Below are 144,179 nucleotides of genomic sequence, written 5' to 3' on the forward strand. Positions count from 1 at the left end.
CCCTCCGGGGACCTGATTCGGCCCCCGAACTGCATGTTCGACACCCTGGCCTAGATCGTTGCTTATGCTGTGACATCATTTCTGGGTAATCACTCAGAAGGGATATCATGGCATCATGCACTGTTGTTCTTTCAGTCTCTGCGTTCCAAGTGCTCCTTCCCTTCTCAGTGTCCACCCTCAAATACTCTTGCCCTTCAAATGTTCCCACCTGGCAACCCTGCTTTCTACTGGCAGCCACATAACCACCGTGGGATAGGAGCTTGTAATAGCAGAGGCCTCCTGCTTAAGGTGACTTAATTAACAAAAGTGAGAAGCTGTTGGGAAATGAGAACATCTCCTCAAGGAAGCATCCCTAAACCTCCTGTGGCTTCCTGCAGTCTAGGGGTTATCTGAAATAGAATGTGGAGCAGTAAATCATAATTGTAAGGTGATTGGATAGAATTTGTTTAGACGGATTTAAAAGAGGACCAGATAAATTCTTGGGCAGGTCTATCACTGTGTGTGTGTGTGTTTGTGTGTGTGTGTGTTTAAAGTGCCAACAAGTTGCAGCTGGCTTATGGCAACCCTGTAGGCACAAGACATTCAGAGGTGATTTGCCATTGTGGGCCTCTGCATAGTGACCTTGGACTTCCTTGGTAGTCTCCCACCTCAATACTAACCAGGGAAAACCCTGCTTCGCTTCCAAGATCTGATGAGATGGGGCTTATCTGGGCCATCCTGGTCAAGATCTATTCACTTCCCAGGGAACTGACTAGAGGAGTTTCCAAGTTGCACTCTAGTGACTTGTTTTTGCCCCGGCTCTATCAATGCAGAACCAGAGGTATAACATTTTGTGCAAAAGAGAAATACCACTCTTGTTCTTTCTTACAGAAACCAGAATGCAACTTGACACCAAAGGCATTTATGTATATCTACTTGTCTACTGGCATTGAGCACAAGAATACAGGCAAGAAAAGACCTTAAAATCGTGGCCTCAAACATCTGAATGTTGTAACATGTTTTAGGGGACATGAAGGGCACAGGGGACAAGATGGAACTTTGTGGGACCTCCTAGACCAAAGGTCAAGGAGCCAGCAGAAAGCATGATAAAGAGTTCTGGAGAACATGAAAACTTGTGCAATATTTTGTGACCGTTGGTTGATTTGTCCTAATTACGGTATTAAGTGGATGGTGCTTTGTTTTTGGATTTAGAAGTGTTGATGTCATGGAGGGGAAATCCATCCCCGACCTCCAAATCTAGTCATGTTGCAACCTGGAAACTCTATTTTGTTTCCTGGGAATTTTAATGCTGTGTGGCAATTAGGGATTTAGCTAACAGTGCCATCCTAAACAGAATTACACCCTTCTAAATCCATTGAAGTCAATAGAAGACTACTTCTCTAGTCAGTGTTGCAGTAACAGAATTCTCAGTAGCCTTGCCAAATCATAATGCCCAGGATTCTTTGTGGGGAAACTATGGTGCAGAACTGATAAAGGTTTGTAATTGCGTAGATATGCCCTCAGGAAACCAGAGCCAAACTCCTCATTTTATTTTTAAACTTTAGTGTTTAAGGATATTTTTCTCCCTTCTTAGAAGTCATAAAAATGTAACAACAAGATATAAAATATACTGACAACAAAATAAAGATGTCACAATCAGGTAATGCAAAGAAATATTGTAACAAGAAAAGAGGAAAGCATAATTAATACAAGGAGTGACATCTGTATTTTTTAGAAGCAAAGTCTTGGACTGAAGTATCACTTGAGAGTGATTGACGATCTGTTGATTGTGTCCATATAGATTTGCCTGATTGGTGGTGCCCTGTTCTTTGGCAGAATGGTGGTTGGTAGACATGCACCTGTATGTTGGTGACACCTCTGCCCAAATCTCCAAATGCCCTCACCCAGCAGTTTAATGTAGATGTTAAAGAGCATAGGGGACAAGATGGAACTTTGTAGGACCTCAAAGGCCAAAGGTCAAGGGGCTGAACAGCAGTCCCCAGCACCAACCTATCCTCCAGGTAGGACAGAACCACCATAGAATGATGTATCCTGATACCAGGCCAGATAGGTGGTCCTGGTGGTATGAGTCATCTACAAGGTGACCAAGGCTGTTTCAGTCTCATAACCAGGCATGAAACCAGATTGGAAGGGATCTAAACAATTTGCCTCATTCAGGAAGATTTGGAGTTGTCTAGCGCCACCCATTCAGTCACCTTGCTCAAGAATGGAACATTTGAGACAGATTGATAATTATTGAGATCTCCTGGGTCATGTCTAGGCTTCTTTAGAAATGGACACACCACAGCCTATTTCATGGATGGGATGACCTCCCCATCTCTTTAGGAAGCACTAACTAATTCATGAACCCAGTCATCCAGTGCCACCCCCCCCTGGAATATTTTACATAACCAGGAAGGGCAAGAGTCATACAAACAAGTGGTAGGCCTCAAACTTGCAAGGATCCTTTCCATATCCAGACTGAATACATTGAAAAGAGTCCCAAACAATTGTACAAGTCAGCATTCTGGCACCATCTGAACCTGTGACTACAAATGTAGAGTCCAAATGTTTTTGTAGCAGGAACTCCTTTGCATATTCAGCCACACACCCCTGATGTAACCAGTCCTCCAAGAGCGTACAGTAGGTCCTGTGCTAAGAGCCCTGTACATTCTTGGAGGATTGGCTACATCAGGAAGTGTGGTCTAATATGCAAAGGAGTTCCTGCTACAAAAAAAAAGCCCTGGATGTGAGAGATTTTTTTCTCCAAAGTAATAAGCAAAACAGTCACAGTGGGCCCCTGAATAGTCCATCTCTTCCTGCAGACCAGATCCCAACAGGCCTCTGACCATCCAGAATAGCTTTGCTAGGGTTGCCAAGCCAAATTCAAGAAAAATCTGGGGACTTTGGGGGTGGAGCCAGGAGACATGGGGGTGGGGCCAGGAGCAAGGGTGAGACGAGCATAATTGAACTCCAAAGGGAGTTCTGGCCATCCCATTTAAAGGAACTGCAACCTTTTAAGTGTCTTCTTTCCATAGGAAATAATGGATAGGGGCACCTTCTTTTGGGGTTCATAGATCATGACCCGCTGGCCCAATCATTTTGAAACTTGGGGGTAGTTTGAGGAGAGGCACTGATACTATGCCAAATATTTGGTGTTTCTATCTCAAAAAACAGCCCCCCCCCCCAGAGCCCCAGATACCAGCGGAACAATTCTTCATTATTTTCTATGGGAATACGTCTCCATAGGGAATAATAGAGTTCCCAGCAGACATTCCCCCCCCCCCCGCTTTCTGATGACCCTGAAGCGGGGGGGAGGGCCTCCAAACCGGGGGATCCTCTGCCCCCACCTGGGAATTGGCAACCCCAAGCTTTACTGGCCTACACTGCAGATGTAATCATTGTGGGAAAATGTTTCTTTGCTGCCTTGACTGCCATGGAGTATGCTTTAAAATGAGCTTTTGCCCATGTGCTATTGGATTCAGCCTAAGTCATCCTCTACTGTCACTCTAGCTGTCTCCCTTGTCTTTTCATTGCCCACAGCCCCTCAGGGTACTTTCTGGGCTCTTAACACCTGAGAGAGAGGAAGTCTAGGAGTGATTGTGTCAATTGCCTGGGTAATTTCCTCATTCCAGAGGTCATTCCAGAGGTCAACCAGGGCATCAACAGGAGCACTAACCGTGTCAGTGGGAAAACTCCATAGAGCCATTAGAAAACCATTTGAAGCCATCTGGCTGTGGGGGCAGATAATCTTAATAGATCCCCTACCAGGGCATTAACTGAGAGCCAGTTTGGTGTAGTGGCTAAGTGCGTGGACTCTTATCTGGGAGAACCGGGTTTGATTCCCCACTCCTCCACTTAGGCTTCCCAAATCCTCCGCCTTGCCTGGGGACCCCTGATTTGGAGACTTCTCCCCCCGCTAGCCAAAAATCTGGAAAGCGGGGGGGAATGGCGGCCCTTCGCACCCAGCCCCGATCTCAGCAGCTTCTCATTGCCCTTCCCTTCCCACCCAGCCCCGATCTCAGCAGCTTCTCCTTGCCCTGCCCTTCCCACCCAGCCCCGATCACAGCAGCCTTTCTTCAGTTATCCCAGGCTGCTTCCCGCCCCAATCAGCTGGCTGGGGGGGGGGGGAGAGGGAACCCCGTCCGCAAAGGACCATGTGCCTTTGCACCTCCAGAGGCTTGACTTGAAAGGCTTCAATTTAGGATGGTGTGTCTGTGTTTCTGTGAAGAAGCTGGCAGCAAATGGTGAGTAAAGAGGCTGATCTGCTGCTTCAGACTGGCCAGAAAGGGCGGGGGGGGGGGGGAGGAAAGGGAAACGTCTTCATTATTCCCTATGTGATCAATTCTCATAGGGTATAATGGGGAATTTTTCTGGAGGTTTCAGGGGCTCTGGGGGAGCTGTTTTTTGAGGTAGAGGCACCAAATTTTCAATATAGTATCTAGTGCCTCTCCCCAAAGTACCCCCCAAGTTTTAAAACGATTGGTCCAGGGGGTCCAATTCTATGAGCCCAAAAAGAAGGTGCCCCTATCCTTCATTATTTCCTATGGAAGGAAGACATTTAAAAAGGTGTGCTGTCCCTTTAAATGTGATGGCCAGAACTCTCTTGGAGTTCAATTATGCTTGTCACACCCTTGTTCCTGGCTCCGCCCCCAGTGTCTCCTGGCTCCACCCCCAAAGTCCCCAGATATTTCTTGAATTGGACTTGGCAACCCTACCTCCACTTGCACTTGCTGGGATGGCCTTGGGTCAGCCATAGCTCTGGCAGAGGTTGTCCTTGAAAAGGCAGCTGCTGTGAGAGTCCTCTCAGCCCCACCCACCTCACAGGGTGTCTGTTGTGGGGGGAGAAGATATAGGAGATTGTAAGCCACTCTGATTCTCCGATTCAGAGAGAAGGGCGGGGTATAAATCTGCAATTCTTCTTCGTCTTCTACCCTTCCAGAGTTTTGGTATCCCAGTAAGTCTAAACTAGGGTTGCCAAGCCCAATTCAAGAAATATCTGGGGGCTTTGGGGTTGAGCCAAGAGACTTTGGGGGTGGAGCCAGGAGACAGAGGGGTTGGAGCTAGGAGAAAGGTTGTGACAAGCAAAATTGAACTCCAAAGGGAGTTCTGGCCATCACATTTCAAGTGACTGCACGCCTTTTAAATGCCTTCCCTCCATTGGAAATAATGAAGGATAGGGACACCTTCTTTGAGGGCTCATAGAATTGGACCCCGCAGTCCAATCTTTTTAAAACTTGGAGAGTGTTTTGCGGAGAGGCATCAGATGCTATGCTGCAAATTTGGTGCATCTACCTCCATAAACAGCCCCCCCAGAGCCCCAGATACCTGCGAATCAATTCTCCATTATTCCCTATGGGAATTGGTCTACTTAGAGAATAATGGAGTGCTCAGCAGATATTTCCTTCCCCCCTGCTTTCTGATGACCCTGCAGTGGGGGGAGCGCCTCTAAACCAGGTGATCCCCTACCCTCACTTTGGAATTGTGCAACCACAGAAGAGACTCACAGCAAACCAAGGTAAGGTGATCCGTAGCAAAAGCTACCTTGAAGTCCAGCCTCTATCAGAAAATCATACACATTAGTCCAGAATGAGAAAATAAATTCATGTATTGATTTCAACAAATATAAGATTTTTTGTGCAACATAAGGAACGGTCCCACCGGAACGCCAGTCCCTCTTTATCCAGCACGAATGTGTTGTAGCTCAATTGGGAATATTCTTGTGAAATAAATTAGTGTTCAGTCTGTTCAATTTCAGCAAATGTGTACAGCCAGGAATTCACTAGACTGTGGAGCCCATCAGTCCAAAGTACAGCAGACCCGGCCGAATTGGCAAACTACCGTCTGGTGTCTAACTTACCATTTCTAGGTAAAATTATTGAGAGGGCAGTGGCGTTGCAGCTACAGAGGTTCCTAGATGACGCTTCCGTTCTTGACCCGTGCCAGTCTGGGTTCCGACTGGGCCATGGGACGGAGACAGTGCTGGTCACCTTGGTAGATGACCTCCAGCGGCATCTGGATCGGGGCGGCGCTGCGGTACTGATGTTATTAGACCTGTCGGCGGCATTTGATACAGTCGACCACCAGTTGCTAAAGCGCCGCCTCGCCGACATAGGGGTTGGGGGGTTGGCCCTACAATGGCTTTCCTCCTTCCTCTCTGATCGGGGACAAAGGGTGGCCATTGGGGGTGAGCGATCCCAGAGGCGCACACTTGATTGTGGGGTGCCTCAGGGAGCAGTTCTCTCCCCAATGTTGTTCAACATCTACATGCGCCCCCTTGCCCAGATTGTCCGGAGGTTTGGGCTGGGTTGCCATCAATATGCGGATGACACCCAGCTCTATCTGCTAATGGATGGCCGGCCTGGCTCCGCCCCGGGGAACCTGGATCGGGCCTTACAGGCTGTGGCGACGTGGCTCAGATTGAGTGGGTTGAAGTTGAATCCAGCGAAGACAGAGGTCCTTTGTGTGGGTCGTGGCGCTCGGGGAGGGGAAATAGCTCTCCCAACTTTCGATGGCGCATCATTGGAACCAGCGCGCCAGGTAAAAAGTCTGGGTGTTTTACTGGAGCCTTCATTATCAATGGAGGCCCAGATAGCAGCCACTGCCAAGTCAGCATTTTTCCATCTGAAGCGGGCAAGGCAGTTGCCCCCCTTCCTGGAGCGCCGGGACCTCGCAACAGTGATCCATGCAACGGTCACCTCAAGATTGGACTACTGTAATGCCCTCTACTTGGGGCTACCTCTGTGCCGGACTCGGAAGTTACAGCTGGTGCAGAACGCGTCGGCCAGGCTATTGTTAGGGCTCTCGAAATGGGAGCACATACGGCCGGGGCTGCGCGGACTGCACTGGCTACCAATTATCTACCGAGTCCAGTACAAAGTGTTGGTTATCACCTTTAAAGCCCTATATGGCCGAGGACCAGCCTACCTAAGGGACCGTCTCTCCCCATATGAACCCCAGAGGGCACTGAGGTCAGTGGGTAAAAACAAAATGACCATCCCTGGGCCGAGAGAGGTCAAACTCCAACATACTAGAGTACGGGCCTTTTCAGCGGCTGCACCGGCATTGTGGAACCAGCTTCCGGAGGAGGTGCGGGCCCTGCGGGACCTCGGCCAGTTCCGCAGGGCCTGCAAGACCGCCCTTTTTAGACAAGCCTATAATGACACTGACTGCTGAGTTGCCTGGTGTAAGAACCGCCATCCATAAGACTACCTAAACTGGCAGAACCAGCGCCATAACAGCTCTATCGCTGCCAGATATACTCATATATATTTAGTCTAACGGAAATCATGTATTTTAACTTAACTGACTGGTTTTTATGTTTAATTTTAACTGTTAAATTTAAAGTTTTATTAATTATGTTAATGTGTAAGTTGTTGTTAGCCGCCCTGAGCCGCCTAGGCGGGGAGGGCGGGATAGAAATAAAAGTTATTATTATTATTATTATTATAGTGCAACAGGTTTGTACTAATTTCCCTGTTTCGCTTTTTGCTTCTTCAAGCTTTACATAAAGAATTTCAAATGTGGGTAAGAACATCAACTATCTTTGCTCAATGAATTGTTGAAGAAGTAAAAAGTGAAACAGGGAAATTAGTATAAATCTGTTGCACTATGGACTGATGGGCTACACAGCCTAGTGAATTCCTGGCTGTACACATTTGCTGAAATTGAATGGATTGAGCACTAATTTATTTCACTGGAACATTCCCAATTGAGCTGCAACACGTTCGTGCTGGATAAAGAGGGACTGGTGTTCCGGTGGGACCGTTACTTATGTTGCACAAAAAATCTTATATTTGTTGAAATCAATACATGAATTTATTTTCTTATTCTGGACTAATGTGTATGATTTTCTGATAGAGGCTGGACTTCAAGGTAGCTTTTGTTTCAGATTATTTTACCCACTTGGGGATTGGCAACCCTAGTCTAAACCCAACAGGTAGTGATCTGTCCATGACAAAGGAACCATTGTCAGTTGTTCCTCAGATCACATTCCTCTTGCCATAACAAAATACCAGATCAAGAGTGTGACCAGCACAATCTGTAGGACCAGTTATTACCTGAGACAGGCCCATGGTTGTTATGGAGACCAGGAAATTTTGAGCCACTCAGCCTCAACATGAATGTTGAAGTCCACCAGAACATCCAGCATTGGGGTCCTCAAACCAACCCTGAGACCTGCTCTGCCAGCTCAGGTATATCAGTATTGCAAAATGTGGCCCATCAAAACTTTGGAAGTGCTGCTATAGGTGATAAAAAGGGACTTAACTGATCACAGCCTATCTAATAAGAAGAGACATTATGAATCAAAGACAACTGTGCAAGTATCATGGATGAATTATTTGAAATTATTTTCCTTAACCATCATACGGATAGATGATTTAGAAGCTGTGATCCCAGTGTTTACCCATATTTTAAAATTTCTCTCTCTTAGCTTTCAGGTTGTCAAATGGCTAAGAAAAAAAGCCCCACCCATTCAGTAGAGATTAAATACACAGAAACGTGTAACTGAAACTTCTAATGTCATGGAATGAAATAACATCACCTGATAATTAGTGCACATCAAACTTTAAAAGTTGGCAAACCTACATATCAAGTTCAGTTCCAAAGCTTGTGCACAAAAAGGGATGTCAATATATATCCAGGGTGAGTAAAATCTGCTAAAAATTGCAAAATTTCTGCACCCATTATATTGAAAATGAAGATTTAAAAAAATTGGGTTAAAACACTAGAGCTGGTTTGAATGTGTTGACTTAAAAGATGTGGACACTAAAAACAGGAGATATCAGTAAGAATGAGATTTTACTGAGTAACTTTAAAAATAGCTGTATTAGGATGTGTTATTTTCTCCATTAAATAAAATATGCTAATTGATAGAGAACTGAAGGTGAAATGCTAAAGATGGTGTTGGTGAGAACCCAAAAACTACCTTATTTAGGAATCCCAAATGTTTCTCATTGGGTGGTCCTTAGTAGTTTTCAGTCTGTCTTTATGGATAATAAAAACAGAACATTCTTTTTAATTTGTATCCACTGGCAGTGGTCATTGGGTTGTATCATTCTACCCATGACTTTAATGGAGCAGCCACAGAATATCATTCTAAGCTGGGGATAGTTCGAACTCCCATTTTATTAAAAGGCCCTGTCTCTTGGTAATGTATACACAAAATACGTACAAGATAAACAGACTGTTTAACATGTGCTTTTGGCTAAATATAAAACCAGTTGACTTTTTACCCTCCTTTTCTCTTCAGTAATTTATTCCACTGACCAGAAGAAATAAGATTGGTTCTTTCCCCCACCCCACCCCCGGACCAGATGCAGAGTGCTTTAGGTTTGTGTCATGCAGGTGTTCCCCCAGCTGGGAAATGTGGAAATTTGCCATCCAGCAGAGATGATGGTTTGTGATAGAAATTTAAGGGCGTTAAAAATAATTCAGCTTAAGAGTAGGCTTTTGTCCCTGGTGGGCTCCCATATGCACAGCATATGATCAGAGAAGCAGCTGTTCTGTATTTTAGCTGAAGAGTTATAAAGTTAGAAACATGGTTGGCCTTTTCAAAACATAAGCAACTGCTTGCTGTCAAGGAAACCGAATTCAACAGTAAACTCCTGTTTTTCAAAGCCTTCCAAACATAATAATCCCGTTGGACTCTTGTTCAGGTGGTCCTGAAGAAGTGAATGAACTTGGTTACTATGTCCACGAGAGCCTTGTTTACTCAAGAGTTCTATATTTACTGACAGTGTCCACGTTTCTGGGAAGATACTGCATTTTACAGAGAGGTCCTATTTTAAGCCTGCAGATTTTGAAATGGGACAACTGAATAGGGCCAGATTAAAAGATACTATGGCCCTGTGTTGACCAATATCTAATATTTTTATATGTACTAGGGCCCTGAAGGCAGTTCATAGCCTAACATAAATTCAGTATTAAAACAAAATGCCAACAATAAACCCATAAATACCCTAAAAATAGGGTGGCTGCCTTCCAATATGTTTTTTAAAATGGTCCCTCTTGCCCCATTATATGTTATGTCCCAACATTCAACCTCCTCCGCTCCAAATCTGCACATTAACATCCTGTTCCACGCCAAGAGACAGGACTGGATCTACATGTTTTTTGAGGGGGGGGGGCAAAATAAAAAAATGGCACCCCCTTATAAGCCATTCTATTTTATGATCCCGTAGAATACAATGGGCTCCATACCCAATTTGGCACCCCCCTTCTGTCAGTGCCAGGGGCAAGCTCCCCGCTCTGGCCCCCCCTAGATCCGGCCCTGCCAAGAGAGGTTGAGACTGAGTGCAGTGTGACTGTGCAAAGGACTCTGTGATGTGCCTTACTCTATCCTGGCCAGATCTTGGCCTGCTGCACTGGAGGTAGCAGAGGGGCCAGCAGAAAGCTCTCAAAGAGCCTAATCTGGCTCCTGGGCAATGCCAAGCCTGAGAATTGCAACTGGGAGCAGGGCTTTAGTTGATTTTCTGAATGGTTGGATTAAGGGTCATATGTCTTTGTTGAATTTTGTACATACTCCAACATGCACACATATCTGTCTTGGGCAATTTACAAAGAACTATCTCTTGTTTTTGTAGCAAGAAAACAGCCAGTGGTGCTTTCACTATTGTTCATTTGTCTGCTCTACAACATCTCTTCAAGATTGTTCTTCCCTCCCCAGGGTTCCAGATGCATGTTTACAAGATGGTGAACAGCCTGCACAGGTTGGAAACAGTAGAGGCTACCTCTGGCTTAGCTGGAGTAAAGTGAAAGATGGCAGCACTCACTTTAAGGTGGGCTTCTTAGAAGGTTTGGCCTTGGTGAATGTCTGACCCTGTAAACTGTTGGTCATGCATCTCTGGCTCTTGGATGCTAAGGATTAGCAACATTTGATGGTAATCAGTATAAATTATCACCTGACAATGAACTTCCTTAAGGCAACTGATTTGGTCTTGGTGATAGATGCAACACTGAACTGAAATGGGGGTAAGCAACCCTTAGCATATAAACTGAACAATGGCACTCCAGGCCACATTGTTGGATATATAGGAATGGTTCTCCAGCAAAGCCTCTTGAGCATTGGCAACGCTACTGGAGCTGACAGTGTGGGAGAAGGTGATGGATATGGTTTACGTCTGTCCTCTACCATTTCCCTATGAACCTCTGAGGGGCTGGCAACACCACTGAGAACTGGCTTCTTCTACTGTGTTTGACCAATGACAGTCATCATCTACCCATTCCCTCTTTTTGTCAACACATTATAATCTTTGCAGGTAGACGAATAGTGGAGGGGGCTGGCATTCACTCTCTCTCTCACACACAAAATCCAATCCCGCCTGCTCCTAAATTTAATGTGCTTGGCTTAAGCAAGAATGGAGACCACATAAAATAGACTCCCTCCCCCACAAGCTGATCCTTCCTCTATTGCCCCTTCACCTACAAACATGACTTCTGTTGGAATCACTATGGGCAAACCATTGTCCTCTAAAACATTGCAGTACATGTCCATTGAGATGTTTATAATTACTGCTCATGCCACAGGGGCTTCACATAATCAATTCAGAGTTAAGAAAATTTAGTTTTTAAAACAAAAGGGAATGCTCTGAATTTGGAATCTCTACATGTCACAAAGAACTTACTGTTGTAACTGAACATGTCAAATTCTCAAGATACTGGGTGTTTTCCCACAGAGCTTACCTCGGAGCGACGTCCCTCTTCACCGCGCAGCGTCTGCGCGGATTTCCCACCAACTGCTCCCCATAACCAGGAAGTGCCGGACCTTTTGTGTTGCAGATGTAAACCGCTAAAAACCAGTTTACGTTAGCGACACAAAAGCCGCGGCTCTTCCTGGTTATGTGGAGCAGTTGGTGGGAAATCTGCGCAGACACTGCGTGGTGAAGAGGGACGTTGCTCCGAGGTAAGCTCTGTGGGAAAACGCCCACTGACAAACAGTATGGACTGTCTGCCAGAGTCTCGAGGCGGCAGGAGGAAGGTGGTGGGCCTAGCTTGCCTGGGAAATTATAGATGTTTGTATGCAAATGCTAGAAGTGTTCGAAGTAAAATTGGTGAATTGGAATGTTTAGTGTTGGGAGAAAACATAGACATTGTGGGAATTTCAGAAACTTGGTGGAATGAGGAGAATCAGTGGGATACGGTGATACCTGGATATAAGTTATATTGGAAGGATAGGGAGGGAAGGGTTGGAGGTGGGGTGGCTCTATATGTCAGAGAGGGTATACGGTCCAGTAAGACTGAGGTCAGAGAATTAGATTCCCTTTTAGAAATGCTTTGGGTTGAAATAGTGGGCCCAAAAGGAAATTTAACTATGGGAGTTTGTTATCGCCCACCAAATCAAAAGAGAGAGGACGATTATAATATGATGGAAGGCTTAAAGATAGCGGCTAAACGTAAAAACTGTGTTGTAATAGGTGATTTTAACTACCTGCAGATTGATTGGGTCAATATGTGTTCTGGTCGTGAGAAAGAGATTGAGTTTCTTGATGCTCTCAATGATTGTGCTATGGAGCAGATGGTCTCAGAACCTACCAGGGGTGCGGCGATCCTGGATTTGGTCCTAAGTAATGCCCAAGACTTGGTGAGAGATGTAAAAGTGATTGCGCCACTTGGGAGCAGTGACCATAATGTTATTGATTTCACCGTTTGTATAAATAGGGAGTTGCCCAAAAAGACCGCCACAACCATGTTTATCTTTAAAAGGGGTAAATTCTCTGAGATGAGGAGGCACGTGAGGAGGAAACTGAAAGGAAAGGTAAATACGGTAAAAACCCTTGGGGAAGTTGGAGACTATTTAAAACTATAATCCTAGAAGCTCAGATAAAATGCATACAACAAGTTAGGAAAGGCACAAACAGGCATAAGAAAAGGCCTGCATGGTTAACAAACAAAGTAATGGAAGCTGTAAAAGGTAAGAAGGACTCCTTTAAGCGGTGGAAAACCAGTCCAAGTGAGATTAGTAAAAGGGAACACAGGCTGTGGCAAATCAAATGCAAGACTGTGATCAGGCAGGCAAAAAGGGACTATGAGGAGCATATTGCAAAAAACATAAAGACCAACAATAAAAATTTCTTCAAATATATTAGAAGTTGGAAACCAGCCAGGGAGGAAGTGGGGCCCTTGGATGACCATGGGGTAAAAGGATTACTGAAGGAGGATAGGGAAATGGCTGAGAAGCTGAATGCATTTTTTGCCTCCATCTTCACTGTGGAAGATGAGAACTTTTTGCCGCCCCAGAACCACTAATTTTGGAAGGAGTGTTGAAAGACCTGAGTCAGATTGAGGTGACAAAAGAAGAGGTCCTACAACTGATAGACAAATTAAAAACTAATAAGTCACCAGGTCCGGATGGCATACATCCGAGAGTTCTGAAAGAACTCAAAGTTGAACTTGTGGATCTTCTGACAAAAATCTGTAATCTTTCATTGAAATCTGCCTCCGTTCCTGAGGACTGGAAAGTAGCAAATGTCACCCCCATCTTTAAAAAGGGTTCCAGAGGCGATCCAGGAAATTACAGGCCAGTCAGTCTGACTTCAATACCGGGAAAGTTGGTAGAAAGCATTATCAAGGACAGAATCAGTAGGCACATTGATGAACACGGGTTATTGAGGAAGACTCAACATGGGCTCTGTAAGGGAAGATCTTGCCTCTCTAACCTGTTACATTTCTTTGAGGGGGTGAACAAACATGTGGACAAAGGAGACCTGATAGATGTTGTTTACCTTGACTTCCAGAAAACTTTTGATAAAGTTCCTCATCAAAGGCTCCTTAGAAAGCTTGAGAGTCATGGAGTAAAAGGACAGGTCCTCTTGTGGATCAAAAACTGGCTGAGTAATAGGAAGCAGAGAGTGAGTATAAATGGGCAGTCTTCGCAGTGGAGGACGGTAAGCAGTGGGGTGCCGCAGGGCTCGGTACTGGGTCCCATGCTCTTTAACTTGTTCATAAATGATTTAGAGTTGGGAGTGAGCAGTGAAGTGGCCAAGTTTGCAGATGACACTAAATTGTTCAGGGTGGTGAGAACCAGAGAGGATTGTGAGGAACTCCAAAGGGATCTGTTGAGGCTGGGTGAGTGGGCATCAACGTGGCAGATGCGGTTCAATGTGGCCAAGTGCAAAGTAATGCAGATTGGGGCCAAGAATCCCAGCTACAAATACAAGTTGATGGGGTGTGAACTGGCAGAGACTGACCAAGAGAGAGATCTTGGGGTCGTGGTAGATAACTCACTGAAAATGTCAAGACAGTGTGCGTTTGCAATAAAAAAGGCCAACGCCATGCTGGGAATTATTAGGAAGGGAATTGAAAACAAATCAGCCAGTATCATAATGCCCCTGTATAAATCGATGGTGCGGTCTCATTTGGAGTACTGTGTGCAGTTCTGGTCGCCGCACCTCAAAAAGGATATTATAGCATTGGAGAAAGTCCAGAAAAGGGCAACTAGAATGATTAACGGGCTGGAACACTTTCCCTATGAAGAAAGGTTGAAACGCTTGGGACTCTTTAGCTTGGAGAAACGTCGACTGCGGGATGACATGATAGAGGTTTACAAGATAATGCATGGGATGGAGAAAGTAGAGAAAGAGGTACTTTTCTCCCTTTCTCACAATACAAGAACTCGTGGGCATTCGATGAAATTGCTGAGCAGAGAGGTTAAAACAGATAAAAGGAAGTACTTCTTCACCCAAAGGGTGATTATCATGTGGAATTCACTGCCACAGGAGGTGGTGGCGGCCACAAGCATAGCCACCTTCAAGAGGGGTTTAGATAAAAATATGGAGCAGAGGTCCGTCAGTGGCTATTAGCCACAGTGTGTGTGTGTGTGTGTATGTGTATATATAATTTTTTTTGGCCACTGTGTGACACAGAGTGTTGGACTGGATGGGCCATTGGCCTGATCTAACATGGCTTCTCTTATGTTATGTTATGTTCTAATTCTGCACCCAAGGTAAAATACTATGCTCATGAACAGCTTTTGCAGAATTGTGCATAATGGCAAACAACTCGGGGGGGGGGGGGAGCTCCCCTCATGTGAGTTTTAAAACTGGCGGGGGGGGGACTTTATGCACAGCAAACCTGCTCATGTGCATTCCCAAGGAGGAATGGAGCACTCTTCCAAGGTAACTGAAAGTATCAGCAATGGAAGTGGAAGTTTCTGCAAGCCATGGAACAACAACAACAACAAAAAAGGTGGGGGGCTTGGTATTTGTTTCCCCACAAGGTTCTCGATTCCAAAAGACTGATATGTGGTTTCTTTTCTAAGAGTGACCATGTGCCTTGAACAGAGAAACCCTCACAATGAGTCCCCCAATAGAAGAGAGAAGCATCTGTTGCTACAAAGACCTAGGGCCATCATAAACCAAATGAGGCACCCACAAAATGGCTGCTGTTCTGGGATCATTACTCGAGTGTCTTTACCACTGCCCTTTGGTATGGAAACCTCTGGTGTGGGCTATGGTATCCTGGCTTAAAATGGGCCAGGAACCAGAGCTGCAGGGGACACCTAATCTGATCAGGGGAGAACTGTTGTGGTAGAAGACATCAATCCAAAGCAGTCTTTGAATACAGCTGTGGAAATGAATTGTACAAAGAATGAGTCACCATAGCCTCAATAGCACAACTAATGTCAGCAGGGAGGAACCCTCTCTCTGTAAAAACTCTATGTGTGGTAGCCAAACCAAAGAGCAAAACTGAGTACTGAAAAACCATTCCAGCATAACAGAGATGGAGGTATCTCATTTTAAATTTTTATTAATTTTCCAGAAAAGTAAAGGGAACAGGGAAAAGGGAAATAGAAAATTAGAATAAACATCAATACCAATATAGTTTAGCCTGTGTGGAAATACTTCCTTAAAATCACATCTTATCAAATATTATTAGCACTCTATGTCATCATGCTCTTAGTAAAATGTTTTAACAATTGCAAGCCTTTGGCTAAATTATCTAATTAGCTTTACATTTCAAATATATGTGCCATTATAATGTACATTACAGGAGAAGGAGGTAAAAATTGACGCCAAAAGATCTTAAATATCTAACCACGCATATAGCTTCACCAAAGTTTTCTTGCTTCTTCCTTAGATTTCCTGGCAAGCAACTGGGATAAATAGTCCATCTCAGCCGTTTCCAGCATTTTCTCCATCAAATCCGATTTCGTGGGAATTTCTTGGAGTTTCCATTTCTGTGCCAAAAGAATTCTAGCTGCTGTATTAATATGCGCCAATAAATGTCTCATCTCTTTCTTATAGTAATTGGGATATATATTCAATAAAAATAGTTCTGGTTTAAATTGAATCTGTGTCTTCAAGATTTTCCGTTTTAACTCATGCACCATCTTCCAATAGTCTTTCACCACCTCGCAAGTCCACCACATATGGTAGAAAGACTCAACATGCTTAGTACATTTCCAACACTAATTTGACATATTGGCGTACATTTTAGAAAGTTTTTGTGGGGTTACATACCATTTGTAAAGCATACAGGTTTTCTTTAAAAGCTACTGACAGTTAATTTAATATTGAGTTTCCATAACTTCTCCCATTCCTCTAACATGATATTACGACCTACATTTTTAGCCCATTAGACCATGCACTCTTTTACAGTCTCATCTTGCATCTTCATCTGTAATAAATTTCTTTAAATCTCTCAAATCTAGTATAGGCCTAGAATCCTCATCTTTTTTTATCCACCAAAAAGAAATGGGAATAGAACCCACAAAGGGAATCACGCATATAAACTTCAGTTTGTCCCCTTATCCAATAGGATAACTGTACTTACAACTGGGTAGCAAATTATTTACTATCCTGCTGACAACCTGACAAAGAGGGAGACTGCTGAACTCCAACCGGTATCCATGCTCAATAATAGAGCACACCCAAGTATCAGTAGTAATCAACTGCCATTCATGATGAAAGGGCAGTAACCTATCCCCAAATTTGACTGATAAAGGATCATTTTTTAATGTTGTGGCTGTGACTTTGCTGGATTGTGACTGATGGCCAGCCCCTACTTCTTCAATAAGGCTGCTGGGTAGGCAAATTTCTTTGGACAGGAGGTGGTGCATCATGTCTCTCTTCCCTTTGGTTTACATGCTACTGAAGGTGGTAATAGGGCTTTTGCCTGAACTATAATGGTGCAACTGAGGCAATGTCCAGGTTTTTTGCTGTTTGTCGGTTCTTTAAAAAATTGGGATAGCGACTTGCCACTTTTCTCTGATAAAAGCAAGAAACCCCAATAGAGAAAGTCCTTTACCTTATGCCTTGTCTCAGTGGGGAGGGCTGTGGGCCTCAACCACACAAAGCATCACAATGGAGGAAGCTACCATCCTGGTAGATGAGTCTGCAGCATGGCACCAGCATTAATTTGCTGTTTCAAGAGTCACACTGCTTCAGATTGCAAAATCTTGGCCAGTGGCCTCTTATCCTCTGGCTAGGATTGCCAAGTCCAGTTCAAGAAATATCTGGGGACTTTGGGGGTGGAACCAGGAGACATTGGAGGTGGAGCCAAGAGCAAGGTTATGACAAGCACGATTGAACTCTGAAGGGAGTTCTGGTCATCACATTTATAGGGACCACACACCTTTTAAATGTCTTCCCTGCATTGGAAATAATGAAGGATAGGGGTACCTTCTTTTGCGGCTCATAGAATTGCACCCCCTGGTCCAATCTTTTTGAAACTTGGCGGGTGGTTTAAGGAGAGGCACTGGATGCTATGCTGAAAACATGTTGCCTCTACCTAAAAAAACAGGCCCCCCAGAGCCCCAGATACTTGCAGATCAATTCTCCATTATACTCTATGGGAATTGGTCTCCATAGGGAATAATGGAATGCCCAGCAGATGTTTCCCTCCCCCCCCCCGCTTTCTGATGACCCTGAAGCAGGGGGAGGGCCTCCAAACTGGGGGATCCCCTGCCCCCACCTGGGGTTTGGCAACCCTACCTCTGGCAGATGTTCCAGATAGGGAGATAATTTCTTCCCCCAAAACAGTTGATAACCAGTTTTACTAGCCTGGTAATTTGAAATTAGCAACCTGAGTACTGCGGAGGATTAGGTCTTGTGGCCCACAGAATCACGTTTCTGCCTTCTTTGTCCACTTGGGCTGTAGCCAGTGTATGTGTGTGTTTTTGGGGGGTGGGGTGGCAGCAGAACAGGGGATAGTGCCCCTATAGATTCTGCAGCACCCCCACCCAATCTTCCCTAATTTCCCTTTCAGTGAAAGGCAAGAATAGGGAAGATTGGGTGATAGGGTTGCCAAGTCCAATTCAAGAAATATCTCTGGACTTTGGGGGTGGAGTCAGGAAACTTTGCAGGGGGTGTAGCCAGGAGCAAGGTTATGACAAGCATAATTGAACTCCAAAGGGAGTTCTGGCCATCACATTTAAAGGGACTGCACACCTTTTAAATGCCTTCCCTCCATTGGAAATAATGAAGGACAGGGGCGCATTCTTCTGGGACTCATAGAATTGGATCCCCTGTGAGAAAAAGACCCCTAATTTCAGAACATCGTAGTCACCCGTTTGGTTGCCAGGGTGCCTGGAGATTCAATTCACACACATCTGCCAAGAGTACATGGGTTTTATCTACCAGACTGTAAGGGACTTATGTGAGTACTAACAGCCACAACGTTGCAGCAGCACTCCGTGTCTCTGAAAGAGTGCTAAACAGGAGGAAAGATGGGTTTCCAGCCGCTCCGTGCGTGCATCATCTCGGCCGTTGCAGTGGAAGAAGTTGCGTTGCCAGGAACAGGCAAGTGGTTTCCAGCCTTGACCATAGAATCCATATGGGAAGGCTAACATCACAAGCAGCTATCTTCCTGCAGTGCCAGACTCCATTACAGCGAAGCGGGAGGCTCACGTACTCAACAGATGTCATCCATGCATAAGGCAATCAAGCTTATCTTAGGCGTGGATCCTGTCAGACTGCCTAAGCCTTTGTCCAACGGAACCCAAGACAAAGGATGGTGCCAGTAGGGGAATGAAGAAGAGGAAGAACATCTTCATCTAGAGCCAAGTGTCTTTGTATAGATTGGGTGTTACCTTAGGTAGCAATTTGGCCATCTATTGTCACCTTTTAGATAAGTTTTGATAGCCTTTAATCACCTCCACCCCAATAATTTCACCCATTATTTCCCTTAATGGTTATCCTGGAGCCTCCCCCTTTGGCCCATTGTTACCTGGAAGTCCAATCAGGTAACCAGGGTCAGGTCTACTCATTGGCCAGGTATGGGCATCCAATCAGGTGCCTCTAATAAACTAGCTATTGGCTACCGCATAAGTCCAGCCCTTATGGTCATTGCGGAGTCTCCCCTTTTTCTGAGGTCATGTACCAGCTGATCACCTGTCATCTGCCCCTGTACCTCCCATCCCCTAAGGGCTCAAGGTAGTCCTTATAACCTGTGACCCAGCTCCCCACAGGTGTGCATCTAGCAGTACCCCATTCCTGCTGTTTAGATACATTCCCGATTCCTGATCAGTTGAGGGTCCCTTCCCTCTAGCCCTCGTTTGTCGCCATTGGAGCCTTCCTTGAAGACTACAATTGGTAATTATCACCCTGTTTGTCCATCCTTATGTTACCTCTATGCATTTCTCTCTATTTTTTAATTAGGTCTGTATGCATGTTATATGAGTCTATTATCTTGTATGTGTGTGTTCTATATTTTTCTGTAATAAAATCATAATTGTTTTACTTAATTAGAGTCCTTGGTAAATTTAGCAATAATTTCTGGAAGTGAAATCCTGTATGCATAGATTCTAGATCCTTTTAAAGCCAAAGGTGCCCACCTGTCAATTCCCCAACCTTGTTTGAGGGCATTTTGGCTTACACCCCTGGTCCAATCCTTTTGAAACTTGGAGGATATTTTGGGGAGAGGCACTATGCTATGCTACAAGCCTGGTGCCTCTATCTTAAAAAACAGCCCCTCCAGAGCCCCAGATACCTGCAGATCAATTCTCCATTATACTTTATGGGAACTGGTCTCCATAGGGAATAATAGAGTGCCCAGCAGACATTCTCCCCCCCCCCCCTGCTTTCTGGTGACCCTGAAGTGGGGGGAAGGCCTCCAAACTGGGGGAATCCCCTGCCCCCACATGGAGATTGGCAACCCTATTGGGTGGGACACTGCAGATTCTGTAGAGGCCACTGCCCCCGTGCCTCCCTCCTGACTATGGCCATGCTGGGGCTGTATGGTAAGCCTGATAACACCTCGGTTGCATCTCCACCATTAGGGATGATGTAGGGGGATGTGTAAATAAGGGGCATCTTTTCTGTTTCATTTTTTGGTATCTTCTCTACATCATGAGATGTGGTGGGAATGGATGCCAGTTTACTCCAGATCTCATTTGTAATATCCATAAAGCCCTCCAGGATGGGAAAATCTGGTCAATCTGAGTATAGGCAACTATTCCCGCCCCCCTTTGGGCCTTTGGCTAGTAGTAATGACATCTTTATACAAGGATTGTGTCATCCTAAGCATGTGTTTTGCACAGAGCTTCACATCTTTTTTCAGAAAGATAGCTGTTGAATTACCAACTCTTTTATCTGGTGGGGGGGTTTGAAGGGGCCTCTGAGCTGTGCTCAGAACCAACAATAATGTTCTCTTCCTCTTTGGATCAACAGTGTGATCAGTGCCTGTTACCCATCTAGGAGCAGGACTGGTAGCTGATAAAGAAGTTTGTGGACATGAAGGCTTATGTAACCCTGGATATAGCCAAGATATGAAGCCATAATACTCTCCCCATTCTGTGAAATAAGTTGGAGACACGTAATATGGGGTATGACTGCCAGGGTAGAGGTAGTAAAGCCAGGGGCCATAGAACTGATCTAGATGGATCTGACCTTGAAGTTCTCAATTCCACAGGAACTAGCAGTTCCCATTCAACTTCCCCTTCTGAAACTGAGTGAGTTGGAGAGACATAATGAAGTGAGAGCATCTCAGTGATATAACAAGTACCTCCTTCGCTTCACAAATTGGCTTTGGAATGGAGTGAGAGTATTGGTGGACAAGGCAACCTTCTTCCACAATGCATCCTTGAGCCTAGCTCTGCCGCTCTCGGCCTTTTGTGAGAATTGTTGACATGCCTTACATGAGGCAATGATATATTCTTTGCCCAAACACAACAAATAGTATTCATGATCATTGGTGTGGCTCATTTTGGTGCCACAATGGGCACATTTCTTGAGGAGGGCTTTCTGAGACATCTTGGTAGACATGAAATAGGGATGATGGTGAAAGTATCAGATGAGGGAGGTAAGCTCTAAAGCCTGTTCAGCTCTCTCTTTTTTGCCTGTTTCTTTCTCTCTCTTTGTTTTTTAAGCAACTGAAAATATCAAGTCTTAGAAGAAATACCTTAGAAACAGCAAATTTAAATGTAAGAAGTACAAAAACTTGTCAAACTAAAGAGAACAAAACGCTAGATGAACTAACTCCAGTGACAGCAAAGGAGGAGTAATTTAAGTTTGTTTTCGTATTTTCCAGACTTTATGCGATCTTGTTTTAAATGTTAAACTGTTTTGAGAGGGGTGTTGTCTTAAAAGCAGTACAGAAATTCTGCAAACAAATGAATAATAAACATAAAATAATTTGCAAGATGAAACTAGTTCATTAAAAGGTAGGTCTATTTATTTGTTTAAAAATTTGTACATCAAAGAGTTCTATATTATGTCTTAGACAAGAAAGGGCTTTACATATTACAAAAGGCTGTCATTCGTTCCAATTTCTACTGTGAATTTTACGAACACTGTACATTAGAATTGCAAATCTGAGTTATAAAACATACATAGGATGAAAAAGTCAATGCTGTATTGTAGAAAGCTTAAAAAATGGAAGCCAGCTCTTGGATCCCATATTCTGAAAATCCTCCAGTCTAAGCCAAATGAATTTTTTAAAAGAACAACTTACATGCAGCTGTTTTTTAGATTGGGGCATCTTAGTATACAAACATATATTATTTTCCCTGTGCTTAGGAACTAGGAAGATTGTTCACTGAAACAAGCAACAATACTCATACAGAAATATTTCTAAGAATGGTATTTTCCATGGGGAGCTTCACTCATCGTTGGCAAAGCTTTCTCCTTATGTCCCATTTTTCTCAGAAAAGATAAAATGTTAATGAGCGGTAGGTTTAAATAGAAAATATCTGTCCAATATCTAGAGCTCAGAAAACGCCCAGTGCAAACCATTCTCTCTTTATGATGTTCATTAATCCTAAATTGCATTAAAAATACAAGAGCAAATAAATGTCTAAGAAACTGATTTTTTTTTTTTTTATTAAATAGACCACCATCCTTCCTTTGATTTGAGACCATTAGCACCTCTTGAAAGCTCATACCCCCAAAATCTTGTTGGTCTCTCAGGTGCTAATGTCTTGAATCTAGCTGCTCTACTGCAGACCAAAATGGCTACCATGTGAAACAACCTTCCTTATAAGGCAGTTAAAAAAGAAGAAACACACACAAATATATTATAGATAAGCACAATGCCTTTCAGTGAGGCAAGTGGGGTGGGGTGGACAGGTATGTAGGGAGTGCTTATATATTGCAAAGGTTGCTTGAGGAGAGTACTACCCTGAGAATCTTCTTTCCCCCTGCTTCAGGAGTACATTTTGCCTTCCCCAGGCCCATGTCCTCATGTTACAGTGCTTCGCTCCTCACCCCAATAAGGAATGGTAAATGTTTGTGTCCATAGGAAACAGAATGAGTTACTCAATATATGAAAACATTAAGTTGCCATACTGAGTCAGACCACTGATCCACCTAGTCCAGGATTATGACAAGGTATTTCCCAATCCTGATTTCTGAAAAATCCTTAAAACACAACTAAACCTGGGATCTTGTGCTTTAAAGTATTCCACTGAACTATGGGAGCAAGATTTGAGACCAAAAACAGAGCAAGATTTCCAGGGTATAAGTTTTGGAGAGTCAGGACTCCCTAATGAAGGGAGCTTTGACTCTCAAAAGCTTATACCCTGGAATTTGTTTTGGTCTTGAATCTTGTTCTTCTGCCACAGACCAACACAGCCATCCACCTGACACTGCGCCATGGAGGCTCTCTTGGAAAGAACAATGGTTTGTGGGCTTAACTAATAATGCATGGGATGGAGAAAGTAGAGAAAGAAGTACTTTTCTCCCTTTCTCACAATACAAGAACTCGTGGGCATTCAATGACATTGCTGAGCAGTCAGGTTAAAACGGATAAAGGAAGTACTTCTTCACCCAAAGGGTGATTAACATGTGGAATTCACTGCCACAGGAGGGGGTGGCGGCTACAAGCATAGACAGCTTCAAGAGGTCCATCAGTGGCTATTAGCCACAATGTGTATATGTGTGTGTGTGTGTGTATAATATATATATATATATATATATATATATATATATATATATATATATATATATATATATATATATAATTTTTTTGGCCACTGTGTGACACAGAGTGTTTGAATGGATGGGCCATTGGCCTGATCCAACATGGCTTCTCTTATGTTAACTAAACTTATTTCTGGTGACTCCCAGGGACATCAGCCACAAAAAATCAGCCTGGTTACATATACTTACATAGAGGGGGGAAAAAGGGAGGGAGGAAATCTAAAAACCTGATGAAACCAATAATAAAGCACAGTTAAGTCTCTTTTGATTTACATCTCAGTAGGACTTATTCATGTCCCTCCATCCTCAGCGCATTTCAGTGCATGTATGAATGTCTTGTGTGGAGCCCTGTGGCACAGAGTGGTAAGCTGCAGTACTGCAGTCCAAGCTCTCTGCTCACGACCTGAGTTTGATCCCAGTGGAAGCTGGGTTCAGGTAGCTGGCTCAAGGTTGACTCAGCCATCCATTCTTCTGAGGTCAGTAAAAACAGTGCCCAGCTTGTTGGGGGGAAAGTGTAGATGACTGTGGAAGGCAATGGCAAACCACCCCATAAAAAGTCTGCTGTGAAAACGTCGTGATGTGACATCACCCCAAAGTCGAAAATGACTGGTGTTTGCACAGGGGACTACCTTGTGCACAGGACTTTTTTTGTGGAGGAATGCAGTTCCGGCTGGCTTGGTGTCAGGGGGTGTGGCCTAATATGCAAATAAGCTCCTGCTGGGCTTTTTCTACAAAAAAGCCCTGTTTGTATGCATTATACATGTTGGTTCCATGGTGCAGCCAAAGATTAGGAACACAGGACAGCTTCCTCTACTGAATTAAATGAAGTCACCATTGTAGGCAGGCTCTCATGTTCACTAGCGGGGCTTTTTTTGTAGCAGAAACTCCTTTGCATATTAGGCCACATCCCCCTGATGTAGCCAATCCTCCAAGAGCTTACAGGGTTCTTAGTACAGGGCCTACTGTAAGCTCCAGGAGGACTGGCTACATCAGGGGGATGTAGCCTAATATGCAAAGGAGTTCCTGCTACAAAAAAAGCCCTGTTCACTAGAAAGGCATTGTTGTATTTAAAACAAACCTGAATCTTACAGTAGAAGAGTATTAGTTTTTAAAAGGTTTTTTTTTAAATCACAGAAGCTCTGTTTTTGACAGTAACCTGCTATTCTAGGAAAAGGATCACATATTATAAAATCATATAAGCAAAGATATTTTGTTATAGGTAGGTGCCAGATAAAGGTATCATTATACAGAGAGGAGGAAATGCAATCTTTATACAAAAAAAGTGGCAATGCCCAGGTTATATTATGAAACACGTATACTACTTCTGAACTATACAAGGCAAAAGCATGATTACAGGTACTGATTTCCTTAATAAAGTTTTTTTCTTAAAAAACCAAAAACAAATGTAAAATCTATAAATAAAGTCATAAGTGCTTCATTTAAGAGGATAATTCTTTGGCTGCTCTGGGTGTGGGCAAAGGACTTAGTTGCAGTGCCTAAAATGAATATGGTCCTACAATTAGCGTTAACCTCAGGACTGAACTCGACCGATAATTCATGTTATTGACTGTCAGCATCTCCAGGTCAATGATATGTTCTCGTGGCCCCGATAATGGTTTCACCAATACAAGCATTGCACTCACTGGGCTTGTTTGCTGAAAGACAAAAAATTTAAAACTTTTCAGTTAGAAATATGCAACTTTTTTTCTGAGCAGTTTTAAACATTTACTAGTATGCCTTTTTAAAAATTTATTATTGATTATGACAGAGATACATTTTGAAGATTTTTGTCAAATTGCTTAGCATGCTGGAAAGTTCCATGCATAAAAACTACCCACCTGTAGAAAGGAGACAGGCTGTAGTTCAGTCTTCCCAACATACTGGGTTTCTTAAAGTAGGGAATTTTTAAAGGGGAGAAGGATTCAAGTGTGTAATCTCCCTCCAGCATTCTAAAATCGTATCAGAGGGGATGCCTTCATGTATTTCCTTTTGAACATGTCAATCAAATCTAAGACAAAAGTCAGGTTCCCCTTGCTTGTGCCCTCCATTTATGTTTAAAAATAAATATACATCCATCCTTCCACTTGAGGAAAGTAGGAAAAACTCCAACACAAATGTGAAATGGTTAGAGCACAGGACTAGGATTTTGGAGATGAAGATCAGGAGCCTCACTGCCATGGAAACTTGCTGGATGACCTTGGGCCAGTGACAAACTCAGCTTAACCTACCTCACAGGGCTGTTGTGAGGAGAAAATGGAAAAGGAAAAAATGTTGTGGAGGAAAGTGGAGTAGAAATTAAGTAAATAAATATTAAATAAAAATGATGCAATTACAGCATATATAAAGTTTATGTCTCATTCTTTTCCCTGCAATGTAGATTCCAGAGAATGGCAAATGATGCAAGCCTACCTCCTCTGAGCCTGTAGATTGCCTAGATTGGAGAGCACTTCCCAAACTTAAGTAAGGATTCAGATGCCTCACTATCTGCGCCACTGTGGCAGATTGCCAGATGCAGGAGCAACCAGTCTGATCTCTGGGCTCTGCTGTGCCATCTGTGCAGATGGCTAGAAGGTAGTACTGTAGCTATCAGTTCAGCATGGATCAGGTGACATAAGGAGCCAATAGGGTTTCCCATAAATCCACGAAACTGCTGACATTGACCTAGCATTTTAGTCTTAAGCGACTGTCATTCAGGAATGAAATTATTTGTGAACTCCCCATGTCTATATGACTGCCTTTTTGCCTCTAGAACACCACACCTGAACCGAAAAGTAATTTTCGGACCACACTCAGAATACTCACTCTCAAAAAGAAGTCTCCATTCTCATTTCCAGACTTGATCCGAAATGTATTAATAGTATTGGGGAAAATGGTGGTTGCCTGGATTTGGAAGATATCAGATGGCACGGATCTATCTGAGCGGATGCTCATATATTTGTGTACAATGGAATATGGCAGGTCTCGACAAAGGGGATTGGACACTGGACAGACACAGCGACTGTAAAAGAAACCACAACGACTGAAAAACGAACTCCATCCATGTGCAGACTGTTCAGTTTTTAACTTTGAAAACAATGCTTGTTAAGGACTTGCTAGGATAGTTTCCCTTACTTTTCTGATGCAAGGACGTAAGGCTCTTGACAAGGATTCCTTGGATAACAGCGATACCCACCGTGGTAATTCCAACACATTTCATCCTCCCGGCATTCATTACCCACCTCACATTCATTTATATCTAAATTAGGAAAGAAAGGAAACAACAAAAGCAAGTTTTCAAAAAACATTAAGTGAAGAAGAGATGACAAAAGTTTGGCCTAATAGGACTCTATTAAATGAACCATTAAAGTCCACGCTAAGGGCTAATTTGCACATGCAGAGGACTGGTATGTGTGAATGGACCATCACAGACATAACTCTGCAGGTAGCTTTGCATGTCCCCTCACAACACAATAATATTTAAAGTAGTCAATTCACATATTCAGGGAAGAACAAAACTTCCACACTTTGGTTTTGCCTGCTAACCCTAATATAGGGGCTGGACATAAGAACATAAGACCAATGGTCCATCTAGTCCAGCATTCTGTCACACATAGTGGCCAACCAGTTCCTCACACAGTGGCCAATGAAAGGGCATAGAGGCCAAGGCCTTCTCCTGATGTTGCCTCCTGGCTCTGGGATTCAGAAGCCTTGTGCCTCTGAATGTGGAGGCTTCCCTCAGTCACCATAGCTAATAGCCATTGACAGGCCTGTCCTCTGTGAATTTATCTAATCCCACTTCAAAGCTTTTTATTCCTGTGGCCATCACTACATCCTCTGGCAGTGAATGCCACACCCACAGAATCAATTGGCAGGCAGTACAGGAGTGTATAACCTTTCCATCAACTGCTGATTATCACTTACAACTCTCCCCCCTGGCCTTTTCAGTCTAGCTGGCTCTGAGATTGGACATAAAGCAAGGCAACAGAGAGGTTGTGGGGGAAGAGCTGGTGAAGAGGAGGAGCATTAAACCAGCCCTCTTCCACCTACCTATTCTCCATGACTTAAGACTACCAAATTCTTTTGCATTAATCAGATTTGTACCATGCAGAGATGCCTTTGTGACAACTAAGCACTTTAGTTATCTATGGTTTTTATGGTTTATAGATTGCTGTTAATCTTGCAGACATAAAAGAAGCATGCTCACCTTGACAGTTTATCCCTCTGACCAGCTGGTACCCATCGGGGCACACGCAGGAGTACCTTCCTGGTTCATTGACACACTGATATTGGCATCTAAAGGTGGACATTCTGCATTCATCAACATCTGCAAAATAGTGACATAGTTTGAAGTGATGGCAAAAACAAAAGAAAACAACCATTCAGTGCTAGAATAAAACACACCCAGATTCAGGGCCTATAGCAAAGTGTCTTTCCCAGCCTTGACACAGGAAATTCTTAAAGTGGAGATGCTAACGGTAACAACTGAAGCTTGTACATGCAAAACATGTTCTATTAATTGAACAATGGGCCCACTGCAAAGTGAAGGATATATTGATTTCAAACAGAAATAATTAACTAAAGTTATTCAAGGCATTTTTACTCCATACTTTCAGCTAAATTCTAATGAGGAGCTTACACAAGTTAAAACAATATAAAAACAGCCCTAAAATAGCAAAAAAGCAACACACCAAACCAAAAAAGCAACATACAACTGGTAATACAGGCCACACAGAAACCGACCACATGTAGTTCATAATACAGAAAACTGTATCATAAGAACTACCAATAGTAAACATGATAAAACCGTGAAAGCCAACATCAGAAGGGCAACTCCAAGGCTTTTTTTTTTTTTTTTGAGCAGGAACGCACAGGAATGCAGTTCCGGTTGGCTTGTTGGCAGGGGGCATGGCCTAATATGCAAATGAGTTTCTGCTGGACTTTTTCTACAGAAAAGCCCCATGCGAAACAATGGTGATGTCAGGGAGTTGTGGGGGAATATGCAAATGAGTTCCTGCTGGGCTTTTTCTACAAAGATAGCCCTGGACAACTTGAATAATGAAACAACACCTATTAAAACCACCATGCCACTATCAACCATTTTCAAATCAGTCCAGATAACTGGGAGCTTTTGGTGCCAGGATGACAGCTGCAGGGAGGCAGTGTGTGCTTAATTCTTCCAATAAAATCAACAGGACTTCAAAGTGTTTAACTTTGGCTGGATCAGAAGGCAGGGAATATAGCTGCTAGGGAACTTGCTAATAAAAGCTCTCTTTCAAACCTCGGCTTCGGATGAAAGATCAAGAACAACTTAGTGTGTCTTTGGCCTTGTATCACCAGCGCTATGCAAGCTCAACTGAAGGGGCTCCCTGCTTCCCTTCCCCCCACCTCCCACATCCTTTGCAAATCACCGATCTAGAAAACAGAAGCTCACCGTCACAGTTGATTCTGTCAGGGCTTAACTCAAAGCCCTGATTGCACTGGCAGAGGAAGGAGCCGACGATATTGTAGCACAGTTGTGCACATGAGTTGGTGGTGTCACATTCGTTTATGTCTAAAAAGGATATGTAACAAAAATCTTTACACACAGCTAGATCTTCTCTTGAGTGGTACTTATGCTCATTCACCAGACAGTTAAGATACATTTGAAAAGCTGCCTTATACTGAGTCAGGACAATTTATGTAGCTGAAGACTGGAATCCAGCTCTGAAAGTCTCTGGCAGAGTTTCTGCAGCCCTGCTTCTGCAGATCTATTACCCCTGGAAATTATTTTTGAAAGCATGCACATGCAAATCCAGGCTGCAGGCTTTATTTATGTATTTAAAACAGTTACATTCCATATCTTCAGAGATGTGCCTGAGGTGCCTCCAGGGCTGGCTCTGCCAGTAGGCACACTAGGTGATTGCCTAGGGTGCTGGCTTTCTGGGGGTGCCAAATTGGGCACCCCATGTGACTTGGTGACATTATCATTACCGGGGGGGGGGGGGTTGCCAGAAGCTAGCCTTGCCTAGGGTGCCAGACAGTCTAGGGCTGGCCCTGGGTGCCTCACAGAATAAAGCAAGATAAAATCATACAAAACAAACATATTTAACAACCCTGAAAAGCCAGCCAATAAAGGAACACAAAAATCAAGATGCACAAAGTACATAAAAACCCAGAGCATTTACAACTTCATGCGTGCATATAGGTTTTTGGCAGGAAGTATGCCCACCATACCTGATTTTCCCATGAAACTGTGATTTAGGACTAAGCTATACATGATACTGGCAGATTCTAGGGTTGCCAGGTCTGTGTTGGAAAATACCTGGAGACTTTGGGGGTGGATCTGGGAAAGGGTGGGGTTTGGGGAGGGGCCTCAGCATGGTACAATGCCATAGAGACCACCCTTCAAAGCAGCCATTTTCTCCAGGGCAGCTGATCTCTGCCAGCTGGAGATCAGTTGTAAAAGCAAGGGATCTCCAGGCCCCACCTGGAGGCTGGCAGCCCTAGTAGATTCATGTCATTTTTTAAAGGGGGAAAGGAGACAGAAGGGGGTGTGTGTTAATCTGGATCAGGATCATGACACTCTTTCCCTGTAAACCATTTTTCTCAACCTCAGTCCCTACCCCCTAAGATGTATGCCAATTCTTCCTACCTTTTCTAATTTGACCTCTAACTTGTGAACCAAGTGACCAATTTCAAATTGTTAAGCACTGCTAGATAGTTAATAAATCCCCCTACAAATCTGTAACCCTAACAATGCCTCTGTCCATTGTTTCCATGATAGTTCTGCATATCCAAGTACAAACTGGGTCACTCAGGATGGATGAGTAGCAGTTGTCTCTAGAGGTCTAAACAGGGAAGCTTTTTAACAGTAACTCTTTTTTTTTTTGCTAACATAGCTGGTCAGTAAAGTTATACTTTTTGTGGACATGCACAAAGTTGGTCTAGCAGTCAGAAGAGAACTGACTATTGTTGCAGTCTTTTACTGCCATTTTATTTGATATGGGCAGGAAAACTCATAACATAAAATCAGCGGTCAGGTAGGCTATGCATGCACTTGGTGTCAGTACTGAGCTACAGGAATCCACTGAGCAGGAGTTCAAAGCCAGTTGTCACAAGATATTGCTTTTATCCAAACAGACTCTCACCCCCACCTGGAATCCTTTGCAGTCCTTTCAGGTGTGTGTGTTTATGGGAGAGCCTACAAGTGGCCTGGGTGGGTGGGTGAGGAAACACCAGAGCCTAGGAACTCTTCTCAGACAACGGCACAATATCCTTGGCCTGCAGTGGCGTACACAGCACCAAGGGTTCCTGATTTTAGCCATGTCACTCAGAATGAAACGAAATGTGACACTGGGTATTTGTGATTGAAACTCCAATATACAATTTTGCCTCAAAAAAACCAAACAAACACAAACAGCCACAGGGAATCTGATAAGAATGAGGGGAAAGGTACATGTATCTCTCCCATGCGCTTTCTCGATTGAAACTGACACCCTCCCAAGTGTTCTTAATACAGGAACATTTCAGGTATCTCTTGGCCATCTCTCACTGTATTATTTTCTGTCTAAGAATGTCAGAAATGTCCCATTTGCTGAGCCATGGAAAAGAGCAACTAGGCAATATGGGGGCCAAACTGACTAGGGAATGATTTTTTTTGCCTGTTCTTTGTATTTGGATACAAGAACAAGCATCATCCCTCACCCCCATTCCACCACCTACACTTTTTTTGCCCATGAGGATTGGATTGTCCATTTACTCTAGGAAAAGAATTCCCACCAGCAAAAAAGTTGTTTCAGGGAAAAAGAGTCTACTCTAATATATATTAACGGCCCTGTGGCGCAGAGTGGTAAAGCAGCAGTACTGTGGTCTGAACTCTCTGCTCATGACCTGAGTTCGATCCTGGTGGAAGCTGTATTCAGGTAGCCGACCTGAGGTTGACTCAGTCTTCCATCCTTCCAAGGTCGGTAAAATGAGTACCCAGCTTGCTGGGGGGAAAGTGTTAAAAGACTGGGGAAGGCAATGGCAAACCACCCCGTAAAAAGTCTGCCGTGAAAATGTTACGAAAGCAATGTCATCCCAGAGTTGGCAATGACTGGTGCTTGCACAGGGGACCTTTCCCTTTCCCTAATATATAACAGTTTTCCAGAAATGTTTCATGTGGCCATTTAATGCCACATTCCAGCATTTCTCCCATCCCCTACTATGGTTTTTATTTTTTTGGACCAGGTTTATAAATAATTGCTGCAAGGAACACATACTGATAAGGCTTCTCAGCACGCCACTGTTTTAAGATTTATCTGAAGTTATTTATTACCTTGGAGGTCTATTATCTTAAAATTCCACTACATTTACGACACAAGTCTCACACACTAGTAGATCAGTTTGCAGTGCTTGAGAGCATTAACACATTGCAAAATGGTCATATTTATTTTTCCTAAATGCAATTTCTCCTCCCTTCCATTTTTATTCCCATTTTAAGAGCATATATGATGGCACAACAATATGAAAGCAAGCAGGAATTTCAGAAGTAAAGTTTAGGTATGTAGCCCTGCAATAAAAGATCACTGTAATGCTCTCTACATGGGGCTACCCTTGACCCTGACCCGGAAGCTACAGCTAGTGCAGAACGCTGCGGCACAGCTGTTAATGGTGCTCCCTTGATGCACAGGCTACCTATTGTGTTCTGAGTCCGTTTCAAGGTGTTGGTATTGACCGTTAAAGCTCTTTATGGTCAAGGGTCTGCCTGTGTATGGGACCACCTTTCTCCACATGTTCCCCAGAGAGCACTGCGTTCAGGGATGCAAAACCTACTGTCCATCCCTGGACCAAAGGAGGCCAGGCTAGGACCTTCTTGGTGACAGCACCAGAAATGTGGAATGCCCTCCTAGAGGCCATAAGAGCCCTGCGGGATCTCTCTACTTTCTGCAGGGCCTGCAACACTGAATTGTTTTGACAGGCCTTTAACATCTAAACTGGGAGAGGACTGCCACCCCTCATTGCTAAAGAGCTATGGTTACTATAGGACCACCATCAGGAAAGAAGAGCCCACCTATATTGAAGTGTACAGCACCACAGAATGGTTTTTTAAATTGTAATTGTATTTTATTGGTTTTAAATTGTAATTACAAATGTCTGAATTGAATTGATTGTTAGCTGCCCTGAGTTTGCTTGTGGAGAGGGTAGGTTAGAAATTTAAAGTAATAAATAAATAAATAAATAAATAAATAAATAAATAAATAAAATTACTGCAATGAGGTTTATGTGGGACTACCCTAAAAGTGTGTCTGGAAGCAACAGTTGGTATAGAATGCTGCATCCAGACCACTGACTGGTGTGGCTCACAGAGACTGTAGCACTCTATTCACACCGGCTCCCGGTTTGTTTCTGGGCCAACTTCAATGTGCTGGTATAGACTTTAAGGCCCTATGTGGCTTGGGAGCAGTATGACTGCCTACTCCCATATGAATGTATTGGACCTCTATGGTAATCTTTGGAAGCCATTTCAGTAGGTTTTGGCCTTGCCTCAACAGTAACAGTCCATTTACTTGTATCTTATAGAACTTAATGGAAGCCTCTCCTACCTGAAGCGTCATCCATTCCTTTGCAAAGGCCCATCCAGTATTCCATTTCTTGTGTGACTGAAATTGATTTCCAGTATTCACAATATACCAATAGTGTCAGAACCACTATACTGGTACAAACTCTCAATGGGATGTCAATGGGATCATCAGGGAACCTAGGAACATGCTTGTGTTGTGATTACTTCCTATGCCTTGTTAACCATAGGGAAACTGGGCTAACACTGGTGTGGGCTCCGTCTGCATAGTCCTGGGCTTCTTACATTAATGTGGGGTGACTAGGGAAGGGACCTGAAGGAGAAAAGTGTGGTAGCCTGATGCAGAGTGTGTGTGTGGGTTTATGGGGTAGTAAGGCAAAAGGTATAAACATGGGAACAGGAGAAGGAGAAAAAGAAGAATGGTTGGATTTGTGGAAAAACTATTTGAAACTGATATGTAACCTGACAAGAAATCTAGGAAGCATGGAAGTGAGGTGGGTTTACTTGACACACAGACTATTTTGTGGACAGAAACAGGCCTGTGCCTGCAGGACAGCTCTTCTAGGTATGCCAAATAACTCTTGCCAGCCAACACTAGCTGAGACACCTGACAAAGCATGTGTGGTCTTTGGGACTGTGCTAGCTGCCTCTTGTTCTGTTTTCTATGAAGAGCAAGTATTCTTCATCTTTATTCCAGAGTTCTTTCTCTCCTTGGGTACAGCTGAGTATTTGTGGAACAGTTTCACCTACCTAAAAGTTTCCCATGTGCTAATATTACAGATTATCTAATGAAGTTGTTTCTAACTTGATGCATTCCAGTGTTTTTTTGCATTTTCCATCTTTTATTTGTTGCGGTATTTTACATCTATAATGCAACTACAAAGCTAGTCTGTCCTATGTGGATTATGTTCTACTGTCCCATATATATGTGATTTAGGATCACTTAGGAATTCTGCTGCCAGTGAACATGTTAAGTAAGCTGAGAAATACAAGTAGCCAGGAAAAGGAATGCAATATATATACTGCTGGCACTGGGGAGCTACAGTTCATTGAGGGAACCATGAATTCCAACATGTACTGTGACATACTGAAGCAGAGCATGATCCCCTTCCTTCAGAGACTGGGCCACAGGGCAGTATTCAAACATGATAACGACCCCAAACACACCTCCAAAATGACCACTGCCTTGCTAAAGAAGTTGAGGGTAAAGGTGATGGACTGGCCAAGCATGTCTCCAGACCTAAACCCTATTGAGCATCTGTGGGGCATCCTTAAATGGAAGGTGGAGGTGTGCAAGGTCTCTAACATCCACCAGCTACGTGATGCCGTCATGGAGGAGTGGAAGAGGACTCCAGTGGCAACCTGTGATGCTCTGGTGAACTCTATGCCAAAGAGGGTTAAGGCAGTGCTGGAAAATAATGGTGGCCACACAAAATATTGACCCTTTGGACCCCATTCGGACATTATCACTTAGGGGTGTACTCACTTCTGTTGCCAGCAGTTTAGACATTAATGGTTGTGTGTTGCGTAATTTTGAGGGGACACCACATTTACACTGTTATACAAGCTGCAGACTCACTACTTTACATTGTAGCCAAGTGTCATTTCTTCAGTGTTGTCACATGAAAAGATATACTTAAATATTTACAAAACTTGAGGGGGTGTACTCACTTCTGTGACATACTGTATACCTTTGCTGGTATTTTCCAGGTATTTATTTAGCTGAATCAGATTAGAGAATCTGATTTGGGTACTGAAATAGCTGTGCCTGAATAAAAGCCAATATTATTTGATTTTTATTCAGGTGTGGCTAGAAGGCATTTAAGAGACTGTGGACTCTTTAAATGCCTTCTAAGTTTAAATGCCACCACAGCAGAGCAACTCAGTGAGTGAACTCAGAAGGCATTTAAAGTTTAGCTTTAAATGTCTTCTGAACTCCATTATACCCTATGGGGATGGTCCCTACACGGCAGGTGTGTCAAACACATGGCCTGAGGGCCGGATCAGGCCCCCAGAGGACTCCTATCAGGCCTGCGAGTAATTCACTGTTATCTGCGTCCTTCTCTCTCTCTTGCTTCCTTCTGCATTACAGCTTGCTTTGCCAGGCTTGCTCACTAGCACAGGAGCTACAGAGCAAAGCCTCTGTTTTCTTCATTAGCTGACCAGCACATGAAGCAACTTAAGTACAAACGCTCACAATGCTAGCCATTTCATGTTTTCCCCTGGATCTTAGGCTCAGAGCATTGACCATGAGATTTCTGCAATGAATGTCAATAAATCAAAAGTAAGTTTGCAACTTATAGACATGCACCTGAACAACACCTGAACAGCATACACAAGATTGCTACAGCACAGACATTGTCTCCAGATTTTGATACAATAATTCAAAGCAAGTAGTGTCAATTATCAGAAAATGTTATATAAACAAAATGTTGCAAGGGTGCTAATCTTTTAAGCATGTTTTAAGTTTTGAAAAAAAACTTTAATTGTGTTATTTGTGTCCTCTATAAAATGTATATCTCCGTTACCTGGCATTGCATTTTATGACACACATGGCTCAGCCCGACAAGGTCTCATTTATATCAGATCCATCCCTCATAACAAAAGAGTTTGACGCTCCTGCTATAGGGTATAATGTTGAATAAATTCGGGTTTCTCATATATTTACCCAATACAATATTGATTCTAATACAATACAATACTGATACACCCAAATTTATTCAACTCCATTATGCCATATGGGGATGGCCCTATTGGGTAAAATGGAGTTGAAAAAATTTGGGTTTCCCAAATATCTACCCAAATCCCAATAAAAAGGTAAAGGTAGTACCCTGTGCAAACACCAAGTCATTACTGACCCAAGAGGTGACATCACATCACAATGTTTTCTTGTTATGGGTTGTGAGCAGAACTTGTGACTTTTTGTTATGGGTTGTGAGCAGAACTTGGACTGCAATACTGCAGCTTATCACTGTGCACCACAATACTGATATTAGGATTTGGAAATATTCAGGAATGCCAATATTTTCCTGATCCAATAGACTCAAACTGAAAAAATCCCAACTTTTTTGCACATCGCTAGGTGTGAAATGGTCATGGTTCTTTGTATCTTTTAAAAGAGACAAGAATGGTAGCATGTGATGTCCTGGGGTGCGGTGGTTAGACTACTGAAGGCTTGAACCTGAAAGGGTGATGAGGGTGGAAGGCACTCTGTGTGAGTGGAAATGGTCACCACAGTGTTTTTATTGTTTTTAATTTGCACTTCAAACTGTATTTTTATTTGGCATTTTTAGGAGCAGAGGTTGCCCCAGGTTTTAAAAGTCCCCTATGAACACATAAATGTCCAGTTTCTTATAGAACCTTTTGTTGTGAAAAGTTACTTAGAAGGCAGTGGAAATGTCTTTAGATATGCCTTTCTATGTCCAGAGCTGCTAATTTCTTTGGAATTATCAAAAGTGCTCACCTGCACAAGTATGATTGTCAGCTGCTAACTGAAAACCACTGTTACACTGGCAATAATATGAGCCAGGGACGTTCACACACCGATGGTGGCAAAATGGAGGTAGTATACATTCATCTATGTCTAAATTACCACAAAAAGAACAAAAGAAAAACAAATTATCATTACATAAATTCAGTTAATAAATTTCAGACGGAAGGTGCCAAAATAAATTATTACCCCTCCTCCAACATCTTTCAGTAGTCACTCTGAAGTTAATGAAGAAAATCATTAATTAAAACAGGTAAATCAGGGAGAAGCCTGAAAGTGTTAGGGTCTCAATTAAAGATGGGCATGAACCTCATCATGAACCTAATTTCCTGACAAAAATTGCTGCTTCATGGTTTGCAAACTGGAAGTTCATGTCCATCCCTATCTATGACTCCCTCACAACCCTTCACGTAGTTTTGGAGGGTCATGGCGAGAACTGGGGTGGGGGGGGGAGCAAGAGGGATTGCTGAAATGGCTTGAATCCATTTCAGCCTAAGAGTGGGGATGGTGTGCCCATCAGCTGTTAGGCTAAAACAGATACAAGCCATTTCAGTGATGCCTTTTGCTTCCCCCCACTTTCAAGTGTACCCTTTAAATGGCTTTTGCAAGCCATGCATGAGTGAAGTCCAAGTGGTAATTTCACCCAGAAGTGGCGAACTCACCAATTCGACTTCACTCGCATGTGGTACTCATCTGCAAAAGCTATTTAAAGGGAATGTTCCCTTTAATTGGCTTTTGCAAGATCTTCCCCCTTTCCATTCTGCTGGCCTCAGGGAGCCACTGCCAGCAGAAAGGTGGGAGGGAAGATCTTATTCCAAACCTCACGAACTGAACTGGTTTGGTAAATTGTTGGGCTCACAAACCACAAATTGGGATGAATCTCCATTTTCCAGGTTTGTGCTCTATGCCTGTAATTATGTCACAAAATCAGAAAATAAGGGTAAAACTATACACAGTGCAGGAGGCCAGTAATGAGATTCTCCACCTTCTTTTTAATTAAATCAGCTGCTCCACATGGGTTCTTGTAAGATAAGGGAACTGGTGTTGGAGAGGGGATGTTTATCCTTTTGTTTCCATGATATGTCACTGAATGTCAGTGGGGTGTGATTAGAGTACTGAAGGCTCAAAGTCCTGCTTGCCATAAAACTCACTAGGTGATCTCAAAGCCAAGTCAAACCTACTCCACAGAATTGTTGTAAGGATGAATTGAAGGAGCTTCTGTGAAGAACAGCAGGATAGAAATATGACAATGAATACATTTAAATTGCTCCTTCACCCAACCAAAGGTTCAAGTCCAATGGAGGGAATGACAGGGAGAGTCTGAAGACTGACTTCTAATCAATGTAGGCCATAAAGGTCTTAGTATGCTTAGATTCTCTTGATACATAACACATGAAGCTGCCTATCACTGGTCTATCAAGGTCAGGATTGTCTGCTCTGACCAGCAGCAGCTCTCCAGGGTCTCAGGCACAGGTCTTTCACTGCCTACTCCTCTTAATCAGAAATGCTGAGGATTGAAATTGGGACCTTCTGCATGCCAAGCAGACTCTTAACCACTGAGCCATAGCCCCTTCCTTCCAGTTTTGGCCACTGTTGTGCTCGCTGTCCTATCACCACCTTGTCTTACTTGCCATCCTCTTTATCCTGGGAGATAGCTGAGTAGAGTGGAAAGTTGTAAATTTATGTCTATGGCTGGCAACATACAAATCTAAGGAAAAGATCAGATTGACATGTAGCTCAAATGTGTAGCTCTAAAGTACCTATGGCAAACTGAACATGTACAGCAGTGCTGCTCTATCTTTTGTGGTACAAGGTCTATTTGCAAAGCACCATGGCAACCTCCTTCATCTTAATACCAAAAATGTTCCAGTGCAAGACTGCATTGGGACATGGGTCCCATGCAGTAACTAGGCTTCCCAATGCACTGTTTTAAAGATGCAGTAGATGAGTGTCAGGACCCTCTCCACACCTTCTGAATACATCTAGTTATGCTACTTCAGCTTGGGGAGCATGAATCCAGCACTTCCATCCATTGATCCTGATTGAAAGCATTAGAGCAGGGATAAAAAAAGAGACTATATAAATTGTGACATAAGACATGAATTTGTTCATTTTTTCTAAAAATACAGAGGGAAACACATGTAACCTGCTCTGAGTCCTTAAGGCAGAAAAAACTGAAATGTAAGCAAATAAAGAAACATAAAAGGATCTGATGTCAAAAGGTCTGCAAATCAATCTTGCCAGCCATTGTATAGCTTGTTTACCATGAAATACTTACCAATACACTGGTCCCCTCGCTTCTGATACCCAGGAAGACATTGGCAGACAAATGATCCTCTTAAGTTGACGCATAACTGATCCGATCGGCAGTTATGAGTGCCTGCTGTACACTCATCAATATCTTTTTAAAAACAAGCAAACAAAAAAGACAGCATAGTTACAGACTTTGGAAAGAGAGCACTGACTTTTCTACTCTTTGCCTTCCATTAAAGGCATGCAGCAGAATCATAGATTCGAGATTTGATTCATGTTAACTGAGTGGGTTAGTTGTGGCTTTCCTGTGATTGAATCCCATGGTGCACTAGTAATGCTTGGATGAACATCAGCCTCACTAGGTTAGACTTGCTGATGTGCTTAAGTCCAATGTGATGCAGCCAAATATGTAACTTTTCCTCATTCTGATGCAAAGTGGAATCCAGACATAAGGAAATAGTAGCCCTCCAGTCATTAATGAAATAGGCGTCAAATAGCTCCTGTTCTTTGTAACCCCATTCCCATAATGAATGACAACTATGATCCATGAATGTTCCCCTGCAGAAGCAAAACAGTATTGCCTCCTAACTCTAAATTTATGTCATGGCAACACTGCATAAATATTATTTATTTCAAGACTTGTAAATGGATGTGCCACTGATTGCCTATGGTGAGTCAGAAATCTCCAGGCCATCAAGCAAGCAAGCTTTTGCAAAATAAAGAGATTCAGTTCTTTTGATTCATGTCACCAAATATGCCACAAGTCATGGACAGGCCTATTTATATAAAAGACTTTTGGGCTAGTAGTTTGTCTGGGATTATTTGCAAGGCAGATTTATGGATTTATTTGGACTTGTATCACACACCTATCCCCTCTACAGGAGAGAGGCTAAAACTAAGCAAAATCCAATCTTAAAAGACTATTCAGAGCAACCTTTTTGAAAGACAATGAGCTGGACGTCAATGAGAAACCAGAAACCGAAGCAATCTGTATATATAGGATATGAAAGAACAATTGCACTCTGTATGTGTGTGTGTGTGATTATGCCCACTGGTCCAATCCTTGACACAGTCATCAGACCTTCTCTAGAAAGACTTTATGCATTTGCATCTAGTTTCTTCTACAGAGAGGCTGATGAACCCCCTGCCCTCAGTATTCATTCTACTTAAGAAAGTCATGGGAGAAGAATAACAATAACAAAGCATCCCCTCAGATCACAGTGATTTGAATTTTTGATGAATTAAATATTTTAGCAATCTATAATTTAACCTTCGTAAATTCTTCCTTCACTGATTAAAAGATTTAACATAAAACAAACTTGTACTGTTAAATCTTTTGTACTGTGTTTGTGTGCAGTTCCCCAGTTTTATTCCTGTTATAATTCAGTTCAGGGCAGTGACAAGATTTTCTTTTGGCATCTGACACCAACTGAAAGCCTCTAAGCTGAATAAACAAATTCCTCAAAACTAGTTTACAAATCCCAGTTGAACTTTCCATGTGTGTCCAGTAACTGGGGACCAGTGGCAGATTCCAGGTGGGGCCTTGGGGAAAAAAAGGGGGGAAAGGATGAAAACAAATGAAAACAAAGTTGATCACAACACTCAAATCACAAATAGAACCATCAATTATTTGACTTTATTCTTTATGATTGTCCTCTGTCCCCTTGCCACACACACACTTTACAAAGCTAAATATTTTCCAACAAGCTTCCTTCCTATCTCAGAGCTTGAAAGAAACTTTCTTTCCTTCTTCCTTTGAACAGATGACTGTAACTAATTCTTTAATGCTGACTCACTATGAAAGAAGTATGCAGAAAACAGTGTAAGGTGGAATGGAACATTCTTGTTAAGGTAATATGTACATGTGTATATATTTATCAAGTTTATGTGTGTGCAAGAGGGCTGTATACTAAATATTGCATGAACCTATACAGTGCACATGTGTGTACAATGCACTGCAGGATCCCAGCTTGGCCATCTAATGGGGGGGGGGGAGGGCTGGTTTTATTCTTGCTGCAATGGTGTCAGATCCAGTGAAATGCTTTATCTGTTGCCATTCTAGTACACCAGCTGCTCCCAACGGTCTCATCCATTAATATATGGACAGCCCCATCCTAGGTTTGGTTCTTTGGTTAAACCAGTGCATGACAGAATGCTGGGCAAGTGGCATTTTATATACAGAGAAGCTAATCTTTTTAAATAAATAATCCCATTAATAGTATAAGGAAATGGTAAGTTAGACACCTAAAACCTCATTTTGCTCCTCAGTGATGAAACTGTCCTCCTGACTCAAGCATGCGTACCTGTGTAAAAAAAGATGTTAGCATGAGAAAGGGAGAAAAGGGAGGATGTGAAGAGGGCTTCCTCATTTTGTCATCTTTTCTCTCTCATACACATATTTCTCTTTCCCCACCCTTCCTTCTGAATCACCTATTTTTGCAAGTAAATGGAGAGGATATTTTTGATAATGCACTTCTTCCAAAGCAAAAGCTACACATGTCCTCTGCTCCCACATAAAAAACAGAAGATATAGGAAAAGGGTAGAAGAGAGGAAGAGGTCATGTTGCCCCCAAAGCCCCCCCCCCCGAGAATTGTATCTGGTGAACCCCAAAATATTTTAGTATAGGAAAGTCAGAGGCTTGAGTGAACCCATCTTTCTGATAACAAGAAAGAGTATCTCAATTAAGGCATGTATTCTCTTAGGCACATTCAAGAGGAGATAGGCTGGCTGCCATGAGACTCAGCTCTTATTAAACAGGAAGGAAAGGAAAGGTCCCCTGTGCAAGCACCAGTCGTTTCTGACTCTAGGGTGATGTTGCTTTCACAACATTTTCATGGTAGACTTTTACGGGGTGGTTTGCCATTGCCTTCCCCAGTCTTTTACACTCTCCGCCCCCCCAAACAAGCTGGGTACTCATTTTACTGACCTTGGAATGATGGAAGGTTGAGTCAACCTTGGGCCAGCTACCTGAATCCAGCTTCCGCCGGAATCGAACTCAGGTCGTAAGCAGAGAATTCAGACCACATTATTATATAATGTATATAATTATTATATAATGCGGCAGTTATTAAACAAGGGGTACATTAATCAAAGTTCCTATATGTGATCCTCCCAGACTCCTCATACTGTGGTAATGAGTACCCACCCATGTTTGCTGGAGAATAATCTTCCTTCCCAGAATCTTCCTTTCAGTTCTTCCTGGAAAATCAGCCCATCTCCTTGACAATTGTCACTAGGCACAAGTTGTACTTGCTACCCAGTTAACTCTACTATGATGAGCCACACATATCTCCCCCTCCCTTTATATCACTTAGGGACATCGCTCAACAGCAACCCTCCAAAAATGAAATTTAAATGTCCTATGGCAGCTTTGGGTTTGACCTCTCCACCAATGGGGACTAAGATCCTAAAAATCCACTAATTGCAGTGCAAACCTTTCCCCTGCCACCACAAGCAACTGGATCCTGAATTTTGGCTTGACAGCTGTGAGGATCTTAATTCTGCACCAATTTTGGCCAACAACACTGCTCCTCCTATCTAAACCTAGATGAATTTCAGAGCAAAAAAGGGGCTTGCCAAGCTTTCTATTTTGGTAGTCAATCCTGGACCCAAGTCTTCTTCTATCACTAATGACACAAAATCACTGGCCTTCCTCATCAAGACAAGCAGCGTGTACTTCCCCCCTCTCTCATTCTGCTTCTTTTCTTGAAGTCTGCCCTTCATGTCTTTCTATCTGCTGTTGTCTCTTAGCTTCACCACCTCCTTGCTCTTTGCCAGTCAGCATTATAGCCAACTAGTCTTCTCCCATGATATCCCCACAAGATTAAGGACTCCTTTCCTTTCTGTCCTGAAAACCCTTCCCCACTTCACATCTTCTGCTGTTTTTGTGGGGTGGGGTACCCTAAACCTCTCCCTGCTCCTGTGGTTAGTTTTTCTCCAAACTAGCTACTGGGGGGAACACAAAGTAACTTAGGGTTTAATTTAAAACTACAACTGAACACTAGGATTGCACAACAGTGAATGAACTGGATTGCAAGTAAATTGCCATTTAACACAGTTCAGTCTTGCACGGCTGTCATTTTACATTTCTGGCCATTCTGTATCTTGCTTAGGTCATTTATTGACCTAAGTTTTCTGCTTATGCATTTTGTCTCCTTTACTCCCCTGAAATACTCATGTTCGCTAAAGCCCTGAACTGCGGATACAACACAGCCTGGTTCTCTTTCCCCACGGCCACTTTGAAGTTGTTTAGCAACTAGTGTTTCTAATAACCAGGCCTCTTCCTTAAGTAACATTCATCCTTACTATACTATGAGTCAGGTGACTTTTCTATTTATTGCTAAAATATTTAGCTCATCACTCAGTTACATGGTGTCCTGGAAGCTAATACACAGTTAAGTTCAAAATATATTGCTATTACTTTGAATGAGATGATGAAAAGGCTGAAGCCCGTTTTTCACATATGCTATGGTCCTAACTGCGCACTGTACACAAGGGAACTGAGAAAGACCACAACTCATATGTGACCTGACATATGTGACCTGGGGTGTGGATCCCAACCCACTCTGTGTACTTTGTAATGTATGAAGAAGTGATGACATTTTATCTTAGTCTAACCTCAGCAAAATAATGGGTTGTGTGCAGCCCTGAACTCCTTGCAGGGTTATGAATGAATAGATAGCCTTTAGGTCTTGCCTATTTCTGTGGGACTATTCATGCACATTTCTTGACTCCTTAGCCAGCCAATAACCTGCAGCTCAGTGCTTGTTATCAATCAAACTGCCTTTCTTTGAGCAGCTCAGCCAATGGTAGCCATAGACTCTTTGGCTGGTCCTGCCTTCTTTGTAACATTAGAGAAGCTCAGTCAATCACTAACAAGAGATTTCATCATCCTCTATGACATTCCACAATGCATAGTCTTGAGGACTGCTATAAAAACTAACAATGCAAGCCCTAGCAGAGGTCCATTGGAGGTCCACTGAGGGTTTAACTGCTTGGAATTGCCTTGTAAACACACACACAACCCACACTTGTAAACATTTCTGAAAAGCTGACTATAAAAATGCTCTCCACTTTGTCTTGCTGCCCTTTCATATCTATAGAAGAGTGCAAAATTAGTGTAAGAACTTTAAAGGAGGGAGGCAATTCCCTACTCTAAGCCCTTGTGTTACTGCAGGATACAGATCAACTTGGATTTCATAGTACTATTCCAGTAATCTTCCCTAATAGTTACATGCCATTGATTCCCCCTCATTTGCCAAAAATGAACCCAGTGCTCTGTTGTGAAGTGATTTATACTGCTTTGTCCCTTCTGTTGCTGACTTTGGCAATAAGCTTTCTGTCCTGAGCTGAAATTCTGGGTGAGCTGCTCTAAGCTATCGCAAGACCCTTGTCTGAAGCCAGCTGTTTCTTTTAAGTTTTGCTAGTTGGTCATTATCCTTGCTGGAACCTCCACTCTAAAAACACATTTACTTGAAATGGGGTTTCATTGGAACTTGCTTCCAAGTAAGTGTGCTTAGGATATCTCCCTCAGTCCCTCTGTTCTACACTTTACATGCCTGGCTCAGATCCCTCTGGCTGTGACTCATTCTTCCCCAAACCCCTGACTCATGCTGCTTGCTCCCTTATGTAACATTTTAATCTCTGCAGTTTGCTTCCTACAACCAGATAATCACAACAGTGCTTGGTATTTCAGTGCGGTTCCCACCAGCCGTTTACACTTCAGTGCAATTATTCCTTCAGCACAGCTCTTTTTATGTAACAAGCCACAGGTTGCCTGGTTGCCCTTTTAAACCTGTGTCAATCTGGAGCCCATGGTTACACAGCAATACATTCAACCAATCCAAGCATGTGCCGCATCTCATTACTCTTGATCACTGCCTGCGGAGCTGGAAAAATCCAAGCCCTTGTTGCCCAGGCACCTAACAACCCGATGCTAGTGCAAAAACTATGTGCAATTGCAATTGGGGTACACAGCTTGTTGTTAAAGGACAACCAGAAAGCACCCCCATTGAAGCAGAGAGCTGTGGTGCCTCAGAAATTCAAAAGCTGACCACACTGAACAGATGTAATGCACCTGGAAGAAAGCACAACCCAGACCTCTCAAGGAGGACATCTCTGAGCCTTGGGACTGTAAGTTGTAACACTCAAGACAGGGTTCCATCTGCACACATGAACTCTGCTATTAATGAATATTAATAGCAATTTATTAAGTACATAGATTGGGTCTGTGTAAAAATCAGACATGAGCTGTCGGTTTTCTTTAATTTCTGTGCACATGGTGCCCAGTTCACACTGAGATGAAGATGCACAGGAAGGCGCTTCAGCTTTCCCTATATGCACTGGGGAAGAGCGACCACACCTGTGGGAAAAGAGAACCTGCAACTCACATAAGACTGTTACACAAGGTGGAGACCTCAGAACTAACCTGTATACTTCATGTGTCATCTGGCTCACACTACTCTCACATGTTGGAATAGCACTAGAGAACAAATATGATGTTGGGAATGCATCAATATTATATAAGGAAACATCACAATGTTTTCTTGGCAGACTTTTTGTCACTGGATGGTTTGCCAATGCCTTCTCTAGTCATCTACTCATTTTACCAACCTTGGAATGATGGAAGAAAGAAGAAATGTCATGTTTAATCACACAACTTGAAGGGGCCTTATAGTTCAACACCCTGCTCAGTGCAGGAAATCCAAATTAGGGGATTTTCAAATGGTTGTCCAGCCTCTGATTCAAAAAATTCACACCTCACATTACTCAAGCTCTGAGTCTTTTCAGATAACTGATTTTGGACATATGATGCTGCTAAGCCAACTAAGAGCAATGGGCCAATCCAGTATGTGCTACTTGAGATCCTTTAAATGAAGATGCCAAGGATTGAGCCTAGGACTTCTGCACGTACAACAGGTGCTCTGCCACTGAAGTTTGGGGCCCATACTTCACTGAAGTATGGGGCAGGAGGCACTATTTCCTTTATGCATTTCATATAAAGAAGTATACAGCCCAAAGGGACTGGCAAAAATTGGGACCTAGTCTTGGCTAAAGCTGATAGTTTGATCTGAAACAACAGTCTGATGTGGAGCCTGCAGCACATGTTTGTATCTTTACAAGTGAGACTATTCAACATATTTAAGCCTTTTTATCTAAGTGCTAGGCAGAATGGACTTAGGATAGCGAAACTCTGCTCAGGATTGCACTGTAAATTTCCTGGTAAATGTTGGCTCTCTCATATGCACAGTCTTTCTTTGAAGGACTACACTTTGAAGAGTTCTGACAAATTATACTCTTTTTTATACTGGTGGAGGAAAGATTTTTGAAGCACCAAAGAAAATTAATCATGCTGTATCTTCTTCTTGCCTCTTTCATATTTTAGGCGATACCACGATGTGTTTTTTATTATTCTTCCCATGACATTTCTTATGGCAAAAGCCAAGCTCAAATCCTGAACGCCTGCCGGATTCTCCCTTGATCCTTTCTTACACTTTAGAGCAACATTAGTAACCTTGCAAATCCTTTGGTTTCCTCCTCTGCATTAACAGGCTATCAGCAATCTCTGTCAAAAGCTTTTTCTTTTCTTTTTTTAAATTCCCTTGCTACTTCCTACAATGTTTGGAATGTTGTACATCTGGGCCTACTGCCCAGACAACTTTTAACTCCTTGCTTTTGGGAGTTTGAAGACCTCAGTAAGAATAAATGCTACCTGTCTTCAAATCAGGGAGTATGACAGGCATATCAGCTCTCCCTGTGCCAGTGTTTGTACAGGCTTCTGTCATTCTGCTCCCTATCCTGGGGACAGCCTCTCTCTATTCAGTACTCTTCCTCATTTTCATTCTTGCAATAACACCTCAGTTTTTCAGCAAACCTATCCTGGAACCATGATATAGCATTGTACTGTGCCACCTACTAGGGGATCTGAGGCTTGAATCAGGAACCTCATAATGCAAAGCTGGGTTCTACCCTGGTAAACAACACATAATATTCAAATTCCAGAGCCCTCTTTTGACACAGAAGGAAACAGAGGTGTGCTACAGTAGCCCTTGTGATTGGCTTGCAGTAAGGCCTCTCAGTTGTCCAGGCCTGGTACTAATACTAGCACAGCCTGACTCATCAGCCTAAGGCTATCCACTAATAGGCAGCATCTGCCTGTTCACTCCCAGCCTGGTTTAAGGCCTCCGTCCTAACCTGCAAGAAACTTGCACTAGAGAACACTCACTACTTCTGACTGCTCCCATGGCTTCAGTCTAGCCCTGTCATCTCTAGCACCATCTCAATCTCCTCTACTACATCTCCATTACTTTTTGTCATGTACTTTTTGTCAGCCTCAGCTTCTTCTTGCCTAGCTCTCGTGGTGAGTGTGCATTAACAGTCACTGCTTTCCAACCACCAGGTTGAAGCCCCCTTTGCCAGCTTCATACCAGTCACAGAAAATGGAATGCATTATTGGCTTATATTGAATAAATCAGATTTAAAGGCTTTCCAGATTATTCTTGGGGCTGGTACAATCTTATCCCCCCTCATGGATGTTTAGGCTTCATACAAAAATTTACTTTGCCTAGCAATAAGAACTACACATATATGGAGCACGTAAGCTTGGAAAGTAGGTCACCAAGAAGAACAAACATGCTTCCTGAATTATCTTCCTAAGAGGCAGACTCTCAGTGAAATACACATGCCAGTTCATTGCTTTTTCACATAGGAAATGATACAAATATGATATGGCTATTACCCTATTGTAGTTGCTCACAGACAAATATACTTCACTTGTTGCTTTGTTTCTAGACTACTGAATAGAGTAGATTGCAGCAGTTCACTGACATAGCCAGGAACACAGTCCAAATACTGCACTATAGTCAGGCCACTCTCCTCCTTTTCCTATCCAGGAATGCCACAGCCTTTGCAGGTTGTACCACTTGTGGTCTATGTGCAAACACTACTGCTCAGCTCAGCTGTCAAACAGGAGAAAAACACTAGATCAAAAACTGACTAGTCTCATAGGAAAGTGGATTATCTGTATTTTACAGATCCATCTTCAGTAATTAGCCTTCAAACTTGACCTCAAGGTTTAAGTTTAAGGATTAGCATCCAAAACTACAGGAGGTAAATTTATAACAGACTCAGTTACCGTGGCACAGAGTGGTAAAGCAGCAGTTCTGCAGTACTGTGGTCTGAACTCTCTGCTCATGACCTGTTTGATTCCGGCGGAAGCTGGATTCAGGTAGCCGGCCCAAGGTTGACTCAGCCTTCCATCCTTCTGAGGTAGGTAAAATGAGTACCCAGCTTGCTGGGGGGGGGGGGGGAATGTAAAAGACTGGGGAAGGCAATGGCAAACCACCCCGTAAAAAGTCTGCCATAGAAACATTGTGAAAGCAATGTCACCCCAGAGTCGGAAACGACTGGTGCTTGCACAGGGGACCTTTCCTTTCCAGTTACCTCCAGTTGCAAACCTAGAGGCAAGCGAGGTATGTGATTGGAATTGCTAGCTGTCTGTTGGGGTGGGAAGGCAGAGTAGAGCTGTGGTTCATTAACCTTGAAGGGTGTTTTCTGTACAACTACTTGCTGACCAGGGCTTTAGTTAGCAGTGCTCCTGTGCAATTGAAGTTCTCATTCATTTCAGTGGAGTATATGCAGGAGAACTTCATGTCTTGGCTTCCCAAAACTGAATTACAAAAGGTAATTACTTGTCTCCCCCTTTTAATAAACCTTCTTCCTCCATTCTCCTCCTGGCTCTTATTCCAAAACAGTACTAATTTTTTTTAAAGAGAAAGAGCATGTTGGAGATTCCATTCCAATCAAAATTCAGCTCTTTTATCTCATTTTATTTCAATGGAAGGATTAAGCTTAAACATTGCTCATTACATTGTGGGGTAGGAGAAATACTATTGTTATATTTTTATTAATAGACAAAAATATTAGACTCTATAAAATGTAATCTGAATTGATTTTAATAGAGGATCTTAAGGAATGTATTTTAGCTTTGTTGTTGCAAACAAACTTGTAAATGTAGCTATTTTTTAAAAAAACACACAATAATTTTAATGCAGTTTATCATCAAGATTCAGAACCCATGCTTTGGACAGCATGTTGACACCAGTTGTCAAGACAAGATATAAACTAAACTGTATGGAGTCCTCTGGAGGTGCTTCTTTAAATCTTTCCTTCTTGTAGATTTAGCAAGCATGAAATCAACCCAGTATGAGTATAACTCTAACCCACCCACGATGACCAATAAATGTTGGAGACTATTCAAAAAATGATTGTAGATAAAAGAGATTTTCCCCCTGTGGTATATCATCTTCAGAACTAATATGGAACATTTCCATGTATTCTGTTCAGAATCATTTTCTGCAGTGTTTCAAAAAAACACATTCTTGAACATGAAGAGACTGCATGACAGTTAAATTAAATTAATGTAACCAAAGTAACCTCCTAGTTCATCACTGCAACTCAAAAAAAAAGAAAAGAAAACCCTGAATCAAGTCATTGTGAACGCTTTCTTTGTTTATTTAAGTTAATGGAAAACTATCCCATGTTTAGATATGAACCTGCCATCCTTCCTTGGAAGTGACCCCAAAGCATGATTATTATGATAAATGGTGTCCAGAATTGTCTGAATTTTTTAAAATGATGTTGAATTTTTAGTTTCCATTTTGCTATTCATTTTTGTTTTCCTTCCCTGGAAACCAAGTAAGCCAGGCCTGAAGTGACCCACTAGGCTGAGCATGGCTTATGGCTCCCAGGAGCCTCACAACACTCCTGTTTTTTGTGGGTTCTGGCAGGCAGTAGAAACAGGAGGCTTTTTGAGCTTCTAGTGGGCCACATTTCATGGTTAATGGGCTACATTTAGCCATCAGCTCTAAGTCCTATAATAAGATTTCACTTCTGCTGCAAGTTTCCTTTTCATAAATACCATAACTAGAGGTTTTCAAACTGCAGCAACCCAGAGATTCTCATTTTAATTTTTTCACAGGCCCTCCCTTCCTCCCCCACTGATGCCTGCCACACACAAGACAGCAACCATTCAAAGTGTGTGGCAAATTGTGGGTGTCCTATGGAGGCCGCAGTCCTCTAGTGTCTTCAAAATTCTAGAGTTTATCAGTTATACTTTATTGTCAGCATAGTACCTACCACAATGTCAGGTCTCAGGATAGCTGATTCTATAGAGCCACAACTTAAAAATGCCCTGACCTAAATCATACTCAAACTGGACCCAAAGAAGGGGAAATTAGCTTTAAAGGAGTTCCAGAAAGGAATAATGCAAGACCTTGTAAGTCTGTACATAGCAGAGCAGACCTTGGTAGGGATACCCCAAAATAGATACCCCAAAATTAAATTATGAAGAAAGAAAGTGAGAGAGTGATTGTAAACACAAACAAATAGCATTATAGTATCCAAATAAAATTGTTTATCTCTAGCTATGATGACCTCATTAGAATTAAACCTCCTTGGTAGTACTCAGACAATTAGAATTCCTAGGCAGCCCATCAGAGTCTGTGTTTTGGGCTGGTACTCTGAGGGAATCCTGGAAGTTAGGTCACTTAGAGGGTGCAGCTTTACAAGATCTTGCCTTTTGAAAGAGGGAGAAGATTAATCTGTCCCTAGAGGGGGAGAGTATCTGCCCACCATTCCTAGAAAAATAGAGAGAGCTCTACTTTTGCAGATGAGAACAAGAAGGGTTTGCTGGCTGTTCTTGCAAAGGTGTACCACCTGGAGAACCCTTGCAAAGTCACAGGGCTCCTTGTGTGCCAGTCTGAGAAACACTGCCAAAGAAAATCAAAACAATCAACTGAACTGTTTTGCTAGGCACAGGCCTGGCTAACACAGACAGCAGAATGGGTGGCAGCATGGACTATTATGCTTCAGGCTGCAGGTAAGAGATGCCATTTTTGTATTGTCTTCCATGTACAAAATCCCACCTCCAAGTTAAAAAAAACTAGCATGTTAATGAGAAAGTCTCTGGTTCATATCCTGGACCCTGTGTGGATAGTTTTCTACTTGCAGGGTTTTTAAAACACACTGTTAAACTAAAGAAATATAATTCCTCCATCTGCAATCTGAAGCAGCAGTTATAACGTACTAGAAACTCTCAGTTAGCTTTTCCCAAGGCCTGAAATCAACATCAGAGATGATGTGCCCCCAGCATTGGAAGTATGGTAAATAACTATGAGGGAAAGCAGTGCTATGGCTTTGGAAATCCATCCTGAGGGAAATTCACCTTTCCTCATTCTTGCTGGCATTCCATCATACACATGACACAACTTTTTGTGACATCTTTTATTGGTGGTCCAATATTGTTTAATTTAATTTATGTTGCTTGTTACTGATGTTAAATCTGGGTTTTAAAAAAATGATTTGTTGTGAGTGTACTTACTGGCTAAGGGCTTTGTTTTTTAATTGTAAATAAATGTTATAATTTCTATTCTTGATTGTTATAACCTGTCCTGATGGTCCATTCTGTGGACGGAAGAGTGAAATACAGTTCAATGAAGAAATAAAAGAATTCAAGCCATCTCATTCTTCTTTGGACTGACAGTTGGAATAAGGTTGCCAGGTCTGTGATGGAAAATACTTGGAGTTTTTGGGGGTGGATCCATAATAGGGCAGGGTTTGAGGAGGGGAAGGGCCTTAGCATGGTACAATGCCATAGAGTCCACCCTTCAAAGCAACCGTTTTCTCCAGGGGAGCTGATCATTGTTAGCTGGAGATCAGTTGTAAAACCAGGAGCTCTCCAGGCCCCACCTGGAGGCTGGGGACCCTAAGTGGTAATCTTACACCAAGTTGCCTTGAAGGCTGCCAAAATACAGCATTGAGCCATGCTGTAGTAATCTCTCTGTGGAAACATCATGGTAGTAACTAAGCTTCATAATACCGTAGGGTTGCCAAGTCCAATTAAAGAAAAATCTGGGGACTTTGGGGGTGGAGCCAGGAGACTTTGGGGGTGGACCCAGGAGACATTGGGGGTGGAGCCAAGAACAAGGATGTGACAAGCATAATTGAACTCCAAGGGAGTTCTTGCCATCACATTTAAAGAGACAGCACACCTTTTAAAATGCCTTTCTTCCATAGGAAATAATTAAGGATAGGGGCACCATATTTTGGGGCTCATAAAATTGGACCCTCTGGTCCAATCGTTTTGAAACTTGGGGGGTATTTTGGGGAGAGGTACTAGATGCTATACTAAAAATTTGGTGCCTCTACCTCAAAAAATAGCCCCCCCAGAGCCCCCAATACCCACGGATCAATTTCCTATTATTCCCTATGGGAATCGTTCTCCATAGGGAATAATAGAGTGCCTAGTAGACATTTCCCTCCCCCCCCACGCTTTCTAAAGGGGGGGAGGGCCTCCAAACTAGGGAATCCCCTGCCCCCTCCCTCTCACACACACACACTTACCAGATCTTCCTCCGGACAACTCTACTTCCTGTGAAAACGAAAGCAAAAGAAAGGGAGGGGCCGTTCTCAGAAGCCCTTTCTGCTTCCTGCCCAGCCTTAAAGGGGCAGACATTTTGCAGACGGCTCAGGAGCTCTACAACATGAAGCCTAAAGGTATGTTCTCCCCCCCTCCACCCCCCACCCCCGCTTCCAGAGTTTTGAAGAGTGGGAGATGAGGCTGCGAACCCAGAAGTCTCCCGCCAGAGCGGGAGGTTTGGGAAGCCTATAATACCGTCTGCATTCAGGACATGTGCTTAAAAGGTCACAGTGGGATGTGGCCTTTCCTTGAGGAGATTCAGCAGATTATTTACAGTCCACATTTCTTGCTGAAGCTAAAAGCAGATACAATAGACACAAACAGCACTTCCCTTCTTTCAAGAGCTAGTATTTTAGGCCTATTTACACATATAGCAGAAAGTGCTAGACTGGACTATACCACATCTGACTGAAGGTGAGGCTCCTGTAACTAAACATATCTCTGCAAGTAAAAAACAAAAACAAACATATCAAACTACCCTATTGGGGGAATTTTCTGTCCTAGCCTACTACCTATTATCCTGTTGTTGGCCATCCAGAGGAATCGATTGGTCACTGTGTCAGACAAGATGGACTAGAAGGACTATTGGTCTAATCCAGTAGGGCTCTTCTTATGTTTGTGTAAAGGAACATTCATAAACGTGATCAATCACCAGCAGTCAAATTAGTATATTCCATTTAATCACTTTTAAACTCTGCCATTTCATTTGGCTGCATGTGTAAGCCAGGCCTCATTCCTGGGAAATGGAAGTCGCAGGACCCATAGAGGTGTTCTGCTTGGGAAAGATGGAGTTCTCTCTCTTTCTCTTTTGTTCCTGACATATAACTAGGGCTGCCAAGTTTCCACCGGGGGTAGGGGATCTCCTGGTTTGGTTGGCCCCAACCTGCCGGCAGGGAGGAGGCTGCCAGGGAGATCCCTGCCCCCTGAAGAGTCCTGCCACCATGCAGCACGCATGGCACAATGGCATCACCCAGAAGTGATGTATCATGCTGGGCATGTCATGTGAGGATGCTCTAGGAAATTGCAGGAAACTCTATGGTTTCGCACGGAGACAATCTAACAATTTTTTTGGGAAACTCTAGTCCCCTCCCCCAATTGCAAGAGCATCCCCACGCAAAACCATAGAGTTTTCCGTGATTTCCTAGAATGTCCCTGTGCAATGTGCCCAGCATGATACATCACTTCTGGGTGACATGATCATGCTCCATGTGTATGAAAAAAGTCCCCTGTCAGCAGTTAGCGTTGACTTGGCAACCCTACCTATAATACAGTCAGGATTTGCTACTCTAAATTAGTGATACTGATCCTACACTTCTAATAGTGTATTAGACCTGACATGCAAAAAGGTGATACTTCGCCTGGCATGGATATACAGTGGTGGACAAAGGTTTACCTACTCATTCTTTGCTTTTAAAAGTACAGGAGACAGATTGACACTAGGCTTGTCTAACACTACCAACAGTTTTATACCACTTTATTATGGCTCCTCCTCCCCTACAAATGATAGAACTAAGTGTACTGAAGTCAGTTGGTTTTGAAGGATGTACCTATTAAAGCTACATGGATGGTATTCGGCTTTTCTGCATGATTAGTTGCCAAAAACAGCTCACAAAAACACTCAGTTTAAACAACAGAAACAAACAAGATACAATAAAAAAAGAAACAAAAAAAAATACAACACCAACCCTTGGGTAAGTTTTCTTAGTGTTTCCCCCTTAACATGCCCAGCATTCCCTGAGCAGAGGGACCAATCTAAACCAATTTAATTTGCAATGTGGATATTACAGTTGCCAACCTCTAGGAAAATTCTTGCTATTACAATTTATTTCCAGACTAAAGATATCAGTTTCCCTGGAGAAAACAGTTGCTTTGGAGGGTGGGCTCTATGGCACTGTAAGCTGCTGAGGCACTCAGCAGTGGGCTCTATGGCACTGAAACCCTGCTTTCCCCAGGCTCCACCCTGCAAATCTCCAAGTATTTCCCCACCTTCAGCTGGCAACCCTAGAGAATATGCCTAAATGTTGGAACCTCCAGATGGGGTGGTGGGGGTGGTTAGTTGGAAGATAACAGGAGACTTGGGCGTTTGCTACTGACTTAAGGATTTGGTATAAAAGATTGTGATCTTGTTAATGGTCCCTTAGTAAAAGCAAATGACACAGAGCAAAAAAGTGGCAGAGTGCTCTCTCTCCCTCTCCACAAGAACATTTGCAGAGCTCTTTCTGGACTCAGAATCTGCCAAGCCACGAGTGCAATTTTAAGTTCAAGCTGAGTTCAATGACAGTTATCAAAAGCCTTATCTCAATGAGGATATTGTTTTCCAGCTGTAGTCATGCTATCTGTTGGCAGCAGCTACTTTTTGAAATCTCTACAACTCCCTGAGTAAATAAGTAGATTCCTGATGCTGTTCCAGTTTCAAAATATGCCTTTGAAGGGCTTACCCAGCAAGATGCAGCAATTTCCCCCCACCAAAATATTTGTATGATTTTCTGTCATGGTCCTCTGAATAGCCAGGTACTCTGCACAATAAGAAATGGGATGGGAACAAGACATATTCATTGTTGAAGGAGACTAAGGCTGATTCCATACAGAGATTTTCCCCATGGGAACAGCTAGACACCTCTCCCCCTGCATTTTTAGGAGCTTTTACACATTTTTGGGGGTTGGGGGCTTTCAGGGATTTCTCTTTTGTGCTGGAGTGGCAGCAGGAAAAAGCATCCATGTGGAGGGTTCACCACAGCCAATCTGGGGACGAAGCAGAGCTAAGCTCCTTGCCCAGACCTTTAATGGACTTGTTTTCACAGCTGAGTCACAGTGTTCTTTTACCTGCTGTGAAGGAGGAAACCAGGGACTGCTGGGTCCCAGGAGGACCTGGTGCAATCGTCAGTATGTCAGCACTACTTTGCCACAGCAACAGAAAGGTGGGAATGAGGTCAGCAGAGAGTGTCAGAGGAACAGCAGGTTCAAATGCTGTCCCTGCAATGCTGCTTCTGCAATGGGGACACCTTTCCATCCACCATGTGGAAGGAGCTCAAGTAGGGTTGTCAAGTCCAATTCAAGAAATATCTGGGGACTTTGGGGGTGGAGCCAGGGGACATTGGGGTCAAGCCAGAAGCAAGGTTGTGACAAGCATAACTGAACTCCAAAGGGAGTGCTGGCCATCACGTTTAAAGGAACTGAGCACCTTTTAAATGCCTTCACTGCATTGGAAATAATGAAGGATGGGGCACCTTCTTTTGGGGCTCATAGAATTGGACCCCCTGGTTCAAGCCTTTTGAAACTTGGAAGGTATTTTGAGGAGAGGCATTGGGTGCTATGCTGAAAATTTTGTGCCTCTACCTCAAAAAACAGTCCCCCCCAGGGCCCCAGATACCCGCAGATCAATTTTCTATTATACCCTATGGGAATCGGTCTCCATAGGGAATAATAGAGTGCCCAGAAGACAGTTTCCTCCCCCCCTGCTTTCTGATGACCCTGAAGTGGGGGGAGGGCCTCCAAAGTGGGGGATCCCCTGCCCCACCTGGGGATTGGCAACCCTAAACTCAAGGCAGCTTTTCAAAGACATGGAACCATTTAAGAACATTTGTCAACAATTAAGAATCAACCAGGTGGTGTTAAATATTGACAAAGTTCATAAATGGCTCCATTACATAGTTCTCAAACGGCTCCCTATCTTTGCTATACCCTGTGCAATTCACAATATGGATTAATGCAAATCCGACTGAAGAAACTGGAGTCCTGCCCTGGTGTTATAGCCTACTCCCATGAGCAGCATAAATATTTAAAAATACTAAAGAAAACAATACTTAGAATATCAAGGCATGCATTGACTCACTTATTAATCCTTACTACAAATTATCCTACTTAACTTGTAGGACTCCACAGATATCCCTAAAATTAGGAAAGAATTGATAACGATATTACTGAGTGCCGCAAAATTATTGCTTACAATTGATTGGAAATCTAAAAAGATACCCTCTTTAGATCATTGGAGAGCTAAAGTTTGGGAATTTTTAACATTTGATAAAATAGCTGATTTGCTTAATAGCTGGACTTTCTAACTTGATGGACACATGGATCCCTTTATTTGACTAAGATTGGAAGGCTTCTGTCTTTCAATTACTGCTTCCTAATTATCTACATCATACCCTTTTTGTATTGTTAAACAAATTGTATATTTTTAAAGGAGAGTCTTGTTTATTCACCATTTGATTGGTTGTACTTGTAAGCTGTAAGTTTAGTTGTATCTTGTTTGTTTTAAATTGTATTTTACTGGTTTTTAAAATTGTATTATACTATTGATTACTAGCCATGCTGAGTCCACTTGAGGAGAGGGAAGGATAGAAATTGAACATAATAAATAATAATAAATAATAATAATAAACTTTATATTTAAAAGGGGAAAAATCCTTACTACAAGCATGTAAAATAATTTACTGTTATTATTTTCATAATGCAAAAAGATAATGGCTTGCCTACAACACAGATAATGCTATAGTCTATCTAACACATTAGAAGTTTCAAAACTAAATTTATTTTTTCAACTCTGTGTTCCTGAAATTCCTGAGTACATAAACATATGACCCACGGGGGGGTAATAGACATTACTGTTTATGTTAGTAATAAATATGTAATTATCAACTGCCACTTACTTTGCATTCAAATTGCTCAGTAATACATCTAACTTTTCTGTAGAACAACACCATATTAATATCCCACAACACACCTAGAAAACATGCAGCAATTAATTGATATGAAAGGCTTTGGAGTTATTAGTTTTTAAAAAAATAAAACTATTTAGGTTGTACATGATAAACGTTCACACAATTGTACACCTGTATCTGAAGAAGTGTGAGTGAAAGTTTATACCGTGAATAAAACTTTGATGGTCTTAAAGCTGCAACTGGACTCAAACTTTTGTGCACTGTGAGGACAGGGCAGCTAGAGAGATTTTGTCTCCTTTCTTGTAACATTCAGAATGATCTAATAAAATAAACTAGCAATTGCTACAGAACAAAAAAAACCTGATGTAATTGAACTATGGAATTCATCATCAAAAGATGTGGTGGCTACTATCTTGAATACATAACACAAAAATAAAGGATTATAATCTCATTCCAAACATGTTGACTCAGAAACAGGGCTTTTTTTGTAGGAACTCCTTTGCATATTAGGCTACACTCCCTGATGTAGCCAATCCTTCAAAAGCTTACCCCTATAAATCTCTCTTCTTACAGGTCCTACTGTAAGGTCTTGAAGGATTGGTTGCATCACGGGAGATGGACTGAGGAGAGGCAGTAGTAAGCAGTAAGGCTTCAGGAGAACCTGTCAGTAGAGAACTGTCTCGCTCAAAGGTCAGTGGCCTTCTGATGAGGTTCTGGCTTAACAGGGCCAGCAGTAGGCAGGTCACAGTGAGGCTACCCAATGACAGGGGGGAGTGGTGACAGAGCGTAAGGCCACTCCTGTGGTACCCACAACTTCCAATAAAAATTGAGGATCAAGCCACCCGTTAGGTTTTTATTATATCTATGGTAAGTGGCCTATTGTACCAAAGTTCAGAAACCCTATTTTAAAAACCTTTTTATTGATTTTTATTCTTGACAGCAGGACCCACTGAGATAAGGAAGTTTCTTCTGGAACACATATGATCCCCCCTCCATTCCTTTGGGACAGGCCTGCACAATCTGTAGAACATTTATACAAAAATACCAGTAGTTATTTGCAAGATTTTTTTTTTTTAAAAAACCCTCTTCGTTCTTTCAGTATAATTTCAACTTGGTCCTATAATGGTTTATTATTGTAATATTTTTGCAATGTTTGGAGCCATTATGTAATTGTTATACTTGACTACTGAAGAAGGCCATATGACCAAATCTGTTTGAATATAATGTATATTTTTAATCTAAGTTGAGGCTGTATTAGGGCCTTTACATGTTTTTTTAAAAATGGAAATAAATACAGGGCTTTTTTGTATGATTGTTCTATATCTTGTATTCATTTCCTTTAACACTGGGCCCATTAATTTGGATTTATTTAACCTTTTAGATTCTTAATTCTTCTTTTTGGGTTAAGTCTCCCCCCCACCCCTTGGTTGCTGCAAAACTTGTAGCAGATCAAATCAAATGTGCCAGGTACTTGACGACCCACTTGTTTTGAAAGTTCAGGAAGAGAGCAAAAACTTGCTTAATGGCCCCACTAGGCAATTGTAGATGGTTACAAGGCTGCTTTAGGTTTGGAAGGCTGCAAATTGTTCTACCTGCTCCAGAACACTGGTAGAGATATCTTGACAAAAAAGGCAGGAACTTGGTTGGAAAGGACTGACACCTGAAAATTTCAGACACTATGATTTGGTGCAGGGTGCCAGCTATGAGTTGGGAAATACCTGGAGATTTTGGGAGTGAAGCCTGAGGAGGGTGGGGTTTGGGGCATAATGCCATAGAGTCCAACTTCCAAAACAGCCATTTTCTCCAGGTAAACTGATCTCTGTCCCTTGGAAATCAGTTGAAATAGTAGGAGCTCTCAGCCACCACTTGGAGGTTTGGCAACGAAAGTGAGACTCACAGATAGTTGTGGCAAAGGGAAAACTGAGTTTCCATGTTAAGTGTCTACCGCCAACTTCTTAAAGCTATAGACATTCAATACAAACTCCACTAGTCATAATACAAAACTTTAACATATATAAATGAACATATTCCATACACAAACAGAACAATTCAGCAAGGAAGGAACAAAACACCCATACATTTCCAGTCCTTATTAAGGAGGTAAGTCTGATGTGTGTTCTATGTCCTTATGTTAGGTGAATGTCCAGCCTTCCGGAATGGAAGACAAAGAAGACAGACTTCAGCACGTCAGAAGAAAGACGTGTGAGCTTCAGCCTGAAGTAGTAACAATTCTTAGATGTGCAGTAGAAATCTTAGTAATCTCTCATAGAAGCTAAATGAGTTCATCTAGACCTCATTTTCAGGGGTTTTTTGTAGAAAAAGCCCAGCAGGAACTCATTTGATTATTAGGCCACACCCCCTGACATCACCATTGTGTCACATAGGACTTTTTTTGTAGAAAAATAGAATTGAAGAATTGCAGATTTATACCCTGCCCTTCTCTCTGAATCAGAGACTCAGAGCAGCTTACAATCTCCTATATCTTCTCCCCCCACAACAGATACCCTGTGAAGTGGGTGGGGTTGAGAGGGCTCTCACAGCAGCTGCCCTTTCAAGGAAAACCTCTGCCAGAGCTATGGCTAACCCAAGGCCATTCCAGCAGCTGCAAGTGGAGGAGTGGGGAATCAAACCCAGTTCTCCCAGATAAGAGTCCACGCACTTAACCACTACACCAAACTGGCTCTCAAAAAAGTCCAGCAGGGACTCATTTGCATAATAGACCACACACCCTGACACCAAGCCATCAGGAACTGTGTTCCTGTGCATTCCTGCTAAAAAAAAGCCCTGCTTGTTTTCATCCCAGAGGCTTTATCCAAGCTTCAATCCATGACAAGGCACTTCAAACGACCCACAACTCTAACGTTCTTACAATTCCCAGTCAGGATACAGCTGACTTCCTTTAACTAAACTGTAGCTAGGTTTTCAGCACAGGATCATGCTCCAAACCATCTCTCATTGACAGGCAGACACATCACCAATTAATGCCAGTTTATACTTAAAATTAAAATAGTGTTTTGCCACAGACAAGCATGGGAATTTTGAATGGCAACCATTACCTGAATGGTGAAACAGAATTTTTTTTAAAAATGTAATGAGCATCAGCTAGAGACTTGTAGCCAACTAAGCCTTCCCATACATATCACTGCCATTCTGTTTGGTTTTTTTTAAATAAATAAGAATCTCTGTTCTGTACTATAGCATTTCTCCACATGGTCACATTAAGCTACCTTAAACTGGGACAGATTTATGGTCTGTCAAGATCAGTTGTCTATTCTGACTGGCAATGATGCTCCAGGTTCTGGGATAAAGGTCCTCTGTATCACTTGCTACCTGATCCTTTTAACTGGAGATGCTGGGAACTGAACCTGGCAAAGCAGATGCTCTACCACTGAGCTATGGCAAACTCATTTACCATTTGAATTATGAACTGGCTCATGTTATTTTCTTCTCAGCACCTCAAAGTGGCAAAATTTCTGGGCAAAGTGGTACTTGTATTTGCTGTCAGTAAAGCATGGAACATGCTTCTTTGTGCCTATATTTTCCCAGGTGTAATGCAACAGAGGACACTGTATACGTTTTGCATTATTTTTTGAAAAAAGACAGAGAACTGAATTTGGAAAATCAGATGGCAATTTATGGCAAGCATAAAAATTGTGCAACAGTTATTTAAAAACTGGGACATTTTTGTGGTTCTGGTACAGAGTGTATGCTGAATTACAAGTGTTCACAAATGGAACCAATATCTTATAGGGATCTATAAATAAACACAGCCAAGCAGATCCCTGGAATGGGTGGCACCAGGGACATGCTGGAGAAGGAATGGGACTTGATATTCTAAGCTCATGTCTTGGCATTCATGTAACTTTATGCACCAGTAAAAAACATAAGTATGAACAACTACTTCATGGGACTGAAAAACAAAGGCTCCCCAACACTGAAACTGCAGCTTAGGATAGTAAGGGTTGCTCAGGGTTGCTCTCAGTGTCTGCAGCCAACCACAGTATCTCTATAAACCCCAGCCAGGATACTTATAACTCAGAAGAGAGGGTATATGACATGGGGCTATATTTCTCTGGCTTCATGGTGTGCACACTTAGAGCACACATGGAGGGACAGATTAGATGATGGGCACTCTAGAGAAAGGGCACTTTTAGATAGATAGATAGATAATTTTTATTTGTATCCCGCCCTCCCCGCCGGAGCAGGCTCAGGGCGGCTAACAGCATTATATAAAAACAAAGTTACATCCAGCATTCAAAATTCTGACAAGTTTAAAATCAATCAATCAATTAAATTAAATTAATAAAAGTGCTATTGCTATTCGTTCTTTTGTGGTGGCGGTTATCCTTAGCAGCTTCTTTCTTCAGCGAAGGCCAGTCGGAAGAGGAAGGTCTTGCAGGCCCTGCGGAATTGTTCAAGGTCCCGCAGGGCCCGCATTTCCTCTGGGAGTTGGTTCCATAGGCTCGGGGCTACAGAGGAGAAGGCCCGGTTGCGGGTGCATTGCAGCTTCACCTCTCTTGGTCCGGGGGTGGTCAGCAAGTTTTTTCCAGTTGACCTCAGTGCTCTCTGGGGTTCATATGGGGAGAGACGGTCCCTAAGGTAGACAGGTCCTCGACCATATAGGGCTTTAAAGGTAATGACCAGCACTTTGTAACGAACCCGGTATATAACTGGCAGCCAGTGCAGCTCGCGCAGCCCAGGCTGTATGTGCTCCCATTTAGGGAGCCCCAGCAACAGTCTGGCCGCTGCGTTCTGCACCAGCTGCAGCTTCCGGGTTCGGTACAGAGGCAGCCCCATGTAGAGGGCATTACAGTAATCCAGCCTCGAGGTAACCGTTGCGTGAAGTACCGTTGCCAGATCTTGGCGCTCTAGGAAGGGAGCCAACTGCCTTGCCCGCCTTAGATGGAAAAAGGCTGACTTGGCAGTGGCTGCAATCTGAGCCTCCATTGATAATGAAGGCTCCAGTAAGACTCCCAGACTCCTAACCCGGTGCGCCGCTTTCAACGGCGCCCCGTCGAAGACCGGAAGAGGTATTTCCCCTTCCCGGGCGCCCCGACCCAGGCAAAGGACTTCTGTCTTCGCTGGATTCAATTTCAGCCCGCTCCCCCTCAACCATGTTGCCATATCCTGCAAGGCCCGGTCTAAATTCTCAGGGACGCAGTCAGGCCGGCCGTCCATCAGTAAGTAGAGTTGGGTGTCATCCGCATATTGATGGCACCCAAGTCCGTATCTCCTGGCAATCTGGGCAAGGGGGCGCATATAGATATTAAATAACATTGGTGAGAGAACTGCCCCCTGAGGCACTCCACAATCCAGTGTGCGCCTCCGGGACTGCTCGCCACCAATTGCCACCCTTTGTCCCCGATCCTCGAGGAAGGAGGAGAGCCATTGTAAGGCAGACCCCCTCACCCCTATATCGGCGAGGTGGCGGGTCAGTAGCCGATGGTCGACCGTGTCGAACGCGGCCGACAGATCTAACAACATCAGCACTGCCACGCCGCCCCGGTCCAGGTGCCGTTGGAGATCATCCATCAGGGCGACCAGTACTGTCTCCGTCCCATAACCTGGGTGAAAGCTGGACTGGCAAGGGTCTAGGATGGAAGCGTCATCCAGAAAGCTCTGCAACTGCGACGCCACTGCCCTCTCTATTATTTTACCTAAAAACGGTAAATTAGAGACCGGTCGGTAGTTTGCCAATTCGGCCAGGTCTGCTGTACTTTTTTTCAAGAGGGGTCGGACCAAGGCCTCTTTCAGGGATGATGGAAAGCGCCCCTCTGAGAAGGATCTATTTATGATGTCCCGTAAAGGACATTCAAGCTCCCTCCGGCAGGATTTAATTAGCCAGGAGGGGCATGGGTCCAGATCGCAAGTTGTAGGGCGCGCAGAGGAGAGAATTCCGTCAACTTCCTCCAGGCTGAGCGGGTCGAAATGATCCAGGGTTAAATCAGAAGACAGGCATGGGGCCTTGGGCTCATGTACTGTATCTAAGGTGATGGGCAGGTCCTGGCGGAGCGACGTGATTTTGTTTGCTCTTCACTAAAAGAGCAAATTTTGTACAAATTGCAAGTAAATTCTAAAATGTAGGAGCTCGCAAGGGGAAGGGGGAAAGGTATAGGAGCTTCAGAAACACCTAGGCGATGTGACTCTCTCTGATATGTAGTTCAAATCATGTGCTTGAGTCCCTATGCTGTTTATTGTTACTGCTGAATATAACTGATTACTGTCCATATGTCTCTTTGGACTCTTTGCAGTTAGTCTTTCAACAGGGCAGAGGTCAGGATGGACCCCATTCACAATGCAGCAGGGCTGGATTGACGATTAGGCCAAGTAGGCACTGGCCTATGGGCCCCATGCCTTCAGGGGCCCCGGGCTGGCTTTCCCCCCACCCTCAGTTTGCCCCCTGCTTGCAGTCAGCAACTGAGCCTTTCTTTGCCTGACTTGCCTGGTGTGGCTGCTGCTGGCATCGTCACCAAGTTTGTTTCTCTCTGTCTCTCCCTCACAGCTTTGTCAAAGGGGCTTTTGAGAAGGTGCCTGCAGGCTGCAGCAGGGGCTGCAGGTGGTAGGGCGGATGCTCCAACTCTGAGATAATTTGCGAGCGAACTCCCAAGATTTTGCCTGCCTAGGAGCCTCCACAGGGTTTAATCTGGCCCTGCAATGCAGTGACAAACACCTGCTTAAGCCTGAAACACAACTGACAGCTGCAGTGACCACTGTCTCACTACCTTGTGACCACTGTCTCACTGTGAACTGGTATAGTCCTCAAATGACTCATGTCTGAATTGCCTCTGCATGCCCTGTACTAAATTGGTATAAGGGTCAAATTTTAATAGGAATAAGGAATTTTATAACCTGCTTTGAGTCTTTGAAATGCATCACTTACAAATTGAATAAATTTTTTTTTTAATGCTGGATGGACAGCAGTTGAGTCTGAATTTTGTTGTTGTTGTTGCTAGTCTTAGTTTTTTTAATGACCCAAGCTGAACAACTTATCCCTGTTGTGGCAGGTACTCACATGAAATACACTAATGAGCTATAAAATTCACCACTGAGTAATTTCTTTTGACAGATAAGAAATGCCAAGAATTCAGTCTTTTTTGTGTGTGAGAATGTTTTCATATCCAATTATATACAAATATATGGAGGAATGGGTTCAAGTACTAAAAACATTTGAAAAGAAGTCCAAAGTCTGGATCACACAATATAAGGGCATCTGTATGAGTAAGACTTGGGTCAACTGAAACCAAACATAGGAGACACCAGTCTAGATTATTGACTTCTGCTTTGTTTTTTAGAATGGAAGAGTGCAGCCCTGGTGGGTAGGTGGGGGGAGCGGTTGGCAGTGGTAGAGCCTGTAAATATGATGTGTACAGCAGCAGAATATAAGGGGATGCTTCACCCAAATTAAAACTGTATCATCCAGCTGCCATTCCATATGGGCACTGTGAATATGTGGGTGTATATGTAAACACAGAGCTGTATCTTTTCCCTTGTAAAAAAAAAAAGCAGAAAGGGGTGATTTTGATTGGAAAAACATCTATGGCAGAAGCACTCTCTGCCCACTCCAATAATTCAGTTACACCTCAGGGTTTTTTTTTAAATGAACCAAAAATCAGGAAAGCAATCACACATCTCCTGTGCTCAGTTTGGCCCCTTTGTAGCATTTCATTTGTTATTTATTTATTTCATTAAATGTATTAACTGCCCTTCCCTGCAAGCAGGACTTAGGATGGTTTACAACAATGTATACACAATAAATAATTTACATTAAAAACCTACATTAAAACTGGTCCAGAAAAAAGTCCTTATTTACAAGATGGTAAAAAAATTACAATTTCTGAGCCCCCTGGGAGTTTCCAGGTGGTGGGGGAGAGTGAGAGTGCAAGACTGCATGCTGTCCTGTGCTGTCCTCAACCAAATGCCTGCCAGAACATCTCTGCTGTTACATGCCTTGTGGGAAGGTAGTAAATCCTGCAGAGGCTGTTCTCCTGCAGAGAGTTCCACCAGGTGGGAGTCAGGGCCAAAAAAGCCCTGCCCTAGCTGAAGACAGCTGGAACTCTCTCAGGCTGGGGACCACCAGTAAATTCTTGCTCCCTGAGTGCAGTGCTCTTCTGGGGGCATACTGGGAGAGGTGGTCCTGGAAGTATGTAGGTCCCTGACTGCTAAGGCAGGGGTATCAAACGTGCAGTTCGGGGGCCAAATCAGGCCCCTGAGCAACTGGCTGTCATCTGCTTCCTTCTCCCTATATCTTGCTTCCTTCTGCATAACTGTTTGCTTTGCAAGGCTTGCTCAATCGCACAGGAGCTACAGAGCAAAACCTCTATTTTCTCCATTGGCTGAGGTTCCTCCCTTGAGGAGGAAGGGGGGTTAGGAATAGCTTGCTTTGCCAGGCTCTCTCAATTGCACAGCAGAGCTACTGAGCCAAGCCTCTCATCCTTCTATTGGCTGAAGCTCCTCCCCCTCCTAGGACCCTGGGAAAGGAAGGAAAGAGCCAGAGCTTCCTTTGCCCCTTTCCCTGGATCCCATGGAAGAAATACAAAGAAAGCATCTTTAAGACCAATGAGTGCTAATGTTTTAAGCATGTTTTAAGTTTTTTAAAAATATATATTTGTGTTTGTCTGTGTTCTTTATAAAATTTATATCTCTGCTACCTAATCTTAAATAGGTACACATATGGACCAGCCTGACATGGCTTGGCCCAAGTCGACATGGCCCAGCCCAACAAGGTCTCATTTATGTCAGATCCGCCCCTCATAACATATGAGTTGGACATCCCTGTTAGCACCTTAAAGGTCAAGACCAAGACCTTGAACCTGATCCAATGTTCCACTGAGAGCCAGTGCTAAATGCTAAGTAAAGTGCTATGACCAAGTCTAGGTGCCAAGACTCCTGTTTATTTTTTGCTACAAACATGCATACTTGTCCAGAAAATGATACTTACAACAGCTTTAAAAATTAGGTAAGTACTATTAACTTTATACATGGCCTCCCATGTGCCATATATAGTTAATAGTACTTACCTATCTTTTAAAGCTGTTATTAGTATTACTTTCTGGACAAGTGCCAATGCTATTCTGTCAGCTGAGGCCAATGGAATACTAATACTATTTGGCATGCATAAAGGTACTCTACACAATGTATCAATGAATCACTGCAGGTGTTACTGTTGTACTTGATATAGCACTTAAGGTCCAAAGCAAACTCCAGCAGTTCTTCACTTGCTTGTACACCTGAGCATTAGAAGGGAATGTATGCTTTCCCAATGCAAAATCAGATTGACAAAACCATCTTCACTCATATGGCTACCCAAAGAAATTCATGGTGCAGTTTAGGAAACCTTAAACAAAGTCATCTTTTTAAGAACTGTTAATTTGTTCTAATCCCAAGGCAGAAGCTCCTGATGGAGGTGGACAGAAATTCCTGTTGTGAAAAAAAAAAATCTATGAATCACATTTATTTTAGGGGTGCCAGGTCAGACACAAGAAATATCTCAGGGCTTTGAAGGTGGAGCCGGGAGACTTTGGGGTTGGAGCCAGGAGCAGAGCTGGTGTGTGGGAGTCGGCAACTAGGAGACTGCCTGGAGCGCCAGCTTGCAGCAGGGGTAGGGGTGGGTGTGGCTGCCCCCTCCCCTTCCCCACTCAGGCCATTCCTGAGTCTTTCTCGGCACTGAGGGGTTGGAGGAGCTCCCCTGATCCTTCAGAGCCGAGAAAGAATGCGGCTTCCCCTGCCCAGTGTGCTTCAAACGTGGAGAGCGCTGGGCAGGGGAAGGTGGCAAGTATTCTTTCTGGGCTCCCCGAACCCTGAAAGCCCAGAAAGAACCAGCCTTTCCCTGCCCATTGTGCTCCAAACTCGGAGCATGCTGGGCAGGGGAAGGCAGCGAGTGTTCTTTCTGCGCTTTCAGGGATCGGGGGAGGGGACGCTCTGGGCAGGGGACATGCCACATGCCCGGCACAATGACGTCACCTCTGGGTGACATCATCATGCCACATGTGCGCACAATTAGTTTGTTCATAGGAGTTGGGGGGGGGGAGGAGGGCATGTGTTCGGGCTCTGCCTTGGGCAGCAGGACTTCATGCGCCGGGCCTGGCCAGGAGACTTTGGGGGTGGAGCCAGGAGACTTCAGGAGTGGAGCTGGGAGCAAGGGTGTGACAAGCATGACTGAATTTCCAAGGGGGTTCTGGCAATCACATTTAAAGGGATCACACATCTTTTAAATGCCTTCCCTTCATTTGGAATAATGAAGGATAGGGGCATCTTCTTTTGAGGCCCATAGAATTGGAGTCCCTGATCCAATATTTTTGAAACTTGGGGGGTCTTTTGAGGAGAGGAGAGAGATGCTATGATGAACATTTGGTGCCTCTCCCTAAAAAAAACAGCCCCCAAACCCCTAGATACCCACAGATCAATTCTCCACTATACCTTATGGGAATTGGTCTCCTTAGGGTATAATGGAGTGCCCAGCAGACATTTCCCTCCCCCCTGGCTTCCTGATGACCCTGAAACAGGGGGAGGACCTCCAAAGCAGGGGATCCCCTGCCCCCAACTGTGGAATGGCAACCCTAATTCATTCTGATCTTGCCTTAAAGGATTTACATTACAAACTTGCAGCTGTTAATTAAACTTTGTTAGTCTTAAAGGTGCCACTGGATTGCTACCCATTTGAAACTTTTCCTGTACAGAGGGAATGATGATTAAACTATTCTAATTTGTTAGCGTAGGTATATCCTAACTTGTAGGTATAGCCTAACGTAATCAGGACAATGATTTTAGTATTATAACGTCCCCCCCCCTTTCTTTAAGAGAACTTTCTGTTGCATTATGGGTAGAAAGACCTTGCAAACCCTTGGGAATAAACCATCCTGTTAGCACTATATAATTTACAAAAATAGGTGTCTAACACATGTTGTTTTCCCTAGTGTCTTTTTTGAGCTTCAAAGCTAAGCACTTTCCTGTCTAATTATACATAACAAAAATCGGATGTCTCCCCACTATACTTACAACAAGTGAACCCACTTTTGAGGGTTTGAGATCAACAAGATGGCAGCAAATAAAACACAAAAATGTTAATTAGTATAGAAGCTATTTTATAATCACCACACAGAGGCCCAACCACCAGATCGCTCTATAATTTGCAGATCCCTTTTGTATTTTTAGTTCAGCCAAAAGACACACTGAACAAGGTAGAGTGAAACCCTTATGCACTTAGTGTACCTATTTGGAATATCTGTAGTGTAGCAAATACAAACCTTCAGGAGAGGGCCATGCTGCAGTAGTAGAACAGTTTGCATATAGGTAATTTCTTAGCATCTCCAGTCAGAGAATCTGCTGTGTTGGGAAAGACTCCTCTACTTCAAAGAGCAAGAAACACAGAGGATCTGACAGCATAAGGCAGCTTCATACGGTCAAGTAAGCCATTTTCCCCACATTCCCTGCAAGTAATTTCCTGCTTATCCATTTAAATAGCTAAAATGGTTCGTGGCCCCAGCACCAAAGGCGAGAGTGTGAGGGAGGTTGCCCTTACCCCCCATGTCCCGTTAATCTGTTTTATGACCCAGGATTGAATAACACATGTACAGCTGGATTGGAATTAGGGTTGCCAAATCCAATTCAAGAAATATCTGGGGACTTTGGAGGTGGAGCCATAAGCAAAGTTGTGACAAGCGCAACTGAACTCCAAAGGGAGTTCTGGCCATCACATTTAAAGGAACAGCACACCTTTTAAATGCCTTCCTTACATTAGAAATAATGAAGGATAGGGACACCTTCTTTCGGGGCTCAATCTTTTGAAACTCGGAGAACATTTTGAGGAGAGTCATCAGATGCTATGCTTAAAATCTGGTGCCCCTACCTCAAAAAACAGCCCCTCCAGAGCCCCAGATACCCCCAGATCAATTCTCTATTATACCCTATGCCACCTATTCTCCATAGGGAATAATGAAGTGCCCAGCAGACATTTTCCTCCCCCCACCCCGTTTCTGATGACTCTGAAGTGGGGGATTGGCATCTCTACTCATGAGCTGCTGAACTTCCAACTTCTTCAAAGTAACACAGAGTAACCAAAGGTTCAAGTTTACCTTTCCTATGCAAACGACCTCTGAAAAGATTGTGCAACTAGCGGAGGGTCTGGGCTGCTTTTCACAGCCACTAGGAGTAGCCATGTTGTTCTGCCTGCTCCCCCTGGAAAATGGACATGCAGGGCTGCTTTCCTGAGAATGGATTTGGCCCCATGCTGATACTGCCCATGTTGTGTCAGGTATGAAAATAAACAAAAACATAAACCCTGCATGCAATCCACCACTGACAGAGGTAACAAGAAAGAAGGGGAGGGTAGATGGGCAAAACCCATGTGGCAAAAAGGGTGAGCCATGGCAGTGCAGTGCCGTAAGTGGCCCTACTGGCCACCTATGCCCTCCCTCTCTGGCCCCTGGGATAGGCCTGGCATTGGTCCAGGACAGGACCAAGCTTCCTGAACTTCCTGCAGCCTCGCTCCCACCCCACTGGCAATAGCTGCCATGGCCACCATTTCCCTGTTTGCCCTTCCCCACTCTCCCTGCAGGGGTGTAAACAGGACCCATGGTAAGTCCAGGCCCCAGCTTCCACATACAAGCCTTCTCTAAAGAACAGGGTCATAATGATCTCTAAAATATTTTTTTTTAAATATGCAGTAGACTGCTGTCTGTACCCTATCTCTATGAGATTTCTTAGTCATTGTTTGAGCTACCGTGCTGCCACGGAATGTAAAACATTGCAAGTGCTCATGGTACAAGGAATAAAATATTGTACAAGGAATAAAATATTGGCAAACATACAGTGCTAGGGAACAGAAAGGTTATTTTGGAAAAAATGTACATAAGACCCAAAGAAAGAAAAGTGAAATGTGATGGCAAAGTTATGCAAATTATTCTTTCTTCTGCTCCTCCCCCCCCTTTTTTTTTACTCTAAGCAAGTTATCACTGGTCTGAACTTTTAACAGCTATGAGCCAAAATCAGCAGCTGATTTGGCCATGAAGATAACAGGAAGCCTGCTTGGATGCTGAACCCCCACAGTAATGTACTCCTGACCAGGACTTTTTTTGTAGAAAAAGCCCAGCAGGAATAATTAGCATATTAGACCACACCCCTAATATTAGCATGCTCATTAGCATATTAGGCCATACCAGGTGGGATGATCAAGTGCTGGCTTCCATCACCCTGCACACCTGCCACACCTCCCTCCCTCCCTTTGTACAGAAGCTGCAGCTGCTCCCTCTGGACCTTTAAAAGAACCCACATACCCAGCAGCAGTCCTTCAGAAGACAGCACCAATAACTCAGGCTCTACAGGAAGGAAGGAAGAAAGGAAGGAAGGAAGGAAGGAAGGAAGGAAGGAAGGAAGGAAGGAAGGAAGGAAGGAAGGAAGGAAGGAAGGAAGGTCTTACCATCTCCAGAAATAAGGAAAAGAAACAGAAAGAAAGAAAGAAAGAAAGAAAGAAAGAAAGAAAGAAAGAAAGAAAGAAAGAAAGAAAGAAAGAAAGAAAGATCTTACCATCAACAGAAAGAGGGAAAAGCAATTGAAAGAAAGGGGGGGAGAAAGAAGGAAAGAAAGAAAGAAACTGATTTTTGTAGTCTGGAGATCAGCTGTCATAATTGAATATCTTCAGGTCTCACCTGGAGCTTGTCAACCCTAGCTGCTGCCTTAGATACCAACTGTTTCCTCCTGCATGGCTGCCTGTTGCTGACACCATGGAGTGGAATGGCCCTGAAGGCCTTGCAATGTCACAGGTGCCACTCAGCTTGGCTTGCTTCAGGGCACAGTTGCCAGCTCAAGATTGAGAAATTCCTAGAAATCTGGGGGTGGACTTAAAGAGAACAGACTATCAGCAGGGATGTCCTGCCATACAACCCATGCTCTTTAACTTGTTCATAAATGATTTGGAGTTGGGAGTAAGCAGTGAAGTGGCCAAGTTTGCAGATGACACTAAATTGTTCAGGGTGGTGAGAACCAGAGAGGATTGTGAGGCACTCCAAAGGGATCTGTTGAGGCTGGGTGAGTGGGCGTCAACGTGGCAGATGAAGTTCAATGTGGCCAAGTGCAAAGTAATGCACATTGGGGCCAAGAATCCCAGCTACAAATACAAGTTGATGGGGTGTGAACTGGCAGAGACTGACCAAGAGAGAGATCTTGGGGTGGGGTAGATAACTCAATGAAAATGTCAAGACAGTGTGCGATTGCAATAAAAAAGGCCAACGCCATGCTAGGAATTATTAGGAAGGGAATTGAAAACAAATCAGCCAGTATCATAATACCCCTGTATAAATCGATGGTGCGGTCTCATTTGGAATACTGTGTGCAATTCTGGTCACCGCACCTCAAAAAGGATATTATAGCATTGGAGAAAGTCCAGAAAAGGGCAACTAGAATGATTAAAGGTTTGGAACTCTTTCCCTAAGAAGAAAGGCTAAAACGCTTGGGGCTCTTTAGCTTGGAGAAACGTTGACTGTGGGGTGACATGATAGAGGTTTACAAGATTATGCATGGGATGGAGAAGGTAGAGAAAGAAGTCCTTTTCTCCCTTTCTCACAATACAAGAACTCATGGGCATTCGATGAAATTGCTGAGCAGTCGGATTAGAACAGATAAAAGGAAGCACTTCTTCACCCAAAGGGTGATTAACATGTGGAATTCACTACCACAAGAGGTGGTAGCAGCTACAAGCATAGCCAGCTTCAAGAGGGGGTTAGATAAAAATATGTAGCAGAGGTCCATCAGTGGCTATTAGCCACAGTGTGTGTGTGTTATGTTCTTAACCCACCCTCTGGAGCTGCCATTTCTTCTCTGTAGTCAGAGGGATCAGCTGCAATTCTGGGAGAACTCCAGGTCTTACCTGTAGGGTGGCAACCTTCCAGGACTATTTCCCCTTCCCAATCCACTCCTGCTTTGAAACAGCCAGCAATGAGGTGGGAAAGGAAGGCTATATCCACAAAACAGGGAAGGACTTGCATTCCCCAAGGGATTTTTCAGATCCCTGAATTTTCAGGGGTTTTTTTTCCCTTTAAAGTTAATCCTCTTGTTCTTTTATATAGCCCAATCTCAGCAGAACTCAGCAGAAGCTAAGCAGGGTCAGCCCGATCTCAGCAGAATGTTGAAGCTAAGCAGGGTTAGTACTTGGAAGGGAGACCACCAAGTACTGCTCTGCAGTCAATGGCAAAAGTGAAACAGAGAGGAGAAATGAAAAGGGGGGGGGAGAAGAAGGAGGAGAAATGGAACAGGGATGGAAGAAATCGAATGGGGGAGAATGAAGGGGGAAAGAAATTGAATGGGGGGGAGAAATAACAAAGGGGGAAGAAATAGAATGAGTACAGGAAAGTAATGGAAGGAGCAGGGGAAAGAAATGGAACAAGGGGGAAAGAAATAGAAAGAAGGGGGAGAAATGAAATGGGGGGGGGGAGAAAAGGGAGGATGAAGAAATGGAACACGGGGGAAGAAATGGAACAAAGGGGGAAAGAGACTGAAAGGGGGGGAAAGGGAAAAAAAGAAAAAGAAAACATCTTACCCACCACCAAATGCTGTTACACAGCCCCGGGAGGGCTCTGCATGAGGCAGCTTGGCCCCCTGACTGCAGCAGGTGACCCAGGTGCCCAGAGGCCACTGCTGAAATGCAGCTGAGCCCCCTGAATACGGCAGGTAACCTAGGGGCTGGGAGGCCACAGGTTGAGTGTGGCTGGGCCCCCTGGCCCTGACAGGTGATCTGGGCTTTGGGAGGCTACAGCTCAAGTGCAGATGGGCCCCCTGACCACAGCAGGTGACCCAGGACCCAGGAGGCCACTGCTGGAGTGTGGCTGGGGCCCCCAACCCGGGCACTGGGAGTCCGCTGCTGGAGCATGGCTGGGACCCCCAATCCTGGAGCCCCTGACCCCAACAGGAGACCCAGGTGCTGAGAGGCTGCAGCTGAAATGCGGTAGGTGAGCCGGGTGCCAGGAGGCCACTGCTTGAGCACGGCTGGACCCCCCAACCCCAACAGACTACCCAGGTGCCTGGAGGTCACAGCATGAGGTAGCTTGGCCCTGGAAGGTGGTTCAGGCACCTGGAGGCCGCCACCCAAGCATGGCTGGACCACCAACACCAACAGGCAACCCATGAGGCAGGAGGCCACAGTGGGAGCACAGCTGGGCCCCCAGAAGATGGCAGGCGAAGCCAGAATGCCAGGAGCAGCAGCCAGAACAGCATTCCAGTGCATTCCAATTTAAAATAAGCCCTGCTCCAGATCCATTTTTTTTAGCAGGGAGGGAAAAGGCTGTTGTGTTTTGTATCAAGTGAAATTTCTAAACAACCATCAAGGGTGGTTAAATACATACTACAATAGTCTAGCCTTGACCAATTTAATGATAAAATTACATTGGGGCTAATATAAGAGGTATTTCAGTTCATCTCAAAAGACATCTGCCTTAATAACAGGGACAGCCATGTCAACCCCATATATGTCCACTGTATACTGCAAACTCTTGCCTTTACTGGCTCATTCATTCACTTCAGTGAAGAGACATTTCAGTTCAGAAAGCCCATCCAGATGTGTGAAGTGATGTACTTGTAAACAGGAGAAACCCAGGCATCCACTGCAGTGCCTGGAATCATAAGGAATCAATGCATAATAATAAATCCCATTGTTCCTGCTTTCTCCTGAGTATAGCTTCAACCTGCGGGATGCACTGTGCCAAAGAAAGAGGCTCAACATTATTAGCAGAACTGCAAGTCTTTTTATAATTCAACAAGATCCCTCAGAGGTATTCTGAGAATAAATCAGTTTAAAAGGGAAAATATTTTAATCTCTCATCCTTAATACAGTTAAAAAACAGAATACAGCTTTTGCAGGATTTCTGATGAAGATAACTTACATCTGTAGGCAATCAGAAGAAGCTGGATGACATGTCCAATTAAAAGAGTAAGAAAACACGCTCACATGTGAGTGTATGCATATGTTGGATATTCCCCGGACAGCCTGTTGCCGTTTATCCTGTAAACTATGTTCTTTTAACAGCAATTAAGTCAATACACAATGGAGTTGTAAAGTATGACTATTTTCACAAACTATTTCGCCACTGCAATACACTCGGTACAGCAATTCTGTACTTGTTTCAGGTTGAAATGGCTTGGGACCAGGATATTCAGAGAAGCATCTTCTCTGGTATGAATCTGTTCAGTCAGATATCAGGTTGACATCAATTGGAATGAAGTTTTTTTTTTTTTTTTAAAAAAGGTGCGATATCCTGCCTATGGAATTTTTACAAACAGTTTAGGACGGTATTTATTTATTTATGTAGATTTATAAGCCGCCTTTCCCCTAGTGGGCTCAGGGTGGCTTCCAACACAGTAAAACAATCAAACCAGTTTAAAAAAATTAAAAAAATTAAAATCAATTAAAAATAAAACAATTAAGCCATAGCTCAGATTAGGCAAGGCGGCATAGATGGTATAAACAGAGCGATTAGGCATACTTGTCCCAACCTAGGTGCTCCAATTCCAGCTATATTCATTTCAGTATCGTGCAGTGCAATTGGTGCAAAAGGTAACTTCATTAAACTTTTTAAAGCCAGAAAATTATTTTCCACTGGTTTTAATGACTGCTTTTTTTGCTAATGCCTTTTTAATTTATACATTGCTGCACTGTTTGGGCTTTACTCTGCTTATTTTTTATGTTTTATTTTTATTGTGATCTTATGTACTTTGTTAATATCATATTTACTCAAAAAGAAGATGACCATTAATGTAAACGGCCACTCCCAAAAGTTATATTAAAAAGGTTTTTTAGTATTCAGTACTAAATTACATGCCAATGCCCCCTTTTTGATGGCACACCTGGAAAATGCCTTGTCTTGCATTTGGGTAAATGGAGTACAAAACAGCTTTGAGGGCTACAGAAGCAGCAAATATGATTTAAAACACACAAATAAAATGCTGGGAATGCAAGGAAGCCACTGATCATATAACAAGCACGTTATTACTGTTCTAAAATAGTCTCTTTCCTGCCCTGCTACTATGGTATTAAATGCTTCTCCCTGGCCTTGAAATGACTGTTTTAACAGTAACATACAGTATTTTTGAAAAGCATTTTATTTTACTTACTCTGCATCTTTCTACCAAGGAGAAGACACAAGATTGCTTCAAACTTTTCTTTTATCATGTACCCTGTTTGCTCCTTTTATGGCATTTATCAATCTAGAGAATTTTATCCCACCATTCCTCCAAGAAGCTCAAGGCACCGTACATTGTTCATAAGAACATAAGAGAAGCCATGTTGGATCAGGCCAATGGCCCATCCAAGCCAACACTTTGTGTCACACAGTGGCCAACATTTTTTTATATATACACACACACACTGTGGCTAATAGCCACTGATGGACCTCTGCTCCATATTTTTATCTAAACCCCTCGTGAAGGTGGCCATGCTTGTGGCCACCACCACCTCCTGTGGCAGTGAATGCACATGTTAATCACCCTTTGGGTGAAGAAGTACTTCCTTTTATCTGTTTTAACCTCTCTGCTCAGCAATTTCATCGAATGCCCACGAGTTCTTGTATTGTGAGAAAGGGAGAAAAGTACCTCTTTCTCTACTTTCTCCATCCCATGCATTATCTTGTAAACCTCAATCATGTCACCCCGCAGTCGACGTTTCTCCAAGCTAAAGAGTCCCAAGCGTTTCAACCTTTCTTCATAGGGAAAGTGTTCCAGCCCTTTAATCATTCTAGTTGCCCTTTTCTGGACTTTCTCCAATGCTATAATATCCTTTTTGAGGTGCAACGACCAGAACTGCACACAGTACTCCAAATGAGACCGCACCATCGATTTATACAGGGGCATTATGAAACTGGTTGATTTGTTTTCAATTCCCTTCCTAATAATTCCCAGCATGGCGTTGGCCTTTTTTATTGCAAATGCACACTGTCTTGACATTTTGAGTGAGTTATCTACCATGACCCCAAGATCTCTCTCTTGGTCAGTCTCTGCCAGTTCACACCCCATCAACTTGTATTTGTAGCTGGGATTCTTGGCCCCGATGTGCATTACTTTGCACTTGGGCACAATGAACTGCATCGGCCACGCTGACGCCCACTCACCCAGCCTCAACAGGTCCCTTTGGAGTTCTTCACAATCCTCTCTGGTTCTCACCACCCTGAACAATTTAGTGTCATCTGCAAACTTGGCCACTTCACTGCTCACTCCCAACTCTAAATCATTTATGAACAAGTTAAAGAGCATGGGACCCAGTACCAAGCCCTGCGGCACCCCACTGCTTACCGTCCTCCACTGCGAAGACTGCCCATTTATACTCACTCTCTGCTTCCTATTACTCAGCCAGTTTTTGATCCACAAGAGGACCTGTCCTTTTACTCCATGACTCTCAAGCTTTCTAAGGAGCCATTGATGAGGAACTTTATCAAAAGCTTTCTGGAAGTCAAGGTAAACAACATCTATCGGGTCTCCTTTGTCCACATGTTTGTTCACCCCCTCAAAGAAATGTAACAGGTTAGTGAGGCAAGATCTTCCCTTACACAACCCATACTGAGTCCTCCTCAATAACCCATGTTCATCAATGTGCCTACTCATTCTGTCCTTAATAATGGTTTCTACCAACTTTCCCGGTATTGAAGTCAGACTGACTGGCCTGTAATTTCCCGGATCTCCTCTGGAACCCTTTTTAAAGATGGGGGTGACATTTGCTACCTTCCAGTCCTCAGGAACAGAGGCAGATTTCAATGAAAGATTACAGATTTTTGTTAGAAGATCCACAAGTTCAACTTTGAGTTCTTTCAGAACTCTCGGATGTATGCCATCCGGACCCGGTGATTTATTAGTTTTTAATTTGTCTATCAGTTGTAGGACCTCCTCTTTTGTCACCTCAATCTGACTCAGGTCTTTCAACACCCCTTCCAAAATTAGTGGTTTTGGGGCGGGCAAAAAGTTCTCATCTTCCACAGTGAAGATGGAGGCAAAAAATTCATTCAGCTTCTCAGCCATTTCCCTATCCTCCTTCAGAAATCCTTTTACCCCATGGTCATCCAAGGGCCCCACTGCCTCCCTGGCTGATTTCCTACTTCTAATATATTTGAAGAAATTTTTATTGTTGGTCTTTATGTTTTTTGCAATTTGCTCTTCATAGTCCCTTTTTGCCTGCCTGATCACAGTCTTGCATTTGATCTGCCACAGCCTGTGTTCCCTTCTATTAATCTCACTTGGACTGGTTTTCCACCACTTAAAGGAGTCCTTCTTACCTTTTACAGCTTCCATTACTTTGTTTGTTAACCATGCAGGCCTTTTCTTATGCCTGTTTGTGCCTTTCCTAACTTGTGGTATGTATTTTAACTGAGCTTCTAGGATTATAGTTTTAAATAATCTCCAAGCTTCCCCAAAGGTTTTGACCGTATTTACCTTTCCTTTCAGTTTCCTCTTCACATGCCTCCTCATCTCAGAGAATTTACCCCTTTTAAAGTTAAACGTGGTTGTGGCGGTCTTTTTGGGCAACTCCCTATTTATACAAACGGTGAAATCAATAACATTATGGTCACTGCTCCCAAGTGGCGCAATCACTTTTACATCTCTCACCAAGTCTTGGGCATTACTTAGGACCAAATCCAGGATCGTCCCACCCCTGGTAGGTTCTGAGACCATCTGCTCCATAGCACAGTCATTGAGAGCATCAAGAAACTCAATCTCTTTCTCTCGACCGGAACACATATTGACCGTATCAATCTGCAAGTAGTTAAAATCACCTATTACGACACAGTTTTTACGTTTAGCCGCTATCTTTAAGCCTTCCATCATATTATAATTGTCCTCTCTCTTTTGATTTGGTGGGCGATAACAAACTCCCATAGTTGAATTTCCTTTTGGGCCCTCTATTTCAACCCAAAGCATTTCTAAAAGTGAATCTAATTCTCTGACCTCAGTCTTACTGGATTGTATATCCTCTCTGACATACAGAGCCACCCCACCTCCAACCCTTCCCTCCCTATCCTTCCGATATAACTTATATCCAGAAATCACCGTGTCCCACTGATTCTCCTCATTCCACCAAGTTTCTGAAATTCCCACAATGTCTATGTTTTCTCCCAACACTAAGCATTCCATTTCACCAATTTTACTTCGAACACTTCTAGTATTTGCATACAAGCATCTATAATTTCCCAGGCAAGCTAGGCCCGCCACCTTCCTCCTGCCGCCTCGAGACTCTGGCAGAGAGTCCATACTGTTTGTCACCATCTCAGTGGACAACTCGTTGAGACGAGTCCTCCCGAATCAGAGACATTTCATCTCCCGTCGGCTTCCCCCCAAGATTTAGTTTAAAAACTGCTCTGCCACCTTTTTGATTTTAAGCACCAGCAGCCTGGTTCCATCCGGGGACAAGTGGAGACCGTCTCTTTTGTACAGCTCCCTCCTGTTCCAGAAAGCATCCCAGTGCCTAACAAACTTAAACCCTTCCTCCTTACACCATCGTCTCATCCACACATTGAGACTTCTAATTTGTGCCTGTCTCTCCTGCCCTGCATGTGGAACAGGTAGGACTTCTGAGAAGGCTACCTTGGAGGTCCTGGCCTTAAGTCTCCTGCCTAGCAGCCTAAATTTTCCCTCCAGGACCTCACGACTGCATTTCCCCACATCGTTGGTGCCAACATGCACCACGACCACAGGCTCCTCCCCAGCACTTCTATCAGCCTATCTACTACACGCGTAATGTCCGTTACCTTCGCACCAGGCAGGCAAGTCACCATACGGTCAGTACGCGGTTTCGCCACCCAGCTGTCTACTTGCCTAAGGATTGAATCACCAACTACCAAAACCCCCCCTCTTCCCCTGCCCAGGGATTGTTCCTTGGTGCGAAAGGATTCCCGCTCACCAACCGAAGAAGAGGTCCCTTCTGAGGGCGCATTCCCCTTATCCTCAGCACGGTGCCCTGTTCCCTCTCGACCCTCACGCTCTCTGGCAGCAACGGGGCTGCTACGTTCAGAGTGGGGCTTGTCTAATACGCCCCCGAGAGTCTTCCCCAAGTGCTTAACTGACCATCTCTGCTTCTCCAGGGCAGTCACCTTGGCCTCAAGGGTACGAACTTGTTCCCTCAGGACCAGGAGCTCCTTGCATCGAGCACACACCCAAGACTTCTGTCCTTTGGGCAGATAGTTGTACATGTGACACTCAGTGCAAAACACTGGAAAGCCCCCACCCCCCTGTCGGCATTCTATCTTCATGATATATATATATTTTAAAAAATATACAGTCCTCTTTAAATGCTGTTTGTTTAAGTGGCTCCCCTTCTAGAGGGTCAACTTACCTTATTGGGAGAACAAGGAAATCAGGGATCTGGGTTCCTGGTCCTTAGAGAGCCCCTAGGCGAAGAGCTACAGGCCAGGAGCCCTTTAGCTCTCTGGCAAGGCACAGCTTAAAATGCCCATTACCCATTTTATCCTTAGAACAACCTGTGAGATAGGTTGAGACACAGAAAGAGAAACAAAGGTCACTCACCAAGGTTCCATGGTAAAGCAGGTATTTGAACCTGGGTCACCTGTAGTGTGCCTGTAAAGTGCCATCAAGTCAAAGCTGATGACCCATAGGGTTTTTAAGGCAAATGATTAAACGAAGGAGGTCCCTCCCTCCAGCACTGCCTTCTTCTGCAAAGTCTTCCTTGATGGTCTTCCATCCAAGAACCAACCCTGCTTAGCTCCCAAGGTCTAAAGAGATCGGGCTACACTATATAGTTCCACACCCCCAGACAAGGAGCAAGTGGGCAGTGCTGGAGGGGGGATCCTCTAGCTGCAGGTGCCCAGGCCTCCACCTGCCCAGGTGGAGAGTAGAGGGGCCACAGACTGCACCTCCTGGACCCACTTAAAACACTGCCTCACTTTGGCTCTTGTGTACCATTTATAGACAACCGATTCAAAACCATGCATCAATGTTAAGAGTAATAGTTGTACCAAATTGTGTTTAAGATGGTTAGGGGAAAAGACAATTATGCTCACATCCCCAATAAGAAAAATCTATGTCAGAAACTGGAATTTTTCAAATCAAAGCAGTATGTTCAGAAAATCATATATACTGTAGAGACCTAGACCATTTTCACACTAACCTTGCTCCAGCATTGCTCCGTGCCAGGCTTCTGTTCCTCTCCGGAGCAAACTAGCGGTTTTGCACCAGCTGCTCTGCACCGCCAGGGCAACCTGTGATTTTCTGCGTGGTAGCGTAAACCTTAAAAAAACAGGTTTACGTTGCTGCATGACAAATCGTGGGTTGCCCCAGTACAAAACGGTGGTGTGGAAAAGCTGGTGCAAAATTGCTAGCTTGCTTTGGAGAGAAACAGAAGCCTGGTGCAGAGCAACGTCAGAGCAAGGTTAGTGCGAAAACGGTCCGAGTTTTCACACAAAATTCAAATTGACAATTGAAGCTCAAGCACACTGGTTCTCTGAACATGTGATCACTGTTTGTGTAGGAGTAGAAGAGTGGCATTTGTTGTATGAAAGAGTACCTGTAAATGTGGGCCAGTGGCATACCAAGGGCAGGGGAAGGGTGTGGTCTGCCCCAGGTGCAGCTTGAGGAAGGCCCTTGAAGGAAGCCCTTGAAGGAAGCATCATGCTGGGTCCAGCTGAACGTCTTTCATTTCATTTTTTAAATCCCTGTTTGAGGCAGGGATCTTTAACAGGATTCCCTTCACCTTTACCAAACTACAATTCCCACTAGTCTTCAGGGAAACACAACCTTCATGGACTTGCGAAAGAAAACAAGGAAGAAGAAAAATTGCCTCATCATTTTGCTTGAGTTGATCCAAGATCTTCTCTGACTCTCCTCACACAAAATCAGCATAACCAATGAAGTTGCCTTGTATTGCCAAATAATCCCCCTTTCCAGCCAAGAATAGCCTATTCTAAAGGTGAGCAAACTAAAATGGTTTTGGGGTTGAGGACTTTCCCAGTCTTGCTACCTGATATCCCTTTAACTGGAGATTTCAAGGAACATATCTTGGATTTTCTGTGTGCAAAGCATATCCTTTCTCACTGAGCTATGGGACTTTTCCTGGTTCCTTGGATCTGACCCTTCAGATCTGGTTTGAAGTTTCAGAGAAAGCTAGTTAATGAACAACATTCACATGAGTGTATATCCACCACCCCCAGGCAAAAATTCCCAAGATATTAGCAATGTTTTTTCTTTAAATTTGCACAATCAGGAATAGGGCTTGCAACACTGCTGTAAACTCTTGAGGCTGTTTCCCATTTTATTGTTTGTATAAATAGTTTACTTTAACATCTGTTCCGTTAGTGTGTATCATTTTTGTGAAAGAAAAGACTTTAAGCCAAATGCTTCTTTTGATTCATAAACACTTGTCTAACACAAGCCAATGGGGGATCCAAGCACACATCAGCAAACCAATCTTCCAAAACTTAGGCTTTTCATTATTTTCATTCTCTGGCTTCAACCAAAAAACCCTCCCCATCTAATTATATTAAATAGTGGTTAAGTGTCTATAATTAAGACAAGCTGTATTAAACAGCTGTAGTTCCTTTCCCAGTATTCATTGAGGCAGTGCCAGTCTCCTGTACCACAAACAGGTCACTCTCAAATTAAGTTACCATCAATGGATGCTCTTGTGACTTACATGAACCAGTATTTAAACATACTGCTTAAAATCTGTACCCTAGAAATCAACTGCCAAAACATCCACTGATTTCTATGACTCTCAGACCTTTGCCTTAAAAGAGTTTATTAATTAGGCCAGTACTGAGTGCATTTCACATAAATCATTTAATAATAAGTACATGACAGTAATGATAGAGGATAGGCATCAGGACAAACACAATCAACTTGGATGTGAGCCAAAGGATTCCTCTCTTAGTTTGCAAAGCAGCAAACAATGGTTTGCAATTACATATTCCCTCTGTTGCTGGGAATGGAAGTGTCTTACAGCAAAGAAGGAGCCTGAAAAAGAAGCAGCCTATCACAGGGCATCTTGCTCCCCTACAGAATGAGGAGGGATGGGCAGCAGCAGTGGAGCAGCAGCCTGTTGCTTGTCACCACTGGTTTTGCTATTGGTGCAGTCACACAAGAGATAAAAGGAAACTTTGACACACACATTCACAGAGTGATGGGACTCTTTTTCTATATAACCTCTGGTACACAACCTAAATCTCTGCTCATTAAAATGTAGGCTAACATGTTAGTTTAAACATACATGACAATGTTCTTGCACAGGTCAGTTCATTTTAGCACACAACCCAATACTGGTCATTGTACAGCAGCGGTCTCCAAACACTGCCTTTTATTCCGTCTGCAACATGGTTTCTACTTGTGACATTTTATTGTATGTCCATCTTTCTCTTTCCATCTAATGTCATTAGAACAGCCCCACTAAAAGAGCCTTGCAAAGCAATATCCTGCTTCCACTGGTGGCCAACCGGGTGTCCTTAGGAAGCCCACAATGAAGGCATGAATCCAACAGTTCTTCTCTGTTGTTGCCCCCTGCCCCATACTATACTGAGAAGCATTTAGCTTCCCTGGTTAATAGCCATTGACAGATACATCCTCCGTGAATTTGAATCATCTTCTATTGAAGCCAATTAAACCAGTGGCAAACTCAACACCTTGCAGCACCAAATTCCATAAATTAGTTATACATTGCATTATGAAGTACTTTTTTGGGGGGGGGGGGTGTCTGTCTTCAATCTACCACCCAATGATATCATTGGGTGACCCAAGTTCTAGGTTAGAGCTCTCACATCCGTATCCTTCTCAACTCTTTCTCCTTCCTTCTTGTTAAAAAAACAGAAAAGAAAAACAAAAGGAAGAAGTGGTGATGCTGCAACTCATCATCTTCCACACTAGCTGTAATAGAATCCACTGGCTGAAGACTGCCTTCCTAGAATTAATTTCACAAAGACGTAAGAATATCTTAAGAATATGTATATTGACATGCAGCCTGCCTACCTCTACTTGAAACCATCACCATCGTAACTTTAACTGTCATTTACCCTCCTTTTGGCTCCCTAAGTTAACTGGCCAAAACAACATTTTCAGTAATTTTAGAAAAATATTTAAAATTAATCATAAGATGACTTCCTTACCTTGGCAAACATTATGATCACTTGCTTGATATCCCGCTGCACATTGTATATGGGAAAAACCTGATGCTGGAAGTTCAAGAGGAGTCCGCCGAATTATGGGGTTGCCATTTCGGTTGCTCGAAGAATCAGGTGCAGCTTCTTGTTGTCCATTATTTACTATGATCTGAGCTGTTCTGGGCAGGCAGAGGTACCCTCCATAGTGGTTAACGCACTTCATCCCACCTTTACATGCATCAAGCACAATTTCACATTCGTCGATATCTGTGGTTAGCAACAAAATTATGAAAGGCATCAGAAACAGATCATTCTAGGCATCTTGTGTATATTTGTGATTTTGCTTCTGATTTGAAAACTGCACTGTTGCTATGACAAGCATGTTGAACAGTTTTGAGAATCTTATTGTCAGAACTATTTAAAAAGGAGTGGCTGGTTTACATGGCAGATCTGATTCATACATTTTGGAACTGGTTATTGTTGGGGAATTTTTTCTTTTTATAATTCATAAACAGTTATCAAGCATTCTTTCTTGGAAAAAGATTGCGGAGTTGATAGAAAATATTACATATTACAATATTAGAACAAAGTCTGAGTCCAGTGGCACCTTTAAGACCAATGATGTCTTATTCAAGGTATAAGCTTACATGTTCACGCACACTTCTTCAGATATGCAGAAAAGCTTATACCTTGAATAAAACTTTGTTGGTCTTAAACTTTGTTCTGCTGCTTCAGACCAACATGGCTACCTATCTGAATCTATATTACAGTATCATATTACTATTCAGTTCTAAATTTATAGTATTGTTAATGCAAGCCTGGGATTCTCAGTACTTCTTGCTAACATGATTATTGCAATGAATGACTTCCAACCGTTGACTTTACCTTTGCATCTCTGCATGACAGGATCCCATTCATAGCCATCTGTGCATTGCTGCATGTTAAACAGAGACAAGCAAGCAAAACAGTCAACACACAGTGAATAAGCCGATTAATGAATAAATATATTTTCAAATGCCACATGCACTTGCTGCTATTTAGGGCCATCTTCCAGGTTTTGGAGGACCCCAGGTAATATGATCTGCTTCTCCCCTCCCCAGTAAGCCTCTATCACTCATGTTATTTCCACAGTTGTTAATCCACTCTTGTTGCTTATCTTCTGAGTGCTAGCCAAATCTGGATCTTAGTTTGTGAGCCTATCAAACATCCTTGATTACTGGGATGCTGTCCAACCTTGCCGGTCATGCTACTCTGAACCTTCAGCTGCATCTCCAGAAGAGCACGATGATCCAGCCTAACCTACCTTCATGCAAATGATGCCTAAGAAATTTTAGTAATGATATATTTTTTAAAGAATTCAATCTTCCTTTCCATCAAATGACATCTAGCACAATTTCAGCAATCCGTAATATTTCTCCTTCCTCCTAATCTTCCAACTAAGATTACTGAGACCAAATAAAGTTTAAACCAGTTTAAACCAGGCTTGAGGAATTATCACTTTCACAACAATGAAACTTTGGCAACTAGAATTTGATGGCATACAGGTACTCAACACAAAAACAAATCTGTATATTGGGGTATAGGTTCCTAGTCTAGTTTTCAGCTAGTTATACTAACATTCAAGGTGAAGGGGTTTTTTTTCTTGTTCAGCAAGAGGGAGAATGCAAAAATTCTATTCTAGCAGTCTGTATAGGTGAGCAACAAACAAATTGTCAGTGAGGGATCAGTGTAGAATACTTTGACACCTCAAACAGAAAATCCAAGTAGCACCTCCCTGGCTCTAAAGCATGTTTCGCAAAATAACTGATCATATGCTGCCCATTTATGGTGCCCCAAAATATGAAGCAACATCATGGTAGGGTCAACTTTGCAGTCTATCAAAAGACTATTCAAATGTTGGAAGGTCTACAATCCCCTCCTCCTCGCCCCAGCATGAACCTCAATGATAAGCCAGTTGTTCACTTTGCCAGGGAACAGTATTTGGTACCCATTTAAAGCTCTGGTGGATTGAACTGACCCTACAACACAGGCATGCATGAGTCTGCTGTGCTAACGCAACATTCTCACAGCACTATGGAAAAAAAAAGGCTCAAGTTAATAAATTAGCTTGTCATCATGAGTCAAGTTCACCCCTGCTGTAACCTGGTAGGCATCTGCAGAGCTTGCACCAGCTACGGATCTGTCCCAGCCTGTTGACAACTGCGTTGCTCAATCTACTGGGGCTGCGGTTGTTTTTGAACAGCTTTGTTACTCATGAAGCTTAAATCAGCAGTAGAAACTAAAAACTCCCCCCCTCCCTGTTTATTCACAGGTGATGCTCACCGTTGCCAAATGCAGAAACAAGCTGGAGGCAAACAGGCCTCCAGTGTAACAAGGGGGCAAGAGGACAGCTAATTACATTATAATTCCAGCTCTCTGAAGGAATGACAACATTCTGAGTTGACACAACTGGAGTTACTGTAGCTACGAAAGGAAACCCCCAAGCCCAAAGGAACACAGCAAACTTACTGAATCTCCCCAATGCCTGCTTAATGTACAACAGAAGTCACACCCAATTAATGATGCTGCAGGGGGAGGGGGACTAAATTCACAGATGACTTATGCTAGAGAAAGCCCATTAACATCAGTGTGACTGCACTGTAGTAGTACTTTATTCACGGTCATCTGACCAGCGTAAAAATACAAACAAAACAGAAACAAAACATAAAAAACAGAAACAGACCCATCACCTCTTACATAAAATTCCTAATTCCTGCTGTTACATATATTGTTAAAACCCATAACCAAGATTTACACTCTTAATTTCCCTCCTTTCCAACTGAGCAGCGTAACAGAAACGGGCAATCTTAGAAGAAACATCAGAATGAGCATCAGACAGGAGGAAGGCAATTTGCTCATCCTCCTTCCAGCCCGCCAAGGGTCCGAGAATCGGAGAGATTAGTCTAGCCCTCAAGTCCTTGAAGTTTGGGCACTGCAAAACAATGTGGGAAGTTGTTTCAACCTCGTTGCAATTGCAGGGGCACAATCTTTCCAGATATGGGCGCCCGGCGTAACGACCCAAAAGCACCGATGAAAAAAGTGCATTGAGCCGTGCTTTTGAAAAAGCTATCCGATATTTTGGGATAGTAATATTGAAAAGATAACTGGCCGGGGATAGTACTTTGGCTTGCTTCCCTAAGAAAATGTGCGCAGAAAGACTAGCTCTGACAGATCTCAGTTCGAGCTCCACCAACCTCATATGCAGCAGTTCTTTCGCGTCCCTCAGCTCCATCATTGCTAAGGACTCAGGGGAGAGATCACAGAGTCTGAAATGGTCTAGACATCTTTTCTCCCAGGTTCCCACAAAAGGGTCTAAAAGAATCAGATGGGGAAGACCATCTGACTTTGAAAGAACCTTCAAAAAATAGCAAAAGGTTTTTAACCACATAGACATCTCGATGCTTGGGACGCCAGCTTCTAATCTAATGGCGGTATTTGGCACACAGCTAGGAACAAACAGAAACTTGCGCAGGATTTTAGTTTGTACTGTCTCCAACAGCTTGGTGGTTAAATAGGGGACAATTTCAGCGCCATAGAGCAACTGAACACTAGTCTTTGCAGTATGCAACCTTAGTGCTGCAGGCAAGAATTTGGCCCCTTTGGAGATATAAAAACGGTAGATAGCATCAGCTGTTCTTTGCGCAGATTGCGCAACATAGTTCTTATGTGCCAAACACTTTCCCTGATAATGAAAAATCACCCCCAGATATTTTATAATTTTTACCTGCTCGATGGGTTTGCCATTAAGAAACCATCAATGAGCCCTAAAACGTTTAGCGAAAACTAGAACCTTGGTTTTATCTAGATTGATTTCCAACTTTTCCTGCAAACTAGTCTGGGCTAGATGGCGAAGGGCCCTTCACATACCAATCTGTGTCCTGGATAGTATAAGCGCATCGTCAGCATATGCTTAAACTGGAATATGCCGATCAGCGAGCTTGGGGGGATGTAAAGCCAAATCATTAAAGGAAATTAAAAGTGAATTTATATACAAATTGAAAAGCAAAGGGGCGAGCACACAACCCTGTCTAACACCCTTGTCCACCAAAATTAGTTGAGTTAAATGGCCCTGAGATGAACATCTTATCCTGAAGCCCAAATTACTGTAAAGGCTAACCATTAGTAACAACAGCCGTCTGTCAATAGACGAGGCTGCAAGCTTATCCCATAACCTGGATCTGGGTATCAGGTCAAAGGCAGCCTTAAAGTCGACAAAGGCTGCAAAGAGTCTATGCTAGAGAAAGCCCATTAACATCAGTGTGACTGCACTGCTGTGGATGACCAGCAAAATGTCTGTCAATGAACCAGATCTCACTTTTGTTACAAAACCTCTGAGGAAGGGAAAAGGGCATTAATTGCAGTTTTAAACAGAACTGGAATTTGGCCCCAAAGGATATTTATTTATTCTGTTATCTCTACCACGAAATGAGACACTTTACAATGCAATGCAAGAAGAAAGGTCTCTGACCCAATGTGAATACATCACAAATGGTGATAACAGGGGAGATAAACAGGAGGCAGAGAAGAAGAGAAAGAGAGAAGAAATTGGATTTATACCCCACCCTTCACTTGGAGTCTCAGAGCAGCTTATAATCTCCTTTCCTTTCCTCTCCCCACAACAGACACCCTGTGAGGTAGGTGGGGCTGAAAGAGTTCTTTCAAGAACTGCTCTTGAGATAGCAGCTCCTTCAAGGAATGTGACTGACCCAAGGAGGAGAAGTGGGAGATGAGACAAGGCTGACGGGAAAAAAGGTAAGGAAATTACTTATATTCAGACTTCCTTTAAGCCAGGGATGAAGAAGGGATGGGTGGGTTTTGGAAAGGACTTGAAGGAACAGATGACACTATGAGGCAGTGCCCAGTGGGAATTCAAGATAAAGGGAAGAATCTGTGCAGCTGAATAACTTATTTGAAGCATACACCTTGTCCTCCCACCCAACAAAGGCACCCACAATTTTTTTTAAAAAGCATAAATATTAGAACACACAAACATGAATGCAAGCCCTCTCTCCTCAAATCTTGGTAAGGCAGCCAGAGGCCAATAACAAACAAACAGGTCAGCCCAAAGACTTGGAGAAACAGAAGCTTTTAAAATAACCCTTCTAAGGCCTGGTCTACACATTGAACACAATGAAGCAGAGGAGTTCTGAGCTGTACCACTTCCAAAAGTGGGTGTAGCCACATTTTCAATGCTTCCTCATTAAAAATAATCTTCCTACAAATTTACAAAATAGTATACAAAGTTTAAAGAGCATTGAGTAGCCTCTCAAATGGTGCAGTAGTTTTCCGTAGACAAGGAATAATTAATGTAGAGGAACTGCAAAAAATAGAATTCCTCCCATGTAGCCTAAAGTGGTACCGTCCATTCTATCACCTCAACACTTCCCCACCAAATTTGGCTGCATGTCTTGATCAGGCTTAACAACTGAGAGTGCCTGAACTCCCTCTTGGGAGGGAATTTCACAGCCACAGAGCTACCTCTTTAAGATTCCTAAGCTCCATCAAAGGGGGCACTAATCACTTTTGGCTAGCTTATTGGATTGCTATTTTAAAAAGAAACTCTTGTGCATACAATATAGATCTCTCTTTTCATATTAAATTTTACCGTGTATGTGATTGTTTCTTCTGTTTCCTGTGAGTGTGCTGTAGTGAGCATCAAAGCAGAAAGAAGGAATGTGAACACCACCATCATGAATCTTAAAAGGAAAATGAAAAACACTTTATTTTTAACAGAGGTTTTTGCATGTGATAAAAAACAGCTACCCCACTAGAAGGCATTTTTTTTAGCTTTTCAAAAATTTATTGAAAAAACTCATAGATATACAGAAAGAAAAGTAAAATCAGTAAACAAGTAAGTGAATATTCAAAATGCAAGTAACATGTCAAGCATCAGTATAAAATGAATTGAAAGAGATCATACCAAACCATAGAGCTTTGCATACTGTAAAACTATTAGGAAAAAGAAGACATATTTTACTATTTCATCTGTCAGATTTTCCTCAGCTATCCCATCAGAAGACATATTATGCTCTTTCATCTGTCAGATGGATGCATGAATTTGAAGAAGGGCATTCTGTTCATCGTGTTTCAGACCTCCTATAGTTCTTGTCAGGGCAGGATTCAAACATGACAGTAGGGCAGAAGGGTTTGTTTGTTTGTTTATTTATTTAGAAAGTGTCTATACCACTTCTCTGGAGAACCAGCTCAAAACCCAAGTAAGACACCGGGCACACACAACAGTACATGGGAAACTGTTCATGTCCACTAGGACCTCATTTAAACTGGGTCTAACAAAATATTCCCAAGAGGAGGCACATTAAAAAGATTGAAAATCATGGCACACCTGCACATGAATTGAATTGAAAGAGAATTCCAGGAATCTGGAATGGCAGCACCAAACAGATGCTGGAAAACTTACCTGAAGACAAAGGGCAACTTGGTGATAGTCTGCAAGGACAGTTTTGTGGTTTAGCAATGCAGTAAGTCTGTACCAGTATCTTTCCACAGCTGGACAAAAAGACATATAAAGAGTGTCTGTCAAAATGGTGTTTAAAATCCATTCATAACACTGCATGGTGTACTGGTAAGAATGCTAGACTAGGATCTGGTATACTCAGGTTCAAATCCTGACACTGCCATAAAACTTTAAACAAAAAATATATAGTTTCCCAGAATTGATTCTCACATTTCTATCCGTTACATTTTTATGCCAGTCTTCCCCCAAGGAACTTAGGGCAGCATGGCACGATTTTTCCCTCCCCATATTATCCTCACAACTCTGCAAGGTAGGCTAGGTTAAGTCAGAGTGGTTAGCCTAAGGTCTTCACAGCTGAAAGGGCGGTTTGAATCTGGTCTCCTCAGCCCCACTCTTACACTCTAACCATTATATGACACTGCCTCTATATCTAGACTACTCTCTCCCTAAAGCTATCACTGAAGGTTAAATGAAGGAACAACAAGCTTTCTGAGCTTCATGTGCTTTAAAACCCTACTACTAAATACTACCAAGCCAGCATTCCAAGCAGATGTTGGCAGAACTTTGAATTCCCTATCAGCTTCACTTTTGTTATCTAACCAGAGGAAAGTTAAGAGGTTGTGGCTCTTCCTTCTTTGGGTGTTTCCACATGGGTTATTTGACCTGAGTTCAGTGCTGTTGGGAAGTGGGTATTTTTCCTGTTTCCTCACAACATTGTGATGCATTCATTCTCCTCCCAGGGCTTCATTGCTTTTCCTCCAATCTTTCTGAAACCTGCTTTACTAGCAAGTTTTGGGAAAGACTACAGCAAAAGTTAGGTGCCTGCCTTGTGGGTGGACAAGTTTGAATTTCCTGGTCCCACCCACATAGCAGCCATTTCCTCTCCCTACCAAAGAGGCCTTTCTTTTTTACTTTTCAGTTTAATAACATTATCTCAACATGCTGTTATACCAAAATAGGCATCAAGTTCTCTGAATTCCCAGCTTTCATTTTTTTTAAAATAAGGCTTTAGGCCAGGACTGTCAAACTCCTGGCCTGAGGGCCACACCCAGCCTGCCCAGGGCTTTAATCAGGCCCATGGGGCTCTTTTCTTCCCCTCTTCCTCCTTCTGTCCTCACCCTTGTCAGAACTTGTATCTTTACTGCTGGTCCCCTATAATGTGACCAATGCTACAATGTATTTTTACTGTGATTTAGAACTGATTTGTTACTGAACCAAACTGACTCCATGTTGTAACCCTTGCTTGACCCAGAATGCTTGAATAGCAATTAACCTTGCCCCACTGGTATCCAAAATATTTGGGGTTGTAGAATGAGTTATGTCATGTCTCTGTACATTCTCATCCTGGGACCCTTTGAAGCCGAGCAACATGGCCTTCGAAGTAGGGAGGCATCCTCTCTACTGATAGCGATGGTGGGAAGACAGATGTGCCTGTAACGGTGTGAATTGGGGCTTTGTGAGATGTTTGTTTTACGTGTATAAAATTGTGCTGGTGCTGGCTCTCGCCATCACTGTTATCTTGCCTCTTCCAGTGCTTAGTTCTCTCTAATAAAATCCTAGCTTTGTAACCAAGTATGGGATCCGTTTGAAGTTCTTAAGTTCTGACATTATAACAGTGATCCCATTGTTAGCGGCTTATCTGTACTGGAGGCTTGGCCCGATGGCGGCAAAAGTGCCAGACGACGGAGAGCCCACCACCCCAACAGAGGACCCGCCGCTCGACCCTAATGTGACGGGAGTCCGGCGCAAGATCAAGGTCCCCGCGCCTTTCTCGGTCGACGCAGCGTTCCCAGCCCCGCGAACCTGGAGCCCGCGGAAGTCCACGGCAGCAATCGACGCCGCGGAGCAGCGGTACCGAAGCATGCTGGGCGAAGGGGGAGCCGGAGACGGCGACGGCGACCAAGAGGAGGGTCCGGCGCCCCGAGGGGGAGACGACCAGATCCGGACCCTTCGCAACGACTTGTTCGACTGGGTCCGGGAGATACACGACGACGTGCATCGATCCCGCGTGACGATGGCCGAGGAGCTGCAGCAGAACCTGGGCGCGATCTACGACCAGCTCTGCACCTTGCAAACTGCGGTCCTGGGAATCCCGATAGGAGGGCTACCGCTGGGACAACCGCCCGTAGCCCCGCCGGCTCCGCCGGCCCCAGCGCCGCAGGCTCCGGCCGCCCCGGCCCCACCAGCTCCGGCCGCCCCGGCGCCGCCGGCTCCGGCCGCCCCGGCGCCGCCGGCTCCGGCCGCTCCGGCGCTGCCGGCTCCGCCTGCCCCGGCACCTCCAGCCCCGCTGGCCCCGGCTGCCCCGGCGCTGCCGGCCCTGCCCGCCCCAGGGGTCCCGGCGCCACTCGCCCCGATCCTGCCGGCTCTACCGGGCCCCGCGCCGCCGCCGGGGGTGCCGCGAGCCCCGGGAGGGGCCGAGGGTCGAGGAAGAGAATTGAAGATTACTTTCGATGGGAATCCGGAGGACGTGGAGTACTTCACCATTCAGTGCGACACGTTCTTCACCCACTGGGGTGCGGATTACCCGACCGAAGCCAGCCGAGTATACCACATCGCGTCCCGACTGAGAGGCGCGGCCCGCAAGTGGTACGTCGGGCTTTTCATGGGAAGAAAACCCGAACTAGCTACAGTGGCGGGGTTCCTGCACGCGATGCTCCGCCAGTATGGCGACCCTCTACGGGAGGAGAAGGCTGTCGCCGCCCTACAACGCATCGAGCAAGGCAACCGCTCAACCCGCGAATATGCCACCGAGTTCCTGGGGTACTGCGCGGCGGCAAGGGGATGGAACGAGGTCATGAAATATACCGCGTTCATCAATGGTCTGAACCCGACAATCCTCGACCGCTGTTACAGTCAGGGGAGACCCGACACGTTGGTCGGATGGATCCAGCTGGCCGGAGAGGTGGAAACCAACCTCCAACATGTGGGGATGCGACGGCAGCAGCTGGCAAAGAAGGCGGCGAAACTCACACCGACTAAATCCGAAGGGAGGAAGGCACCGGCGACCTCCACCCCGTCTCCTGCTCGCAAGTGCTTCAAATGCGGAGACCCAAATCATCTCGCTGCCAACTGCCCAGTGAAAGTGGGTGCCGCCCCACCCGCGGCGAAGACAACTACCCCGGGGCCGAAGAAGAAGAAGAGCGGCCGCTCGAAGGAGCCCAGCCGGGGCTCTGTCGCCACTTCCCTGGCGACTGATGAGGATTTTACCACCGAATTGGCTACCGTGGAAGAATCGACCGAGGAATCGGACGACACCGAGTCGGCGGGAAACGACAGCGACCTGCTTTAATGGGTGCCGCAAAGCAGGTCCAGCAACAGCCGGCACTCCTCACGGTGAGAGCAACAGGGGGTTTACTTTTTATGGCCGTTACCCTCCTCAACCCTAACCTAAAGAGATTCATGCACGCCCGAGCGCTGATCGACTCCGGGTGTAACAGGGAACTGATCACCCCCCGCCTAGTTGAGGCGTTGGGATTAGCCACTTCCCCCCTACCGCAGCCGATGCAGTTCCAGCAGATGGACGGGGGGCCCATGAGAGGGGAACCATGTGCGTTAGAGACTCAGGCAGTCCCGGTAGGAACCGAGGAGCATTGGGGGATTGAAACTTTTGTAATTGCCCCCTCTTGCTCTTTTGACGTGGTGATGGGCTCGTCTTGGCTCGCCCGCCACCAACCAGACATAAGGTGGGAGGAACAGATCGTCCGGTTCCCGGATTGGAGGTGCGAGCATCACCACTGGCGCCCCGAATGGGGGCCGCACGCTCCTCCCCAGAACATGCGGGCGTGCCTCACTCTCGAGGAGGTCGCCTCGATCCCCAAGGAATACCAAGACCTGAGATTAGCGTTTAGCGAGAAGGAAGCGGACGAGTTACCCCCCCACCGCCCTACGGACTGTGCCATCGAGCTGATCCCAGGGCAACAGCTTCCCAAGGCGAAATTGTACTCCATGGGTTGGGCGGAAAAGGCTGAACTCCGGAAGTTTTTGGACAAAAACCTTAAGCGCGGCTTCATACGGCCGGCCACTGCCCCCCATGCCGCCCCCGTCCTCTTCCGAAAGAAGAAGGACGGGTCTCTTAGGCTTTGCACAGATTTTCGTGCGATAAACGGGATTTCCATGTCCAACGCCTACCCGATCCCGTTGATAAAGGATCTGTTGAACACTGTAGCTAAGGGCAAAGTATTTACTAAGCTTGATCTCAGAGACGCGTACTTCCGCGTCCGCATCAAAGAGGGGGATGAGTGGAAGACGGCATTCAACACCCCCCTGGGACAGTTCGAGTACCTAGTCATGCCCTTTGGACTGCAGGGAGCTCCTGGTGTTTTCATGAACTTTATCAATGAAGTACTACGGGAATTCCTGTTTAAGGGGGTGGTGGTGTACCTTGATGACATCATTATCTATTCACAAGATCTCAAGTCTCATGTGCCCCTGGTCCGAAAAGTGTTACGCACCCTTTGCAAACACAAACTGTACGCTAAATTGTCAAAATGCGAGTTCCACAAGAACGAATTGGACTATTTGGGGTTCCGGGTGTCGGGGGAGGGATTGGCCATGGACCCCGCAAAGGTCCAAGCGGTACTAGACTGGGAGCCCCCTCGAACCCGCAAGCAGTTACAAAGTTTTATCGGGTTCGCTAACTTTTACCGCGATTTCATTAAGGGGTTTGCCACCGTCATGCTCCCCCTCACAGAACTTCTCAAAACCAAAGGGAAGGGTGAAGAGGCGAAAAAACCGGGCGCGCGCCTAACGTGGACGCCCGAGTGCCAAAAAGCTTTCAATGAATTAAAACGCCTCTTCACCTCCGAACCCGTGTTGGCTCATCCTGACGAGCGGAAACCCTTCGTGGTCCAATGCGACGCCTCCGACGCCGCAGTAGGAGCCATACTAATGCAGAGGGGGGAAAATGGGGTGCTCCGTCCATGTGCCTATATCTCAAGAAAATTTTCCAACGAACAAAGAAATTGGTCAGTCTGGGACAAGGAGGCGTTTGCAGTCATGTTTGCCCTGAAAACTTGGCGCTCCTGGCTCGAAGGAGCGAGAGTGCCCTTTGAAATCTGGACCGATCATAAAAACCTTGAAGCCCTCACCGGGCGCCGCAAAATGACTGCAAAACAAATCCGGTGGGCAGGTTTCTTTGCTAAATTTGACTTTGTGCTGAAACACATCCCAGGCTCAAAGAACTTTTTAGCAGATGCCCTCTCTCGCATGCCCCAACACGACAGTCTCCGGGAGGAGGTAGTGGACTCATTAATTTCCCCCTCAGCCATCTCGGGGGGGGTCACCACCCGCTCAGGCAGGCAGACCAGCCCCCCGGATTCAGATCTGCTGCCTCGATTCCTCTCAGAATACAACCAGGAAACCGACCGGCCACCTAACTTGGTTAAAGCCGACAACGGGCTGTGGCTGCACAATGAAAAAATCTATGTGCCCGACCCCCTCAGAAAAGAGGTCTTGGAGCGCTGTCACTCAAGTCGCCTGGCCGGCCACTTTGGCTATGTCAAAACCCTCAACTTACTCACCCGCCAGTTCTGGTGGCCGAAAATTAAGAAAGATGTCTCTGAATTTGTCCTCTCGTGCCCCACCTGCCTCATGGCAAAAAGAAGGGGGGGTAAACCCCCAGGCCACCTGGTTCCACTTCCTACCGCCTCCAGACCGTGGTCGGTAGTCTCCATGGATTTCATTGTCGAACTCCCACCCTCACAGGGCAAAACAGTCATCCTGGTCGTGGTCGACACATTTTCTAAGCAAGCCCATTTCATCCCATGCAAAAAGCTACCCACGGCCAAAAAACTCGCCCAGCTCTTTTTCACCCACATTGTACGCCTACACTCATTCCCGGACAAGGTCATTAGTGACCGCGGGACACAGTTCGTTGCCAACTTCTGGCGGGAGTTCTGCAAACTAGCTGGTATCGAGCAGGGGCTAAGCTCTGCCTACCACCCCCAGTCGGACGGACAGACGGAGAGGGTTAATGGCCTTCTGGAACAGTACCTCCGCTGCTTCATTAACTTCCAACAGTCCAACTGGGTGGACCTCCTCCCTTTTGCAGAATACGGCTACAACAACAGCCTCCATAGCTCAACCAAAACCTCCCCTTTTCAAATTATCAATGGTTACGAGGGCAAACCATTTCCCACTCTCGCCCTCCCCGCCAGCCCGGCCGAACCCACTTCCTGTCAGCAATGGTGGGAGGGCCTCCGTGAAGGCTGGAAGGGTATTCAGGAAAACCTGGAGGAAGCGAAAAAAGCCTACAAAAAGCAGTTTGACAAAAAGCACTCCCAAGAGTGGGACTTGAAGGTGGGGGATACAGTTTTCCTGTCCACAAAAAACCTTCCCCTTCCCCAGGCCTGTCGCAAACTCGCACTGAAGTTCCTGGGCCCATTTAAAATAAAAAGGGTAATTAACAAAGTGACCGTGGAACTCGAACTGCCCAAATCTCTAAGTAAGATCCATCCTGTTTTTCATTGCAGCTTGCTTCGGAAAGACCCTGGTGCTACGTCCTTCCATCCCAGGGCCCCACCGCCCCCTCCGACGACAGTGAGGGGTCAGAGTCACCATGAGGTCCAGGAGATCCTGGACTCCAGAGTCAAAAGGGGGAAACTGTATTATTTGATCAGGTGGAAACACTTCCCCCCGAGCTGTGACGAGTGGGTCGAATTTCAGAATGTAGCCGCTCCGCAACTGCTGAAAAAGTTTCACCTACTGTACCCGCACAAGCCCAAGGCGGGCCCCGCGGGAGGGGGCGCTTAGGGGGGGCAGTATGTCAGAACTTGTATCTTTACTGCTGGTCCCCTATAATGTGACCAATGCTACAATGTATTTTTACTGTGATTTAGAACTGATTTGTTACTGAACCAAACTGACTCCATGTTGTAACCCTTGCTTGACCCAGAATGCTTGAATAGCAATTAACCTTGCCCCACTGGTATCCAAAATATTTGGGGTTGTAGAATGAGTTATGTCATGTCTCTGTACATTCTCATCCTGGGACCCTTTGAAGCCGAGCAACATGGCCTTCGAAGTAGGGAGGCATCCTCTCTACTGATAGCGATGGTGGGAAGACAGATGTGCCTGTAACGGTGTGAATTGGGGCTTTGTGAGATGTTTGTTTTACGTGTATAAAATTGTGCTGGTGCTGGCTCTCGCCATCACTGTTATCTTGCCTCTTCCAGTGCTTAGTTCTCTCTAATAAAATCCTAGCTTTGTAACCAAGTATGGGATCCGTTTGAAGTTCTTAAGTTCTGACAACCCTTTGAAGCTCCATTGTTGCGAGGGGCATTTCCAGTTCCTTCTGCCTTGTCTTTGCTTCAAGAAAAGCAAAGCTGCAAGGAAAACACAGAATGGATTTTCCATTGAGGTCTATGCACTCTTTGAGGTCTATGTACCCACAGATCTTAATGGAAAACTCTTTCCGTGTTTTCCTTGCAACTTTGTGCTGCAATGTATTTCAATGGACTGGAGCTAAGGCTGCATTTTGCAGCTTTTTGCAGTGTTTATGGCCAGTTGAAGCTCCTTGAAAATAAAGGGTTGCTCCTTTGAGCCAGCTTGTCTCTGATGAATGATTGGTACCTAGTGAGTACTCTAACCTGGGAACCCACATTCATTCCATGACATGGATAAACTTTCCATGTGTCTCCCTGACTAGCTCCTGACAAGAACGGTTGGTATAAAATGAAGTCAGAAACCCCAGTTTTCCAGGACAAGGTGTGTGGTGTTACATTATAGAGTACAGATGAAAATGAGATTCAGTCAGAAGAGAAAAGGATTTACTCTGGGTAGGTATGGACAATCCCAGGTACTGATGAACTAGGAACTATTAATGAATTAGGAAAGTATGAAGAATCAAAATAGTATATATAAAATGTAAGGAGGAACAATTTAAACTTTTTTTAATGGCCTGTGTTTTTTAACTGTAAGCTGGCTTGAAATGCTTCTGAAGCAGCAGCATAGAAGTATTTTAAAGAAACAAGTTAACACATTTTTCATACTGAACTAACCATTCCAAGTCCTTGTTAAATCCAACTCTGACAGTATCAAATCTGCATAAGAATTTCAATTTAGCAGTTCCTTGCTGGAATTTTCCTCTGAAGCTATTGTGCTGAAGTATTGAAACTTTTAAGACTATTATTGAATATCCAGGGATATTCCCCACGAGTCCCCTAGCATTTCCATTTTTGAACCCTCTGGAATTTGTCTCTCTGCCACAAGCTCACTCAATAACTTTAACCAAGCAGTTCTGCCAAAGGCTACCATCTACTGTAGTGGAGACCTAGCACACTGAATCTTCAAGTTCTGTCAGTTAGGGGCTCCCAACTCTCTAATTCTGCATCAGAATCTAGATTTTCTACTCCCAAAGATGTAATCCAACAAACTAACAAAACTTGAGACATCTTCACCAAAAATATCTGTGGAGGTATCTGCACTAAAATATTCTGCACTACTCTTAAGGAAAATTTAAAGAAATAAGAGGCTTTGTACATATGAACATATGAAGCTGCCTTATACTGAATCAGACCCTCAGTCCATCAAAGTCAGTATTGTCTACTCAGACTGGCAGCGGCTCTCCAGGGTCTCAAGCTGAGGTTTTTCACACCTTTTTGCCAGGACCCAGAAATTATGGTGGTATATATGCACACCACCTCTGTTATATACCACCCTCAGTTCTCTGAGATCGGAGATGGACACTGGCCCCACTGGTAGACCTCCTGATGGAACCTGATTTTTGGCCACCATATGACACAGAGTGTTGGAGTGGATGGGCCACGGGCCTGATCCAAAATGGCTTCTCTTATGTTCTTATGTACTGTTTTTAAAAGAGCCAAATGTGGTATGAAAGAAGCATCTTTATTTTCTTTATATCACTATCAACTCTACGACTTAGAGGCAGAGCACATACTTTGGGGTGGTAGCAGTAGCTCAATGTCAGAACATCTTCTTGGCATGCAGAATGGGGCATCGCCATCGAAAAGGATCAGATTAGGAAATATTTGTTGCAAAAAACTTCCACCTGAGACTCTAGAGAGTTAGTACCAGCCTTAGTAGACAACACTGACCTTGATGGATGTCAACGGCTTGGTTTAGAGTTGCCAAGTCTGAACATGAGTCAACAGTGTGATGTGGTAGCTAAAAGGGCAAATGCCATTTTGGGCTGTATCAACAGAAGTGTAGTGTCCAGATCACGTGAAGTGATGGTATCGCTTTACTCTGCTCTGGTAAGACCTCACCTGGAGTATTGTGTTTGGTTTTGGACACCACATTTTAAGAAGGATATAGACAAGCTGGAACGGGTCCAGAGGAGGGCAACAAAGATGGTGAGGGGTCTGGAGAACAAGTCCTATGAGGAAAGGTTGAAGGAGCTGGGCATGTTTAGCCTGGAGAGGAGGCGGCTGAAATATGATAAGATCACCATCTTCAAGTACTTGAAGGGTTGTCATATAGAGGATGGCGTGGAATTGTTTTCTGTGGCCCCAGAAGTTAGAACCAATGGGTTGAAATTAAATAAAAAGAGTTTCCGGCTCAACATTAAGAAGAACGTCCTGACCGTTAGAGAGGTTCCTCAGTGGAACAGGCTTCCTCGGGAGGTGGTGGGCTCTCCTTCCTTGGAGGTTTTTAAACAGAGGCTAGATGGCCATCTGACAGCAATGAAGATCCTGTGAATTTAGGGGGAGGTATTTGTGAGTTTCTTGCATTGCGCAGGGGGTTGGACTAGAGTCCCTTCCAACTCTATGGTTCTAAGTCCAATTCAAGAATTATCTGAAGACACTGGAGGTGGAGCCAGGAGCAAGAATAACTGAACTTCAAAGGGGGCGCCTTCTTTTGGGGCTCATAGAATTGGAATCCCTAGTCCAATCTTTTTGACACTTGGAGGGTGTTTTGAGGAGAGACACCAGATGTTATGCTGAATATCTGGTGCCTCTGCCTCAAAAAACAGCTTCCCCACAGCCCCAGATACCTGCGGATCAATTCTCCATTATACCCTATGGGAATCGGCCTCCATAGGGAACCATGGCGTGCCCAGCAGACATTTCCCTCCCCCCACCCGCTTTCTGATGACCTTGAAGTGGGAGGAGGGTCTCCAAACTGTGGGATCCCCTGCTCCCACCGGGGGATTGGCAACCCTAGCTTGGTTCAATAAAAGACAGCTTCATGTGCATCCCCATATTCAACCCCCATGCATCCCCATATTCAATCTTGAGCATTACTAGTTAAAGGATCTCAGTCACAGAACACAGGTACTGAACTGGAAGGACCAATAATCTATTTCAGTATAAGGCAGATTCATAAATTCTTCACAAAATCAGTGAAGAGGTTTTTATTTTATTTTATAGAGCAAATACAGGGGGAAAGTGAATGAGTAGACACATAATGAACAATTGGGCCTCTCTTACCTCCCCTTAAAAACAAAACTACTGCCTGTTTCTGTGAGCATCAAACTAGTTTATTCTCTGGAGAAAACAAAAAAGAGAGAGAGAAATACTTTTCAAGAAACACATGCAAACAGACGTTGGGAGAAAAAATATTTTCCCTGCTCATGGGGGCTTCAAAGTGTTTGACTCCATCTGAATTAAAGCTTGAGCCTCTGAAATGCTATAGAATTGGAGGGGAAAACAGATGATCTCATCTGATCTCTGTACCAACCCATCAAATGCAAAATAGAAATTGGAATCAACATTAAGGACTTTCAGACAAGAAAGATGGACCAAAAAAATGGGATCCACCCTCAAGCTTCTTTTCCATCTATGTATCATCACTGCTCATCCACGCATCTTGGAACAGCTATAAAGAACAAAGCTCTCCCCAAATAACTTTAAAATGAAGTTCTCTGTGTACAGAGATCTTGGTTATACTATGGTAAAAGTGAATTGGTAGCCTGGGGAAAGGCACACATTGGCCTCCAGTATAGTGCCTTTTCCTTTGCATCTTGGCCTTTTTCACCCATACAAGCTGAGACACAGACAAAAGGCTCTTTTAAGCTCCCCATTTGCAACCACGAATGGAAACAGAGGCGTTGGCAGATTTCTCTTTTTATTTGCATCTCACCTATGGACTTGCATGTGCAAAAACAGAGGAAACAGGTGTAGCTGAGATGTTCAGTTGAGCAGAGAACTCCTCCAAAGCCTTTGTTGTTCACAATGGTGAGGTGAGGATTGAACAGCCCTTTGTCCTGGACCTTGCAGGAGTCCATGGATGGAGTATATGGGTACAGCCAATGAGACTGGCCTTTCAGTTCAATTCAAACTACAGCCCCAGTCAACAGTTAATTGCTGGCTGAGGCTCTACATAGAAAGTCATGGGAAAATGTCACAAGAAAACGTCATCTGCAAATCTCTGAAGACTTTAGCAATGATGTGCATCCTTTAATAGCTTTTAGGTTGCCTTCACATTATTCTGTCATTCCCTTCATCCACACTCTGTTCCAATCTGCTGTGGGTCAAAACTGCATTGCCACTTGCTACATCTGGTGAGACCCCTTCTGACTGGCTCCACCCACGCAACTGCTTCCTTCCCATATTTTTGGGAGTGTGTGATTGCTTGTAAGAGAATGTGGATGCAGGTAAGGGAACAAATGCATCATGTAGTTTTCATGTCAAGGAAAAGCTTCTCAAGGTATACCATCAGTCTACAACAACTTGAATAGTAAATATCTTTTCACCCTTAAAAGCATTTTCCAGGTAGATGTGATGATGGATATACTTTTAATTCTGTGTCAGTCTTTGATCATGATTATGCTAATACTGACTTGATGGATTTGCTGTTTTGAGTTTGACAGGTGATCCTATTTCAGAATATACATACTTTTTGCAAACTGCCTTCACCATTTTATAACAAGGGAACATATAAAGCAAGGATATAAAAATAGATTATAATGCACTACAAATCATTTGCAACTTTTGGATAAATATCTCGGTTATCAAAATCCTTCCTGAGATACAAACTTTGCCTCCTCAACCCTCACAGTCTGGCTCAAGGTTTTTCCTGAGGCTGGGGGGAGGAGGCGAGGAAGAAGAAATGATTTCTTCACTCTCTGCTCAAGGCTGCCACCACGGATGAAAAATACAAGAAGTACAAGAAAACACCCTATAATCATATCAAAATTGTCATCAGAGACAACATAGGATCTCCCATCAACTAATAAAGGAAATCCTGGGAGTAAGCGAACTGAAGTGGGCTGGATTAAGACAGTTTCAGTCAGAAAATTACACAGTATTTTACTCAGGAAATGACAAACAGAAGGAACAGAGCTGCTCTAATAGTGAGGCCAGTGAGATATAGCACAAGCAATCAGAGACTTTAATGCAAAGTCTGATAACATAATATCAATCAGGAGTCAAGTTGCACCTTTAAGACCAACCAAGTTTATTCTGAATAAAACTTGGTTGGTCTTAAAGGTGCACTTGACTCCTGCTTTGTTCTACTGCTTCAGACCAACACGGCTGCCCACTTGGGTCTATAATATCAATCAGCGGAAAGCCTACCAACATAATCATTATTCAAGTTTATATCTAGACAACAGATGCTGAAGAGGACGAAATTGAAAGCTTTTAAGCAAACATCTGGGAAGACATTGATCATACATCTAAGCAAAAAAGGCTTGAACACAAAAGTGGGGAACAATGTAGAGTCAAATACTGTCAGGAAATTTTGGCTAGGAGCATGAAATGAAGCACAATACTGAATAACAGAATTCTGTGAAGACAACAAGTTGTTTATTGTGAACATATATTTGAGGTAATGGAACAGACAACTGTATATGTGAACATGACTGGATGGCCAATACAGAAATCATACAGATTACATAATCGGAAGCAGAAGATGGAGAATTTGTCTCTCTCTGCTAAAACAAGATCAGGAGCCGACTGTGGTATAAACCGCGATCTGTTAATAAAGAAGATTAGAATAAAACTGAAGAAAAGCACCAAAACATTCACAGTGCTAAAATACAATCAAAACAACATGCCTGAAGAGTTTAAAGACCACATAGGCTGATACCAGACAAGCATTCTGGGGCAGCAGGGAGGCAGCTCGAATTGGGATGGTTCAAAAAGAGCCATCTCGGTGCCTCCCCACACTCATCCACATGCCACCGGCATCCCGTCCATGAGGTGGCTGGGTGCTGCCGCACGGGAAGGCGAATCGGAAGCTGGCTTCCTTTGTTTTTAATGGGGGGGGGGGAAGCGCTGGTGCACATGAGTGCATGAGCACTCTGCTTAGTCTCATTGAAAAAAAAACACGGAACAGCATGGGGCGGCTTGACAGCTCCAGACTGCCAAGCTGCCTCTCGTGCATCCTTCCCCCTCCAGATGGCAATCCGGTGACTGACAGCCAGCTCAGATATTTGCTACCTCTTTCAAAGCGGTAGCTATTTGAGCTGGGTGGAGTGGCCTGAAGGACCGGGTGAGTGCGGGCTGGGGACGCCCAGCAGATGTTTGCGTGTGCAGGGATTTTTTGATCTGTAATCAGTGCCGGTCTGTAATGAGCCATAGAAAACAGATTTGCATTACTAAGTTCAAGTGAACAGGTGCCAGAAGAATTGTGGGTTGAAACCAGACATATGATCAAAAATGCACAAAAACTATTCCTGTAGCCAAAAGAAATGAGATGCCTCAATTGATGACTAATGAAACTCTTAATCTTGCTAAAGATAGACAAGAAGCAAAAAGTAAAAGGTGACAGAAACAAAACCAGAAGTGTAAATGCAGCATTTCAGCAACTTGCAAGTACAAAAAGAACTATTATAACAACCAGTGTAAAGACATAGAAGAGACGAACAAAAAAGGAAGGACAAGAGATCTGTTCCATAAGATCCAAGAAATCAAGGTAAAATTTAAAGCAAGGTTAGGCATGCTGAAAGATCAACATGGAAACACATTAACTGAACAGAACAAACTAAAGAAAATATGGGAAGAAGATCTATATAATAGAAATGAAAGGATGGTGGATTCCTTCCAATATGAATCTTTTAAAAAAGAACCTGCAATTTCAGAAGGTGAAGTAAAAGCTGCACTCAGCAACCGGGATAAACAAATCACCAGGACTAGATGGGATATCAGTAGAGCTATTTCAAGCCACAGAAACAAGAGTACATCAAAATCTTAAAATATGCCAACAAATATGGAAAACAAAACAATGGACCATAATTTGGAAACATTAAGTTTACATTCTGATTCCAAAAAAAGGAGAGGTCAAAGACTGCAGCAACTATTGGAACACCACACTAATTTCTCATGCAAGAAAAGTAAAACTCAAAACCTTACAACAGTTATCTAGAATGAGAAATGTCAAATGTTCAAGCTGGATTCAGCAAACAATGAGACACTAGAGATCATATTGCAAACTTATATCAGTTCAAGTTAGTTATTGAAGCATACAAGAGAATTTCAGAAGAAAATCAGCTTGTGTTTCATAGATTACAACAAAGCTTTTGATGGTGTGGATCAGGAAAAGTTATGGTTGGTTTTAAAAGAAATGGGTGTGCCACAACATCTGCCAGTTTTTATGTGCAACCTGTACTCTAGACAAGGGGTTGTAGATGTTATGACAGAATATGGAGAAACAGAATGGTTTCCAATTAGCAAGGATGTAATTTATCTCCCTATTGCTTCAATCTATAGGCAGAACATATAATAAGAAAATCTGGATTAGATTTAGATGAAGGTAGAGTGAAAGTAGATGGAATTAGGGCCAGTGCCAGGTTTCCTGGAGACCTAGGCTGGGAGGGTGGGGGCCACTCCCTCCCTCCTGGGTGATTTAAATCACATAGAAGGGCCGCAGGAGCAGTCATTGCCCTCCCTACCACTGAAAGATCCCTGCTTATCAGCTGATTAGTAGGACCTTTCACTGGGGTGGGGAGCACCAGAAGAAGCAGCTGTGCTGGCCTCCCCCTTCATTTAAAGACCCCGCTGACCAGCTGGTTGGAGGGGTCTTTAAATCATGTGAGGAAGCTGCGGCTGCTTCTGCCAGTCCTCTTGTCTGATTTGAATTGAATTGCTGGAGGGGGCGGCTCTCGAGCCCCTGGGGGCAACTCTCAAGCCCCTGCCGGGGGACCTTTCACTGGCGGGGAGGATAGCGGTTGCTCCTGGGGTCCTCCCACATGATTTAAATCACCCGGGGGAGGCGGCTGCTTCCACCCTCCCAGGGGGCACTTAATTTGTCGCCCTCCCCAGGGCCGCTGCCCTAGATGACTAGCTAAGGTCTTCTAATGGACACACTGGCCTTGGGTGGAAGGAACATTAATCATTTGAGATACGTGGATGACACCACATTACTGGCAGTAGAGTGAAGACTTGAAATGATCTCTGATGAAAGTTAAAGCAGAAAGTGCCAAAGCAGGATTACTGCTAAACATCAAGAAGACAAAAGTAATGACTACTGAAAAATTACATAACTTTAAGGTCAATGATGAAGAAATTGTTCAGGATTTTTGATTCTTTGGCTCCATCATCAACCAAAAGAGAGACTGCAACCAAGAAATCAAAAGGAGACTCAGACTCAGTAGAGCAGCCATGAAAGAGCTAGAAAAGATCTTTAAATGTAAGGATGTGTTGCTGGTAACCAAAATAATTCATACTATAGTATTCCTCATTATTATGTGGGGTGGGGGAAAGTTGGACAATGAAGAAGGCTGACAGGAAAACTGATTCATTTGAAATGTGGTGCTGGAGGGGAGTATTGGATCTCCAGAAAGACAAATAAGTGGGTTCTAGATCATATCAAGCTTGAACTCTCTCAAGAAACTAAAATAACTAAACTGAGGCTACTGTACTTTGGTGACATTATGAGAAGACAACAGTGACTGAAACAGAAAATCATGCTTGGAAAAGTTGAATGCAGCAGGACAAGAGGGAGATAAAATGTGAGGTGGATTGACTCAGCCAAGGAAGCCAAGGCCCTCAGTTTGCAAGACCTGAGCAAGGCTGTTAACGATAAGATGTTTTAGAGGTCATTAATTTATGGGGTATCCATAAGTCGGAAACAACTTGTTGACATTTACAGACACAGGAAAGGAAAGGAAGGAAAACTGATTTCTGCAATGCAGCCACCTTCTGCAGGATCTGAAATGGATTCAAGTTGGAATGCAGCAAAAATGTACTTCATATTAATGTTCTCATTAGTTATGATTAACGTTTGCTCCATACTGAGTGTATATTAGATGGCAAACTGAGGTTATAATTTGTATATAGGTTTGCCAAGTTCCCCGTGGCCTCTGGCAGTGGGCCGGTGGGGGGATCCTCTGTCGACATTGCCAGTACAATGACATCGCTCACAAGTGAAGGAAAAGAGTTTTCCTCCCAAATTGCCAGAGTGTCTGGGAAAACCACAGAGTTCTCCTAGAAGCTCCTAGAGTGGCCAGTGTGCAACGTCGCCAGTGTGATGACATCACTTGTGAGTTATGTCATTGTGCCAGCGACATCAGGAGGGAATCCACCTGCTGGCCCACTGCAGGCCAGAGGGCTGGGGACCTCCAAAGCAGGAGAACTCCTGCCCCGCCCAGGAGCTTGGCAGCCCTATCTGTATAACATGTGAAATAGTCCCAAAGATGACTATAAAAATCTCAGACTCACAACCATAAAAACTGGCCAGTGATTCAACTCCCTGCTTTTTGAAGGTAGCCATAAACTTCACCAAGCATTTTCATGTCTACAATGACCTTTGAATCAAACTGGACTTCTGGCTTCAGCTGTGATAGCTCACCATGTGCTGATTCATACAACCAGGCATATCATCACCTGGTATCCTACTGCCTGAGGGTCTGTTGTGGAATGGGTGACCTAACCTATAATGAGAAAGACATTACATTGGTGAAGGTGACCCAAAGCTGTCATGTCTGATGTGTCATGTTTCTTTCTCACATGTTCATCATAAGAACATAAGAGAAGCCATGTTGGATCAGGCCAATGGCCCATCCAGTCCAGCACTCTGTATCACACAGTGGCCAAATATATATACACACACACACACACACACTGTGGCTAATAGCCACTGATGGACCTCTGCTCCATATTTTTATCCCCTTTTGAAGCTGTCTATACTTGTAGCCGCCACCACCTCCTGTGGCAGTGAATTCCACATGTTAATCACCCTTTGGGTGAAGAAGTACTTCCTTTTATCCATTTTAACCTGACTGCTCAGCAATTTCATCAAATGCCCACGAGTTATTGTATTGTGAGAAAGGGAGAAAAGGACTTCTTTCTCTACTTTCTCGATCTCATGCATAATCTTGTAAACTTCTATCATGTCACCCCACAGTCGACGTTTCTCCAAACTAAAGAGCCCCAAGCGTTTTAATCTTTCTTCATAGGGAAAGTGTTCCAAACCTTTAATCATTTTAATTGCCCTTTTCTGCACTTTTTCCAATGCTATAATATCCTTTTTGAGGTGCGGTGACCAGAATTGCACACAGTACTCCAAATGAGACCGCACCATCGATTTATACAGGGGCATTATGGTACTGGCTGATGTGTTTTCAATTCCCTTCCTAATAATAATGGATTAGGGTCCATCTAAAGCAGGGGTGGGGAACCTCCGTCCTGAGGGCCGTATGCGGCCCTTGAGGTCACTTGGTGTGGCCCTTGGGGATTGCTGGGCCGAGCCGAGGCATGTGGCAGCCTCCCTGGGGCCTGGCTGGCCAGCAAGGTTTGTGGGGTCCAACCACGCTGTGCAGCAGCCTCCCCAGGGCCAGGCAGGGATCACAGGGCCCAGATGTACTGTGCGGCAGCTGGTCAGAACTGATGCAGGGCCTGGAAAAGTTACTGTCACAGTTCAATTTGCAGATGGTGTGGCCTAATATGCTAATGAGTGTGTGACCTAATATGCTAATATTAGGGGATGTGGTCTAATATGCTACTGAGTTCCTGCTGGGCTTTTTCTACAAAAAAGCCCTGGACCTATGTATTTGTCTAGGGCAGTGGACTGTGTGTGTGTGTGCCAGATTAAGCTCTCCCCACATGACTTCAAATAGAAAAATAATTATTTGCATTAATTTTGCCAGCCTGAATCGTTCTCCCTTGGTGGAGCACTGTTTTTCAAGTTGATAATATTTTATGGCCCGCGAATGATGTTATAAATATCCATATGGCCCGTGGCAGAAAAAAGGTTCCCCACCCCTGATCTAAAGCATAATGGCTTATTTCAGTCCTTCACAACTCCATAAGCTATAAATTTAAGGCAGGAATCTCCTTGTTCCAGCTTGAGAAGTACCATTTCACAGCAATATGCAGGAAATATTGTGGCTTTGCATATACTGCAAGGAACAATCAGCTGTGTGTCTGTGTTTATTCCTTTTTGGAGATGCACAGCCTTGAACACAAATCCATAGAACTTGTTAGCCCATGGGAATTCCAAGTAGCCAATTTGGCCATACATACCAATGTATGCATGTGGGCAGCCTGAAAGCATCCAAGTTATAGAAAATTCCCAGCTTGGACAACTGGAGGAAAACCGTACCACAGATGAACAGGTGCATGACTTTTTACAAGCCTTATGGTGGATTTAGGTGCACAGAAGAATCTCATGGGTAGCCTGGGATTGCAGCAGTCTTTCAGGATTCACGACAACACAGATTTCAGAGTTTACCAACTGGTCCCCAATAATATCTTATCGACCCAATTCAGACTGCTATAGATACTACTTAGCAATATGTTTCACAAAAGCACAACACAAAGGAGGAAATGCAAAGTGCCAGTTGGGCCCCTCCCTCAAAGGGTTCTGTAAGCAATCCCACAGCTAACAGCATACATTTCCTTCATTCCCCCTTTTCCAGGCCTCTGGGGTTGCAACTGAAGGGCTGGTGGAGGGGTGAAGTTCAATTATGGTGGTGGTGGAAAGTGCTGCCAAGTTGCAGCAAGCTTATAGTGACCCCACATGGTTTCCAAGGCAAGAGACATTCAAATGTGGTTTGCCATTGCCTGCCTGCGCATAGCAACCCTGGACTTTCCCAACTGAATACTACCCAGAGTGCTAGCTTCCAACATCCGACAAAATCATGCTAGCCTGGGCCATCCAAATCGGAGCATATTTCAATAATGGCATCTCAATAATTTGCCTGATGAAGTGTTCTGTGACACCTGAAAGCTTGCCTCCTAATTTAGAGGTAGAATTCATGCAGATGGTTCAAGGTTCAGTCCAGTTCATTCCCTGGGATATTTCAATTATAAGGATACACTTTTTTTGGTCTTGAGACCTTGGAGAGCTGCTTGCATTCAGCAGCTCTCTGTCCTGGATTAGCGGGACAGTCTGACTGAGTTTTATAACACCACACTCCTGCACCAAGCCCTTTAACCTACTTTGTTAAGAGCTTGCGGGAATGTGTGGGCACTGAAATGGGCAGGGTTTTGCCTGGCATAGCCAGATTGCCCCCGAATTCTAAAAGGGATGTCTTTTTTCGCCCGAATGCAACAGGGTGCCTCTTTCTGACATTCTGATAGGATAGCTCCTTCCCCAGCTTTCTCGTTTAACCCCCTCATGACATAATTTTTTTTAAAAAAAGGAAAAGTACCCCTTTATCCGAATTTCCGGTTGTATCCCAGGATCTCTCCCTCACTCGGGAAACGTTCTGAGCAGAACTCCTCCCCACCGCCGCGTTTTAAAAAAATTGCCACCAACCCCCACCCCCTCCCCCCCCCCCCAATTCAAGTCGTTCCAAGCAAGCAGCCGCCTAACGAGTCCTCCTGATTAAGCTCAAGGACGAGCACAGCCGATTGCTCCATCCCATTGGCACCCACCTTTGTGCGGGGAGGAAGGCGAGCCCTTTTGCACAAGGGTCGGTTGCTGTTTGCATCCAGAATCATCACCCCCTTGCAAGAAAGTACATCGCGCGCGCCCTTTCGCATTGCCAGGGGCTGAGCAACAACAACAACACAAAGCACCTCCAAAAATTCAGAAGAATGCCTTACCTGCGGGGCTGCAATACTCGGATGCCGCTCTTGAGGAGCGCAGCTGGAAGAGGAGGACTCGCTTTCCATGCAAAGCGGGCGGAGAGGAGAAAGCGAATAGAAGTCCTCGCTCTTCCCGTGCGTCTCAGCCGCAGGTTAGCCGTGCGCCTTCGCCTCGCTCGGCTCGCACATAAAGGATCCCCCCCCGCCCTAACCCTTCGCCGGGTCTTGGACACACTTTAGAAGTCCCAGCTACCGTTTGCATCAATTGAACGCCCCCTACCGATCTCCCGCTTCCTTAACCCTTCCCACCCCAAAACCCGCTTTGCAAACACTGCGGGGATAGAGCGCAGAACCAGTTTAAAGGACTCTTGCGAAGGGGAGTGTGTGTGTGTGTGTGTGTGTTACAAGCACGGAAGTGTTACGTTTTCAGGGCAATATTTCCAAAGCAACAGATCTGGATTTGATTTCTTCCCCATCTCTGCTACATTCCAGGTTTTTTGTACCAGGAGAAACGAAGGTCGGACCAGTCTTCCAATGATGAGGCGAGGCGTACTTAGAAGTGCTATGGAGGAGTGCTTTACGAATCTACACTTATATATCTGTTTTCGTGTATGACATTAAACCAGTTGCATTGCACACCATTCTTTCTATGAAAGACGTAAGAAATTGATTGGTTGCAAAAGTGCCCTGAACACCGTGAGAGCTGGTTAGTGCCCAAGCTAACAGCACAATCCTAAAGAGTTGTCACACCTTTCCAAAGCTAGCCCAGTGTTTAAAGTGGAGTAACTCCGTCTAGGATTGCACTCTCGGTTTCCACTCCTCTTCAATATGGGGCTAAATAATACTAATATGTTTATGGGGTTGTTGGAAGGCAAAGTACTTCGTGCAATTGAAAGTGCTGTACAAATGCTCAGTATAATTATTAGTTCCCTTCAAGAAAAGGCAACACATTTCGTGTAAGATCAGTGTAATGCTGTAGAGGGCAACCTCCAAGGCAGCCGTTTTCTCCAGGGGTAACTGATGTCTGTTCCGATTCCAGAAGATCTCCAGGCTCCATCAGGAAGCGGACAAACCTACTACCAAGTCTATTGTTTTATACAAGCTGGGGGCCTACTGGGGTTGCCAGATCCCTGCTGGGAAATACCTGGAGATTTGAGGGTGTGGAGCCTGAGGAGGGTGGGGTTTGGAGAAGGGCGGGACTTCCATGGGTATAATGCCAAAGAGTCCACCTTCCAAAGCAGTCAATTTCTTAGGGTTGCCAAGTCCAACTCAAGAAATATCTGGGGACTTTGGGGGTGGAGCCAGGAGATGTTGGGGGTGGAGCCAGGAGCAAGGGTGTGACAAGCACGAGTGAACTCCAAAAGGAGTTCTGGCCATCATATTTAAAGGGATCGTGCTCCTTTTAAATGCCTTCCTTCCATAGGAAATAATGGAGGATAGGGGCACTTTCTTTGGGGGCTCATAGAATGGGACCCCCTGGTTCATTCTTTTTGAAACTTGGGAATTGTTTTGAGGAGAAATGTTGGATGCTATGCTGAAAACGTGGTGCTTCTACCTCAAAAAACAGCCCCCCCTGAGCCCCAGAGACCCACAGATCAGTTCTCCATTATACCGGAATCGATCTCCATAGGGAATCATGGCATGCACAGCAGACATTTCCCTCCCCCCTCCTGCTTTCTGAGGACCCTGAAGGGGGAGGGCCTCCAAACCGGGGGATCCCCTGCCCCCACCTGGGGATTGGCAACCCTATAAGGGGGTGGGCTATCTGTCACAAGCGGCGCCGAAGGCCATGTAGCTGAGGATCCAGCCCGAGAGGTGGGTGGTCTGCTCTAGCGGCACCTGCCACTGCCTGGAGCACACGAGGTCCCACTGGAAGGGAACAGGAGCTGGTGAGATGGCAGCAGGGGACCTTAGACGGCCTTTGCACGCCGCCCTTCCTCCCGGGGGGGCCCAAGGCGGCTTCCACAGCGCCTGGCCCTGGTCACAACAGGCCCCCTGTGAGGAAGGCCAGGCTGAGTGCGAGGGTGGGCCTACTGGAAGGGAACAGGAGCCAACGAGACGGCAGCAGGGGACCCCAGACGGCCTTTGCACACCGCCCTTCCTCCCGGGGCACCCAAGGCGGCTTCCACGGCGCCTGGCCCTGGCCACAAAAAACGCCCTGCAAGAGAGGCCAGGCTGGGTCCCCTCCCCTCCCCCTCCCGCCTGCCTCCCGTCGGGGGACCTGGGTGACGAGGGTGGAGCGGAGGCTGGCCTCGGACAGGGCGTAGTAGTCCCAGCCGCGGGTGCAGGGCCCGGCAGTGTGGCTAGCGTTGTGCCGCCATGGGGGGTAGCAGAAGAGGAGGCAGGGGCTCCAGGCACTGTGGGGCCCGCGGGGCAGGGCGGCGTCAAGGAGGCGGGTGGCGGAGGCTTTGCGCAGGGCCAGGGGCAGCAGGGCCGGGTCAGGGTGGCAGCGGTGGGGCGGCGTGGCGGAGATCAGGAGCCCCGCAGCCAGGCCCAGCGCCAGCGGCACCGGCGGCAGCCCCGAGGCCGCGGCCAGCAGCCGCCTGCGCTGTCCGAAGCCCCCTGCTGGCCCCAGCAGCCGTCAGTCAAAGGCCATGTGCCGCTGCAGCCCCGAGGGAAAGGGAGGGGAGGCTGCCCGGGAGCGCCGTTGAGAGCCGGTTGGTGGTGGCGCGGACAGGCCACTAGCTGCCTCCTCCTCCTCTCCGCTCCCGGGTCTGTTGGCTGGTGGGAAGGCCCGGCCCAGGCGCCCCACCCAGCTCTTTCCCCCCCCCCGCCCCCAGATTTTTTGAGAGCGGGGGATGAGGCTGAAAATTCGGGGGTCCCCCGCCAGGGCGGGAGGGTTGGGAAGCCTACAATTTCTCCAGGTGAACTGATCTCTGGCACCTGAGGGGGATCTCCAGCTACCACCTGGAGGCTGGCAACTCTACCATTGGCCACTGGTGGGAGTGGGGGGGGTAGGGTTGCCAGATCCAAGTTGGTATATTTCTGGAGATTTGAGGTTAGAGCCTGGGGAGGACAGGGACCTAAGTAGGATACAATGCTACCGAGTGCACCCTCCAAACCATCCATTTTCTCCAGGGAGACTGATCTTTGTATTCTGGAGATGAGTTGTAGTTCCAGGGGATCCCCAGGTCCCACCTGAGGACTGTTACATAATATGACAGAGAATCAAGAATATGCAGAGATGTAACTCTTCCATGAAAATTACTAAAGAATATTAAAATCACATTTATTTGTCTGCTTTATAAAAATGACCTCTCAAAGTACAACCAATATCAAAATATCTAATAGTTTCAGTATCAATATAATGCTAGAAGGTGTATCTTGTATTTTTGTGCTATTATATTGTAGCATAATCCATCAATTTTAATTTGCTGCTTGAAAACATATCAAACATATAACTCATTTTGAGCTTGTTACTTGAAATCATATCAGATGGCAGTAAGGTTGTATTTCATTCTCTACAACGCTGAATATCTGTTGCAATTTCAGTCCCCAAAGTCTCTGTATAACAGCTGTCCATATGAGACAGTCCAACAATTAGGCTCCATATATTGACAAACTTAATTCCAGCCTTACAGATTTGCTAGCTCTTTTCTGGCATCCCTAAAGCCTACAGGAACCAAGGTAAATCAAGATGGGTAGCAGTGTTAGTCTGTCTGTAGCAGTAGAAAAGGGTAAGAGTCCAGTAGCACTTTAGACTAACAAAATTTGTGGTAGGGTATGTACTTTTGTGAGTGACTGCTTACTTCTTCAAGGTAGGCAGGGTAAATTATTTGGAAACACCTCAGCTCTCCTGTTAGGTTTCTATAAGGTCTTAGAGCAGGGGTGTCGAACTCATTTGTTTTGAGAGCTGGATCTGACATAACCGAGACCTTGTGGGGCCTGGCCATGTCAGGTTGGGCCATGTGTGTACCTATTTAAGATTAGGTAGCAGAGATTTTATAAAGAACACAGACAAACAAAATATTTTTTTTAAAAAACATGCTTAAAATGCTAGCACTCATTGGTCTTAAAGGTGCTTTCTTTGTATTTCTCCCGTGGGATCCAGGGAACTGGGCAAAGGAAATTCTGTCTCTTTCCTTCCTTCCCCAGAGGACTGGGGGGGGGGGGGGAAGGAGGAGCCTCAGCCAATAGAAGGAAGAGAGGCTTGGCACAGTAGCTCTGCAGTGCAATTGAGAGAGCCTGGCAAAGCAAGTTATTCCTCCCCAAGGGAGGAGCCTCAGCAAATGGAGAAAACAGAGGTTTTGCTTTGTAGCTCCTGTGCAATTGAGCAAGCCTTGCAAAGCAAGCTGTTATGCAGAAGGAAGCGAGAGAGGGAGAAGGAAGCAGATGACAGCCAGTTGCTTGGAAGTCTGATAGGAGCTCTCTGGGGGCCTGATTTGGCCTCCGAACTGCATGTTTGACACCCCTGGTCTTAGAGACTTGGAAGGCCCATTTCCCCATTCTCTTACTGTTTTATTTAAATAGCTTCCAATTGCATATAACGGCACAATCAATCTTCTTCCAGCTATTTTGGAAGCTTTTAATTCTCCCCTTTCTCACAAATCTTGAGAGTCCCCCCCCCACTCCTGCAGGCAGAAATACAACTTTGTCTACAGCTGATCCAGGTTTGTTGTTGTCAAGTCGGCTGAATTCAATAACGAGACTTTGGTTGAAACAAAGTTACTAGTTTATTGGAGACAGAACTGTAGACCATGATAGAGATTGAAGGACTGGGGTACATAGACATTAACCAAGCATTTAAGGTATAGATCAAAAGGATTCTTGAGGGAGAGGCATTCTATGCAGTGTATATTCACATCAGGATGTTACTACTTCGTTCCCAAGCTGAGGCCTTGGCGCCTTCACACTCCCACAGACACCCTGCCTGAGAAGGCTCTACTATCTTGTTCCCATATCACCATTTCAAAGCAGGCTACACAACAAAGGGACGGTGAGGGGGTGAGGAAAGTTAGCTAGCAGCATTCGGTGTTCAGTGTGGTTTACCCAGAACCCCTTACTTCTGAACCAATGTTAAGATGCAGCTTGACCCAAAATACAGCAGACTTGACATACTGCCCCCCTTAAGCTCCCTCCGCGGCGCGGGCCCGAGGAAGGAGCTGTTCCTGTTTACAGTCCAGGGCTTCTAGGGCCGGTAGGCTCCGACCTCCCCCTTGGAGGGGGAGGGCTGTTGGTGCTTGAGGGTGCCAACTGGATGGTTCCGGACTTCGGCGGAGCAGGCTGCAATGAAACACAGGGTGGACTTTACCAAGTGCAGGAGGCAAATCCAACTCTACCGTCACTGGGTTAATCACTCGTTTGATCTTAAATGGACCCAGGAACTTGTAAGCTAGCTTCCTGGAAGGTTGGGAGAGGGGTAGGTTTTTCGTTGACAGAAACACTGAATCCCCAACTTTTAAATCCCAAACTGGCACATGGGATTTGTCATACTGTCTCTTGTAAGCCTCCTTGGCCGCTTTCAAGTTCTCTTGGATGACCGGCCAGCATTGGCTGGGGCCCTGCCACCATTGTTCAAAGGCTGAGGATGTCCCCGGGTCTCCCCCCCCCCCAGGTAGCATAGGGATTGGCTTGCCCTCATACCCAAAGACAGTTGAGAAGGGGGAGGCTTTGGTAGAGCTATGAGTGCTGTTGTTGTAAGCGTATTCTGCAAACGGGAGCAGGTCTACCCAGTCGGACTGGCGTTGGCTCACGAAGCATCGTAAATATTGTTCCAGCACCCCGTTCACTCTCTCCGTCTGTCCGTCAGTCTGGGGGTGGTAAGCTGAACTCAACCCCTGCTCCATCCCTAATAATTTACAGAACTCTCGCCAAAAGGTGGCAACGAATTGCGGCCCGCGGTCGCTAATGACCTTGTCGGGGATTGAGTGGTGTTTCGCCACGTGATCAAAGAACAAAGCCGCCAGTTTCCTCGCGGTGGGTAGCTGTGTACAAGGGATGAAATGGGCTTGCTTTGAAAACGTGTCTACCACCACCAGGATCACTGTTTTCCCCCTCGAAGAGGGGAGCTCTACTATGAAATCCATGGATACGATTGCCCAAGGGCGTTTGGCCGTTTCCAGTGGCTGTAATAGCCCGGGAGGCTTCCCCCCCCCTCTTTTTCGCCATTATGCACACCGGGCAGCCTGTCACAAATTCCGACACGTCCCTTCTAAGGGACAGCCACCAGAACTGCTGATTTACTAAGTGCAAGGTTTTTACATAGCCAAAATGCCCCGCCAATTTGGACGAATGGCAGAGTTGCAGGATATCTCTCCTTAGGGGCATCGGGATGTAAAGTTTCTCTCCCTTATACCACAACCCATCTTTCCCCTTCTGCACCCCCTCAGGTTCAGGTCTAGGAATTTGCGCAGTTCTTTTTTCTCTGCCCAACCCATCTGGTAGAGTTTGGCCCGGGGCAGACTCTCCCCAGGGATTAGCTCTATGGCACAGTCAGTATTCCGGTGGGGGGGTAGTTGATTGGCCTCCCACTCGCTAAACACTTCCATCAGGTCGCGGTAGGCGCTCGGGACGTGGTGCACTTCCTCTACCAGGACGCACGCCCTTTCTTTGGCGGCGGGAGCCTGCGGCCCCCACGCCGAGTTCCATAGGTTGTTGCTGCAGTCTGGGTCTGGGAACCTAATGGTCTGCGCTCTCCAGTGAATGAGGGGCTCGTGTTTTTCCAACCACCCCACCCCCAACACTACTGGGTAGGCGCATGCCGGGGCAATGACAAACACTTCTTGGTCCCAATGGCCCTCGATCCCCAGGGGACATGGTTCCGTTTCTTGCGTACAGGCCCCCCCCCCCATCACTGACTCGTCCATCTGCTCAAACAGCATAGGATGGGGCAGCTGTGAGCGCTCCAGCCCTAGGGCCTCCACCACCTTGGGGGAAATTAGCTCTCGGTTGCATCCCGAGTCTATGAGGGCTCGTATCTGCAGGAACCTCCTCAATTTTGGGTTCAATAGTTTCACCATAACAAAGTACAGTCTTCCCGTAGTTCTCACCGTCAGTGGTGCCTTTTTCCGGTCGACCTGCTGGCTGGCACCGTTCAGAGCAGGTCGGGTCCGTTTCCCGCTGGTTCCTCTTCCCACACGAGATCAGCCAACTCCGCGGAGAGCCGAACCTCTTCCTCCTGCACCATCAGCGCGCTGCTTTTCGCCGCGTCCTTAGGGCGGCTGGGGGGCTTCTTGGGAACCGGGGTGCTCTGTCTAGCCATCCCCTGTGGTGGATTGTTCCCTGCGGGGGGGGCTGAGGGCAGTTGGTGGCGAGGTGGTTTGGGTCGCCGCACCGGAAACAACAGCGGGGCCCCGCCGGGGTGGCCGCCGTCGGTTTCTTGGCTTTGGGGGGCTCAGCCTTTCCGGGGGTGGGTTTTGGCGCCCCTTTCCCGGCCAGTGCTTGGCGCAGCATCGCCACTCGCTTTAGGTTGGTATCCACCTCGCCCGCCAGCTGGATCCATCCCACCAGCGTATCCGGACTGGCTTGACCCAAAATACAGCAGACTTGACAGTTGTCTTCCTTATAGGCTCCAGCATTGGCTGATATGAGAAAGAAAAGCAGGGAATGAATTCGGGGGGAAATAATTTAAAAAACAATCAAATAAAATATGTGCTGAAACAGCTCATTGGGAGATCTGAAAGATATGGATCACAATGCAGTCAACATTTAATACTTCTACACCTCAAGATATTCAGTGGTACATTATGGATGAGTTTAAATTTCTACCATTAACATATCAAGAAGTCTTTTAAAGACCTTCAGCTGAATTGTGCCCATGTTCTCGGCCCTACCAGATTTAAAGGGAAAAAAATAGGTTTGCATTGTTTATATACAGTAGCTAGGCTTGCCAGCCCCTAGGATCCAGGCATGGTTTAGCAGGTTTCTTCCTGCTGCCAACCAGCTGGCTGGTGTTTGGAAGCCCTGCCCCAACAGCCACCATATGCCTTTAAAACTCGGAAGGCTTAAAAGAAGCTTGCAAACTACTTGTGTTTTGGACTGTGTGTGCACCTTTAAATCTCAGCTGGAGGAAAGTGCATGGGCGGAGGAGAGGGAGCAAGCAGAGCCAAGTGGCTCTTCCCAGTGAGCAGGGCACGTGCGTAGGAGTTGGTGGGGTAGGCAGCAGCCTGGGGCACTACCCCACCTGGGGACACCACCAGGCACCCCCTTACCCATGCAGAGAACTCCTCCAAGCCTGCCTTGAAGGCAGGATCAGAGGAGAGCTGCACAGTGCACTAAGCTCTTCAAAGAGTGCACTGTTTTAGTGGCGCCAGTCGCTTTCGGGTTGAAATCAGCCGAGTGGTGCCTTTGGAAGGTGGCTCTCGGCCGCTTTCAACCCAAAAGCAGCTGGGCAACGCTGAAACAGTGCCCTCTTCAGAGGCTTCCTTAGAAGCCTTCAAAAAGCTTAGTGCAGGGGGAAAGTGGCAGTGCAGCAGCACTCTTGTGCACCACCCGTCACTCTCTCATTCCCCACCTCCCTGCACAATGCTGTCACTTCTGGTGATGTCATTGTGCCGTGCATGAGCAATGAGCTCCATAAAGGGAGCTTGCGAGGGGAGGGGCAGAGGTCTGCCTCTCAAGGCAGAACCCATAGTGCTAGCCCTGCCAGTGAGTGTGCGAAGCATGTGAGAAAGGAAGAGAACCCAGCATAGTCCCTTTGTTTGCTTTGCATTCCTTTCAGAAGTTGCCTGTATAGTAAAATAGAGTTAACCAGAACCTGTTTATGGGATGGAGGAAAACTTCATTCCCTAGGCTGCTCTCCTTTAGTTTTCTGTTAGTCTGCAGAAGTTGGTTGAAACACAGCTGATGGTTACATTCAGCAACTCCTGTGAGTAAATTGCCCAAGCGAGATCACAAAAGTGTATGTTTGCAAACTGTTTATTTTGGCTGCTTTGTGTGTGTGTATATGTTCACTTTCATTTAGTGGAAGTGCAGCTTCTGAGGGATGAGTGAATGAAGACTGTTTTCAGGGGAACAGCACTGCTGTATTTTTATTTATTTATTTTCAGGAATTGGAAAGTCTCCTGGCTTCATCCCCAAAGTCCCCAGATATTTTCTGAGTTGGACTGGCAACCCTAACAATAGGCTTAGCTGTCTGCTTGGTCAATCGGTATGGGTTGGCCTAAAAGGACTGAAGCCTGGGGCATGATAAAGTAATGTCAATATTCCTTAAAATCTATAAATATTCCCTGAACAGGAGATAATTGTCTTGAGATGGTCTCCCAGGGTTGTCAACTTCCAGGTGGGGCATGCAGACCTCTCGATATTACATGATGACAAAGATAGTCCTGATGACAAAGATCAGTTTCCCTGGAGAAAATGGCTGCTTTGGAGGGTAGACACTATGGCATTGTACCCTGCTGAGGTCCCTCCCCTCCACAAACCCTGCCCTTCCCGGACTCCACCCCAAAATTCTCCAGGTATTTCCCAACCCCTGTGGTCTCCAAATAGTTCTGTAGAGAAGGTGATGTTCTCCCTCTCAGCTGAAGAGAGCAGACAGACAAGATATGGCTGGAAAGGGAAGCATTAGGTTTGGTAGTAGAAAGAATGATGTAGGCAAATTGAAAAAATCTGGATGCTGGCCTTTTCTGGCTAGGTACTTGAAGTGGGGAAGTGTCTCTTTACCTTCATCTGTGCTCTCCTTTTATCAAGTGTTACAAAAATGCCATAAATTTCCACAGCTTTAGACCAAAAGCAGTAGTACTGTCCTTGGCACTTCTCGGTAATCGGAGGACTCCACACAATACATAGGAAATTGCTATATACCAAGTCAGGTCACTGACCCAACAAGGTCAGTAACATCTACACTGATTGGCAGAATCTTTTTGGGGACTCAACTGAGAAAGACCATTTCTAGCATCTGCTATCTGAGCATTTACAACTGGAGATGCCATGGTGAGGTCACTGACCTCTGTGCCCAACCTGATATATACTGCAGTCTTCTCACTGACAATTAAAAAAAATATCATTTCAAAAATAACAGAAAATAAGAATTGGGGGGGGGAGAGGAACCCTCAAAATTCAGCCATTGAATAGAATAAAAAGAAAAAAATGTATACATGAAGTAGAGGCACAAATATAACTTTGGTGGTAGTTCTAAATATAAGTTTCATAAAGGGTTTTCAAATATCTAAAAATAAATTCATACGCATGTTCAGTGTTCAAATACGGATAGAGTTCCAAGGTCCTCAATCCACTGCTTTATCAAAAATTGGCCTTTGTGTTTCCAATGTTGTAATACAAGTCTTTGAAAGTATATAAGCATCCTCAAAAACCGTTGAACATTCTAATTACAAACCGTTGAACATTCTAATACAAAGTTGTTATGACTAATAGTTTCTAAAAAAACCAAATAACTGGACATGCCCAAAACATATGTTTGGGGGACATATCTTGTGAATTACACCAAGCAGTTACTCATACCTTTGCTAAAGAGTTGTCCAGTATATATCCTGAACATATATTTTTTTGCTGAACATGTTGCAGCTTAAGAGCCATGGAGACCGCATCCCATTGCTGTGGCAAAACAATGTGATCTAGCTCCTAATTCCATTCATTCCTGAGACTCCGCATATCATATTTATTAATCAATATCAAGTACTTATAGACAAATATCATAGGTTTCATTTTCTGCATTGGTTCAGTTAGAGTTTCCAGGAGCAAAGGAAACTCTGAGATACTTAATGATGCCAGGCAATATTTAGATACCAACAAATGTTGCATTTGCCATTCAGCAGAAATTGACCAATCATATCTAAACCACAGCTCAGAAAATGACAGAAACCCATCAGCATACTCTATCAACTGGTCCAATCTAAAAATCCCCTATTGGTCCAAGCCTTCTGTAAAAACATTTCTTCCCAATTTTATAGGTATGGATTGGCTCATAATGTTAATTTAGCATGTGAAAATGAATCAAATTGATAATGACATGATATTGTGAACCATTATTCTCTACCTGAAGAACTGTTTTTTAGCTGAAGAACCATCAGCTAGAGATGTCAAGGTCTCCAACTTGGTATATTCTTCAGAGTCTTCAATAAGTTACAGCTTGGTATATTCTTAGAGTCTTCAGTGAACTTCAATTTTGCAAGGAAGAACTGCTGCTGCACCTGCTCAAATTCCTTCTTCTACAGAATTTCTTCTCCTTCTTTTCCAGACCAGGAGCCCTGCCATCTTTTTCATCTGCTTGCCTTAAAATTAATTATTTGGTCTGCGGAACTGCTGATTCTAAGACTAGAGAGAAATAACAGGAAAACCACCTCCCTAATTTCTGCATGCTCATATGCAGTAGAGGACCAGGGTTCATGCACACATACTGGCAATGCAACTTATTTCAAGCCTGCATTGTACATAAATATCTTTTCCTCTTCAGTGTTCTACTTGCCATTCCTCTAGCTGCATCTGTTTTTATCTGCATTGCTTGGCAGGACCTTGAACCAGTGAGAATTATTCTGGCAGGAATTCCAGAGGTAGAAGCAATTCTCCCAGCCTCCGAATTTCAGGTCTTGGCCTTCTGAGTTCCTGTTTATCAATCTTAGCTTTAAGTTATATCTTCAGAGCAGGTGGGCAGTCACTGGACACACCTTATAAATCCACTTTCTGTGAGGGAATGCCAGAAGAACAACTTCTATTGAAATTGGCTTAAGATATAAAGCCATAATCCAGTTCTGAATGTTGCCAGTTTGTTGCATCTCCATTATTAATGATCTGAGAGGAAATTCTGATGTTCTGAGGAAGGAATTTAATGCACAGATCACTAAAAAGTCATTACTCAAATATTACACAGGAGTTAACTAAGTTATTTCTTTCTTTCTCAGATTTATGTGCAATCGCAAAAGGGCAATTTATCTTATGCTCAGTGGAATTAAACATATTAAAGTCAGTTGAAAAATTACAGTGAAACACAACAGGAGAACTAAAAGGATCCATACAATATTGAATAAGCCATGTTGGAAGAACAGCAGGTTTTGAATCCGAAGGCTGATGTCAGATCCTACCTGAAGAATTGTTCTGTGTAGCCCCAAAATTTGCTGACACAATTGGTCCAAAAATAAAGGTTCTGTGTGACTCTTTTAAAAGTTTTTCTTTCTGATTTACTGAGATATAGCCTGAACTCTGGCAGTCCAATCTGCCATGGTTTTAATTCCTTAAGGTAGGGTCCATGTTCTCTTTTCCCATGAATATACATGAAGCTGTCTTGCACTGAATCATCAGACGATCAGTCCCTCAAGGTCACAACTGTCAATTCAGACTAGCAGCAGCTCTCCAGGGCTTCAGGTTGTGGTCTTTCACATCACCTACCTACTGTTTGGTCCTTTTTAAAATGAAAGTGCTGGAGACTGAACCTGGGATTTACTGCAAAGTAGAGGCTCTTCCATTGAGCCACAGCCCCTTCTCTGTTTTATGCTGAGAATGCCTCTGTGAGGTGACTTAGGCTAAGACAAAATAACTAGCCCAATATCACTCAGCCAGCAGTGTGCTTCTTGGCAGAGTGGGTATTATAACCTATGGTTCCTTGATCCCCATCCAGTACCATAACCATTACACTACACTACACTGTCTCCATTGTTTGTTATGAGCACCAAATGAGAGACAATTATGCTCATGCTTTGGTTTCTTCTCCCCCAGGTACCCTCTTGTTTGCTGAACTGTTCTGCTATAACATTTACTTGCCCCTCCATATAATTCAGATTATTTCTGCTAATAAAATATTTTCCCCCAAACTGGATCTATAGCTGTGTGTAAGAGTAAGAAGTACCTAGCCTCAGAGGTGAACAGCTCCAATGTTTCTGTGTGAATTAATGTTCTGTTTGAGCAGGTATCCTATTGCATCCCAGGGTGGTTATTGGTGGTTATATACTAGTTGCAGTTACACCTGAGGCTGCCTAGAAACACGAAAAAGTGTGACTATGGCTCAATGGCAGGGCTGTAGCCATTGCGGGGGGGGGGGGGGGGGCACAGGGGCAATGCCCCCTATGGAATCTGCAGCACCTCCACCCAATCTTCCCTTGTCTTTTCCTTTAAGTGAAAGGGAAGACTGGGGAAGATTGGGTGGGAGTGCTGCAGATTCTATAGGGGGTACCATCCCTGTCCTCCCCCCTCCCCCGCTGGATATGGCCCTGCTCAATGGTACTGTGTTCTGTAGATCCTAGCATTGTTTCCTGGCATCTCCAGGTAAAAAGAAGTTCAAGTACCAAATGGAGATGGCTTTTCTCTGCCTGAGAACCTGGAGAGTTACTGCCTATCAGAGCAGGCAGTATTGAATTAGATAGGTCCATGGTCTGGTATAAAGCAGTTTCATATGAATTGTCAGCCTCAATAAAAAAGAATTTTTAAAGGATACATTTAGTTTACTGATCAATATTTTTTTCTAAATTTTGTGAAATTAATGAAAGGGAGGAGACTGATTTGGTGGCCAGCTATTGACCAGATTGCTTAAACTGACATTTTCCTCAAATCTGTCATGAATCAGTATTTATCAAGTTTTGCAATACCCTGTGATTCTTTTAGGAGTAGCTATGGGATTTGTTTATTGCCAGTTGATTTTTTTTTTGAAAGGGCCTTTGAATACACACAGTCGCCATTGTGTTCTATGCTTTTTCTTTGCCAGAGAACTGTAGAAAAATAAAAGTGAGGGGGAATCAACCCACCCCCATCCCCAAATGGGACAAAAAAATCATTTGAATATCATTTGGAAGTGAACGTAGTGATTTTTAAAAGGCTTCCATGTTGATGAGGTTTTTATTTGATCTATTTCCTTTTCACTGAAAACATCCAGGTTAAGGAATTTACATTCTTTCTTGCAGGGGAATATTTGTATAATGGGGAATGTGTGGAATTAGAAACCAGCTAAGGTTTCTAAAAGAGTGCTTTTAGAAATCTGGCTGAATATCTGATTTAATATTCAGAAGTGTTTAGAATATAAAGGTAAAGCAAAAGCTAAGAATCTAAGAGGTACCTTCTGGATCAAATTAATGGTTCATTTGTTCAGTACCCCATTTCATTCAGTGGCCAACCAGTATCCCAGAGAGCCAACAAACAGGGCTCAGAGGCCTTCTCTTGAAGTTGCTTCCTAGAATCATAGAGTTGGAAGGAATCCCGAGGGCCATCTAGTCCAACTCCCCGCACACAACGCAGGAAATTCACAGGATCAGCATTGCGGTCAGATGGCAATCTAGCATTCGTTTAAAAACCTCCAAGGAAGAAGAACCCACCTCCTCCACTGAGGAACCACTCTGTCAGGAAGTTCTTCCTAATGTTGAGCTGGAAACTTTTCTGATTTAATTTCAACCCACAGGTTCTGGTCCTACCTTCTGCGGCCACAGAAAACAATTCTGCACCATCTTCTTTATGACAGCCCTTCTTCTAAATGACAGCCCTATCACCTTTCAGCCTCCTCCTCTCCAGGCTAAACATGCCCAGCTCCTTCAACCTTTCTTTGTAGGACTTGGTCTCCAGACCCCTCACCATCTTTGTCGCCCTCCTCTAGATCCGTTCCAGCTTGTCTAGATCCTTCTTAAAATGTGGTGTCCAAAACGGAACACAGTACTCCAGGTGAGGTCTTACCAGAGCAGAATAAAGTGATACCATAACTTCACATGATCTGAACACTTTAGTTCTGTTAATACAACCCAGAATTGCATTGCCTTTTTAGGCACTGCATCACACTGTTCATTCATGTTCAGCGTATGATCCACTAAGACCTCTAGATCCTTCTCGCACAGACTACTGCCAAGACAAGTCTGCCATCCTATAACTATGCATTGAATTTTTCCTACCTAAATGCAGAACTTTACATTTATCCCTGTTAAAATTCATGTTATTGTTTTCCAGTCTGTCAAGATCACCCTGTATCCTGTTTCTGTCTTCTATTGTATTTGCAACCACTCCCAATTTAGTATCATCAGCAAATTTAATAAGCATTCACTCTTTTCCTTCATCCAAATCATTTATAAAGCTATTGAACAAAACAGGCCCCAGGACAGATCCTTGAGGCACTCCACTTGTCACTCTTCTCCAAGAGGATGGACCAGTTACAGATCCACCTAACAGTAACAGGATCCAAACCACATTTTACCAACTTGTCAACAAGGACAGTATACGGAACCTTATCAAAAGCCTTACTGAAATCAAGATAAACTATGTCTACAGCATTCCCCTGATCCAGCAAGGTAGTTACTTTCTCAAAAAGAGAGATAAAGTTAGTCTGACATGACTTGTTCTTGAGAAACTCATGCTGCCTCTTAGTAATCACAGCCATCCTTTCTAAATGTCTAGCACTGCTGTTTGGGGGCTTACTGCATCTGAATGTGGAGGTTCCTTTTAGCTGATAGGCACTGATGGCCCCACCCTCCTTGAATCTTTATAATCCACTTTAAAGGCTAACTATGCTTATGGTCATCTCTCTAAGTCCACTGTTAGTGAATCCCACTTTTTAATTATGTGTTGAGTAAAGACATGTTTCCTTTTGTCTGTCTTGAACCTATTGTCCGTCAACTTCACTGGGTGCCCGAGTTCTATGGTACAATGGTAAAGTGAGAAAAAACCCTGTTTATCCACCTTCTTCACTCATAGTTTTTATAAATCTCCATCATGCCTCCCTACCATAGTGGCATATTTTCTAACCAGAAAAGTCCTAGTCTTTTTAGCTTGTTCTTAAGGTAAAGCAAAAGGTGCCATAAATCTTTAAACATCTTGGTTGTCCTCTTCTGCACTTTGTTCTATCATAGTCGACTGTAAAGCATCAGGCACTGAAAGAGAACATATATAGATAAAAGAAAGTGTCCCTGGATCCTTTCCATGGTTCTCTATGTTCTTTGATGAAAGACCATTCTTCACAACAGCTTAAAGTTTGAGATCAAACTGAGGAAATGTCTTCAATTTATAGGAAATTCACAGATGTGGTAGTGTAGATTATCATCTCTTTGGCCCACAAAGCAATGACTTTCTATTAATGTGGCCTACAAAAACCATGACAGAATTTTCTTAACCAGATGACATAGAAATATAATTTTGAATTACACCCACAAAATCTCCATAGTTTTGGCCTAATACAATGCCAAGATGCCATCTCAAAACATAAAATACAGACTGCTGTCCCTCTCCCCTCAATGCTTTTATTCTAGAAAGAACATGGATAATCTAATTGGACCTGGAATCCACAAGCATGCATGTGTGTCTTGTGGGGAAACTGTATTATGTTGACTGACACCCATCACATCATTGTCTCAGCTGGAAAATGACTTGAAGAAGAAAGCAAGCAAACAAACAATACTTACTGAGTCCAAGACTGCAGAAATAATTGCTCAAAGCTGCAGGGGTCTTAGATACTACAAGGGAATAGCAAAATCCATGCGGCGATTTGTTAGCAGGAAGTTCCTTTCTGGTGGATATTGGCTAAAATAGATCTGTGGTTTTGCAAAGGGAAGTGCATTGGAATGTTGACCTTTAAAAACCCAAGATGGGGGTTGTTTTTTTGGAAAATTTGTCATAGGAGGAATTTCTCTCATTCAGCCCCCAAAGAACTCCAGCACAATTCACGAGACCTAAGCTATCCCCCTGACAGATGTTTATCATCAGTGTAGTTTTGGAGATCTGGCCTCAATGAAGAGTATAGTGCAGGAATGTAGGAACAGCCACAGTGGATCAAACCATCACTATTTCTTTCCATCTGGAGTTTCTTCTCCAGATGTGCACCACTATGTGAGCTTCAGAGAAAGGTGCAAAGTCTACCCCCATTAGATGTAGGGTATTCTGCTTCTACACACCTCTCTTAACAATTAATGCATTCAAACAGTAACGTTTTTTCCCCTGGATTATGCCTTTCTATTTGTAGGAGATTGTGTATTTGAATGTTCTCTTATTAAAAAGCTCAATTTGCTGAAAATTAGTATGTAAGGGAAAAGGCTCATTTTAGCCTTCTCCTTAACTTAATTTTCTATGAGCAGAAGGCACATACACCTACTCTGTACTTTAGGGGCACATATATTTTTATTTATTACGTATTATTAAAACATTTATATCCTGCTTTTCTTCATGGTTTGAGGTAGCTTAATGAACCAGTTCTCCATAATTAGTTCAGCCTTGCTGGCTGACTAGAATAAAGCCGTCTAGGCTGTTCTGGTGCCTTTAATGCCAGCTTTTTATTTGCTGCATGGAGCTCTCCATTCTCACTTGGTAATGGCTAATGTCTGAACATCTGGCTGCTGTTATAAGCTACATTGGCTAGTTGAATAGTTGGCAGCCCAGCTTGTGACCCAACAATCTAAAACATAGTTGGCTGGCTATGTACTGTGGCCGAACAGGAGATGGACAGTATTCTACCCCCTCCCAAGGGAAAAAGTAGTAACTGAACCACTGGCAAATCACAGTGGGATTTGTGAAGAAAACGAGCATTCATTGGAAAAGGTATTTCTTTCTGTCCCATTATTCTTCAGCCAGCAGAGAGTTCTTTATGTTCTGTACGGAGAAAGGATTTGAACAAACTTCACTCCCAGAGGTGGGGGATATAAATATATAGCTATGTACTGCACCACTGATGTATTCCAAGTTAGCACTGGCAATCCTTGAGAGCAGGGTTACCAGGTTCCCCTTGGCCACCAGCAAGTAGGGCTAGGGTGGCCAGATCCAGGCTGGGAAACTCCTGGAGATTTGGGGGTGGAGCCTGGGGAGGACAGGGACCTCATAGAAGCCATCCTCCAAAGCAGCCATTTTCTTCAGGGAAATTGATCTCTAGTCTGGAGATGAAGTGTAATTCTGGAGGATCCCCAGATACCACCTGGGGGTTGGCATCCATACGTGGAGGCTGGGGGGGGGCAGATTTGCAACTAACTGGGTTGCAGTGTTGGCCTGATGCTCACAAGAACACATGAAATCGCCTTATACTGAATCAGACCATTGATCCATTAAGGTCAGCATTGGCTCTCCAGAGTATCAGGCAGAGGACTTTCGCATTACATATTACCTGATTGTTTCAGCTGGAGATGCCAGGGATTTAACCTGGGACCTTCTGCATGCATGGCCCCTCACTGAATGCTACACCCCGCCCCCCCAACCAGCCAAGTACAGTGATCTGCTGTGTGCTTGGAAACTTCTCTGTCTCCTCCATCCTGTTTTTGTGACAGTAAGCAGATAGCAAAGCCAGAAAAACCTTTGGAGCCCTTGCCAGATTGCAAAAAATGGCTCTTTTGGCTTGGTGGAGCAAACTGTGTAAGCCCTTAAGAAATAAACAACATACCCTACTCTTCTTCCCAGTGGGGACCCCAAGAGGCTTACACCCTCATCTTTCCATCCTCCAGTTTATCCTTTCAACAACAGCCCTCTGAGGTAGGTGAGGTTACAAGAGAGGTCCCCCTGTGAGCTCCCATAGCAGAGCAGGGATTCAGATCCAGTCTTCCAGATCCTTATCACGCATTCCAAGCATGCTGTCTCTCAAAATCCTCTGTTGCCATGGGTAGTTCTCCATGTTCTCTTGCTTCAGCCTCAGGAGGAGGAGGAAAGCAATATTCGAGTCCAGGAGCACCCAACAACCAACAAGATTCCCAGGGTATACACTTTCAAGAGTCAAAGCTCCTTTTGTCAAATATCAGAGAAGGTCTAGCAAAGCACAATGCCCAGTCTAGTAAATCACCATTGGCCACCTGCTACCAAGCACAGTCCCTGTTTGGTAGCCTTAGGCATCAGCTTCACTTTAGCTGGCCGCACCTGAGACTAGGCCCAACTCAAAGGCAACAGGGATACTTAATCAACAAACTGCTTGTATTTCAGCCCACAGTACCTGATCCCCTCGTCTGATGAAGTGTGTTTAGAGAGCACATGAAAGCTTACGTTCTGAATAAAACTTGGTTGGTGCAACTTGACTCCTGCTTTGTTCAACTACTTCAGACCAACAGGGCTGCCCACTTGGATCTAGCAACAGGGACAGCGTAACTGGTATTTATTGCAATTTTGTTTTCTGAGTGTCATATTTCTGAGATGCTAAGAATGCACAAAGCACCTTGCAATCAAAAAGATACAACAATAGCTGAGCCCAGGGGGAAACAACACAATTGCATTTAAAACCCCAAGCAAGAATAAAACAGATCCAACCAATGTCAAAAGTCTTTGGGAACATATACATACTTATTTTTATATATTTTCTCCCCAATGGAGTCTATGGGGTATTCTCTCTGCTTGAACATATGAACATATGAAGCTGCCTTATACTGAATCAGACCCTTGGTCCATCAAAGTCAGTATTGTCTTCTCAGACTGGCAGCGGCTCTCCAGGGTCTCAAGCTGAGGTTTTTCACACCTATTTGCCTGGACCCTTTTTTGGAGATGCCGGGGATTGAACCTGGGACCTTCTGCTTCCCAAGCAGATGCTCTACCACTGAGCCATCGTCCCTCCTCGCAACAACCCTGTGAGCTAGGTTAGTCTGAGAGGGAGGGAAAGTGACTGTCTGAAGATCACCATAGTAGAGTTCCACAGCAGAAGGGGGATTTGCTCTCCCTGATAGGAGCCCAAGAAGTAAAGAAGACAAAATGCACTTTCTGGGGTGGGAGGTGGGGGGAGAAATCTGCAGTTTGGGGGCAGCAGCTGAGAAGGCCTTCCTGTGAGTGTCCGCCAACCTTACCTCACACAATGAGTTCCCATTTCAAGCTTGCCCCCCACCCCAACTCTGAAGATCCCAGGAACTAGCCTGGTTTGTATGGGTAGAGATGCTTCTCCAGTACTCCTGAGGGCTTGAAAGGCCAATGCCAGCACTTTGTATTGGGCTGGAAAATTCACTGAGTTACAGGTGACAAAATGCTGCCATAAGTTTGTTGCCTTTGCCCTCTGTTAGTGCTCATAGCTGCCTCATTTTCTACCATTCCAATTTTCTGGACTATCCTCAAAGCAGCAGCTCCACACAGAATGCATTGCAGTAGTCTAAATCTGGTATTTTAGCAGTTATTTACGGTAACAGCTTGTGTTTCTGGGCCATTCCTTCCTGTTCTGCTGTGAATTCTTATGATACTGAAAGACCAGAACATAGGGGTTCCTTGTGGGCATTCAGCCCTGTGAGCGCTGGGGGGTGGGGTGGGGGAGCCTGTAGAATATTGAAATTGCCCTCTTGTGGAGAAAGGAGGTATTACTTCCAACTCTGCCAATGTTCAAATCTGTTTAGGACCTCTTTCAGATGATTTTTCAAAAGCCCCTAAGATCTTCAGTGCCATGCCCTGGATGGCCCAGGCTAGCCTGATCTTGTCAGATCTTGGAAGCTAAGCAGGATGCGCCTTTGGTAGTATTTGGATGGGAGACCACTAAGGTTGCTATGCAGAGGATGGCGATGATAAACCACCTCTGAATGTCTCTTGACTTGAAAACTGAAAGGGTTGCTATAAGTCAGCTGTGATTTGACTGTGCTTTGCAGAGACCCACTCTCTCACACACAACATATTCTGGGCTACAGTATTCTGAGAGCTGGTGAGCATAATATCTGATAGAATAAATAGTGAGGCAGGAGCCATCGCTTCAAATCTCTCAAACTCATGAGGCAACCCACTGTTCTCCCAGCTTTAGCACCACCATCTGCAATATCGGAGGTAGCTCTGTAATACACAAACATGCAAAACTGCCTTACAGTGAATCAGACCACTGGTTCATCAAGGTCAGTATTTTCTATGCAGACTGACAGCAGTTCTCCAGGGTCTCAGGCAAAGTTCTTTCACATCACCTGCCGCCTGGTCCTTTTAGTTGGGGATGCTGGGGATTGAACCTGGGACCTTCTGCCTATAAAACAGAGGCACCTCTCCCAAGTCCCACCTCACGTATGTGCAATCTGGCATATAAGAATATTGGCCTGCTTAAAAGGACAGGTGTAAGGATTACTGAGAAAACAAATGTGGATTTTATTATTCAGATTAAGCGAATAAAGTAGAAGAAGATATTGAAGATATTGGATTTATATCCCGCCCTCCACTCCGAAGAGTCTCAGAGCGGCTCACAATCTCCTTTACCTTCCTCCCCCACAACAGACACCCTGTGAGGTGGGTGGGGCTGGAGAGGGCTCTCACAGCAGCTGCCCTTTCAAGGACAACCTCTGCCAGAGCTATGGCTGACCCAAGGCCATGCTAGCAGGTGCAAGTGGAGGAGTGGGGAATCAAACCCGGTTCTCCCAGATAAGAGTCCGCACACTTAACCACTACACCAAACTGGCGATAGGAACAGGCACAGAGAAAATAGCCTAGGCTAAAGCCAAAACGGGCACATGGAGGGGCTGTGCTCAGTGGCTGGGCACCTGCTTTGCATACAGAAGGTTGAAGGTTTAGGTTTTGGCAATGTGAAAGACCTCCAATCGAGACCCCAGAGAGCTGCTGCCAGTCAGAGTTCGGAGTATTAACCTCAATAGACCAAAGGTCTGATTCACTAAGGCAACTGCATATATCCACTAAGAACATTATGAAATTTAGCTGGGATTGTAGCTTTATATCCTGTCATTACAATGGGTAGGTCTGTCTGGAGGGAGCTGTGTATCTTGCAGAGACTCGGGGGCTGATTACAGACCGGCACTTTGGGTTGACTCAGAGACACCTCTGAGATCGACCCAAAAAACCCTTCCGGATGGCAACATCTGCCAGCCGTCCAGATCCCGTACTCACCACATACTGGAAGACTATCCATCCGGCTCAAAAAGGGACCACTGCAAAAGTGGTCCCTTTTCACTAGGGCCACTCTGAGGCAGCTCCTGGCCATCTGGAAGGCTGGAGACCACCTGAAAAGCGCCCGGGGAGCCGTGAGCTGGATGCGTGTGCATGTGCGTTCCAGACACTCCCCAGCTGCCCAAGGCCCACTCCTTTCCTCGAGCACTGTCTGGAAGCTCAGGGGCACTCATTTTCTGTCCAGCTGTATTTGGGGTGGCTGCCAGCCACCCCAAAATGGTCGTCTGTTATCAGCTTTGGTATATCAGGGAGCAAAATGCAACTTGGTGTTCTTTCCATAGAGGCACCCATTATCTCCTTCCCCCTTGGTCAATGGAAAGTGAACCATATGATCATGGGTAGATTTTACCCTCACAGCAGTGTCACTTGTCAAGAATAATGCTTGGAAGGGCATCTATTTCCTTGTGTGGGAGAAATAAATGGGTGCCCTTCAGGCCAGTGATTACCCTGTCTCCTTACCTAGTAATGGTGGTGACTCCAGTGTCTGGGTGGAACAGATTAGGTTTTGTTGTCTTTCTGCTGTATCACAAATTGCAGGCCATTTATATTGCCCCATAGTGCTCAATGGAGACCATGAACATCCACAGGCAGCCCTCACCTGCATAGATCCGCCCCTTCATCTGTATATTCCTGTCCTTAGCTTTATGTCTTGGTGCAATGCCAGAATCTTGGGAAATAGTTTCTATGTCTATGGATTTCTAAGTGGTATTTTATCGCTTTTATTGGAGTAATTGTAAAATACTGGAGGCCCACCCCCTGCCCCTGGGAGAGGAGGGCAGAGCAGAAATGGAAAGAAATAAAAAAAGGCTCATGAACCTTTCATAAATTGGATCTAAATAAAAGTTTACATATTATATAAAGTTTTAACACAAGAACTAGATTGCCTGGAACTGTTATGTGTCGACCTGATGTTTTCCGAAGCTGTTCTAAAGAATGTTCTTTTTAACTAAGATGTAACATTTTTGCATTGCTGAGTTTGTTTGAGGAAGTTTGTTATGATAAGTGATGTGTGTGTGTGTGTGTGTGTGTGTGTGTGAGAGAGAGAGAGAGAGAGAAAATCTGGATTCTCCCCAATTTGGCAAGCTTTGAGTTCAGTAATTTGTCTTAAATTTCAGGTTCTGGGAATAACAAAATATTTCAGGATCACTCAGAGCAAAGCAAGAGGGAATTTGGGAGTGGTAGAATAGGCTCACTGTGCTTTGTAGTGGCTTGGGAACTGATATTGATGGCAATCAGCACAAAGAATCTTTCAGAGACGTGACATATCTTCTGCTCCCTGCACACACACACATGTAAAGGGGGTCAGCCATGAGTACCAAAACAATTAGTAATGCAGAAAAGTGAGAACATTTCATCTATCGAGCAGGAGATAAAGTTCAGTCAGTTTTAAGATTTCTGGCTTGTTGGAAGATTAAATATATGCCAGAGGTTTTGATCAAAACACCAACCTGGAATTAAGTTCCACTGAAATCAGTAGTAAAACAACTTAAAAGCTTTCTGCATTCGAAGAATACAGATTGGAGCATACTGAATACACATGGAGCATACTGGAACCTTTCCCTTTCACCATGCCACGTCAACCCTGTGCTAGCTGCACTGTTACAATTCTGAATATATCTCAAAACCTGGCTGCAAGAAACCCGATGGATCAAAGGGGCCATCTAGTCCAGCATCCCATTTCGTTCAAGTGGCGCATCAGTCATTTCTCAGAAACCCTCAAGCAGGGCATGAGGGTAACAAGCTTTCCCTAACATTTGGGCCCTGGCCATTGATATCCAGAGATAATCTGCCTCTGAATGTGCAGCTTCATTTTAGCTACCAAGGCTTGTAGTTGTTGATAGACAGTGATTTTGTCTAATCCTCCCCCTCCCCCAAATAATCTAAACTGGTGGTTGTTGGGAACGCTTGCGGCCAATCCTGGTAAACCAAGACCACATGAAATTTCTTACCCATGGCCAGCTCTTTCCCAAGCTTCCATGTGGCGTCACTCCTGCTAGAAACAGTATATATATACTGTACCTATCAGGGCTCTCGTGAGCCATGGGGCATTAGATAAATGTAAGTAAGGGTCTTGGTACTCAACCACACACCCAGTTTGAGGCTACCATGGGGGAGACAGAGCTCCTCTGCTCTTGTACAGATGAGAAGACTTATACCTAGTTAAATATATTGGAGCAATCCACTGAAGTCCACTTTTATTATGTTAAACATGGTGGAAAGTAGGGTTACCATGGGGTAGTGGTGAGGATGTCAGATTAGGAATGGGGAAGTTTGAAGCTTGCTGGGTGACACTGGGACAGTCACTCTAAGCCTAGCATACCTCACAGGGTTATAGTAAGGACAAAATGGAGGAGGAGAGGAGACTGCCATTTTAAGCCACTTTGGGGAGAAAAGCAGGGTATAAATAGTTATATAGAGAGTAGTAAGGTCAGTAGGGAGCAATGCAGAATGTTAAAGCCTCATCCATGAATCATTGGAAATGACACTTAGCTTCCTTGGCTCTGTGGCTTTACAGAACCGCTGGATAATGCATGGCTTCCAACAACACCAATAGAACTCCTTCAGGGGTTTATCATTGAGGCAAGGGGATGAACTGGCAGCAGCTGCCCATGCTCAGAGACATCTTGTTAGGTTCTCTGGGTGTTAGGCTACTGTTTATATTTTTATCAAGTCTATCATACAGCTCATAAGGGCTAGAAACTTGTGTGTGTTTTCAAATGAAAGCTTGGAATTTCACAATGCTGAACTCTGAACCAGGTCACGCATTCCGTGCTTGGACAGAACCCCTGTGGCCCTGTTCTCAATCTTTGCTTTTTTCCCTTTTGTAGTGAGAGAGATTGCGAAAAAGATGCATTGCTACATTCTGCAAACACTGAGTTTTATTTATCACCAGTCACTTCCTTGCTTTTTACATTCGATTAAGCCACTTGAATGTCAAATTTCTAAATGTGTCTTCTGGAATAAAGCTCAGTTGAACGTATGGGCAATCTTCTCCTCTTGGGTGGCTCTCTTTGCTCATATTTTTCCCATTAACTTAGTAGTAAAGTCAATTGGCAGTGATGAATCTTCTTCATTAATTTCTTTGTTGGCAAACTTTCCCTTTCTTTCATAATTAGTGACTGGGCGGAATTTGCTGGAAGGAGCAGGATGGTTGGCCTCCTGTGGCTTGAAAACTGGAACTGATGTGCATGACGCTAAAAGTTAATTTTGACATCGTTAGTGATGAATAAGATTTTCCTTATGTTTTTACTTCTTAAAAAAACATGGAAAGTTAACTCCTACTTGATTGTTTTGTGTATTTATTTTCAGGAGAGGGCTGCATGTTTTAACCAGACAATGAATCACCTAGATCAGGGATGTCAAATTCATTTAATACGAGGGCCAGATCTGACAAAAATGAGACCTTGTTGGGCTGGGCCATGTGTAAATGTAATGCCAGGTAGCAGAGACATAAACTTTATAAAGGACACAGACAAACACAATTTAAGCTTTTTTTATATAAAAAAACCTTAGAATAGTGTTGGAAGGGGCCTCCAAGGTCATCTAGTCCACCCCTTGCACAATGCAGGAAATTCACAAATACCTCCTCCTAAATTCATAGGATTCGCATTGTCAGATAGCCACCTAGCCTCTGTTTATAACTTATGCTTAAAAGATTAGCACTCTTACAATATTTTATTGAACAGTTTCTAATAACTGACACCTCTTGCTCTGAATTATTGCATCAAAGCCTGGAGACAACATCTGTGCTGTAACAAACTTGAGTATGCTGTCCAGGTGTTGCTCAGGTGTGTATGTGTAAGTTGCAAACCTACTTTTGATTTATTGACATTCATTACGGAAATCTCATTGTCAATGCTTTGAGCCAAAGACCCGGGGAAAACATGAAACGGCTGTGCATTGCAAGGTTTTGTACATAAGTTGTTTCATGTGCTGGTCAGCCAATGGAGAAAAGAGAGTCTTTACTCTGTAGCTTCTATGCGACTGAGCAAGCCTGGCAAAGCAAGCTGTATGCAGAAGGAAGCAAGAGAGAGAGAAGAAAGCAGATGACAGTGAGTTGCTCACGGGCTTGATAGGAGCCCTCCAGGGGTCTGATTTGTCCCTTCAGCCACATGTTTGATACCCCTGACCTAAACCTTTAACTGAAGCAGTGGAGTCTTCACCCCTCCCTGAATTGGTAAGAGCAGATTCTACTTCAGTCATTTGTCTATTAAATTATTTACATGCACCCCACCTTTTCGTAAACCCCTAAAGAGCTTTCACACATTTCAAAAACAAGTAGAAATATATTTTAGAACAATTTGAGAAACTCATAGACCAATACTGAGAGATCATGAGAGTCTGAAATTTTAGAAAACAATAAAAGAGGAGAGTAAAATTCCAGAATCAGCACTGCATGCTGAATGCTCTCTGTTGAGCCAGTATAGTATAGTGGTTAAGTATGTTTTACTGTTTTAACTATGTAAACTCTGTGAAATGTCTAGATTTTTAACTATGTAAACTATGTGAAACGTTTAATTTTATACTCTTATGTTAAATTTTATATGTTGTAAGCCGCCCTGAGCCACCTGGTGGGAAGGGCGGGATACAAATTACAAATAAACTAAACTAAACTAAACTAAAGTGCTCTGACTCTTATCTGGGAGAACCAGGTTTGATTCCTCACTCCTCCACATGCACCTGCTGAGTGACCTTGAGTCAGCCACAAGTTGTCAGCAGAGCTGTTCTCTCAAGAGCAGTTCTAGAGAGAGCTCTCTTAGCGCCACTTACTTCACAGGTTGTCTGTTGTGGAGAGGGGAAGGAGATTGTAAGCCACTCTGAGACTCTAAGTGAAGGGTGGGGTATAAATCCAATCTCTTCTCTTCCTCTTCTTGTTTAAAGGCTATTGGTGAAGTGTCTGCTTCTTTGGGGAAGCAGTTCCAAAGCTGTGGCACTGCTGAAAACACCCTGTCTCATGTCAGTGATAATGGAATGAACATGGAATTCAGCCTTTAAGAAAGATCTTGAAGCTTTGAGTAGGTTATCATGAGAAATAATGGGCCTTCATTGTGATAAGAGGACCAATATGGTGTCATGGGTACAGTGTTGAGGTTGGATCCAGACTAAATTTTCCAGTAGCCAAATGCCTTCCCTCACTGCAGCCCACTGATTTCCACAAAATGATGCTCCTGGGGATGTTGAGGAATACAATAGGAGTTAAATTCTATGCTCTGTTCTGAGTCCCATACCCTGCACTTCACAGAACTGCAGCATGCACATGATGCTGCCATAATTTTTATGTAAGACTAGAGATCCGGTGTATCAGACTAAGCCCATCTAAGTCCAGTTTCCTATATTCAGCAGTGGCCAGCCAGATACCTCTGGGAAGCCAGTGCTCAGAGCAGGGCAGCTACAAAACTTTGTTGACACAGCATTGGGTATTGAGAGGTAAACTGCCCAGGTTTCATTTGCTTGTCTTGTAGGTCTGTTGAAGTAGGGAAATATTCACTGATTTGCAGGACAGAGGATGAGGATTTTGCCTTGACAGCCATATGAGAAACATTACGTGGTGCAAAGCCCTTGAGTGACAGCACACTCAGAGCAAACTCTGTGAGTCATCACGGAGTTATGCATTTTAAGTAGATCAACTCTGGTTTAGGCAATAAGTTGTAGGCCCCAGGGGGAACAGATGCAAGAATGCTGTGTATCTGCTCAGTTTTGAGCCACCCTAGACCAAATGGGACAGAGCTTCTCGCAGAACTGGGGAGGTCTCCGTTACTCATCCACAACCCACTCTGATGGGGCATCCCATGAGCAAAAGTCTTGGGTGTAACTTTATTTCATACTCTTACTGGAATATGGAGTGTGCCTGCAAACTTCGATCGTCAGAGATGGGCAGCCGGGAGGGAGGCTGACTGTGAGGTAATAGGGCATCTTCCAGCTTGTCCTCAAATCTGGGTCTGATAAACCACAAGAACATGTTCCGAGGAGCACCCTTGAAAGAGGGAACACAAAATGGTTAAGAAACAAGTATTGTCCCACCCAGAACTCCTACCCCTCCCCCCCTTTTAAACAGCTGTAAAGGCTGAGGTAAGCAAAAAGCGGAGGGTGGAAACAGAAAACATTAAGAACTAAAGAATGGAAGATCCAGCTATGGCAAAAGTGTCTTAAGCAGCCAGAAAGGCAAAGGAGGGGGCTTTAAAATTGCCCCACCCCTGATTTTCCCTTTAATATCAGTTTGATCCATAAGCAATTGTCAGGCTATGTTATTTAGCCCCATGCTGTGGCTCTGTTCTGCTACCTACTTTTGCATATTAAAACAAGCCGGCTGGCAGTGAAAAGAACCTACTGACCTGGCTATGGTACAGGGGGAACCCTCCAGCACAGCTTCCCCCTGGGGTACTGCACTGCTGCTCACTCCCACTGTAAGCCAAAGTGCCCTCAAGACGAGGTTGGGGAATTGTCAGGTGGGCACCTGGCTCACTCAGGATCTTTTTACCTGTGTATACAGGATTCCACTTCCAGAAAAGTAATGCTTAAAATATTAGGGACTCTAATTAAGTAAAACAATTATAATTTATTAAGAAAAATATAGGCTTCCATACAAGATACAATACTCATCAAAACACACATTCAGTCCTAGGAAACATAGATAGAGAGATAAGGGAACACATGGGTAGACAAACAGGGCGATATTTACCTATCGTAGTCTTCGAGGAAGGCTCCAATGACGACAAGCAAGGAAGTGGGAGAAGGGGCCCAAAACTGATCAGGAATCGGGGATGGATCTATGCAGCGGAAGTTGGGATACTGATAGAAGCACACCTGTGGGTAGCTAGTCCACAGATTATAAGGACTCTCTTGAGCCCTTAAGAGATGGGAGGTACGAGGGAGGAGGAAGGTGGTCAGCTGGTGCATGACCTCATGAAAAGGGGAGGTTTCACAGTGATCATAAGGGCTGGACTACTACGATAGCCAATGGGAAGTTCATTGGTATCACCTAATTGGGTGCTTGCTCTTGACCAATGGACTGCCTGGATCCTGGATACTTGAGAGAACTTTCAGGTTGAAACGGACCAGGGGGAGGCTCCAAAGTAACAGTTAGGGAGAAGAATGGAAAGATTACTTGGGTGGGAAGATGCTTAGGACTATTGGACTTATCTAAAAGGGTGACAGCAGAGAGTCAAATCATGGCCTAGGTAACACCCAGTCTATACAAAGGAACTTGGCTCTGGCTGAAGATGGTCTTCCTCTTCTTCTGTCTTCTTCTGGGCACCAGTCTTTGTCTAGAGTTCCGTCAAACAAAGAAAGTGGCGGTTGGACGATTTAACCACTCCTGAGGTGGGTGGGTTGCTTGCAGGCATAGGTGACATCTGGTGTGTACGTGAGCCATTCGCTTCACTGGAATGGAGTCATGCCTTGTAGGAAGATGGCTGTGTGTGGTGTTAGCCCTCCACGGTGGATTCCATGGTCAGAACTTCATAACCATTTGCCTGGATAGCTCCTGGTGGCGCAGTTTCCTCTGCTCCAATGCTGGGATGGCTATCATACGGAACGATGGGAAATCATCCGTTCTCCTAGTAGGCACTCTTGTACCGGTTTAGAGTGCCTTAGTAGTGTCCTGGCTGCTTGTACTGCATAAGTGCCTTTTGCCCCTGGATAGGTTTACCCACACTCTCTGGCCAGATGTGTGCGAGTCACTTCTCCAGGTGCTCTGGCAACCAAGCTGGTAATCAGGATGTTCTGTAAGGGGGCTTTTCCTCACACCACCTTCCCAGGTGGTTGCTCCACCCAAGAGCCTGGCCTCTTGCTCTGCATGTAAGAGAGGCTTTCTGCACAGCAGTCAGCAGGTGAAGCTTTCATAGCCTGCAGCTAAAAATCCTCACCAACTAATTGCAGCAGATTAAATTCCCCTTAAAGGGACAGCTACCATAGTCGCTTCAGAAATTAGTAAGCCTAATATGCATTAGTACTATGCATAGCGATGCCACCCCTGATGACCTATTCAAAGGGGAAAAAGCAGATTTGGGAAGAGGAATCTCACAGGTTGAGTCTGGGTTCCCACCCCTGCATCAGATGTAACACAATCTTGTGGGACTTGTGGGTCCTCCTCATTTCCTGCACATGCAGTGCCAGTTAAGGAGTCAGACTGTGGTGCATGTGGAGAGGAGGATTCACCCTCCCCATGCCATTTTGCTAGCCTGACATAGTCTGGGGGGACGGAATACTATTGGGTCTGCTGGCAAAACCCAAGTGCATATCAGGGAATGAGGGTGGCTAGGTCTCCAGTGATAGCTTTTGGGGGTGGGGCAGGGTGACATCATAGCACACAATGCCATGACATCCCTTCCAAGTACTCAGCAGTCCGCTGGCAACCCTATAGGGAACATCTGGCTTCCCCCTTTAAATGGACTGGAGAACAGAATAAAGGAACAGTACTTAACTATCTCTACAGGCAGTCTCTCAGTTTCCAATTGACACCCCCCCCCCCCCAAAAGAAAAACATAAACCAGTGGCTTTTTTCTCCTGAAGTATTTTTGTGAGGATAAACACTAGGGATGCCATCCTCTAATCAGTAGATGGAGACCTCCTGGGATTACAGATGATCTCCAGGTGACAAAAATCAGTTCAGCTGGAGAAAATGGCTACTTTGGAAGGTAAATTCTATGGCATTATCCCCCCCAAAAGTCCCTCCCCTCCTCAAACCCTGTCCTATGCAGGCTCCTCTCCCTAGATCTCCAGATATTTGCCAACCCAGAGCTGGTAACCCTAATAAACACACATCTAGAACTCTGGGGGAAAACAGCACGTGGGGAGGCAATGTCAAAAGCAGCCAGAGGGGAAAGGGTTAAGCACTCAATTCTTCCACCTACCATTTCTTTGCTTGAAGCTCCCTCCCCGGGGCTGTAACCACTTGTGTCTTCCAGCAGAGCATCTGCAGGATCTCATTGAGCAGAGAAACCTCACCTTGCTTCAACCAACTTGCAGCTTCCCTTCCCCATTTCTTTCCAGGCAATCTGGACAGAAACTGTTGGAAAGGCAATGTCTGGTGTACAAAGAAAAGAAGCCCCAAAAGGGGGCAGCAAGAAGACAATTAGATAGGATAGTGAGGACAGTGCCTTCTCTCTCCTGTTAAGTGTCATTCCTTGTCTGTCTCCAGATTGCTACTCTTAGGGCAATTTCCCCCTTCCCACACTCGGTCTTCCTCTTTCTCTGTTAAGGATGTAGTTAGAAACCTATCTCTGTCTCTCCTTTTTCCTATCAATTATATTAGTTCCTAAATAATCCCTTATTTACTATTTAATCAGGTTGTGCACCATTGCTGTGTTAATTACTCTGCCAACAGAAACTGCCTGTACTATTCCCCCTTATATCTTGACAATAAAAAGGGTTATAAACTTTCTTAAAAAAAAAAAATGAAAACAGCAATTCATAGGAATTAGTAGATCATGGCAATGCATTGTCCTGACAACGTTGAGCTATAATGCAATAGCAATTGCTGATTTAAAGAGAAAATAGCCTGCAGATTTTTGTCTTTGTGTGTAGCATATGCACTACAACAAAGCGGCCTCTGCAACTTGATCTAGCAAGGCAAACATTGCTGTGTTCTGTAACCTGCCAGGTGGAAAACTGGCACCCTGCTTTTACAGATCCAGACAGGCTGTAAAAGGAAAATGTTAATCAAGTCCCTGCTGAGCTTCTCTTGGCTGGTGAATAGTGATGGGTCAGTTTAGATTAGAATTTCAGCTATTCCATGGCTCAGAAGGAGACATACACACACACACATATACATAGATACAGGCAGCCTTTCGGCCCTGGATTACATACATTTTTTTGAAAAAAAAAAGCACGGGTTGGTTTGCTAGCAGATGGAAGAGAGTTTTTCGTCAGGGACATGCCTGGGACCTGGCGAGTGTCTGCACATATCTGGAAGACAATGAAGGGCAGGGCATAAATTATGCCCATTGCCCGCCATCTCCCATTTATTTTCATTCAATATCAAGTTATTGTCATTCATTCATTCGAGTCAAAAGGACTTTGACTCGCAAAACCCCTTCTCCCCCGCAAAAAAGGTTGGTCTCTAAGGTGTTAATTCAAATCTAGCAGCCATACTGGGACAAAATTATTGGTATATTTTTGTGATTTGTAAATCTTGATTGACACGGAAAAACCCAACTACATTTTTTTGCATGCGAACATTTGTAGACTGCAGTTACCTATTCCCTGAGTTTCACCATGCTCTTCCCCTCAGTGGTTTTTACTGCGGATGATCTCTGTTGTGTAACTGACATATGGTGTCCTCTGAAGTTCTAAATTTAGGGATACCTGTTTGACATTTAAAGTAAGGCTTATGATTAAACTGAAAGAAGACAATTACAAGGGCCAAACTACATGAGACACTATTCTCAGGTTCAGCCCCAAGTCTATTACATATTCTGCCAAACAAATATGTAATGGGAGATCCTGCCTGAAGTTCTGTTTCTCAGGCTCTTGGGGACTGATTCAAATAGGACCATGTCACTGGGGGAGAGGAGAATTAAGCATTCTCTCTCACGTTGGTGGGGTCCGGAGATCTCCTGTATTACAACTATCTCCAGACAATAGAGATCTCCCAGCGCAGCAGTGGGAGAAAATGCAGGAGGAAGAAAGTGCCATCAGAGATTTTGCCAGAGATTTGTGGAATTACTAGAGTGTTATGGTAACTTTGGAAGTGACATGTGGCATTGTATGATGCATGTCCTGGCCTCAAAAGCTCCTTCCAAAATCCTTCTGAAAAGATGGTTCTATAAGGGCTCATGATTAAGTAGGTGGGGCTCTACAATCCACCTGAGGGTCTTGACCTTGGAGACCAATTGTCTTTAAATGGTCTTAAGACACACAGGTGCTGTAGCTTATAGGGCTATCCTTTAAGCTGCCTGGATAGGGCACCTCATTGGAATCATGTATAAGCTCATCAGAGGGTAAAATAAGGAATGTGCACTGATGCTCTCTTTGGTGAATTCTGGCATATTGACAATTGTGCCTGCAAATGCTTTGTGGAGAAAAGGTTTTCAAACAGAACATGTTTTGTATCTCCTAACGATTTTCCCCTTGCCTATGCAAGATAACAAAGTAGTAGAAAGCAACTCTCCCAACCGATTAGTTCTCCACAGTAAAGTGATACGAGGTCCACAAATTGCCTTGTTTTTTTTAGAAGACTCAACCACAGTAGTACAGCTGGATCAGTTAATGTAAATTTTGCGGATGCTTGTTTAGATGCTGAAGGCAATGCATTAGGAACTGATGGTGCCTGATCATTATCCAATCAGTTCCTGATGCAGTATCTGCGACATCAAAAACTCTGCAGGCATTTGTGTATTTAAATAAATGCAATGGACTATTTACTACTTTCAAATATGTGTGCATTGATAAGAATGGGATGATTGCTTACCATTTGGAAAAAGTCCAAAAAAAGGTCTAAACTAAAGGGTACTGTAACTGCAGCCACTCTTTGCTTTTGCTGCTTAGACTTACGGAAGCCATCATCTTTTAAACTCCATCCATCCATTCCATCCAGTGCAGTGACTCCTGTTGAGCAGTTTATCTCTGGACAACTTTGCACCACTTTCTTAAGTGTGCAGAGAACATAGCAGTTCTCTGGCTTCTGGAGGGGTCAAGAATTCTGACCTTCAAAGTTAAAAAGTCTGCAATCAAAATACACTTTCTATTTGCTAAAGGTTAATTAAAGTTAATTAACTTGCTGACCAGATGGAGGCAGCAGCGTTCCAATTTTGTGCATAAATTTGTGAAAGATCTGAACATTGTGAAATTCTCTACACATATACTGTAAGTTCTGCAAGACGCTCCCTGAAGGAAGGACATGGCGGTCTGAAACAAACTTTACACTGCTAGCTGTCCGTTTGAGCTCTTTTTGGATTCATGTATTGGATTTATTTATGATTTGGACTGATATATATATGTGTGCATAAACATGCACATGCGGTATGTAAAACGATGAAGTTGCTGAATGGCACTTTCTTTCTTGTATGAATTACATTTTGTAAATATATTTTTCACAGAGTGGTTTTGATTTATTTGGTTGCAATCCCCAGGTGGGGGCAGGAGATTCCCCAGTTTGGAGGCCCTTCCCTCACTTCAGGGTCATCAGAAAGTGGGGGGAGGGGAGGGAAATGTCTGCTGGATACTCCATTATTCCCTATGGAGAGATCCCCATAGGGTATAATGGAGAATTGATCTGCGGTTATCTGGGGATCTGGGAGGGGGCTATTTAAAGGGACCCCACATCTTTTAAATACCTTCCCTCCACTGGAAATAATGAAGGATAGGGGCACCTTATTTTGGGGCTCATAAAATTGGACCCCCTCGTCCAATCTTTTTGAAACTTGGAAGGTATTTTGAGGAGAGGCTCTGGATGCTATGCTGAAAATGGGGTGCTTCTACCTAAAAAAACTCCCTCCCAGATCCCACAGATCAATTCTCCATTATACCCTATGGGAATTGGGTCTTCTTAGGGAATAATGGAGTGCCCAGCAGATATTTCCCTCCCCTCCTCCCTGCTTTCTGATGACCCTGACGTGGGTGGGGGGGAGAGCCTCCAAACCAGGGGATCCTCTACTCCCACTTGGGGATTGGCAACCCTAGCCTGATGTCTTCAGAACATGGAGGCTAATGAAGGTCAGCCCTGGTTAGTACTTGTATGAGAGACCACCAAGGAAGTTCAGGGTTGCTACACAGGCTGATGCAACAGCAAACCACCTCTACTCATTTGTTACCCACCCTTATGAGGTTGCCATAAGCTGGCTGTGACTTGACAGCACTTTCCACCGCCATCACAAGGTATTCTGCAAACCTAAAAGCCCCTCCTTTCTACACACCCATTCTAAGATACCTCTATCAATGCCCCTGTCTTGAGGAAGGCAACCTTTCCACACAATACCTTATATCTTTGAAATAAATAGGCCACAGTCTGAACCTGAGACTTTACAAACAATGCCCTTTGGTGAGAGAGTTTGGTGTAGTAGTTAAGTGTGTGGGTTGGTGTAGTAGTGTAGTGTAGTGTGTGGACTCTTATCTGGGAGAACTGGGTTTGATTCCCCACTCCTCCACTTGCACCTGCTGAAATGGCCTTGGGTTAGCCATAGCTCTTGTAGGAGTTGTCCTTGAAAGGGCAGCTGCTGTGAGAGCCCTCTCGGCCCCACCCACCTCACAGGGTGTCTGTTGTGGGGAGAGAAGATGTAGGAGATTTTAAGCTGCTCTGAGTCTCTGACTAATGTCTCACTCCCCTTATGCTGCTCTCACGTTAGTCTTCTCAGCGTGGCTTCCTTCCGATTTCACAGTATCTGCCCTG

General features: G+C 44.4%; 1 protein-coding gene and 1 long non-coding RNA gene across 5 annotated transcripts; both read right to left on the reverse strand.

Annotated features, from left to right (window-relative positions):
• Positions 1 to 24,803: 24,803 nt before the first annotated feature.
• On the reverse strand, positions 24,804 to 109,325 carry EFEMP1 (EGF containing fibulin extracellular matrix protein 1). 4 transcript variants are annotated; one of them, XM_060249309.1, is made up of 12 exons: positions 109,208 to 109,325; positions 89,259 to 89,347; positions 88,446 to 88,536; positions 83,687 to 83,735; positions 82,808 to 83,068; positions 38,622 to 38,744; positions 36,317 to 36,436; positions 28,747 to 28,866; positions 27,520 to 27,639; positions 26,448 to 26,571; positions 26,139 to 26,334; positions 24,804 to 24,991 (listed from the first exon to the last, which is right to left on the reverse strand). In XM_060249309.1, exons 3-12 carry the CDS (start codon positions 88,530 to 88,532, stop codon positions 24,833 to 24,835), a joined length of 1,359 nt encoding a protein of 452 aa, XP_060105292.1. In that variant the 5' UTR covers positions 88,533 to 88,536; positions 89,259 to 89,347; positions 109,208 to 109,325; the 3' UTR covers positions 24,804 to 24,832. The 4 variants fall into 4 exon arrangements, with proteins under 4 accessions (XP_060105292.1, XP_060105307.1, XP_060105300.1 ...); XM_060249324.1 differs by lacking the exon at positions 36,317 to 36,436; XM_060249317.1 differs by lacking the exon at positions 89,259 to 89,347 and having other exon boundaries at positions 109,208 to 109,313.
• Positions 109,326 to 133,709: 24,384 nt separating this feature from the next.
• Positions 133,710 to 135,075, reverse strand: LOC132587496 (uncharacterized). The gene is made up of 2 exons (XR_009556440.1): positions 134,983 to 135,075; positions 133,710 to 134,197 (listed from the first exon to the last, which is right to left on the reverse strand). It is a non-coding gene; the product is annotated as an uncharacterized LOC132587496 (long non-coding RNA).
• Positions 135,076 to 144,179: the final 9,104 nt, after the last annotated feature.

This window comes from Heteronotia binoei, chromosome 1, assembly GCF_032191835.1.
Source record: "Heteronotia binoei isolate CCM8104 ecotype False Entrance Well chromosome 1, APGP_CSIRO_Hbin_v1, whole genome shotgun sequence".
NCBI lineage: Eukaryota > Metazoa > Chordata > Lepidosauria > Squamata > Gekkonidae > Heteronotia > Heteronotia binoei.

Excerpts from the sequence above, each read along its gene's own strand:
- EFEMP1 (XM_060249309.1), bottom strand. The coding sequence starts at position 88,532 with ATGATGGTGGTGTTCACATTCCTTCTTTCTGCTTTGATGCTCACTACA. Across the intron at positions 28,867-36,316 it reads TGACAATCATACTTGTGCAG|ACATAAACGAATGTGACACC; the intron begins GTGAGCACTTTT and ends TATCCTTTTTAG. Across the intron at positions 26,572-27,519 it reads CAGAGGGATAAACTGTCAAG|ATATAAATGAATGTGAGGTG; the intron begins GTGAGCATGCTT and ends TTCCTAATTTAG.